The 144179-nt window shown below is 35.4% G+C and overlaps 1 pseudogene; it reads left to right on the top strand.

Annotated features, from left to right (window-relative positions):
* Positions 1-3590: 3590 nt before the first annotated feature.
* Positions 3591-121465, top strand: LOC149203648 (late embryogenesis abundant protein D-34-like; annotated as a pseudogene).
* The last annotated feature ends 22714 nt before the right edge of the window (positions 121466-144179 follow it).

Here is a 144179-nt window from a genome sequence, read left to right on the forward strand (position 1 = left end):
TCCTTGCCTTGGCACTCCTCATTGGATGCCCATAAGTGACATCTCTTCAAGTGCTCCTGCATAATGTCCCTGCATAAGACTTCCATGCTTCATGTCTCCAACCTTGATGTCCATGACTAAGTTGCCTATGTAGTCCAACCAGGTAGACCCATCACAAAAATCGGTCATCCTCATCCAAGTTTGCAATATTCGGTCTAGTGAACTCAGTCACCCAACCATATCATCGTTGTCACGAGTCCCTTCCATCATAGCTCCCCCACTGAAGATTCCACCAAGACTTCCTCTTGGTCTCGGCCATGAGAAGTCCACCCAAGCAACTCAAGTGTGTGCCCTTCTTCAATATGTCCATGAGTCATGCCAGGCGTTTGGCCAATTCTCCATATGGCTAAAGCATGACCCATTCTTCCGCAATGATCATCATGTTCCTCCCTTGTCACGGGACTTTGTACCTTCTATCATAAGGTCACAAACAATCCCAACAAGTCCTGCAATAGTCAACAATCCTTGCTTCTCCATACAAGGTCTCATCGTAGATATCCATGGTAAGATCCTCCCTAGCATCGGAAAACTGATTTTGCCCTTCCCTGCATATGGTTCATCTACCAAATGCTCAAGTGAAACACAAGTATCAATACTTACTTCATCATCATCATTAGGCTCCTCCATGTGAGTATCCTCATCCATCCATGTCTGCAAACTACACAATCCTGATCCAACTTGATCAATCTCAAGTTCATCCTCCATCGTTGTCACATCTGCAACATCTTCAACTATCACGGCTTCCTCTTCCTTATCATCACATTCTCTAGCGTTCTCCTTACGAGTTAAAGCTATGGAATGCTTCTTCTCAAGAGTTAGCGATTTCCACTTTTCTCGAATCAAGTCCTACCTTATCTTAAATTCCTTGAGTTCTTCATCAAACAAGTCCACTTCCTTTGCAAGTTGATAGGCTTCGTCCCTATTCCCGTCAGAAATCCCTTACTTGACCAAAGCACGAAGAGCATCCTTTGCTTTGAACAAACCTTTGCCCCATTCTGCAAACCTTTGTTCAACCTCACTTGATTCTTCAAGTAGACTCCCTTCAAATTCCTTGAAGGTTGCAAGACCCATTTCCTGCAAGATAGACATACTTCTTGATTCTTCACCATTCACCAGGTTCTCCCTGCAAGACTGAACCAGCTTTTGATTTTATCTATCACCTGCAAAACTTGAACTCCCTTTCAAGTCTTCGGCCTTTGTAGAATCAACTTCCTTCATCTGCACTTCACATGAATCAGCTCTAATACCACTTGTCACACCCCTACACCTGGGGTAGTCTTTCAACCTCTTATAGCGAGGTGCGACACTACCAATTATTTTCTTTTTACCAATATTTACGATTGTAGACTACGCCTAACATTCCATACTTAGTTTTATTTTCATTACCAAGTATTATTATGTTTCCTTTATACAAGTGAGAGCCCATAACATTCACATAAATAGAATTATATAGGAGAAATGCACAACAGTATAAAGGGAGGGGCAACTTTGTGAAATATGAGTCTGCCCGAATCAATATATTATAAAATCTTCACTTTTACAAAGTACAAGTTAAATCTTGGGAAACCCCAAATTCACACTTAACCAATTTTAAACTTCGGCAAACTCGGTTGCTCAGCTCGTCAGCACCTCTGCACGGTCACCGCACGACTCACCAACTCTTCGTTCACCTTGTCACACAATCGTGTTGTTTGCCCAACTTAGGCGCACCTCGTCGTAACCAAGTCGCCACACACGGGCACCTCCGCATGAGTCACACCTCCGTTCACAATCTCAACAATTCATCATTTACACCATTTCGTGGTGCCCGACGCGCCCTCACCTGGTCGCCCATCTGCACGCCCTGACCGTGTCAACCGACTCACCTCCGTGCATGGCGTGCCCTGCCCGGGTCGCCCATTCAGCACTTTGGTTGGTCGTTCAGCGGATGCCCTACTTGGGTCGCCCGTCATGCACGCCTGCACGGACGCCCTCACCAGCCGCCCATCGTGCACGCCTACCCACACCCTTACCCAATTACCAAGACAGCGTGCTACTTCCGTGTGGCCTCACCCAAGAATGGGCGCATTACCAATCTGTGTCTTTCTCCTTTATTTGCTGCGGCTACACCTAGTCTTGCACACTGCTCCTTTGTTGGATGATGAGCGAAGTTGCTTGCCTCAAATGCCTCCACGCCTTGCTAACTTATACCGTGCGTTGGATGAGGTCTTGGCTACCCAGCCGACCTACCCACGCCCTATACTCCATCGCCAAACGCCCTCCAACCATCCATCGGCCTTTGTTCTAACATCGCAAGTATAGGTCGGTCGTGGGTGTAATCCATCCATGCTCCCCACGCTATATAAACCTGTTTGCTCTCCTTTATTCGTGCATATCTTTACTTGTCTCCATCGCACATCGTAAGTCTAAGCTCGTTCGTTCAAGTTTCCCAACCGCTCATTTGCTGCCGAACGCGATCGCACCTCTGGTGGAACTGCAGGTCCTAACACCACACCATGGGCCGACACGATGGAGAAGCTAGTCGGACTAAAGGATGGGTCGGCTTGGTGAGTCGACACCCCAACCAATGCGCCAACTACCATATAAGTAAAGTGTTGGAATGGTGGAAAAAAAAATCAAGAAAAGTTTCCAAGTGTTTATGCAAGCTAGGAGGGCGAGCTACTTGGAGAGTCTAAAATTAGGCGAAGTGTAGGCAGACTCTTGGGCCGAAGCACGGAGTCGCAACAAATGCAAAAAACGAAACCATAGGTCGTGCGAAGGCGTTCGCGCGAGGGTGTGCAAGGGCTTCGGCTTGAACAACCGAACGGGCGAGGGAATCTGAGGGCATTTTTCTAAGCGACTGAATGGGCGAAGTCGTCCAAAGGCGTTCGAGCAAGGGCGTGCAAGGGCGTCCGCCCGAGTGACTGAACAGATGAGGTCGTTCGAAGGTCTTCGGGTGAAGTCGTGCGAAGGCATTCGTGTGAGGGCATCGGTCTAAACGTCTGAATGGGCGAGGGCATGCGAGGGCATCCGCCCAAATGACTGAACGAGCGAGGGCGTGCGAGGACGTTCGCCCGGACGATTTAACGAGCGAGATTGGTCTGAACGACAGTACAGGCGAGGACATGCGAGGGCGTCTGCTTGAACGAGTTGAGGGCATTCGGTTGAACGAGCTGAGGGTGAACGATGTGCTAAACAGGGCAACAGTGAATGAGTTGCGATGGATGGTAGAACCGATGGGCACTCCAACGGTGGTTCGGGTAGTCTGAACGGTGTAAGCTAGGTTGCACGGTTGTGATAGAAATTGTACCAAGAAAACTTGGAGTTTCCAGCAAAGACTGTAAACTGTATATTTTGTGAAATATTGTTATTATCGGGAAGACTCATATTTCAAGGAGTTGCCCATCCCATTAAAGTACCCACTGTGCATATGTGTAAATGGTAATAACAATGAAGATCATTAATTGAATGTTTCCGTTGTGTATGTGAATGTTATACTCAAGAAAGTTGAAAAATAAATAAAGTATAGAAAGTAGGCGTAGTCCACACTTACAAGTATTGTTAAAATAAAAATGGGTGGTGGTGTTGTACCCCCGATCATGCGGTTGGAAGAGTACTGCCAGGGTAAGCGCGTGACATCAGAAGCTCTATACCATGTCAAAAAACCAATACTACAAACTATCTTCCATTCATTAATCAAATGTGATTACATATTTAAAATAATATTGTCTCAAGATAACAAAAATATCTTGGACACACAATCTCTTATTTGAGAGAATATCTCAACCACACACAAATCTAGCTAACAAAATAGGAACAGCCTTCTTTAATTAGAAAGACACAACCGATACAAATAAGAATTACATATTCGAACATCCATACTTCTCTCATAGACAGTGCAGAAGCACAAGCCCCGGGCCAGACTCAGAAAGGTGGTGCTGCCGCCATAATGCTAATGAGAGATCCGGTGAGGTTAACCGAGACGAAGATCAAGCGGCTAGAGGATATTTGGACATGTCGGTCACCAAAACTACAGTCACGAGTCAGTTGCTCGAGACACATTATGTTGGTGGACAAGCAGTTCGTTCCAACCTAAAGTTTATGCCCACCAATCACGAAATTGCAGCAAGCGAAGTCATTACTATTGGACAGGCAACTCCAATTGAGACAGAAATTTATATACAAAACTTATGTGTCTGTTTATAATTTTTTATTAAATATATTAGAGCATAACCCAAGGCTATATAGCCCAGTTAATGATATATTGCAGGGAAGGCTCTTTAAGCAGTTGTTTTGAAGGCAGGAGAGAAGCCAGTAGAGAAGAGGGATGCCCGAGCTATCCAATCTGCCGTAAAGCGGGCGACTGGAAAACCTGCTTCAGAGAAAGGACGTCTGGCTGCAACTGCTCAACCTGCAGCGGACCTCAATCCCGTTTAGATGAAGTATCCCAGATTACTCTCTCCGACATTCTAGTGGTATGATCCTTATTATAATTTGTGTTAACATGTGCTTTAGTGCTATGAAGCAAAATTGGTTTAAATTTATGCAATTGTTTGACCATGTTTGTAAGTAACATGGGATTAAATTTATTAAGTGTATATTTCTGCAGTTGTTGGGCATTTTTGTAAAGCCCTTTTGTGAGGAAGGTGTTGAACATGTGTGAGTTGGTTCTTAAGCTGAAAATTTTTAACACATATTTAACATCTTAAATAGGTTAAATTGCTTAGGTTTTAAGTCAAATTCCGTTACTGTGCTAACTGCGGTATAATTGATTTATGTGCAGTTAATTTTTCCGCAGTTTTGCTGGTTAAACAATTTTTGTTATCCAAATTTAGTGGGGATTGGGATTTGTTTTTAATCTCTCCATGGTCCAGAGGTCACTTTCTGAGCGCCCAACTATGGAGCGGCAATTCTTAAAAACAAATCACTAAGCCAATGATTGGCTTAGTGACTTTCTATACACAACTATGGCTTAGTGACTTTCTATACACAACTATGGCCATAGCATGGGGTACCCAATATGGAGCATTTAATACATTCGATAGCAACTCCCTCGTATATAGTACATGGATGGAAAACCAACATGGTCATGTATGATAGCTACATGCTCTCTCGATTTCCGGCAGGTCTTCTCCCTGGCATTTCTGGTAGCTCTGACTCCTAGATGTGATCGATAATACAGTCTCCACAATACACCTTCAATGCCATCTCCATACAGATTTCAAATTCTATATCTCCGCCCGACATTTCAAATTTCAAACCAAAGAGTTAGGAGCAGGATTTTGAAATGACTCCTAATTTTTAAACGAGGTGGGGAGTTTTTAAATTAGACACTGGCAGTCTAAATTCTTTAACGAGGTGGAGTTCAAAAACATGAACAGGAATATGGTCAGTTTGAGACGCCGCTGTGTAGCCAACCACGAAAGGGAGGGGCATCAGAGGTTTCTAATATACGATTAGATGCCCACCTGCAGTTTGGATGAGCATATCTTTAGAAGAAATTCTATGGTCCAACCTTTGAGCTGGCTGCAGAACATGAATATCATCATAGATACTGTCAAGGGGCTAGTGTATATCTACCACAGAAGCCTCAGGCCCTTCACAAATGTCGACACCCTCTTTTCGCAGCTGGTCGTCCTGCACTCAGCGCAGTGTTGTCCTCACCGACCTCTTCTACTATCTCCAAACGACCACATTTTTTCTATAAAATCCCTAGTTCGTTTGTTTCCTCATATATTCATTCACCAATCTCATTCCTAGGTGTTGATGGTTGTGGATATCGATAGCAAGCAACAATTCACCCTCCCAAAATTAGAGGAAGAGGACGACTGCAATGTCGGGAGAAATGGTATCATTAGGTTTGTTCACTTTGAATCTTCATTCTCTCATTTAATTAATTAATAAAAGCATGGATTTATTTATTTATTGCGTTCATTGGGGTATTCAATTCGAGTTGCTGCAGCGAGGAGGAACGTGGAATATTGCAATGATAGTGAGGTGAAAAAGAAGAATTGATAAATAGGCTCCACAACTTTCTGGGTGAATTGATAATTACGTCTTCATTTTTACGTCAAATTTCTGTGTGTTATTTAATTGAATTTATTTGAGTGTTGTATGGGAGGAAGTATATCATTGTGGGACGCCTTCCATGGTGAAGAAAAGAGGAGATTGAGAATTACTGTCAAATTAGATACACAGCCACTACCTCTTCTTCACCCTACGCTCTAGGTAGCAAAAATATTTTGGAGGCTCATGGTATGAAGTCGTGTGAGATAAAATGTGAACAGAATTAAGAAGAAAGAGATGTAGCTCTCAGGTGTGGCCTGCACCTGAGACTACACTCACCAAAACAGAGAGATCACTCTCGTACACTCTATTTCATCAATGAAAGATTACATTAGGAAGTTGCACCCAAACCCCTAAACTTTAGGAACTAATCCTAAACTAGGGAGAACGTTACAACAATGTAACCATTTTCTCCATTAATATAAAATAATATTAATTATTTTTAACTCGCCCCCTTAATGGAGAAAGGGTTCTCCTGGACTCCTAGCATCTTTCTAAACAATTCAAATTTCACTCGTGCAAGAGGCTTTGTGAAAATATCAGCCACATTGTCACAAGTTTTACAATATACAACAGCAATTTCTTAGACTGTATTTTCTCTCTAACAAAATGAAACTGAGTGTCTATATGTTTGGTGTTTTTGTGAAACACTGGATTGTATGCTAATTTAATGGTGCTCTGGTTGTCGCTTTTGGTGGAAGTGGGATTCTTCTGTTCTTTTCCTGCATATTTGAGAAGCCTTCTCAACCAGCTTCACACGTTGCTGCACACAATGCTTGATACTCAGCTCACATGAAGACAAGGCTACAGTACTCTGCTTCTTGCTGCTCCAAGCTATGACCCCGGAACCTATGTTGAATGCGTATCCTATGATGGACCTCCGATCATCCAAGTTACCTGCCCAGTTTGAGTCTGAAAAACCTGCTAGAGTAACATCAGATACATCAGTGTATAAAATACCATAATTAACAGTACCACAAAGATACCTCAACGCGCTCTTTGCTTCTATCCAGTAACTTTCAAGCGGTTTCGACATGAATTGGCTCAATACACTGACAGAGTATGCCAAGTCAGGTCTGGTTGTTGTAAGCTATATCAAGCTACCAACCAGCTGTCTGTACATTGTGGCATCAACCTCCTTAGTGCCATCGTCACTGCTCAATTTCAGATTCTGCTGCAAAGGTGTCGTTGCTGATCTACACTGATCCATACCAAACTTTTCCAACAGATTTCTGGCATACTTCCCTTGGGTAAGAAAAGTTTGCCCAGTATCTCTGCATACTTCTGATCCCAGACAATAGTGAAGGCTTCCGAGATCCTTCATCTCAAAAACTTGTGCCATAAGCCTTTTGATTCCTCTAATTAAATCATCTGCATTTCCTGTTATAATCATGTTGTCCACATACAAAGAAATCAAAATAATTTGCCCCTGATTATTGTACTTGGTATACAAATTTGGGTCATTTAAACTTCTATGGAAACCATGCTATACAAAGAAAGAATCAACCTTTTCGTACCAAGACCTGGGTGCTTGCTTTAAACCATATAAAGCCTTTTTCAATCTGCAAACAAGATGTTCCTGCCCCTACTTTACAAACCCTTCTGGCTGTACTAAGTAAATTTCCTCTTTTAAATCACCATTTAAAAATGAAGATTTAACATCAAGCTGGTGTAATTCCCAATTACATTTAGTAGCTAAAGCAATAAGCATTCTGATTGTATTTAACTTTGCTACAGGTGCAAAAGTATCATCAAAATCTATACCTTCCTGCTGTGAATATCCTTTTGCAACCAGCCTAGCTTTTAACTTTTCTATACTTCCGTCTGCATTCATTTTTGGTTTAAACAACCATTTGCATCCTATGGGTGTTTTATTCTTAGGCAGCTCAACTAAATCCCAAGTATCATTTCTAATAATTGATTCCATCTCTTCATTCATTGCAGCTCTCCATTCCTTAAATTGACTAGCTTCTTTGTAATTAGAGGGTTCTACAATGTTCAAAACCTTTGACATCAAAGCATAGTTTCTCAATTTTAATGGTAATTGAGTCTTCCTACCTGACCTCCTTGGTAGGGGACTTACCTCAAATTTGTTTTCTTCTGCTATAACTGGGCTTGCATTATCACCTTCTTGCTGTTCTTCTTTTTGCTCTTCTTTCTGCTCTTCTTTCTGCTCCTGCTCTCTTTCATCCTCGCTGCTTTCCTCCAACAACAATGGAATGTGCCAATCATCACCAACGTCATCTTTCCCTTCCTGTACCTGTTCATGAAACACTACATCCCTGCTTGCAAATGTCTTACGAGACTCAGGATTGAATAATTTATATGCTTTAAATTCTGTGCCATAACCAACAAAGATGCATTTCACTGCTTTAGGATCTAATTTCTTCCTATCAGCTTTGGGTATATGGGCAAAATCTTTTGACCCAAATACTCTTAGATGGTTTACTACTGGTTTAAATCCATATAGAGCTTCAAAAGGGGTTTTGAAGCCAAGATACCTGGTAGGACTTCTGTTCCTCAAATATACAACAGCATTAATAGCCTCTGACCAAAAGCTATTAGACAGACCCTTACCTTGTAACATGCTCCTTGCGCACTCCACCAAGGTTCTGTTTTTGCGCTCTGCAACTCCATTCTACTATGGTGTGTGTGGCACTTTATACTGCTGAACAATCCCGTGTGATTTGCAGAATTTCATGAATTCCTTTAGCTTGTATTCTCCCCCTTAGTCAGATCGGAGAATTTTTATACTCTTACCAAACTGATATTCCACCAAGGTTTTAAATTCTATAAAGCACTGGAAAGTCTGACTTTTCTTGTTCAAGAAATAAACCCATGAATATCTAGTGCAATCATCAGTAAATAACAAAAAATAGTATGCTCCTCCTAGCGACCTTGTCTACATAGGCCCGCATACATCAGTGTGCACTAGTTCTAAAATGTTTGTTTCCTTCCTCCTATCATGCACAGGAAACTGTTCTCTATGCATTTTTCCTAAGGCACAACCATCACAATTTAACTGAATATTACGAAAGATAGGGAGTCCCTCGACCATACCTTTCTTCTGCAATAACATGAGGTCCTACAAATTCAAATGACCGAACCTCTGATTCCAGAGTTGTTCGGCTCTCGATCCTCCTGCAACCATGGCTTGCTTTGGTATGCTTTTTGCATCCAGTCTGTATAGGCTTCCAACTCACATGCCTGTTGCAACTATTTCATTCCTGCAATCCTTTATCACACAATGAGTCTTGAAGAACTCAACTTGCATATCTTGATCAGCCATCATGGATATAGATATCAGATTTTTCTTAATTCCAGGTACATATAAAAAATTTGTAAGGTGACTAATTTTTCCATTTGGTAACTTAACTGAAATCACCCCATGACCTTTAATCTCGTATCTACTATCATCTCCTAGATATTTTTTTAATCCATTTATACTTTCTTCAAGACTATCAAAAAATTCCTTTTTTACCTGTCATGTGAGAGGATGCTCTGGAATCGACATACCAAATGTCATCTTCATTAGATGCTGAAAGGGCACAGTCAACTGTGAACAGTCGAAATTCATGACTGAAGTCTTCTTCTTCAACAAAGTATCCTCTGTGCTTTGCATTTGCCTGCCTCCTCTTTGCATCATCAGCCTGCTTCTTATAACATTCACTTTGTATATGACCCTTCTTTCCACAATAATAACATTTCTTTTCATAATTATTTGCAAGCATACGTTTATGAGAATGCAGATTCTTTTGTGATGTTCCTCCTTTCTGCTTTGTTTGCTGCTGTGACTGCTTTCCTTTAGATGATCATCATTTCGCCATCAGCGCAAGATCATCACTCTAGGTGTTCAAGTTCTGCCGCCACTCCTCCTCTTGCTGCAAGATCCCAGTGAGATCATCAAATGTGGGCACTTTCTCCCTTGCCGACACTCCAGTGATGAACGTTTGAAAATCATCACGCATCCCATTCATTGTGATTGCAACGAGATCTTCATCAGACACTCCCACTCCGATGGCCCCCAATCCGTCTTTCACATCTTTAATTCTTGCAACAAATGCAGTAACAGTCTCCCTTTCGTCCATCCTCATTGAGAATAGCTTGCTTTTAAGTGCCAAGACTCTGCTTGTATTCTGGGTCTCATACAGACTTTTGATTTTCGTCCAGATGTCCGCGGACATTTTACAGTCTCTGATATGTGCAATAACATTTTCTTTCACAGACATCTTCAACAAGACTTTGGCCTTGTTCTCTCGTTTTTCCCAATCTTGCTCCTGTGGCCCCCTGTTCAGCTTCTGCTCATCGCCTGTAACTATGGACCAAGCATTCGCACCCTCGAGCAAGGTCTGGATCTTAAACTTCCAATTCGTGAAGTTAGATCCATTAAGTTTACCAGACTCGTTAAGGTAAGATTCCATCATATTACTCATTCTGAATCTACACAACAACAAAAAAAACAATACCTGTCAGATCGATCTGTCACCTCTGCCACCGATCTATAGTGTCTGGCAATCCTGCTCCAACGAGCAAATTCGGCGTCTTCAATACAGCGGAAGATCCGATTTGATCAAAAAGTTGATCCGATCTGCCTCTCTCGGATAGATCTGCAACTTCGCCGATCTGCACCCCTTGCAAACCGCCAAACGAAGTTGAGGCTTCCCGCAGATCCCCTTGAAGGAAGGTTGGCGCGTCCTCAATCAGCGTGCGAAAAATCCCGTTTGTTTTGGCACTATCCCGAGCGAAAAATCCATGCCAATTAAAAATTTGTTAGAGTATTTTTGCTGGCGCGATTTCCTCCTTAAATTCCGTGCCAATTGGACGTTCTGGCACTCTGGCGTGATTAATCCCACAAAATCCGCTTTAATTCCCCCTCCTGGCGCTTCTGTCAATGCAAAAAGAGCGCCAATATCCTCTCCACTCAGAAAAAGAAAAATATATATATATATATATATATATATATATATATATATATATATCTAAGTCCAACCCAGGTGTTCTGCAGTCCACCTGCTCAATTGAGCACAGAGCTCTTGTGTACACGCGGCCACAAAAGTACTTCAAGCCACACAGGCAATTCTGCCACTCAGGCAATTCTACCACACAAGTAAGCTAGCTACAAAAGGCACTTCAGCCATAAGGTGAAAAAAGATCAGGCTCACCCAATTTGAGCTCTGATACCCAGATAAAATGTGAACAGAATTGAAAAGAAAGAGATGTAGCTCTCAGGTGTGGTCTGCACCTGGAGACTACACCCACAAAAACAGAGAGATCACTCTCGTACACTCTATTTCATCCATGAAAGATTACATCATTAAATACAATACTAGCAATTAGGAAGTTGCACCCAAACCCCTAAACTTTAGGAACTAATCCTAAACTAGGGAGAACGTTACAACAATGTAACCATTTTCTCCATTAATATAAAATAATATTAATTATTTTTAACTGTGTGTTTGTTAGTGAATACGTATTTCACTCATCTAGTATTAGGTGTGTTTTTGTTAGTGAATAGGTATTTCAATGATGTCCTATTACCGTTGCAACTATTAGGTTTGTCTCCACGTAAAGCAATTGCACACCCCATTTGAATTTTGTCTTTTTTTGCCCATCTGATCTTCCCCATGTTGCTGTGTAATTTCACTTGGACACTACTGTTGTATCAAGAAAATTGCATATTATTTTATCGCATATGGATTTATTTTATTTATTAAAAATATTTTGGGAGTACATGAACTTTAGTTCATATTTAATCAAATATAAATGTAGAACACCTGGCCACTAAAACTAAATATTGTAGGAAAAGATTTAAAATGTATTCATACCCTAGTTAATTGTACAAAGACATTTATCTTCTTCGGAGGAGATTAAAAATGATTTAATGAGAAACTTTACATTACAAGTAAATATATAACATTTTGATTGATTAAAATTTTATAGTTTTATGTAATTTATTTGGCTTATAATAAAAAAAAATTATATTATTTTAGATAATTTGTTTAATTTATAGATATATAATATTTTGATTGATTAAAATTTTGTAGTTTTATGTAATTTATTTGGGTTATAATAAATTAATTTTTTATATTATTTTAGATAATTTGTTTAATTTATAAAAACAATTGTTTATATAATTTAATAATGACTATATTTTAATTTTAAAAAATTCAAAATCTTAGTTTTAAAAAAAAATTGTTCAAATTTTTGTTAAAAGTAATAAAAAAGAGTTATGAAGAAAAAGATTTGTCTATAAGTTAGACTACTCTTTTTAAGAAGTAGTTGTTTGTGTTTTCGAGATTCATTCCTTTTAAAAATTAGTTGTTTGTGTTTTCGAGATTCATTATAATTGTTGAAATGAGAGGGCTAAGGAGTTTATTTTAATGATAAAGGGGATATTGATTTTTTTATAATTATTATTAATTAAAAATTATATTTTAGTTTTATAGAAATATTTCAAATTATATTTAATTAATATTTGAAGAGTGAAATTCTACTTTTTGTAAATTATTAATAAATTATTTTAATTGATGTGGTTTTATTGATTAATACTGATGAGTTAGTTTACCAGCAATAAGACATAACAATTGTTTTTTCCCATTAAGAAATGAGTTATCATAAGTTTTACCACCTTTCAGAAAAGAAAAATAAATAAATAACTTTAATAAAAGTAGTTATTTATATTTTATTAATTAAAAATTAATATTTACCAACATAGATTCATCTTAACTCTCGATCTACCAAGCCTTGAGAGGGATCAAATCTCTTGAGGTGCAAATCTCTTTTAGAGTGAAAAGAGATTTTATGATAAGTTTTACCACCTTTATAAAAAAAAAAAAACAAATAAAAAAAAAATTGTAATAAAAAACTTTAATAAAAGTAGTCATTTATATTTTATTAATTAAAAAATAATATTTACCCACACAAATTCATCTTAACTCTCGATCTACCAATCTCTGAGAGAGATTAAATCTTTTGACGTGCAAATCTCTTTTAATCCATCTCCTAGCTTGGTAGATCCACATTTAAAATGAATCTAGACTCATTATAATAATGTCCATACATAGTTTATAATCAATAACTATTGAGATGAACTTATTTTTCACAACATTGAAATTTCCTTTTACTTTAATTATAAGTAAACTAAAAATGCCTTTTGTCATATTAAATTTAACTATTCACTATAATTTTTCTCACTTCTACTATACAACACTAATTATTTATGCCATATATATCTATATATATTTTAATTTTATAATTTTAATGCCATATTTATTAAAAATATTTTTACTTTATAAAATTTATTTATGTGTAATACGTAACGACCAACACACACATAATTTCTAAACGTTAGAATCTAAGAATTAGTTTTGACTAGAAATTATTATTTCTTAATAAAAATATTTTGATATAATGAAAGTAAACATTAATATTTTCCTTTTAATAAATTATAATTCCATAATTAAAAAAATCCAATATTAAATAGAATAATATTTTTTATCATATTCAAATAATACATTGAGGTCAAAATTGGATAAACTAAGGTCAAATAAATAAGTAAATATTTAATTTTGAATAAATAGATAAATATTTTATTTCACATCATAATTCATCTATGGTTCATCATGGTTCATCATTAAGACAACATGGAGAATCAGATCATGACATCAAGATTAAATATGAATAACGATGCAGAGAAAGAATTTCTGAAGTTTTGACAATAAATTATTATTTCATAACAAAAGTATTTTAATATAATGAAAGTAAACATTAAGATTTTTTTTTAATAAATTATAATTCCATAATTAAAAAAAATAAAAAATAAAAAATCCATAATTCCATAATTAAAAAGAATTCCAAAATTAAATAGAACAATATTTTTGGTCATATTTAAATAATACATTGAGCTCAAAATTGGATAAAGTAAGGTCAAATAAATAGGTAAATATTTAATTTTGAATAAATAGATAAATATTGTATTTCTGAATACATAAATAGATATTTTGAACTAAATATATAAATATTGATTTTCGGATAAATAGATTCTATAGACTTGACTCGTGAGGATTGATCCTAGGTTTCCTTGCTAAGGAGGCTCACCCTAAACGGTTTTGGTAGTAAGACTTAACTTTATTTATTAAAATTGTGAATAAAAATAAATGTGTTTCTTTTTAGTCAAAACTTTAAAAAATAAACAAAGAAATAAATAAATAAATTATTTATCTATTGATTCAAAATTAAATATTTACCTATTTATTTTAACTTAGTTTATCCAATTTTGACCTCAATGTATTATTTAAATATGACCAAAAATATTAACCTATTTAATTTTAAATAATTTTATTTAATTATGGAATTATAATTTATTAAAAAAAAATCTTAATTAACAGTTATGTTCTGACGATTACTTTCATTATATTAAAATATTTTTTATTAATAAATAATAATTTCTAGTCAAAACTAATTGTTAGATTCTAACGTTCAAAAAATAATTCTCTACATCGGTATCCCTATTTAATCTGATTCCATGATATAATTCCCCATCTTGTCTTGATGATGAACCATGCTAGATAGTTCAAAATGCGTCGACAAATGAATTTTGATTTGAACTTCTCCGAAAAATTTCTTGCAATCATTATCATTGTATAAACAATTATACATTCCTCATGCTAAGTACATGTTATGGAAGTTTGTATAAATATTATAATGAATATGATATCATTCACCAATACTTGATTTTTATAGAACAGGTAATGTTATTATCGAAGATGATTAAACTACACTACTACAGATAGGGGGTTTTAAGACAATATTTGAAACACAATTTGGGTAGATTGTACTAACTTGAGACAAAATAAAACTTGTATATTGCATTAGATATTGTCTTTAAGCGAATGTCTCAAATTGTTGTCTTAAAAATTGTCTCTATAAAGATAATACATAACACAAATATTATTGTTTCTTAGAAGACAATAAATTTTTGACTTTATAGAGACAACATGTCTTTAATCAAAAAGTAATATTTAATGACAATACAATATCACTTTTTTCTCTTTAGAGACAATATAAAACAATGAATCTAGAAAAATATCTCAACATTGAAATAAATCAACATAAAAAATATTTAATTAAAAATAAACTACATTATCATCAATTAATTAATTCATGTTAGCGCACAGTGGAATCGAACCACCAACCTCTTGCTTATAAGGCAGATGCTCTTCCATTAAGCTAGGACCCTCTAAAGAATTGTGTGAGGACTTATCGAAGTCCTTGAAATTGTATGTATATATATATATATATATATATATATATATATATATATATATATATATATATATATATATATATATATATATATATATATATATATATATATATATATATATATATATAGACATTAATTTTAAAAAAAATGCTCGACACATAATGGCATAATCTTTGTAAAATCTATAATCATGCAACCCTTATTTTTAACTTATTAAAAAATAACTCAATGGAGTAAGCTCAATTTCACACCCTTGTAACATGACCTATACAATAAGATAATAATACACAATAATCTACAAACAATTTAATCTAGTTATACAAAGAAAACTAACTAGAATTATCACAAGTTGTTAATATCTTGCTACAACTATTGAATAGATCTTTCAATCCATTTGAATTCACTCCATTTATCTATTACCCCATAATCCTTCTCTTTCTCTACCCCTCTCTGGTGACACACATTCTCTCTCTCAAAGTCACTCTCTCCCATTCTCTATGTCTCTCTCAATGCCCCTCCCACCCTCTACACTACTAGCCCTCCCTCCCTCTATAACCCCCTTTCTCTCTCTCCCACCTTCTCTACCTCCCTTATTTCTCTTTGTCCATATCTGTCTCTCTCTTGCCCTCCCTCCCTCTCTCTCTTCCCTCCACCTTCCTCTCTCTCATTACCACCATCCCCCTACCCAACTCTCACCCTCCACTTTCTCTCTCTATCTCTCTCTCTTCCTCCCACTCCTATCTTTCTCTCTTCCTCCTTCCCTCTCTTTCTCCCCTCTCTATTTACCTTTCTCTCCCTCCCACTCTCTCTCTTTACCCACTTTCTTTGTCACTCTCTCCCATTCACTCTCACCCTTTCTTTTCCTCCCTCACACCCCACTTTCTCTCTCACATTTACCCCTATCTCTTGCTACTCTCTATCCCTCTATCTCACTCTCACTCTTATTTACAAGGTGATAAATTTATTATTTTTCTTTTTACTACAAGTACATATACGAAAGAAGCACATATACCGAAGTTGTGCATATATGGAAGACATGTGCATATAGCAAAGTCGCACATCTTCTGTATCACATATCCTCTATATATGTGCAACTTCCATATATGCACATATCTTTTGTATATGCACAATTTTTGTATATATGCATATAAGGAAGATATAGACATATGCATTTACGGAGGCTATGTATATATGGAGGATGAATTTGTGAACAACTTCTATATATGTGTATCTTTCGTATATGCAAATATATGGAAGTTTCATATATACATAAGAAACCTATAAATGAAAGATGCACATATACATAATTTATGTGCAACTTTAGCCATTGTATATGCACAACCTCTGTATATGCGTAACTTCCCTATATCCACATATACAGAATATATTTTCATATATAAAAGATGCACATATACGAAATTTGTGCCTACACGAAGGCTAAAGTTCTACATAACTCCTGTATATGCATATATCTTCCATATATGCACATATCTTCCGTATATGCACGATTTCCGTATAGGCACATATCTTCTATATATGCACAACTTTTGTATATGCACATATCTTTTGCATATGCTCATATCTTCTATATATATGCAACTTTGTTATATGTTTATATCTTCCATATATACGCAACTTCTGTATATACACATATATGGAAGCTGCACATATACAAAAGTAGTGTGCAACTTTCGTAATATGCATATACAACAACCTCCATATATGCACAACTTTTGTACATGCGCACATCTTTTGTATATGAAAAACTTTCGTATATGTGCATATCTACCATATATCCGCAACTTCCATAGTTGTGTATATACGGTAGATATGTGCATATATGAAATTTGTGCATATACGGAAGACATGCACATATACGAAATATGTGCATATACGGAAGTCACACAACTTCTATATATGTGCATTTTCTATATCGCATATATTCCGTATATGTGCAATTTTTGTATATATGGAACTTCTCTATATGCACAACTTTCGTATATATAAAACTTTTGTATATGCACAATTTTTGTATACGTTTTTATCTTCCATATATGCACCACATTCATATATGAATGTATATCTTCTGTATATGCACATATTTGTACACAACTTCAATCTTCGTATATAAAAAAGTTTCATATATGCACATATCTTCCGTATGTGTGCAACTTTCATATATACACATATACGAAATTTGCGCACATACAAAATATATGCGCATAAAGGGAAGATATGTGATAGAGAAGATGCACATATATAGAAACTGTGTGACTCCCGTATAGTGGCATACCATGTGTATATGCACATGTATTCTATATATGTGCAACTTATCATTTGTATCTGTGCATATATGGAAGTTGTGCATATACGGTAGATATGCACATATATAAAAGTTACACATATACAAAAAAATATGTGGATATATAGAAGTTGTGCATATATAGAGGATGTATATGTATATTACGAAAGTTGTGCATTGTTTCTGTATATGCAGAACTTCTGTATATTTTCATATACGGAAGTTACCCATATATGGAAGATATACACATATACGAAAGTTGTACATGCACAAAATTTTCATATATACAGAAGATATGTGTATATATGGAATTTATTTTGAACATCAGCCTCTCTATAAGCACAACTTCCATATATTTGCATATATGGATGTTGCGCATATACAGTGGCTGAAGTTGCACATAAATTATGTATATGTTCATCTTCCATATATGTGTAGTTTTTGTATATGTGCATCTACATTATATGTACAAATTCCATATATGTGCATATACGAAAGTTATGCATATACCCCAATCTTATACTACTTATGGCCAAACACTCCCCCCCCGGGCTGCCAACCTTGTCACCAACCCTCCTGCTATTTTGGCATGCCTCTACCGTCGTCGCCGAAATAATTATCGCCAAATCTTCCAATAAACTTAGCCAGTTTCCCATTGAATTATTAATCACCCCACCAATGTTTAATTCATTAAATTTGACGCACTAATAATAGTAATTCGAAATAAACCGTTGAAACCACCCATTCCAAATTTAATCTCTGCTACCACTCCATTATCCATTCTTTTGCCATTCTTAGTGAACAATCTAAGGTTGGAGATTAGTATCTCTACCAAAATTTCACAAAAATCAGAATTTATGGTTGTGAACTTCCTCCTTATAAACTGCCAATTTTCCTGCGTGTGATGATTTTTGCTTTAGAATTCATAAGGCAGAGGATGAATATAGATGAAATACATTTTGTGTCAAGGAAGTAGAAATCTCAGTTTAAATTAAAAGCACAAATTAAATCCAACACTGTAATGGTTCTCTGCCACTACCCTTACTCTATGAAAGAAACACATATATGGAAGATATGTGTATATATGGAAGACATGTGCATATACGGAAGACATGCGCATATATGAAAAGTGTGCATATATAGAATTAGATGCACATATATAGAAATTTCACATTTATGGAAGATGCATATATACATAATTTATGTGCAACTTCATCCACTGTATATGTGCAGCCTCTGTATATGTGCAAATTACGTATATGCCCAACTTTCGTATATGCGCATCTGTTTGCGCATATACAGAAGATATGTGCATATACAGAAGATGCACATATATGGAAGTTGCACCTATACAAAGGAATTTCTACACAGCTTCAATATATGCAAATATCTTTTGTATATGTACAACTTCCATATATGTGCATATCTTCCACACATGCACAACTTCCGTATATGCACATATATAAAAGCATTGCAAAACTTTCATAATATGCATATATGGCAACCTCCATTTATGCACAAATTCCACATATGCGCACATCTTTTGTATATACACAATTTTCGTATATGCGCAACTTCTGTACATGTGCATCTCTTCCATGTATGGGTAACTTCCATATATACACATCTTATGTATATGTTTATGTACAATATATACACAACTTCCATATATGTGAATATGTGGAATATATGTGCATATACTAAGGATGCACATAGACAAATAATATGTGCATATATGAAAGATCTTCTTATATGGGAGTTGCACAACTTTTTTATATGTGCATCTCTTCTATCACATTTCTTCTGTATATTTGAAAATTTCTTAAGTGCACAACTTTTGTATATGTGTATTGTTAATGCTCTTGGAACTCTATCAACCAAGGGATCTCCCAGATCTGAAGTCCCAATTAGACCTCACATCATTTGGAATAGGAGCCACATTCAGAGTATCAACTTGGTTGCCATGTATTCTTATAGATTTTTCTTGGCTCTAACTGCCAGCAAGAGAGAAGAACATGAATCCACCTTCTAAATGTAAGGGGGTGTGTCTGGTGAGTGTTCGGTCGTATGTGTGTCAAATTTATTTCACTGTGGAGGGGAGGATAATTGAGCCTCTAAGAGAGAGGTAGTAGTAGCACCCTATTAGAGGTCATTCCATGGATACTTGAAGGTCATTCCATGGATCATAAAGTGTGTAAAAATAGAAAATTTGATGATCTAGGATGTGAAAGGAAAAATAAATTTCTTCCTTCCACTCCCCTTCCATTAGCACTTATTATAACATATGAGCAGAGGAAATCACCTTGGATGAAGAATAGTTCAAATCATTAATGTTTGATCTAAGAGAACTGATGAAAAAATGGTTTATCAAAGGAAACTATTTCAAGTCAATTCTTTTAGGGTAATACCCCCTACTAAGGACTCAATATGAACTCATGGAAACCATGCTTTCCAAGCCATATGGCAATACAAATGCTAAATTTTTTGAGGAAGCCTGTGTCCCCCTAATATATTTTATTGCTATTATAGGAAATAAGTTCAATTGGGGAGATATATTAATAGTAAAATTAAAGGTGAACATAAAAAAGGAATGTGAAGAGGTTCTAAGGGAACAACATCAATTTCACATTTCTTCTTATTTGCTAGAAATAATGTGTACTTTGAACTCATTCCTAGATATGGGATAGAAATTTTCTCTCAAAAAATCTCCCATTCACATTTACTATTGAGATTTCTGGAAGCACAAGTGGCATATATCATATGCAAAAGTATGCCATAGCTTTCTGATTTCCCTTTATGAACTATTGTTTGGCACCCCAATGACCCTACATATCCTAGAATGTCAGGTAAGTTTTTGGAAGAGTTAGAGATTGGTATGCACAAGAAAAGAGAACATATATGAGTATATATGGCACCATGAAGTCACCCTGCCTACTACCCAGATTCACTATAGATAAATTGTCCTCCAAGAGATCACTAGTAGAAAATCATCAAATTAGTGACTAGGTGACTAAAAATATTAGTCACCACAACTTTTCCAAGTGAAATACTACCAAAAAATAGCAATATTAGGAGACCCAACTAAAAACGACTAACATAAATGACTATTTTAGTCACTAGTTAAAATATACAACTATCTAATAAGTAATACTACTAAAAATGACTAACATAAATGACTAATTTAGTTTAGGAAAAAAAATATGACTACCTAACAAAAACTACAATAATATGAATTAGTCATTTTAATTGTGTCACTTCAACAATTTAAAATTACAAATCATAGGGGACTCAAAGGTTGTTTTAGATTGGGTGAAAGGTTATGCTTCCTTGTACAATTCTTTATTGGATCAAAGGATGATTAAAATTATGGAGCTTATTAGAATCTCTATGGTCATACCATTTTATCACATTCACAGGGAATCAAATCCAAAGGTTGACAAATTATCAAAAAGGGGAGTGGGCCAACACCTCCTTTTGCAACATGACATGACCACCTATATATGTTGCAACAACCTTTCCAACTTATTTAGTTGCTTGCACATATATTTCACATTTCTTCCTCGTCTTGCAAAGTGGTAGTGCTAAGGAGAGGGTATGAACTTTGATTAAAGAATGTTCACTTAGTACCACTACCAAATTTCCTTCATGCAACTTGCATGATGATAAATGGATGACATTTGAATGTTACAAATGTGTAAGTATTCCACATTCAACTTTGTCGTCTTCATTGCCCTTAGTAAGAAAGACAAGTTTTAATATTTCCTTTATTTATCATCGCAAACACATAACTCTTTGTTGTACCAAACATAGTTAATATTGTTGGTGTATGATCTCTTAATTGTGGAATGGTCTCTTGATGATGATCACTAACTCTCAATCTCCAATGATAATGAATACGATGAATGAATGATCTAATGCCTTACTTGTGTAGACAATTTATGATTCATTTTCTATTTTTATTGTGCCATTCTATATATGATTCACTAGCATATCATGCTATATGGTTAGTTGAGCAAGCTTTATCTTTGATTTTTCAATTATAATTTGGTTTCATGAATGAGCATAGTTGTGTAATTAAAATCATTCAAAATTTTTTAATAATTTATGGTTTGTTGGACTATTCGCACACTTATCCCTGGCCTTCTACTTTGAGAGTGAGTAGTGTCAAATCACTAATCTTCGTTAAGGAACTTTCTTTCATTACTCGATGACCTAGCCTAGCTCGATATTTAAGGATCCCCCCTTAGATAAGGAAATCCTTATTGTAGTATAAAGAGTGAGAGAAGGCCACCAAGGTGACATTGGGTGGCTTGCTTGATTGGTGGGGTGAAGACTTTTTCTTTCTATGAGATTGTTTGAGTGGAGATACAATTTAGAAAATGCTTAGAAGAAAATTAGTTTCCTCTATTTCCATCACCTAAACTACTTCCAATAAAATCATGTGCTTTTAATAAAACCTAATTTTGATAAATAATTATTCAATAAAATAAAAAAATAACATTATTATTATTGGTGTTGTTATTTTTTGTATATGAGAGAATAGACAACTATAGCATGTTTGTACTTAAGGATAAATTCTATCCACTACCACAATCACATCCAAGTGTGCCCACATTGCCTCACATGTGGCACACTAAGCTAATCAAAGTTTAAACCAATAACACTATAAGACATGCCTTAAAAACCCATTCTATCATCAACTAATCTACACCATGGGGAAAATTAAAAATAACTTTTAATATTAAAAAATATAGCCAATTTATTTTATTTTAAAATCAATTTTAACATCTAATTTGAGGAAACTCCGTAAAATAAAATTTAATGTGAAAAATGTTAAGAAAAATAAAGTTGGGGTAAATTATAAAATAAAAATAAGTAAAGTGAAATGTAAAATTAATAACTATAACTATAATTAACAATTCAATCATATTACTCTTAATTTACCAAGTGTCAGAGGCATAAAATCTCTTCATATACAAACCTTTTTTAAAGTGAAAAGAGATTTGTTCCCCTGTAAATCCAAAATTAATATATAAAATTGTGATAGATCCAAGCTAGTTTTATATCAATTTATGTAATTGAAAGTAAAGAATTATTATTTTAATGAAAAGTTACTTTCAAAAATGTTTGTAATTTCCTCAATTTTAAAATAAAGTCGGCCTAATTCCATCTTAACTCCGGATCTATCAAGCGGCGAGAAGGATCACATCTCTTGAGGTTGAAACCTCTTTTTCGAGTGCAAAACTTGAGGAAAGGCTTGTACCTCGAGAGATTTGATCCCTCTCGGTGTTTGATAGATCCAGAGTTAAGATGGATCTAGGTTGGTTTCAGTCATGTGCGGCCAAAAAAAGTCTAACGAACATATGATTAATTTTATCAATAATACGTAAATTAATCTAATATTAATATAAACATTTTAAATATGCTAATATGTCTCAGATTAATTAGTATATTTTAATTTTAAATTTCCTTAGTTGCCTCAGTTTATTGTGATGATAATAACATTAATAATGAAAAAGGATGAAATATAAGTTTGAATGCAAAGGGACAACGTAATAGTGTTGAATGATAGAAAATGTGAATAATAAGAATATAGTCAATTACAAATAGTCTTCATTGTGGTTAATCTAAAACTATTTTCTTCTAGTATTCTTATTGTCACCCTTTTTACTTTTGTCATCTTTTCATATTGATTGTCATATTTTCATATCGATTATATGAAAAGGATAGGTTAAACCATAAACCATTTAAATCTTTAGCTCAATCTATTGTAGTAAACAGCATTTCTTGTCTCCCCTTCTCTCCAATATTAAAAGATTGAATTAATATAACACAAAAATCAATGTACATTGTCAATAATGTTCTATGCTTACACTGAAATAAATGCACAATGTTAATCCAATCACTTTTAAATTAATGTATCATTATACATCCAATTACATCAAAACAAAAAACAGCATTTACAATGAAATTAATGAATCTAATGCAAGAAATTAAATAAGATTAGAAAACAACATTTACACTAAAATCACTGCATTTAATTAAAGCAATGAAATAAGATTAGAAATCAATATTTACAATCAAATCAATTCATCTAGTGCACGTAAGAAAATTAGATTATAAACCAACATCTACACTGAAATTAATGCACCGAGTGCAAGTAAGCAAATAGGATTATAAAGCAACATCTACACAGAAATCAATGCATCTAGTGCAAGCAATCAAATAGGATTTGAAATCACCATCTACATTGAAATCAATGCATTTAGTGCAAGCAGTCAAATAAGATTAGAAATCACCATCTACATTGAAATCAATGCATCTAGTTCAAGCAATCAAACATTATTAGAAATCAACATCTACATTGAAACCAATGCATCTAGTGCAAGCAATCAAATAGGAATAGAAATCACCATCTACATTGAAATCAATGCATTTAGTGCAAGCAATCAGATAGGATTAGAAATCATCTACATTGAAATTAATGCATCTAGTGAAAGCAATCAAATATCATTAGAAATCAACATCTACACTAAAATCGATGCATCTAGTGCAATAAATCAAATTGGATTAGAAATCACCATCTACACTAAAATCAATGTATCTAGTGCAAGAAATATTCTTCCCTCTCCCCCCCCTCCCATATATATCTATATCTCCCTCCATATCTCCTTATTTTCCACTCTATCTCAACCCCCCAAACACACATGCTATTTCACTTCATATCTATCAATCTCTTTGTCCCTCCCTCCCTCTCTCCTCTCTCTCTTCTTTCCTCTCTTCACTTTCCATCTATATCTCTATCTCCATTTTCCTCTCTATATCACCACCAAAACATACACTCTATTTCTTCAATCTATCTACTTATCCCTCTCTCTCTCTCTCTCTCTCTCTCTCTCTCTCTCTCTCCCCTTCTATCCCTCTCCCCCGCTTCTATCTCTCTTCCCTACTTATTTCCTCTCTCCCTCTCTCTCCATCCTCTTCATCAATCCCTCTCTCTCTCTCTCCACCTTTCTTTCTATATTTCTTTCTTCTTACCTCTCTCTCTCTCTCTCTCTCTCTCTCTCTCTCTCTCTCTCACCTTTCTTTCTATATTTCTTTCTTCTTACCCCTCTCTCTCTCTCTCTCTCTCTCTCTCTCTCTCTCTCTCTCTCCACCTTTCTCTCTATATTTCTTTCTTCTTACCTCTCTCTCTCCCCCTCCAACTCCATCTCTCTTTCCCTCCCTCACTCCACTCTCTCACATCCTCTCTCTCTTCCTTCCTCTCTTTCTCTCTCTCTCTCTCTTACTCTTTAGCCTCTAACTCTGTTACTATATCCCTCCCTCTCTCCTTCTCTCCTCCATTCTATCCTTCTCTCCTTCTTTGTCTTTATCTCAACCCCAAACATACACACTCTCTCTCCATCTCTCCATTTTTACTCCCCCTCTCTCCACTTCTCACTGTCTATGTATTTCTTCTTCCCTCCCGCTATCCCCCTCTAACTCCATCTCCCTATCCATCCCTTTCTCCTCCTCTTTCCCTCCCTCTCTCTTTCTCTCTCTCAAACCTACTCTCTCGTACTTCCTCTTTCTCCCTTTCTCTCCTACCTCCCTCTCTCTTCCCTCATCACTCTCTCTGTCTCTCTCTGTCTCTCTCTTACCCCATAACTCTCCTTCTCTCTCTCAAGTATTATATCTCATTCTTCCTCTCTCTCACTCTCTCACTCTCTCTATCTCTCTCTACCCTCTCTCTCTCTCTCTCTCTCTCTCTCTACCTATGTTACTATATACCTCCCTCTCTCCTTCTGTCTCCTTCTCTCCCCCCTTCTCTCTATCTCTTTATATCACCCCTAAACATACACCCTTTCTCTCCATCTCTCCCTTGTCAGTCCCTCTCTCTCTCCACTTCTCACTCTCTATGTATTTCTTCTTCCCTCCATCTCTCCCTCTCCAACTCCATATCTATATCCCTCCCTCTCTCATCCTTCCTCTCTCGCCCTTTCTCTCCTATGTTTATCTCTCTTCCCCCGTATCCCTCTCTCTCTCGCCCTCTCTCTCCCTCTGCCCTCCAATTCTCTCAATACCTCCCTCTCACTCTCCTCTCTCTTCCCCATCCATATTTGTGTCTCCCTCTCCCTCTTTTACCCTTCTCTACCTCTCTCTCTTTTTATTCCTCCTCTCCCCTCTCCTTCACTTTATCTCCATCTCTCCCTTGTCTCTCCACCTCTATAACTTTATGTATTTGTTCTTACCTCCCATATATATAGAGTTAATATATGTCATGATATATTAATATATATTATAATATAACAAAATTAATATTGGATTAAAACAAAGTTATTATATTTAATAATATTAATATTATGATATATTAATATGAATGTTAGATTTAATAATAATAATAATATTTTAATATTAATATTATGGTTAATAGTATTTTTTGCATGGTATTAATAATAATTTGGCCCATGGTATTTTTCCATAGGCTTCACCTAAATAAAACCTATTTTTTGAGTGTTATTAAGTGTAAAGAGGTTTATGGAGCAAATATAAAAAGATTTTTTATTTATTTACCATACCTCTTGTTTATTTATATCTTTATTTATTTATCATATTTCTTTCATTTACAATGGTATTTGGCCCATAGGCTTGGTATATAATTAGATGTTGATTTCTAATATTGTTTGATATGTTTTTATTTATTTACCATACATCTTTATACCTATTTTATAAATATGGTAATTGGCCCATGGTATTAATAATTATGTGTCCCGCAGGATCTACCTAAATAAAACCTATTTTTTGAGTTTTCATAAATATAAAGAGGTTAATGGAATAAAGATAAAAAGAGGTTTTATTTATTTACCATACCTCTAGTTTATTTAATTTTCTTTTTATTTACCATACCTTCGGAGTAAATATAAAAAAAGTATTATTTATTACCATACTTCTGGTTTATTTATATTTTTATTTATTTACCATAACTCTTTTTTTTACTATTCCTAAACCTCTTTATATTTTTAATTTATCTTATGTTTATACATAATAATAGTTGGATTGATTTTTAAATAGGGTTGACATTAGATTAACAATGTTAAATGTTAAATATTACATTTACATTTACATTTAAGTTTACATGTTTACATTTACATTTAAATTTACATGTTTATGTTTTTATGCGAGATCTACCCCATGGGCACAATAATTATTTTATTTTTAATCTAAAATTACAAATAACTTTGAAAAATACATATAAATAACCAAAAACAATTTTATATTAATTAAAATAAAACAAATTTCAATTAATTGAAAGTTAAGATAATATTATTTGAATGAAAAGTTGCTTTCTATTTTCAAAGAGAGTAAAGATATTTCTAATTATTTTATTTAAACTTTGAATTAAAAATAATTTAATAATTTAAATTGTCGTAAATTTGGGTTTTTGGTTATTTTTCCCTAAACTGTAGGGGTTATAGATCATCTTTCCTTGATAATTGGAAATGTAAAGCCATTGTTTTACATCTGGCACTGTATCTACCAGGGTGACACCTATCCAAATCTTTGGGAAGATAAAACTGATCTAGATCGTGTAGCTAGATTTTCAGTGGATCCATGTGTTTGGTGCCCCTGAAAACCTATATCTCAACCATCAGAGTGATTTCAGATTCTATGGGCATTGAACAAGCGACAACTAGTTGGGAACTACAAAAAGAGATGCAATGCACTGCTGAAACCTAGGAAAAAACTAATACGTTTTTAGATTCGAAGTTCCTTGTAATTGAGATATGGTGGGTGCTTCAGATGTTGGTTACGTGTCTGGAAATTCGAACTGCTTCCGATGGACCAATGGATGCCAAGTTTTCTTCGAAATTAAGTCTTTGACAAAGTTGAGGAAACCTTCCACTGCCAACGGATCAATGGATGTAAAGGTTTCTTCGAAAGTCAGTCTTTGACAAAGTTGAGGAAACCTTCGGATCCGATGCTTGATTAATCTCACATTATTGTTGAGCTAAATCAAATATTTAGCTTGCAAAGTGATCGATCTAAATCAACACAATACAACACCAATAAATTTGTATTTCATCTCCATTGCATATAATTCACCTTCCTTCATAGAATATGATGTGTTTACGTCACAGGGAAGCAGTTACACATTTATAAATATTATTCCAAGGAAATATATTTTGGTTGCTTCCCATCATGAATACATAAACTTCATCTATCCTCGAGCAATATACAAATATCAGGTCATATCAAATCCCACTACATTTTTTTTCAAAAAGGAAAGGCCATGATATTTTTCTCTCTTTGCCTTTGTTTGACATGCAGAATAAATTTGGATATTCCTTAAGGATGAGTGTCCAGAGGACACAGTAGCCCTCCATGAAATCAAACATGAAGATGTGGAAAGAGCGAGCTCTATGAGCTAATTGTTAAACTAAGGAAGAAGATACAATGTCATACCTAATGTCAATCCTATCTAGGATGCGCTATGCATGAGGTACAATGATTGAGGTTTATAGAGTATATTTTTCTATAATATTCTCTTTCAAATATGTGATTCTCATGTTCCCTTAACAATTATCAAGGAGGCTCCTGAGAGATGGAGTTTGGCTTTGGAAATATGGTAGTAGATGACATCTTTTATGTCCCAAGTTATGATATGGAAGGCTTAATTGTTTCTCAGGGTACCCCTATTTTAGGTGTTCATGTATACCTTTATTCAGATGATGTCCATGAGGTGAAGTACCATCAAAGAAGCTCCTTGGCCAAATCAAGTGCTTTGTCAATCTAATATCTGATGCATATGGGAAATTTGATTTTAATTTTATTCCATGTGGAAAATAAAGGTTGTTTCCATTCTACAAAGGTGAGAATACAATATTTGATGTTTCACTTCCATCTATAGAGTTTCTTGTTGAGCACATTCATGTTAATATATCTCAGCCATTTCAGGTCACATGTTTCTTAGTTGGACGACTTGTGGTGACTTCTGAAGGAGTCCATTTTGATGCTGTTAAGATATTAGTTGATGAACGAGAAAGAGCTACAACAGGTGTCTAGGGATATTACAAGCTTGATCATGCAACATCAACACACAACAAAATCAAGCTGAGAAGGATCACTTCGAGTTTAGAAGTTTGGAGAATTTGATGGTTGTGCCAAACATGGCTTCAATCCCAAATATAGAAGCAACACATTATAATATTTGTGGTTCCTAAAATTAGTGACAAATGGCTATTATTGCAAGCATCAAGTTGGTTTGACACATGGGCCAAATAATGTTATGCCTCAACTAAAGAGGATTGATGATATGGGAAACTTCTGCTTCGAGGTTCAACCATGTTAATATCTAATATCCCCACTGACCACAACAACATAACGTGATTTTGGTCTTCAATTTTCACCATCACATATTAATGTGATAGTAACTAGACCAATGCTTGGCATTGAATTTATAAAGGCCCTTGTTGATATCCGTGGATCAGTGATATGCAATGAAGGATGTGACTCGGTTTCTATATCACTTACTTCTCTGGCTGTTGAACTCTAGGTTCAGAGAAGCTTAACTCTTTATGTTTAACAAATGACAGAAGTGACTTCATATTTGAGAAAGTCCTACCTGCTGCATTGTGTCTTGAGGTAAAACATGGACCTTCATCTAATTTGTTAGATTGGGATGATGACTAGTGTTGGGAGAGAAAGGTTATTGATGTCAATTTTGGTGTTTTTTTATCATTCATAGATAGTGTTTATCCAAAAAGGCTATTGGTTGTGTATTATGTCTACTCATCCTATGGCTTCTCACATCATACAGCCAAACAAAGAACCAATGAATTTGTTGGTTGAGAAAGGAAGGTAGAAAATCTTCTTAGAATCTTCTCGTGTGCACATGCTTCATTTCTAGAACTCGAGAATTTTCTTTGTAACGTATTCATTAGAATTAAATGTATTGAACCATAATCCTATATATTTTGCTGCTGAAAAATATCTTGTGAGTGGTGAAATACATGTTGATTCAATTTCTTATCCCAAAGAAAATGAGTTGCCTCGAAGCATTATTATATACATATGGTGAAAGGAGGGTGCATCTATAGATATGATCAACAACTTCAAACTTGTTTGAAGAGCTAATGGACCAAGCCACATTGTTGTATATAAGTACACTCACTAGGCCAATCTTGAAGATGAAATGGTCTTTTTTCTAAGAGATAAAAGGAATGCTAGTGAGAAAAATAGTCTTGAAAAGGTCTTGTTTTATCTAAGAAGTTGACACGTTGTTATTAAAACTGATGGGTGCCAACCTGATATTCCTTCTTTTGTGGGGTGCCTATGAAAGTACATTTAGGGTCAGTGCTGCCAGCAATCCCACGTGTTGACATTAAAATAGTTGCTCAAAATGACAGTAGAAATGGTCTTCTAAAAAAGGGTGACTTGGTTCTTCAAACTTCGACAGGATCAGATGGTCTATTTTTGGGTGGTCCTTTGTATGATGATACTGAGTACTATGTTGAAGCTTCCAAGGGATATCATTTAAAAGCACTTTCATAGGACCCCTTTTGAAGCTTAGTTGTATGCTCATCCAATTTTATCGAACGCCCCACTTGACTAGCCAAACCATATATAATATTTGATCGTCAGTATTCGACCTTTTGTGCACTCCCTTCGTTTGTGGTCCTCAGTAGAGGAATCATTGAATTTGCATCAAACATCATCTAGATATGGAAAAAACCTCTTCAATCAAATTTCTTCAAACTACAACCATGTAAGTCTGGATTTTACTATTATTTTCAATGCTCTACAATGAAACCAGTGTAAATGCAGGTTGTATGTGGATAAAATATAAACCACTGTAAACACAGGTTATCTTGTATGTGTATGCAGGGGCATACATGATAAAATATTTGAGAGTGAATGGGATATTGTTTCAAGAGCTTTCATGCTCTATATTGAGACTCAATATGCAACGTGGAAGTAATTTGACCGTACTGGAAATGGACTCATATCTAGATAATGCATACAATTTCTTTATGGACATATTGATTGAGAAGATGGGGAGCTTTAAATCATTAAAGGAGCTAGTCATATGTGTTCTGACTTTGCTTAAATAAATATGTGTCTTCTCAATTTTTTATTCGAGAGGCTTCCTAATGTCCAATGTTTTTTAATCAGTGACAGCTTTATCTTCGCAAAAATGGAATTTCTAGTTTTCTTTTACATGTGCAAAGAACAACATGTTTCAATTTTTAATAATGTTTTCATTTTCTACTTGGTTGTCACGTATAGCAAAAAAAAAAATTATACAAAGTATATATTCATGTAGATTAGGTTGATTATTATGTTTTGGTTTATTATTATGTCCAGTTTGCGAATTCAGTATATCCAATAGATATGAAAGAAAACTAAGCAACGACTTTGTTTCATATCTATTCCTTAATGAAAATCTACACTACATAAATTAAAAAAGTTAACCTGCTATAAGATGTGAAATGACCATAAAATTCTTCCGTGGTTTTTTCCATGATGTTCATAATGAATATTTATGTATTTTACCTCATAAATGAGTGCAGAGTTGGCTTATTCTGGTTTTGAAATGTAATGCAAGAACTTTCAAAATATCCCATATCTTGACATCTCAGATCCCCACTCTCTCATCTCCGTATATACAGTTTTATGTAGACATAACTGAATTTCGTAATATTGAAATTAATGTACTAGGTTGCTTTCTTCAGAGCACCCCTAGTCTAGAGATGATAGAACTTCATTTAATTAATGAATTGAATTATGATGATCCATGATATGTAAAGTTTTTGGAGGAAGTGATGCATTTGAATAGAGTTTCAAAGCAAGAAAGGACATTGGTATGAGAATCTTCTTTTTAAATACACGCTTCAAAATCTTTAAACCATTGACCCATAAAAAGGCTTCCGAGCTTCATTTTATTTTATTTTTTTCTTTAGGAAGGGTATGACCAATTTAGGTTATATGTTGATACGAATATGAATTCTACTATGGATACGAGGATGTGGACACCAGTGGAATGATCTTCTTAGTCTTGGGCAACATTGCGTATGGAAATGGATGGCAATCTCATGGAGTGGGTATGTGATATTTTGGCCCATTTTCATTTTGTTTATCATTCGTTGTTTGTGTCAGTTCTAATAGTCAGTTTTAATTATTTGTCTTTTTGTAATTTATATCATTAACATTCTGCGTTTCCCAGGCAAGGTAACATCTTCGATTGCTTTAGATGAGCAATTTGTAGGATTAGGATGTTCCCAATGCATTTTGAACATTTGTCCAATATGTCTTGTCGATTTTCAATTGTCATTGCAGGCACTTTAATTGTTATCCGGATTGACATTTATTGACAACGAAATTCCATGCTTTTATAAATTATTTGTAAGTTAATTTCTAAAATTATTTAAGAAATTTTTCTTTAGTAGCCACACTTCAAACAATGGATTTCGCATTACTCGTTTTAAGGTTTGGGCTATGTATTTGGTTAAAATTTCCAAAGATTTATATCATATCTCAAGTGTTCAGGTTTGGGTTATTTATTTGGTCAAAATTCCCCAAGATTTATATCATATCTCGGCCTTTTGAAATTCATGCATTCATGCCATTCAAATGTAACACATCATGACAAGGATGAGCCCTATTAATCTCACCAAATCTGTTACTATGCTTCATGAATCATACTTCAAATGGACTCTAAATTTGGTTCTTTTCCTTGACTAAATAGTATTAAGCAAAATCCTCTCATTCAAACTCAACCCCAAGTTATAGTCAAAATTTTGACATGTGAATAACATTGGCTCCGCAACAAGTTTGACACCCAATTCTTTCCAAGTCAAACAAGATTTTCCATTTAAAAAAAAAATGACCATATCCTTAAATTATTATCCCTTGGACTACTTCATTAAAGAAAATATATTTTTATGATCTTGTTATTTGGTCTATCAAAACATGGATGGGGCAAAATATGAGTTAAGGAGTAGAGAAAGAAATTTTCCTTGACATTGCCTAGAATATTTTAAACTTTTGGGGGCACATCACGTGACACTACCATCACGACACCAACATTTTTTGGTAAAGTTCCACTGCAAGAGGCATCCACTGATTCATGTTCCAAAACCCATGACCGTAAAGATGATTCTTCCTTAACACTTTTCCTAGATGATGATAATGATATATAGTCCTTATCATCATAAAGTATGGATTTTCTTTCTTCACCCATCCTCCACCTTCCCCCTCCCAATTGTATATAAGCATCAATTTCTCTTGCATGCTTCCCTCTGATTACAAAGTTATACCCATACCTGAAATCCTCGTCTTGATATTAGTTCTTATGCTTCTCTTCTTCTTCTAAGCTAAGAAATCAGAAAAACATTACCTCCCTATCACCACAAATAGATAAACCATTTTTCCTACACTATATTTCAAGCTTGACAAGAGGAATACTAAACAATTCTCGAGTTGTTGCTCCTTCTCCAATCACCATAGCAACATCTTGATTTGGACCAGATCCATCTTTTATATCTGTAAGATTGGATTTAGAACTATCAAGGTCCTTCAATGGTGGGGCATCTCCACATATTGAATGAAAGGGAGGGACACCTGAATTTCCAAACCAAGGAAAGGTAACTCTCTGTCCATTCACATAAGCAGATTAAAGGAGAAACCAGTCTGGCCAAACCTAGAGAACTTTCATCACTCTCTCCTGCAAGGACGCCATAACATAAATGTAAAAAAATTCATAAAAAGATCCACACAGTCATTACACTAATTATGATATTTTTTTTTTACAAGTAAAAATTACCAGCTGCCTTTCTAATTCATGATAAATAAGGGGCTTGATCTTAATACATGATCTATTTTCATCATTACTATCGTCAACATGTTCAATTATTTAGAGTGAGATTTCATGAATTGCCGGAGGTGTTTTTCCACATTTCTGTTTTTATATGAGACACAATTGGAATCCCGCTACATTTGGCCTCTTCTACTTCCCTAGGCTACATGTGTTAAAGAGGGTACAAAACACTAATGATATGTTCTTTTCCCATAAGTTCTTCTCATTTTTTGGATGAATTCCATGGAAATTTTATTCATGCCAATTATGTGGCAGGAAATAATGTTCCATTATTCCTTTTTATCATCACTTGTTTATGAGTTAGCATGCTTCTATTGTACTAGTTCATTATGACTATGTCATGTAAAGATCAAGTTGAGTGGGTTTTACATTTGATTTCCACTGTAGTCAACAACTGAATATATAAGTTTTATTTTAGGTTGAATTATGGGACAACACACTTTTATTTCCACTAGTGCTCTCTTTTTCATATACTATCACAAGTGCACAAATACAAACTCACTTTTCTTTTTACCTGGATAAGCAAATGATGACAACTTTGTATTTTGTAGTGACAAGGATAACTATGTATTGGAGCTAGATCTTGAGCCCTTCAATTCATCCTTTCCTTACCCAACACGACCATCTCCTATTGGTAACGGAGTTCAATTTCTGAACCAACATTTGTCTTCAATACTATTTCATGATAAAGAAAGAACACAACCATTGTTGGATTTCCTTCGAGCACACAAATACCAAAGCCATGTAATTTTTCTTTCCTTGGTTAATATATTGCATCATTGTGTTTGATAGTTAATTCATTATTATTCTATGCCAATAAATCTCTATCAAATAGCAGAGAAGGATGGCCTCGCTATTTTAGAGATATATAATATGAATTAATTAAAAATTCACAAGGTTATTTTGATTCTCATCTTTCTATTTCAGTTCTTTAGAGAAAACTATATATTCAAATACCAACTCAATTCAAACCAAACTAAAATAGATAATCATAGTTACGAAGATGTTTCTCTCTCCATACCTTATAATGACATAATTTGTTTTGAATTATACTTGAAGTTAATTGATAATAACTTGGATTTATATATTTCTTTTAGCACCAAATTGAAATCACGGTAAAAATATGAATATCCCATTAAATCTAACCTAAATATGATTCAAAGAATATCACCTTTAGTCTCAGCACATGGCAGAGTAATTTTTGAGGTGTGAAGACTTATTATAAGCATTGTTTGTTTATTTGTTTTGGTTAGAAAATGGTTTTCTCTTGCTTTTATGTTACTTTCAATTTATCATATCCAACTTGTTGAGAAATGGGAAAGAATAATGTTTGACATTTATCTTGTAGAAATTCATGTTGAATGAAAGGATAAAGAGTTTAACCAAGCTACAATCCACTTTGGTAAAGGTAGAGGGACATCTTAAAAAATTACCTAAGAATACACCATATACATAGTTTGAACATAAGTAATATATGGCTTTTTTGTTTGCAGATATGTTCTTTTTTCTATCCAAGATATCACATCATGAAAAATATTGATATTGTAGAAATTGTTAGAGGACCTCATTGAGGTCAATTTTTTCTGATGTTCTACTTGATTGATACATTCTCATGACAAGAAGGCTTTAAATGTGAATTAATACATTACTCAAACAAATTAAATTCAAATTTTATACATATAAAAGATAAAAACAAATGTTAATTCCTTCATTTGATTGTTACTTGATTCTGGTGTGGGCAAGTTACACAAAATGTGATTGGAAAAAGGATGGGGAGACAATATAGAGATCATGTCTTGGATATGATTCATTTGTTGTTGGAGATCCTTCAAGCACTACAGCCATCGACTTTGGAAATGTTTTTAGTAAGTGTTCCTATGGTTTTCAATGTTGTGATTCTTTCACCTCATGGTTATTTTGCGCAAGAAAATGTTAGGAATGCATGATAAGATATCGATGGATAGGTAAACAATTTTTTTATAATTGCAATGTCCATTCCATGATATCCTCTCTTTATTGTTTTATTGCATTTTGAACGTTTATTTCGATTTTTCTTTGTATTTTAACTATGAAATTGAAGGTACTTGGTATTATCTCTGTTTAAACAACAATCAAAGCTTGAAGATGGAATTAATATTACACGATATTGATTGAAATCCTTTTAACTATTTTATATTGAAATATTTTCATGATTATTACAAAAGTTTACTTTCATGTTGTTATTTAAGAACATGTTGTTTATATACTTGACCAATTTCATGCATTAGACAACAAATTGTTGTTGCAAATAAAATGACAAGGATTAGGCATCACACCTCAGATTATTTGTTTTAACTGGTTATTTACAACTTGAGCTTTTTAGCATGTAACTTGGTATGATTGTGCCTAAGCTTTCCCTGAATGTTAAATACTAAGTTACTAAGGTGTTCTTTTCTATGGTGACTTTAATTTGTTTATACAAGTCATTTGGCCACATAGTGGCCACTATCGCTCAACTAAAGAAAACTTGTTCAAGTTTTTTTCTCTTATGGGGAAGAATGGCTTTAACATTGTTGATGTTGAGGTATATGTAATATAAATCCTTTATAGTCTACTTTCATTTATATTCTAATGTTCATCGTCTTTCATTTCTTACACTATGCATTCTAGGTTCTTTTGTTTTCAGAAAAGGAACTTAGTATTGATGGTAAGCAGCAGGATTTGAAGAAAGAGGAGAACAATAACACTGGAGCGACAAATGCAGAAAGGGAGACAGGAGAACTGGTCTAGTGGTACCCTTAAAGCTAATATCCCACATAAGGCACACACATAGAGACTGATGTTCAAGTCTTCATACTTTGTGAATTCACCTGCAATGACTTGACAACACAATGATAATGCTTTATAGTGATGAAACAACATTTCATGTGTAAATTGTAGTCCAGCCAATGTTAAGCTGGAAACTAATATTGTAATACTTGAAATTTCATATAATATAATTTCTGAGGTTGAAATTATTTATTGTCACACTCGATATTGTTTAGTATTTTAACTAACATATGTAATTTTGAATTTTCATATTAGATGAACCAATTCACATTGTATGATGTTTTTTTTTTTTTTAATTTAGTCACAAAATCATACTAATTAATCTATGTTGATTAATAATAAACACATAAAATCAATCTAGAACTATTAAATTAGTAGTTTATATTGATTAATAATGAACACAAATAAAATGAATATACGATTAAATTAGTCGTTTATAATGATTATTAATGAAAATAAATGAAATGAATATAAACTACTAAATTAGTTGTTTATATAATGAATATTGAACTACCAATATAAATGACTATTGCAAATGATTAATTTTTCATTACAAATGACAACTAAATTTTGCATATATACCACTATTAGTAACTAATCTACAATATCTTATAACAAGAAAAAAATTTAGTCATATTTCTTTGGTCATTAATTGGTTTCAAACGACAACTAAAATTTGCATATATATGACTATTAGTAGCTAATTTGCAATATCTTATAACAGGACCAACGTTTAGGTCATATTTCTTTGGTCATTAATCGGTTTTCTCAGATGATCATATAGTAATATATTTTGTTGTATATTTGGTCGTTAATTGTGGCAATTAATGACTAAATCAATAACTAAATTAATTACCAAATTTATGACTAAATATACTACTAGATGATCAAATTGAGACAATCAATTAATGACTAAGCTAAAAATGACTAAAGGTTGGTAGCATTATAAGATACTGTAAATTAGCTACTACTGGTCACCGATTGAAAAATAGTCATTTATATGCAAAATTGTAATCGTTGTTTTAGTAACTAATTAACCATTTTGTACTAGTGGATAAAATATTGCATACTAGGTAGTAGATGGTGTTGGAATATCTCTTTCTAGAGATAAAAAATTGTCATGGACACTCATTCCATTTTTCTTATGCATTTATGGATTCAAGGACATGAAGTAAGCTTATACAAAGGGTAATATCTTGAAATAATCCATTTTTGGAAACTAAGTCACCATAGATATGACCCCTTGTTGGTTATCAAAAATAATTGTAAATCATGCAAATATTGTTAGGATATTCCGACACATAGGAAATAGTTAAGTTCAACTTGGTCTAGTATAGAGTTAGGTATAGAGTTAGGTAAAGTGTGTTTCTTTACCGTTGTACATTTTGTAACTTACAATCCGACGGTCACGATATGTAGTGATCCGACGGTTCACTCTCTCCTCGGTATTGCCGACACTTGATCCGTGGCTTGACACCTGATTGGTCCATGAGTTCTATTTAAAGCGCATGGAGGGTCATTGTTCGGTTAATCCGTGCATGAGAGAAGCTTATGTAAATTTTCATTCTTTGATTAATAAATTGCCTGTAGTAGCCACGTTGGCGCAGGCCGTGGACTGTTTCCCTCTTTGAGGGTTTTAACCACGTCAAAAATACTGGTGTATTGATCTGTGATCTGGTTGTGAGAGGTGTCCTTTTGGTGTTCTTTTTGAGGAACTTACCCTGTAAATTCCTACATGGTATCAAAGCTATTTGAGGGCCGCGTCCGTTGGTGATCCAAATCTGAAGCCGGTAGAACTGCATCTGACTGCCGTTTCCTAGATCTGATGTTTCTGACTGCTTTCGGGCCGAGAGGACTGCTCTGTTGTGTTCGGAGCATCTGTTCCAGTGAGGAACCCCTTTCGTTTCACGCGAAAAGGTTTCCGGTAGCCCTAGCTGCGTCATTTTTAAGATCTGGAGGTATACAGTCTTTATTTGCAGTTTACTGTTAATTTCTCTCTGCTTATTTCGGTTTCGGTTTATTTAGCTTTTTTTTCTAACCGGATCTATACCTTTCATTTCTGCGTATGCTCTTTGCCCTGCGACTCTGTGCGATCTGGGCAAATCAGAAACAGAAAGGAAGGATTTTTCTCATGCGTATGCTCTTTTCCCTGCGCCTTAGGGTGATCTTGGAAAATCAGAAACATTGAGACCAAAGCTAACTTTGAGCCGCAAGGTTCATTTTTGAAAATATCTAGTTTTTTGGCTAAAGCTAACTTTGAGCCATAAGGTTCGTTTTCTTTGCATGTCCGTGTTGGGTTTTGTGTTTTGTGTTTTGTAGGGAAAAAGAGCTTTCTGAAGGCAAGCACGCAAACCCTCTCTCTCTCTCTCTCTCTCTCTCTCTCTCTCTCTCAAATTTTTTATATAGATCAATTGGTTCAAAGCTATTTTAAGAGAGTAGAGGTCTTGGGTTCAAGTCTCCATTTTGTGGGGGCAGATTTTTTCATTCCCGCACATTCGCGCACTTTGCCGGCAACTTCAACAAATTCTTTTTCAAAAAGCCATAACTTCTTCATCCGGAAGCCTTTTTCAGAGCCGTTTTTTTTAAAACAGCCTAATTTTTCGAGATCTATCCATTGGAACACTTACTTTCAACATCTTCAGCTTAAATTTTTTTTAAAAATGGAAAGTCCATGCCAAGTCATTCTTGACAGCACTAACTACTTCAAATGGATATCCTACATGGAAGATTTACTTAGAAGTAAAGGTCTCTACAGAATAGCCACAGGCCAAGAGAAGAAACCAAAAGATGAAGACAAGGCTGCAAAATGGGAAAATAGACAAGATCAAGCACGTGGTTTGATAGGGATGTCTATTTCTCCTGATCTTAGATTCCATATTGCAGAACTTGATACTCCTCATGAAGCATTGGAACAAATCACTAAAGTTTTTGGGATTAAAAATGAAATTAGAGCCCATCAACTTGAAAATGAGTTGCTTACATTGGATCCTAATAATTTTTCTTGCATTGAAGATTTCTTGTCCAAATTCAAGACCCTTAGATATCTCTTGGAAGGTGTTAAGGTTAAGAAAGAAGATAGTAACCTTATTTATTCCATCCTTACTAAGTTGGGACCAGCCTACTCTGTATTTGTTTCCACCTTCCATTCTACAAGGGAAGCTTTCATTTGTCAAGGAAAAGACTACAAAGCCCCTTCCTTTGACTCTTTTTGTGATTCTTTAATAAGAGAACAAGAAAAACTCTTACACCTTGGTCTTCTTAATCTTGGAAACTCTTCCAAGAAAGCGTTAGCCGCCCAGCAGCAACCAAATTCAAAGAATCCTAAGAAGTCATATACTAAAAAGAATGGTCCTAAACCAAACAAGGGTCCTAAGCAAACTCAGCCTCAAAATGAAAGATCATTTCAGCAAAATGATAAGACCAATAAAAACAAATGGAAGAAGACTGATAGACATTGTAACTTTTGTAATCGAGATGGCCACTTAGAATCTAAATGCTTTAAGAAGATGGAAGCCTTGGAAGCCACAATGAAGAAACATAACATCCATGTGGAGCATTCTTCAACTTCAACTTCATCTTTAGGAATGGCACTTTCTGCATGTCGTTGTCAATCATCTCAGTCTGGTTATGCATTAAATGTATCTTCTTCTTCTCATTCTCATGAGTGGCTCATTGATTCTGGAGCCTCTTATCACATGGCCAAAAACAAAGCCATGTTTTCTTCTTTAAATGATTGTAACACCAAAAATATATATGTTGGTGATGATAGATCTCTTAATGTTGTAGGGACTGGAACTGTTCATCTAGACAATGGTCAGTTTAATGATGTATTATGTGTTCCAACCTTATCCTGCAACCTTCTATCTGTATATCAGATAACTCATTCAGGTGAAGGTAAAATTGTTGAATTTTCACCTCATGATGTTGTAATCAAGGATCTAAGAGATCCTAAACAGATTCTAGCTACTGGTATTGCTGATGATTCCACAAGGTTGTATAAGTTTCACAACTTTGGGTCATCAAATCTTCCCTCAGTATTTGTTGCTCATAATGATGAAGTGAGCAAACTTTGGCATGAGCGATTTGGTCACTTAAACTATCGCTCCCTTCAGCATCTATGTAAAGAAAATATGGTGACAGGTCTTCCTATGGTATCTTGCAGAGATGGTGTTTGTTCCGGATGTGTACTCGGAAAACATCATCGGGACAGTTTTGAAAAACGTGCCTCTTGGCACGCCTCAGCCCCTTTACAGCTTGTGCACAGTGATTTATGTGGTCCACTTCCTGTTGCTTCATTCTCTGGCTGCAAGTATTTCTTAACTTTCATTGATGATTTCTCCAGACGCACTTGGGTATACTTCTTAAAACTCAAGAGCGAAGTATTTAACACATTTTTGGCCTTCAAAGCCTTTGTTGAAAAACAATCTGGACATCAAATTCTTAAGCTAAGAACTGATAATGGTGGAGAATATGTTAAAAACACATTCATCAACTTTTGCACCAAAAATGGAATTCAAATGCAACATACTGTTCCATACACTCCACAACAAAATGGTGTAGCTGAAAGGAAAAATCGCACCTTAAAGGAAATGGCTAATTGTATGCTGCAATCTAAAGGACTCAGTCTTAGTTTTTGGGCCGAAGCAATTAATTGTGCAAATTATATAATCAATCGCACTCCTACTAAGGTTCTAAAGAATATCACTCCAGAAGAAGCTTGGAGTTCCATTAAACCAGATGTAAGTCACTTTCGTGTTTTTGGAAGTGAAGCATGGGCCCATATTCCAGATGAAAAGCATAAAGCTTTAGAACCTAAGAGTGAGAAATGTACTTTTGTTGGATATTCTGAAGATGTAAAAGGTTATAGACTTATTCCATTTAAGTCCAAAAATGTTATCATTAGAAGAGATGTAAAATTTGATGAAAATAAATCGGCCTGCGAGCCTAGTCCGGCGGATGTGCCACCTCTTCCTATCTCTTCTACTTTTGAAAACATTTCTTCTTCAGATGATGAAAGTGAGGATGACAATCCTCCCCCACCTTCTCAGGATCCTCAACTTCCAAGATGGGTCCGTGCTACTCGGGATGCAGCAGGTGATCTTGCCGGTGATCCTACAGATCAGCGACGTACACGTTCTCAGTTTGAAAGAGCCTCTTCTTTACTGGCTCAAGCTCCAGTAAATCATGATCCTGACACTTTTGCAGAAGCTTCAGGCCATCCACATTGGGAAGCAGCTATGAATGAAGAATATCATTCATTGTTGGCAAATGATACATGGGATCTTGTTCCTCTACCAAAGGGACGCAAACTTGTTAGATGTAAATGGGTTTACAGAACCAAGTATGGACCAGATGGGAAAGTTGATAAACATAAAGCTCGTCTTGTTGCTAAGGGCTTTTCACAGGTTGAAGGCATTGACTACACTGAAACCTTCTCCCCTGTTGCCAAAATGAACTCTATCCGCCTTGTTCTTTCCCTTGCTGCCTCTTTAAAATGGGAAGTCCATCAGATGGATGTTAAATTTGCCTTCTTGCATGGGGACTTGCATGAAGAAATCTATATGGAACAACCCATTGGCTTCATCCAAACAGACTCCAGCCTTCTATGTCGACTTAAGAAATCTCTTTATGGTCTCAAGCAAGCTCCTCGGGCTTGGTATGCCAAAATGGATAGCTTTCTTTTAGAATCTGGCTTTTCTAGGTGTTATTCTGACAATACTGTCTACACCAAGAAAGTGGGCAACTCTCTTATCATCCTTGTTCTTTATGTTGATGATCTTATTCTTACTGGTAGTGATCCCAACCTTATAAACCATGTGAAGTCTAGCCTTAAAAAGAAATTTGAAATGACAGACTTAGGACACTTACACTATTTTCTCGGTCTTCAAGTCTTGCAATCCAAGGAGGGTATTTCCCTTTCCCAGTCCAAGTATGCTTGTGATATTCTTCGTCATTTTCACATGGAAGACTGTAAGCCAGCCCCTTCTCCCTTTCAGTCTGGAGTCAAACTTTCAGTCTCTTGTACTTCTCCTGAAGTTGATGCTACCTTATATCGTCAACTTGTAGTAAAACTCTTGTATTTAACCCATACTCATCCTGACCTTTCCTTTGTTGTTGGCCTTGTTGCTCGTTTTATGCAAAACCCCCGTGAAAGTCATTGGAAAGCAGCTAAAAGAATACTTCGTTATGTTCGAGGTACAGTACAGTTTGGGATTCATTACAGTGCCAAAGCAACTCCTCTATTAGTTGGTTTCACTGATTCTGATTGGGCTGGTGACCCTGATGATCGGAAGTCTACTGCCGGTTATGTCTTCACTCTTGGTTCAGGACCTATTACATGGGCTTGTAAGAAACAGGCTGCCATTTCTCTTTCGTCAGCAGAAGCAAAGTATCGTGGTGCCATGGAAGCTAGTAAGGAAGCCTTGTGGCTTCGTCAGATCCTATCAGAGTTTGGCTTTGAGCAGCAGCATCCAACCACACTTTGGTGTGATAATCAAAGTGCCATTCAGCTATGCAAAGATCCAGTCCAGCATCAACGCAGCAAACACATTGAACTACACATGCACTTCATCAGAAAGCTCATTCATGACCATGTTCTTGAAGTGCAATATTGTTCAACAGATGATCAAGTTGCAGACATCTTCACAAAGGCTCTCACAGAGGCGAAGTTCACTAAACTTCGATATATGCTTGGAGTTCAGGAAGTTGTCACTAAGGGGGGATAGGCTCTAGTGCCTCCTTCCTTCTCCTATTGTGTCATATTTGTAAATCCTTCAATCCTATCCCAAGTTGTTCTTAAGGGGGGATGTTAGGATATTCCGACACATAGGAAATAGTTAAGTTCAACTTGGTCTAGTATAGAGTTAGTTATAGAGTTAGGTAAAGTGTGTTTCTTTACCGTTGTACATTTTGTAACTTACAATCCGACGGTCACGATATGTAGTGATCCGACGGTTCACTCTCTCCTCGGTATTACCGACACTTGATCTGTGGCTTGACACCCGATTGGTCCATGAGTTCTATTTAAAGCGCATGGAGGGTCATTGTTCAGGTAATCCGTGCATGAGAGAAGCTTATGTAAATTTTCATTCTTTGATTAATAAATTTCCTGTAGTAGCCACGTTGGCGCAGGCCATGGACTGTTTCCCTCTTTGAGGGTTTTAACCACGTCAAAAATATTGGTGTATTGATCTGTGATCTAGTTGTGAGCGGTGTCCTTTTGGTGTTCTTTCTGAGGAACTTACCCTGTAAATTCCTACAAATATAGGTGGGAATATCAATTTGATATTTGGAATGATGAGGAAGCTTTCAAGAGATAAAAATGATAAAAAAAAATTATTATTCAGGATGGGAAATGGCTCTCAACAAAGTATGAAATAAATTGAAGCATTGAAGGTCGAGAAAGAAAGGAAATGAAAATAACCCTTGAGGATAAAAAGAGAAGTCCAAGAAGAAGCTATGAGGAGAGAAGATGAAAAGAAAAGGAAGGAAGAAGGGGATAAAAATAAAAAGAAAAAATAAAGAGGGAAGAAGAGGAGGAACATGCTAAAAAGAAATAACAAGAGGAGGAAGTTGAGGAACAAGAGGAGGAACTTTCATATATGTGCATAGAGGGAAGTTGCATATATACAAAATATATGTGCATATACAGAAGTTGCACATATACGTAAGCTACATATATATAGAGGTTGAAGTTGTGCACAACTACTATATATGCATAGCTTCCGTATATGCACATATATGGAACTTGTACATATACGGTAGATGCACATATACAGAAACTATGCATATATGGAAGATGCACATATACATAATTTATGTGCAACTTCAGCCACTATATATGCGCAACATCCGTATATGCGCAACTTCGTATATGCACATATACGGAAGTTGCGCCTATAGAGAGGTTGATATTCAAAATAACTTCCATATATACACATATCTTTTGTATATATGAAACTTTTGTATATGTGTGTATCTTCTGTATATGTACAAGTTTCGTATGTGTGCATATCTTCCATATATGCGCAACTTTGGTATATGAAAATATACAAAAGTTGTGCATATACAAAAGTAGTGCACAACTTATGGATAAAAAGAGAAGCCCAAGAACAATCTATGAGGAGAGAAGATGAAAAGAAAAGGAAGGAAGAAGATGAGAAAAAGAAAAACTAAAGAGGGAAGAAAAGGAGGAACATGCTAAAAAGAAATAACAAGAGGAGGAAGATGAGGAACAAGAGGAGGAAATTTCGTATATGTGCATAGAGGGAAGTTGTATATATACAAAATATATGTCCATATACAAAAGTTGCACATATACGTAAGCTACATATATAGAGAGATTCAAGTTGTGCGCAACTAATGTATATGCATAGCTTCCGTATATGCACATATATGGAATTTGTACGTATATGGTAGATGCACATATACAAAAACTGTGCATATATGGAAGATGCACATATACATAATTTTTGTGTAACTTCAGCCACTATATATGTGAAACATATGTATATGCGCAACTTTCGATATATGCACATATACGGAATTTACACTTACACAGAGGTTGATATTCAAAATGACTTCCATATATACACATATCTTTTGTATATATGCAACTTCTGTATATGTGCGTATCTTCTGTATATGTAAAAGTTTCGTATATGTGCATATCTTCCATATATGCACAACTTCTGTATATGCAAATATACAAAATTTGTGCATATACAGAAGTAGTGCACAACTTCTGTAATATGAATATACATCCTCCATATAAGCACAACTTCCATATATGCACACATCTTCTGTATATGCACAATTTCTGTATATGCGCATATTTTTTTGCATATGTGTAACTTTTATATATGTGCATATCTTCCATATATGCACATTTACCTTATATGCACAACTTCCATATATGCGAAAATACAAATGATAAGTTGCGCATATACAAAATACATGTGCATATACACATGGTATGCCTCTATACGAGAGTCACACAGTTTCTATATATGTGCATCTTCTATATAGCATATCTTCCCTTTATGCGCATATATTCTGTATGTGCGCAAATTTCGTATATGTGTATATATGAAAGTTACGCACATACAGAATATATGTGCATATATGGAAGTTTTTTATATACAAAGGTTGAAGTTGTGTACAAATATGTGCATATACGGAATATATACACATATACGAAAAATATGTGCATATATGGAAGATAAACACGTATACAAAAGTTTCATATATATGAAAGTTGTCCATATAGAGAAGTTGCATATATACAAAAATTGCACATATACAAAAGATATGTGATATAGAAGATGCACATATATAGAAGTTGTGTGACTTCCTTATATGCACATATTTTGTATATGCACATTTTTTGTATATGCACATATCTACTGTATATATGAAACAATGGAAGTTGCGGATATATGGTAGATATGCACATATATAAAAGTTTTTCATATACAGAAGATGTGCGCATATAAATAATTTGTGCATATTTCGAGGTCGTTGTATATGAATATTATGAATGTTGTACACTACTTTTGTATATGTGCAACTTCCATATATGTCCATATACAGAAGTTGTGTATATATGGAAGATATGAACATATATGAAAGTTTCATATATACAGAAGATATGAGTTTATGCAAAAGATATGCGCATATATAGAAGTTGTGCACATATAAAATATATGTGCATATACAGAAGTCGCGCATATACGGAAGATATGCGCATATATGGAAAATATGTGCATATACAGAAGTTGTGTAGAACTTTAACCTTTGTGTAGGCACAACTTCCATATATGTGCATATTTTATATATGAAAATATCGTTTGTATATGCACATATAGGGAAGTTGCGCATGTACAAAAATTACGCATATACGGAGGTTGTGCATATACAATGGTTGAAGTTGCACATAAATTATGTATGTGCATCTTTCATTTATAGGTTGCTTATGTATATATGAAACTTCCATATATGTGCATATATGAAAGATACACATATACAAAAGTCGTGCACAACATCATCCTCCATATATACGTAGCCTCCGTATATGCCTATATACAAAAGTTGTGCATATACAAAAGATATGTGAATATATGGAAGTTGCACATATACGGAAGATATGTGATACAGAAGATGTGCGACTTTTGTATATGCACACTTTTCGTATATGCACATGTCTTCCATATATGCACAACTTTGGTATATGTGCTTATTTCGTATATGTCCTTGTAGTAAAAAGATAAATAATAAATTTATCACCTTGTAATGAAGAGTGAGAGTGAGATAGATGGATAGAGAGTAGTAAGATATAGGGGTAAATGTGAGAGAAAAAGTGGGGTGTGAGGGAGGAAAAGAAAGGGTGAGAGTGAATGGGAGAGAGTGACAAAGAAAGTGGGTAAAGAGAGAGAGTGGGAGGGAGAGAAATGTAAATAGAGAGGGGAGAAAGAGAGGGAAGGAGGAAGAGAGAAAGATGGGAGTGGGAGGAAGAGATAGAGAGAGAAAGTGGAGGGGGAGAGTTGGGTAGGGGGATGGTGGTAATGAGAGAGAGGAAGGTGGAGGGAAGAGAGGGAGTGAAAGAGAGAGGCAGATATGGAAAAAGAGAAATAAGGGAGGTAGAGAAGGTGGGAGAGAGATAAAGGGGGTTATAGAGGGAGGGAGAGCTAGTAGTGTAGAGGGTGGGAGGGGCATTGAGAGAGAGATAGAGAATGGGAGAGAGTGACTTTGAGAGAGAGAATGTGTGTCATCAAAGAGAGGGGTAGAGAAAGAGAAGGATAAGAGGGTAATAGATAAATGGAGTGAATTCAAATGGACTAAAAGAGTTATTCAATAGTTGTAGCAAGATATTAACAACTTGTGATAATTCTAGTTAGTTTTCTTTGTATAACTAGATTAAATTGTTTTTAGATTATTGTGTATTGTTATCTTATTGTACAAGTCATGTTATAGGGGTGTGAAATTGAGCTTACTCCATTGAGTTATCTTTTATTAAGTTAAAAATAAGGGTTGCATGATTATAGATTTTACAAAGATTATGCCATTATGTGTCGAGATTTTTTTTAAAATTAATGTCTATATATATACAATTTCAAGGACTTCGATAACTCCTCACACAATTCTTTAGAGGGTGCTAGCTTAATGGAAGAGCATCTGCCTTATAAGCAAGAGGTTGGTGGTTCGATTCCACTGTGCGCTAACATGAATTAATTAATTAATGATAATGTAGTTTATTTTTAATTAAATATTTTTTATATTGATTTATTTCAATGTTGAGATATTTTTCTAGATTCATTGTTTTATATTGTCTCTAAAGAGAAAAAGGTGATATTGTATTGTCATTAAATATTATTTTTTATTGTCTATAGAGAGACAATAGCTACGATTAAAGACATATTGTCTCTATAAAGACAAAAATGAATTGTCTTCTAAGAAACAATAATACTTATGTTATATATTATCTTTATAGAGACAATTTTTTAGGACAACAATTTGAGACACTCGCTTAAAGACAATATCTAAGGCAATATACAAGTTTTCTTTTGTCTCAAGTTAAGACAATTTACCCAAAAATTGTTTCAAATATTGTCTTAAAACCCCCTATCTGTAGTAGTGTGGTTTAATCATCTTCGATAATAACATTACCTGTTCTATAAAAATCAAGTACTTGTGAATGATATCATATTCATTATAATATTTATACAAACTTCCATGACATGTACTTAGCATGAGGAATGTATAATTGTTTATACAATGATAATGATTGCAAGAAATTTTTCAGAGAAGTTAATATCAAAATTCATTTGTCGATGCATTTCGAACCATCTAGCATGGTTCATCATCAGGACAAGATGGGGAATCAGGTCATGGCATCATATTAAATAGGGGTTCATCATCAGGACAAGATGGGGAATCAGATCATGGCATCACATTACGTAGGGATAACGATGTAGAGAATTAATTTTTGAATGATGTAGAGAATTAATGTTTGAGCGTTAGAATCTAACAGTTAGTTTTGAGTACAAATTATTATTTATTAATAAAATTATTTTAATATAATGAAAGTAATCGTCAGAACATAACTGCTAATTAAGAGTTTTTTATTTTAATAAATTAGAATTCCATAATTAAATAGTTTTTTATTTTAATAAATTAGAATTCCATAATTAAGTAAAGTTATTTAAATTTAAAAAGACTAATATTTTTGGAAATATTTAAATAATACATTGAGGTCAAAATTGGATAAACTAAGTTAAAATAAATAGGTAAATATTTAACTTTGAATAAATAGATAAATAATTTCTTTCTTTCTTTCTTTGTTTATTTATTAATGTTTTGAATAAAAATAAATATTTTTATTTTTATTCAAAACTTTAATAAATAAAGTTAAGTCTCACTAGCACAACCGGTTCAGGATGAGCCTCGTTAACAAGGCAACCTAAGATCAAACCTCACAAAGGTTGTTGTGCCTGTGCTAGGGGGATGACACATGCTAAACTCCATTCAACTTATGGCTAGTGTGGCCCAGGCCAGGTGCGATCCCCAGATGACTTTGATGGCTTAAATGCCCTTGGGTTGTGGTTTCTCAAGCCATAGGTCAAGTCTAGAGAATAACAGACAAATTGACCAAAAAAAAAAAAATTAATAAATAAACAAAATACCTATTTACTCATAAGTCTATTTATCTAAAACTCAATATTTATATACTTAGTTCAAAATATCTATTTATGTAGTCGATTCTTAAATAAATAAATAAAATATTTATCTATTTATTCAAAATTAAATATTTACCTATTTATTTGACCTTAGTTTATCCAATTTTGACCTCAATGTATTATTTAAATATGACCAAAAATATTATTCTATTTAATTTTGGATTTTTTTTAATTATAATTTAGAAAATATAAAATAAACTCTTAATTAGACATATTTTTTTGGGATTCAACTGCGTTAAGTAAGTCATTCATCTATGACCATTTCCGTGACAGGTAGTCGTAACTAACTAATTTCTCATGATTTTTTTTAATAGTCCACCTAGCACTCATACCACTCATTGCTTCGGGTGATGCTCACAGGGGTGAATAATTGGGATTAAAACTAGTGGAATAAATCACATAGCATCAATCATCACTTCTGGGGCTTGCACCCGGTATCCAGGACTTCCTAGGAGGTCACCCATCCTAGTTCGCCTCTCACTCAAGCGCACTTAACTATGGAGTTTCCCCCACAATCAAGTCCACTTAGCTTGCTTGGAAATGGTTATAGACGAATGACTTACTTAATGCACTTGAATCGCAAAAAATGATATCTAATATAATGCAGTGCGAAAACCCTCAATACTAAATTATTAATGTTTACTTTCATTATATTAATTTTTTTTAGTTATGGAATTATGATTTATTAAAAATAAAATAAAATCTTAATGTTCACTTTCATGATATTAATTTTTTTTTTTATTAAGAAATAATAATTTCTAGTCAAAACTAACTGTTGGATTCTAACATTTAGAAATTATTTCTCCACATAGTTATTCATATTTAATCTTGATGTCATGATATGATTCTCCATCTTATCCCAATGATCAACCATGATGAACTACATATGATTTTTATGTCATATTCTTCCCAATTTTTTATGCAATCAAGAAAATGATAATGATGATAATGATATTTATAAGAAATTGATAATAGTTTAATTAGGAAAAAAAATTATAGAAACTTTCATAATGTATGATTACCATAAGGAATGTATAATTATTTATGTAACTATAAGAAATTAAAATTGAATTATAGTTTTATTTATTATTTTTTAGGTGTTACATATTACAAATAGATTTTATAAAGTAAAGACCCTTTAATAAATATAGTATTAAAATTATAAAATTAATATATATATGGCTAATTTTTTAGGTGTTACATATTACAAATAAATTTTATAAAGTAAAAATGTTAGGCCCCTATACTACTAGTGTTACCCCTTATTGTTATTAGTATAACCCACTTATTATATTTATGTACCCATGTAGTGCCCATATTGTTACTATTGTGCCCCCATAGAAGCCCACTATTGTTATTATTGTGCCCTTACATTATTATTGTTATGTCGGCTCTGATTATGTTATGACCCCTTAGACTCCTATATATAGAAAGGAGGTCTTTTCATTTGTATCATCCAAGAATTGTTCATTTATGTAATGTAAAGGAGGTTTCCCCCTCGAAAAGGCTGAATTCTAAGGCGTTGATCTATCTTTTCTATCTTTTCTTGAGCTGGTTTCATAACATTTGGTATCAAAGCTTTGGATTCTAGGGTTTCGCCGCTCCAAATAGGTCATCGTGGCATTTTCGCTATAACTTTTTTCTGTGACGTTTCAGAAGTCGCAAAAAACCCATTTGAGAAGAAATCATGCTAAACCTTGGGTCTGAATTTTAGATCTTTTTGCGCGATATTTGTGGAGATATGATCTGAGGAAGTTGGTCTTTTTGCAGACTCCTGAATTACATTCCAAACAGGTGACCTGCGGAAAATCGTCATAACTTTCTTTCTGAGTATCGGATTGAAATTTCGCAAGAAGCTACAGAAAGAGGACGGACTGTAGTTTTCTTTTATATATTTTTCAGAGTCAAAGCTTGAAACAGTGACATGTGGCACTTCATACACTTTCCCTCTACTGAACTAGTCTACAATCAGGTCACTGCGAGAGATTGTGCATAACTCTTTCTTGGAGAATCCAATTTGGATCAGACTAGTGGCATTGGAAAGAGGACATGGAAGGCTACTATAGGTTGCAATTTCAGAACTTAAAGATCCAAAAGTACAGAGTTACAGTCGTTTCAAGGTCGAGCTCCTAAAATCAAGAAAAAGCAAGATGAGAAAGTTTGATGGCAAGGATCCACTAAATTGGATACTTCAGATGGAGCAATATTTTGATCTACATGGTGTTCAACTGTTACAAAAGGTATGTATTGCATCTTCATATTTAGAACCAGATCAATTCTTATGGTACAAAGGGCTTTGTTCTCGTAAACAACTTGTTACGTGGTCAATTTTTACGGAGGAAATGATAGCACATTATGAGGATACAAAGAGCAACACCTTATTTAGAGCAACATCACAACAATTGGAAAGAGTAAAAGGGCTTTGTGACATAGTCGAAAGCAAAATTATGGAAACCAGGAAGCGTACCCCTCACAACTATAAAGATGGAAGTGTTGTTTCTCCTAGCCTTCCACAACCTACAAGGGTTACACCACAACAATTGGAAGAAAAAAGAGAAAAAGGGCTTTGTTACAATTGTGATGTCAAATGCACTAAAGGTCATAAGTGTGCTGAGAAGAAATTATTTTACATAGAATATGAAGAGGAGGAAGAAAAGGATCAAAAAACATCAAAAGAAGAAGATATACGCCAGGACCCCACCCCAGAGAAAGAAGAAACGAATCAGACCATATCTTGTAAATCATTGGCAAGAATTACCACTCCTCAAACTCTCAAGATAGAAGGACATATCAAGAAGAAAAAGGTGCAAGTGAAAGATCACATTAAGAAAGAAGAAATGAATCCAACCATATCTTGTAATTCATTGTTCGAAATTACTACTCCTCAAACTATCAAGATAGAAGGACATATCAAGAAGAAAAATGGTCAAGAAGTGAAAGATCACATCGAGCATCAAGAAATGAATCCAACCATATCTTGTAAAGGATTGGAAGAAATTACCACTCCTCAACCTCTAGAGATAGAAGGACATATCAAGAAGAAAAAGGTTAAAGCAGTGAAAGATCACATCGAGCATCAACAACAAGTTCTCCAACTTTTAAAGGATAACGCCACTTCGGTGCAAAAACAAACGAAACAACAGGTAGATCAACATCGTAGTGAAAAATGTTTTGATGCAGGTGATTGGTTATTTTTACCGCTACATATCAAGCAAGCTATTTATGAGAAGGAAACGTTGGCAATACTACATGCACTTAAAAAATGTCAACCTTACCGAATGGGAAGACTCTTCCAGGATGAGGATGTGGAAGCATTGTTTTGTGCTATTTATATTATCCAACCAGATTGGATAAACGAAGCAAGGGATGAATGGAAGAAGGACGAAGAAGTATGGCCACTTATTCAAAAGTTGCAAAATATCCCAATTCAAACAATATTGCCAGAAATTGAAGAGCAAGGAAAAATCATATTGGAACCTAGAGCAGTCACAGAAACAAGAACCCGACAGCTACGAAATCAATCAATTTCAGAGTATCTCATCAAGTGGAAGAACTTACCCACTGAATATTCCACATGGGAGGACAAGAATTTTATACAGAAGCATCAAGAACTACTCAAGCATTGAGGACAACACTTTTTGAAGGAGAGGGGCATGTTAGGCCCCTATACTACTAGTGTCACCCCTTATTGTTATTAGTATAACCCACTTATTATATTTATGTACCCATGTAGTGCCCATATTGTTACTATTGTGCCCCCATAGAAGCCCACTATTGTTATTATTATGCCCTTACATTATTATTGTTATGTCGGCTTTGATTATGTTATGACCCCTTAGACTTCTATATATAGAAAGGAGGTCTTTTCATTTGTATCATCCAAGAATTGTTCATTTATGTAATGTAAAGGAGGTTGCCCCCTCGAAGAGGCTGAATTCTAAGGCATTGATCTATCTTTTCTATCTTTTCTTGAGCTGGTTTCATAACAAAAAATCTCTTGTAAAATATAATATTAAAATTATACATTTGAAATATATATAGATATATATGGCATAAATAATAAGTGTTGTATGGTGGTTTAGTCTCTACATAGAAGTTGAGAAAAATTATAATGAATAGTCAAATTTAATATGAGAAAAGACACTTTTCATTTACTTATAATTAAAGTAAAAAGAAATTTCAATGTTGTGAAAAACAAGTTCATCTGAATAGTTATCAATTGTAAACTATGTATGGACATTATTATAATCAGTCTTGATTCATTTTAAATCTGGATCTACCAAGCGAGGAGATGGATCAAACCTCTTTTCACTCTAAAAGAAATTTGCACATATTTGATCCCTCTTAGGGATTGGTAGATCGAGAGCTAAGATGAATGTATTTTGGTAAATATTAATTTTTAATTAATAAAATATAAATAACTACTTTTATTAAAGTTATTTATTACAATTTTATTTTTTATTTGTTTTTCTTTTGATAAAGGTGGTAAAACTTATCATAACTCATTTCTTAATGGGTAAAAACAATTGTTACTTGTTACCCCTCGTAAAATAACTCATCACTATTAATTAATCAAGAAACCACATCAATTAAAATAATTTATTAATAATTTACTTCAAATATTACTTAAATATAATTTGAAATCTTTCTATAAAACTAAAATATAATTTTTAACTAATATTAATTATAAAAAAAAATCAATATCTGGTTTATCATTAATAAACTCCTCACCCCTCTCATTTCAACAATTATAATGAATCTCGGAAACAAAAACAACTAATTTTTAAAAGGAATGAATCTCGAAAACGCAAATAACTACTTTTTAAAAGAGGTACTCTAACTCTTAGATGAAATGGTCTTTTTCATGATTTTTTTTTGGTTAATTTTAACCAAAATTAAGGAGATATTTTTAGAAACTAGAGTTTGAGTTTTTTAACCTATAGAATTAGAGTGCCTAGGGGTTTTCAAGTTGATGAATCCATTTATGCATTCACAAATACATTTTAAACAACAAAAAATCACATTCTTTCTTGAAATTATTGTGTCAAAATAATTTTTTTTAATCCATTGAGGTTGACCTCTCAATATTTAAAAACTTATGAAAACAATTTTCGCAATACTATTAAAATGATTTTCTTCCTCAATGTTTATTTTGGAAAAAAATCCACAATTATCAATAATTAGTCATACTAATAATTTTTATTACATCTTTATTCATTACATTTTAACTTAATTTTATTTTTAAGATTCAAAATTTCACACCCTTTTAATAATTTATTATATATATTTTGCGAGAACAAAATGTTAATCCTTTTAAACACATAAACAAGCCAAGAAGTAATAAAACTTTATATTTCAACCAATAGCTAGAGTTTAGTTACCTTATCCAATAAATAATTTGAAAAATAAAAAATAAAAAATAAACCCATATCCAATAATTAAAGGAAAAAAAAAGATAATTCAACAATGGACTATCATGACATACACATAATTCATAGCGAGTAATAAAAGGAATAAAGGACATATGAATAATTCATAGCCAGTAATAAAGGAATAAATAAAAAACAAATCGATGATTAAATAGGGAGACATAAACATAATTTAGTAGAGTTTATTTATACTACAAAATGTGTTGAAAATAGCAACAAAAAATGTTAAAAATAACACTAAAAAGTTTCTCATTTAATTTCTCCTTGAATTAAATTGGGAATAAAATTGCAATTCCACATATCATGGTAACTGTTAATAATTAAATAATTAACTAAGTTAATTTGATTTAGTGGGCTCAGTTAATTCGAGTTGAAGGTCTATCTTACATTATAGGAGCCCTGATTAAATTTATTTTGAGTTATAATTAATTAATTCAGTTTATAGACAAGCTAATGAAAGCCTACTAATGTGGTGAGTGTGGTGTTGCTAGAATCAGAGCTGTAAAATAAATTCCTCAAAAAATGGGAATCAAAGCTTGCTTTAGTGAGAGCTCTAAAGCAAGCTGGAAAAGATGGAGTCGTAGCACCAGCTAAATCGAGAGCGTAGCCACCGATAAATCCGGGGACCCTGGAGCTATTAGACATGATCATGGTCATGTGGGTATGGTGGAAATCGAGTATGGTCACGATACTATTGGCATCTCTATTAGTGTATTAAATAACTAATAACATTGTAAATATTTCTCACCCATTAAAGTTGGTAAATTGTAAATATTGTATTATTTGAATGACATAACGTTGTTATTATTTTATTATTAAAATATATAATATTGGAATTGTCTATATGTTATAATGGAGTTTCTGCTGAGTGAAAAGTTTTATTGTGAAATCTTGATGTATGTTGTTTAAACTGGTTTTTTGACAATATATATGGATTCAACACCATCAAAAACGCCTAGGACACTTTGATTGTGAAGAGTTCACTTGTAAAACTTGTAATTTCAATGAACCCCTACTCCATTCTAAACAAATTAAATCCCAAAATAAACCGGAAAATATTTCAAAAAGTTTCACTTATAGACCATCTGTATTAGATTTAAATATAAAAATTTATATTTTAGATAACTTGTATTAGATTTAAATATAAAAATTTATATTTTATAAAATTTTGAAGATAAAAATAAATTATAAAAACATATTTATTATGAATTATTTAATTTATTATAAAATTTTAATAAATTTGTAATTATAATTATCAAAAATATTAATTAATTTTATATTTGTTTAAAATATTAATTAAATTAACTATAAATTATACGAAAAAAAAATTTATCATTTAGTTTATAATAAGTTTGTAATAGAATCCCCGATGAAAGAATAAAATATTTTTATTCAATGAAGACATAAATAAGTTTGCAATAGAATCCCCGATGAAAGAACAATATATTTTTATTCAATGAAGATATTTATTGAGATATTTTTAGATTTTTGAAATGGTTTTATCTTTCTTATTTTATTGGTCACTGATGTGATATAAATTAATTTTCATTATGTAATTAAAATGAGTAGGTGTTGGTGCATTCGATTTTTGATAGATACTGATCGGGTATTTTCATAAGGAGTTCTTTGATGTGAAGTCAATGGTTCAATTCCTAGGTCTATACGGGTGATATATTGGATATAATGTAGATGTAGTACAACTTGGTAGGTATTGGTCCACGAGGTGTTTGATAGACGATGACCGGGTGCTCTATTAAGACACTCCTTCATGTGATGTGATCGGGTGCTTGGTGCTCTATTAAGACACTCCTTAATGTGGAAGTCATCGATTTAATGCCCTCCCAAGATCCAAGTGATATATTAGACATAATGAAGATGTAGTTCCACCAAACTTAAAAAAATAGATATGAAATACTTTCCAAAAATAAAGTGAATACCAAAATTTAAAATTATACATACTAATGTAACTTAAATAAAAATTTAGAAATCATTAACTATATTAAAATATTTTTATTAAATTAAAATATTGATTTATTTCATTGAGATACTTTTAGATTTTTATTTTATTTTTTCTCCGTTCTTATTTTATCTTACAAAAAATTATTATAGTTGATTTTGTTAGAATATAAATTAATTCTTATTTTATAGTTAAAATGGTATCAAATAATTTTCAAGGATATAAGATATTTCAAAAAAAAAAAATAAGAGGTAAAAAATTATTAAATTAAGATGATTAAATATTCATTTAAAGCATATGAGGTATATTGAAATTAAATCTCAATTTTTAAATATATGTTATAATAGACTTTCTTAATTTTCAAAATTATGAAAACTATAATAATTTAATAATTTTTTTAATAGTGTATAAATATAAAAATAGAATTTAAAAAACATATAAATAATCTTTTAACTTTTTGAATATCTAATAAATTATTTTAAGTTATCCATAAATATAAATCATTCAGATCAATATCAATTAACATATTTGTGAGATTATTAAAAAGTTTAAACTATTTTGAAAAAATTACTATTATTATTATATAAAAAATATTGTCATTATTAAATTATATAAACAATTTTTTTATAAATTAAACAAATTATCTAAAATAATAATAACAATAAAAAATTTATTATAACCCAAATAAATTACATAAAACTATAAAATTTTAATCAATCTAAATGTTATATATTTACTTCTAGTATGAAGTTTCTCATTAAATAATTTATAATCTCCTCATACTAAGATAAATCTCTTTGTACAATTAACTAAAGTATGAATACATTTTAAATCTCTTCTATAATATTTAGTTTTTAACGTAGATTATTAAAAAATATAAAATATTTTGAAAAAAATTACTACTATTTTTTTTTTTTTTTTTTTTTTTTTTTTTTTTTCAAAAGGTGGAAAAACCTATCAAACTCAGTTTGTCAAACCAATAGTGAGGACAGCCATCTCTGGCTGCTATCCGCGAATGTTAGTTGACACATCACTGTTATGATAACCCGCTGGTGGTCCGTAAGGGAGCAGGCTTTCACTCCTGCCAGATGCCTCTGGGTCTTGGGCCGTTAACCTGTTTCCTTACGTCCGAGGAAGACGAGCTCTTAGCCAAGTAGAAGCAGTTTTAGGGCATACTCCAGGCCCAAGTTACTACTATTATTATATAAAAAATGTTGTCATTATTAAATTATATAAACAATGTTGTCATTTTTTATATAATTACATTATTAAATTATATAAACAATTGTTTTAATAAATAAATAAAAAATTGATTTAAAATAATAAGAAAAATTGATTTGTTATAATCCAAATAAATTACATACAACTATAAAATTTTAATCATTGAAAATGTTATATATTTACTTGAAGTGTGAAGTTTCTCATTAAATCATTTTTACTCTCCTCATACGAAGATAAATCTCTTTATACAATTAAATAGGGTAGGAATACATTTTAAATCTCTTCCTACAATATTTAGTTTTAGTGGACTGCGTGTCTTAATCTCCTCATACGAAAATAAATATCTTTATACAATTAAATAGCGTATGAATACATTTTAAATCTCTTTCTACACTATTTAGTTTCAGTGGACTGTGTTCTACATTTATCTTTGATTAAATATAAAGAAAGTTCATCTAGGTCAAAATATTTTTAATAAATTAAAAAAAAAAACAAACAAACATCCACATGCCATAAAACAACATGCAATTTTATTGATACAACAGCAGTGCCCAAGTGCAGAAGAAGTTACACAGCAAAATGGGGAAGATCAGATAGGCAACAAAACAAAATTCAGATGGCGTTCTGCAATTAATATGCAATTTTATTGATACAACAGCAGTGCCCAAGTGCAGAAGTAGTTACACAGCAAAATGGGGAAGATCAGATAGGCAACAAAACAAAATTCAGTTGGGGTTCTGCAATTGCTTTACGTGGAGACCAGCCTAATACTTGCAACGGTAGTAGGAGACGAGTGAAATACGTATTCACTAACAAACACATGACCTAATACAATGAGCCTGGAAAATATTTTTGCTACCTAAAGAGTAGGGTAAGATATAAACTCAAAAACTTAAGAAGACGCAGTCCCTGTGTATCTAATTTTACAGTAATTCTCAATCTCCTCTTTTCTTCACCATAGAAGGCGCCCTACAATGAAACACCACCTACCATACAATACTCCAATAAATTCAATGAATAATACATAGAAATTTGATTTGATGTAAAATTTTGATGTCAAGCGTACTGTCACCCAAAAACTTGTGGAACCTATTTATCCATTCTTCTTTTTCACCTCACTGTTATTGAAATATTCCACGTTCCTCCTCGCTGCAATCACCCGAATTCAATACACCAATGAACACAATAAATAAATAAATTCATGCTTTTATTAATTAATTCAATGAGAAAATAAAGATTCGAAGTGAGCAAACCTAATGATACCATTTCTCGTGACATTGCAGACTTCCTCTTCCTCTGATTTTGGGAGGGTGAATCGTTGCTTGCTATCGATATCCACAGCCATCAATATCTACGAATGAGATTGGTGAATGAATATATGAGGAAATGAACGAACTAGGGATTTTATAAAAAAAATGTGGTCCTTAGGTGATAGTAGCCTAAGTAGAAGAAGCAGGATGACCAGCTCCGAAAAGAGGGTGTCGACATTTGTGAAGGGCCTGAGGCTTTTGTCGTAGATATACACTAGCCCCTTTGGCAGTATTTATGATGATATTCATGTTCCGTAACCAGCACAAAATTCGGACCATAGAATTTCTTCGAAAGATATGCTCATCAAAACTGCCACTGGGCATCTAATCGTATATTAGAAACTTCTGATGCCCCTCCCTTTCATGGTTGGCTACGCAGCGGCCTCTCAAAACGACCATATTCCTGTCGTGATGTTGATCTCCACCTCGTTAAAAGAATTTAGACTGCCCGTTTCTAATTTAAAATCCCCCACCTCGTTTAAAAATTTTGAGTCATTTCAAAATCCGGCGCATAAGTTTGAAATTTGAAATATTGGGAGGGGATATAGCATTTGAAATCCGTATGGAGATGTCATTGAATGCGTATTGTGCAGACTGTATTATCGATCACATCTAGGAGTCAGAGCTCCCAGAAATGTGACGGAGAAGAGCAGCCGGAAATCGAGAGAGGAGAGCATGTAGATGTCATACATGACCATGTTGGTTTTCCATTCACGTACTATGTATGAGGCAGGTGCTATCGAATGTATTAAATGCTCTATATTGGGTGCCCCATGCTATGGCCATAACTATGTATAACAAGTCACCGAGCGAATGATTGGCTTAGTGACTTGTTTTTAAAAATTGCCCTATGGAGCTACCTAAGTATGGAGCTACATTTAGGGTGTCCAGAGAACCCATGACCCAGTAACAACTGGGAACTCTCCCATGAACCTTTAACAAGGACAATTGGCACTTGACCAACTGAACGAATTCTCTAGGCTCTAGGCTAGATATTGGGATTTGTTAAAAACGGCAGATTATTAATTTAAATGATCTTGGAATTTGTTAAAATCAATAGATAGTTAATCCAAATGATCCAAGATAAAACGTACTGAAAGTTCCCAACTTTTTTTTTAGTTCGTCAAAGTTATGAAACTTGAACTTGGTATTGAACAGTAAGGAGCCAGATTGCGTCCGTATGGGTTTGCAAGGAGTCAGATTGCACCATTTACTTTCTATAAGATTTGAGAATTTTCAATTTTTATAAGAAATGGAACTTGAACATGGTATTCAACCGTAAGGAGTCAGATTGGACCATTTTGATGATTTTCAATTAGCTTCAAGGAAGTTCAATTATATAGGTGGTTAGAGTTTGAAAATTGAACTTGGCAGTAAGGAGAAGGGTCGGTAAAAACTCGAACTTAGTAGTAAGAGGAAGGGTTGATAAGGAGTTTAAGTTTGAAACTTAACTTGGTAGTAAGTAGTAATGTGGAAGTGTTAGTAAAAAGTTGAACTTGGTATGAATTTGCTGAAAAGGGGTTAAAGTTTGAGACTTAAACTTGGTAGGAAGCAGTAATGAGGAAGGGTGTGAAAAAACTTTAACTTGGTAAGGGTGTGAAAAAAACTTTAACTTGGTAGTAAGGAGGATGGATCTAAGGGTGTGAAAAAACTTTAACTTGGTAGTAAGGAGGATGGGTCGAACTTAGTACTTTAACTTGGTAGTAAGGAGGATGGGTCGAACTTAGTAGTAAGGAGGAAGGTTTTGATAAAGAGTTAAAGTTTGAAATTTAACTTGGTAGTAAGCAGTAATGAGTAATGTGGAAGTGTTAGTAAAAAGTTGAACTTGCTGAAAAGGGGGTTAAAGTTTGAAACTTAAACTTGGTAGGAAGCAGTGGTGAGGCAACAACTTTAACTTGGTGGTAAGGAGGATGGGTCGGTAACCTTAATAATAATTTTATTTGTTTGATAATATCTTCCTATGTTTAATATGAGTTAATAACATTTTTAGAAGTTGCTCATATGTTTATAAAACCAACACATTTATGTTGGTAATATATTTATATGTTTTATATGAGATATATACATTCGTAAGAATGGGTTGGTAATATATTTATATTAGATATTTATATTTAATTTTAATTTTAATTTTTTAATAGTAATATTTAATTTTTTTTATATATTTAGGTGCGTAACATATTTATATGTTTAATTTGAGATATTTACATTGGTAAGAATGGCTTGGTAATATATTTATATGAGAAATTTATATTTATATTTAATTTAAATTTTGTAATAGTAAGATTTAAATTTTATAAAATATTTTAGAATATTTTTAGAAGTAGTTAGTAATAGTCACATGTTAAAGTTGAGAGATCTAGATTATTATATCTAAAGTAGTTATGATTTTTCATTTTTAATTAAATTAATTAATTAAAAAAATCACATATGAACAAGTATTATATAAAAAACTTCATACATTCATATATGTTATGGTTTAGAGTCAATTATTGCGTCGAGAGGCTCTTTACAGCCCAGTATATGAGAGAGATGTGAGAGTTTATATGAGGGAGATGTTGTAATGTAATGTTACATTAAAAAATATATAAAAAAAAAAAACAAAAAAAACAAAAAACAAAAACAAAAAATTGAGGGGAGAGATGTGAGAGCCTAGTATATGAGGGAGATGTTGTAACTTAATGTTAGAGTAAAAAATATTTTAAAAAAATTGAGAGAGATGTTGTCACGTAACATTACATTAAAAAAATATATTAAAAAATATGAAGGAGATGTCGTCATGTAAGTAACGTTACATTAAAAAAATTATTAAAAAAATATATATGTTTAGGCTAATATATATATTGTTTATGATGAAGAAGATATGTGTAACGTTACTATATATGTGTCTGCTAATATATATTGTATATGCTAAAGATACTTTTAAAGTTACTTTAAAATAAAATAAAATTAATTAATTAAAATAAAAATAAAAAATAAAAATGTGTCAGCAATATTAACAAACTCAATTTTAGAATGATATATATACAATTTAAAAAGAGATCAATTAGCTTATTCATTAAATAACATTGAAAATTAGGTAAAGGAAGCCGATGATTTAATTGGGCATATCATGTAATAATAACTAGGTAAATTTCATGGCCTTTACTTTTTTGTTGTGTGATTTCTGTAATAATAATAACGCGGTAAATTTATATTTCGATCAAATTCAAGGTGGTTTTGTGATTTCTATAACATTGCAGGGAGGTAAAATCAATATAATGAAAGGTGCTCAATAAAATTAGTAGGAGTGAGGGGAAATATTGAGTAGAATGTAATATTTAGGGTGGGGTGTGACAAATATTATGTAAAATTTAATAATATTGGGTAACATATAATATTGTAATATTATATTTTATGTGTTCCATCCATAAATTTAATTAATAAGCCGATAAAAACTTAATATTTACAATATGACATACAAGGATGATGAAGAGCTCTTGAGTAAAGGAAAATGGTGGACTAGGGTTTCTGAGAAACCCTTACACGGCACAGAGACAGAAAAAGCAGACTCTAAGAATTAAGCAGTATTGCTACCAGTGCGGGTCTGGTTGAACTGGTAGAAACAACAAATGAATATTTCGATGGGGGAGGCCCAGGCCGCAACAATGGAAATCGGCCTCATGGGGACGAAAATGAATAGCCCTCAACTAGAAGAGCAGAACAACCATCGGTACAGCCTGCACAGTAGCAGGAGAAGAACGAAACGACAGATCTGAACAATGAAAAAGAAAACAACCCTGCAACACCTGAAGAACCAAAGAAGGCATCGTCTTCCACTTGCAAGCCCATTGCAGCGGAACGACCCAAGATTGATTTACCCAATCATAGAATCAATGCACAAATACAATATATGAAAGACCATGCACTGATAGGTAAATTTATAGGCTACTGGCCTACCGAAAAAGCTCTGCAATAATGGATAACCTCAAAGTGGAAACCCAAGGGACATGTAACCCTAAAGATAGGCCCCAAAGGCTTTTTCACAGCCATCTTCAACTTGCATTGAAGACAGAAATCCCGTTCTAGATGGAGGACCCTATTTCCTCAATGTTGCAGGCCTATATCTATGAGACTGGATAGAAAGATTCAATCCAAACAAGGAAGACTTCAGCTAGGCATCAATATGGATTCGCATGTATTCCTTACCTCTGGAATACTGGGATGAAGAATCACTCAAAGCTATTAGCAATGGGCTAGGAGAATTCATAAAGATTGCAGAGGAAACAAAGCTTCGCAGGTACACCTCATATGCTCACATCTGTGTTTATATGAAACTCGGAAAGGCACTTACGGATTCGGTAAGTCTCCTTCATGATGACTTTGAATGGATTCAACCCATAGATTATGAACATGTGCCCTTTAGATGCAGGAAATGCCACGCCCATGGACATTTATTCCGTGATTGTCCTCTAAATGCCTCTCCTAGACCATGTGGGAAAATCTGATGTGGAAGGGTTTACCAAAGTTGCTAATAGAAAGAAGCATAATAAAAAACCCCCTACAACACCAAAAAATGCAATACCATCCTCCGATGCACCATCCTCTAGCAACAGTTTTGACCTTCTGTCAAACCTAGATATGCCAAAATCAGATCCTTCCAATATAGTTAAGACAACTTCTGTGCCATCCACCAAACCTTTTGTTGTACCTACTCCTAATGATGCTAGTCAACCATCATTAGCGAATAACTCAGATCTGCAACCAACAACCTCACAACCTACCCCCCTTCAAGATCTCAACAAAACCCTATGGTCCGCAAAAGGAATGGACATTGACAACTTGCTAACAGACCCACTCAACACAAACCACCACATGGATGAGAGTAGTCAACAAAGTCACATGGAAGAAGAACCTGAAAGCTTTGATCTAGGAGACCTAGACATTTTCAGTCTAGAACAAGCATGCAAAAAGAAAGAGTTCGACAAAATACCGGACAGGCAACTTGAAAATCTGGAAGTGGTACTCTCAAGAGTGCACCAGCACAACACCCTATGCATACAACAAGGAAGCAACTGGGATGGGCACCGAAGATGGGAAGAAAAGAGGTAGAAAGACAGATTTACAACGCACCATCCTCATTGGGGAAATACTAGTGGAGTCCGGTAGGTGTTCCAAGTTGACTAAATATTATTGATCCTTACCTACTGGTCAACCATGAAGCTCATCTCATGGAATGTTCGAGGACTTAATAGTCCTGGGAAATACAGGATCATAAAGAACATGATACAGCATGAAAGACCACATATTTTCTTCATGCAGGAAACAAAATGTAATACTAGCACATTAGCTTCCATTTTATCCAAAGCCTGGTCGAGATGCCAAACTGTCATGGTAGATGCAATGGGAGCTTTTGGGGGGCTTGCTATAGCCTGGAACACACAACAAATCTCCCTTACAGACTTCCATGCATCTCATCATTTTATCCAAGCCACTTTTCACATCATCAGAACCAATATACATGGTCACTTGACAAATGTATACTTCCCTCAAGATACTATGCAAAAGAATACACTGCTAAAATCATTGGAAACTCTCAATTCCATAAGAACACATCCACTCTAGATCACAGGCGGTGACTTCAATATGATCACTCGGCTCGAGGAAAAACAAGGAGGCAGAAGGAAGCTGGACAGTGAAAGCAGCAACTTCAAAGAATACATTCAAAATAATTGGCTAATTGATTTACCATTTGATAATGGTCTTTTCACATGGAATAATAAAAGGTCAGGCTCTCAACAAATCACATCCAGGTTGGACAGATTCCTCATCTCAGATAACTCAGTACATCTAGGAGGTGATATCACCGCCTCAATACTCCCCATTGTAGGCTCAGATCACTAGCCCATTTCCCTTCAATGGACGAGTCCTAGAAACTCAAACAGGAAACCATTCAGATTTGAAACTTTTTGGCTCACTCACCTTGATTTCAAAAATATAGTCAAATCAGCTTGGGAGAGCTTTATTCCCTCTAGCGGCTCAACTATGTATAAATTCCAGCAGAGGTTGAAGCATATCAAAAGGCAAATCAAGCACTAGAATCACACCACATTCGGTAATATCTTTCAAGATCAAAAAGTGCTCGAGAAAAGTATGATAGAGCTACAACAGAAGATCATTACAGGAGGCAGAATCAAGACTTTAGCAAGTCAAGAACAAGCTCTTCTCATGCAATTAGAAGAAAGAAGGAAACAAGAGGAAATGCTCTGGAAACAAAAGTCAAGAATCAGATGGCTAAAAGAAGGGGAAAGAAACACCAAATTCTTTCACCACACAACTATCCAAAGAAGAATGAATAACACCATTGCGCATATTCAAAATCCACAGGGAGAGAGAATGGAGAAACATGAAGACATTGAGAGAGAGCTCACTAATCACTTCAAAATAGTACATCAAGAGTCGCCTATAGATAGACAGCCTGGAATAAATGAAATACTCCAGCATATTCCTAGAATTATAACAGAAGAGCACAATCAGCTCCTGCTGCGACCGGTAACTATGATGGAAGTAGAATCAGCTTCAGATCAATTGAAAGATGGGAAGGCTCCACGACTTGATGGCTTCACCTCTAACTTCTACCATCACTTTCGGGATTTATTCAAAGAGGAAGTCTAGAAAGTGGTAGAAGAATCACGAGCTATGCATTGGCTACTTCCTTCTCTCAATGCAACATTCATAGCTCTCATTCCCAAAGAAGATCAGTCGAGTACTCCAGAGAAGTTCAGGCCCATCGCTCTGTGCAATGTCATATACAAAATCATTTCGAAAGTCATTGCAATCGCCTCAAACTGCTTCTCCCCCTTCTTATTTCACCGGAACAATTTGGCTATGTTGAAGGACGTCAAATCTTGGATGGCATCATATTGACTCATGAAATTATTCACTCCTTGAAGAGCAACAAACAGGCAGGTATGCTTCTAAAAATTGATCTTTCTAAAGCTTTCGACAAACTAAGTTGGACTTATATAAAACAATTGCTTACTGCCTTTGGCTTCAGCCCGACCTGGGTTAGATGGATTATGAATCTCATATCCTCCCCCTTCTACTCCATCCTAGTTAATGGAATCCCCTCCAAACCCTACTCCCCATCCAGAGGAATTCGTCAAGGTGACCCTTTATCCCCCTTCCTCTTTATCATTATGGTAGAAGGTCTGGGTCGCCTTATAAAGAATGTTGTTCAATCTCACGACCTCAGAGGCATCTCTGCCCATGGAACCTCTACTATAACTCATCAACAATTTGTTGATGACAATATGTTGTTTGGACATCCTTCTGTCAGTGAAGCCCATGCTTTCAAAGCTCTGCTAGAAACTTTTTCCATGGCCTCAGGAACCACCATTAATACTGCTAAATCTCAAAAAAAAATTCCACACTCCTCTTGCCACTCAAAGAATAATTTCTAGAATCATAGGATTCTCACAAGCTAAACTACCATCTAAATATTTGGGTGCTCCACTGATAGATTCAGCCTTAAATCATGCCTCATGGAAACAACTCATTGAGAAAATCAAAAGTCAGTTATCGTCCTGGACCTACAGAACTCTCAACATGGCACGCAAGCTCATTTTGATAAAGGCGGTTTTACAATCCATGCCTCTCTATCTCTTCTCAGTTCTTGCAACACCGAAATGGGCACTCAAAAAGATCAAAAATTTGTAACGCAACTTCTTATGGGGCTCCATAGGGAAAAACCCTAAATTGGCACTAGTAAAATGGGTCATGGTCTTCACACCAAAAAAGCAGGGGGGTCTAGGATTGCGAGACCCGCAACATAGTAACACATTAATAGGAGCAAGAATATGGTGGCAATGGGTTTCAAGCCCACAGAAGCCATGGGCCCAAATATGGACTGCAAAATATGCAAACAATCGTCCACAGGAAGAGCTGATTAGAATCACCACTACAGACATAGGATCTCTAATCTGGAATGCAGCAAAACAGCATAAAGAGCTAATACAAAAGCACAGCTTCTGGGAGATACATGATGGGCGAACTGTGTGTTTTTGGATGGATTCATGGCAACAGAGGCCAAAAATTGTAGAAATCCTTCCCCCTACAAATCATGATGGAAACAACCTCAACCAAACTGACCATGTAGCACAATACTGGACTCAAAGTACCAATCAAGGCTTTAGGCAATGGAAACCTACTGAACAGATAATACAGCATGAAACTGAAGCCTATAACTCGGATCTACACAAAGAACTCACTAGCAGGAAAATCAAATGTACCAATGGAAAAGATGTTCTGAGATGGGGTTACACTCCAAGGGGAACTTACACAACAAAAGAAGCATATAAGCTGATGCTCCAAACACAGGAACCAGTAGATCCTACTTGGACTCATCTCTGGACTACAGGAATATGGCCCAAAATCTCTACCTTCACTTGGTTGCTCTATCATCAAAGAATTCTCACTTGGGATAATTTAATTAAAAGAGGATTCCAGGGACCCTCTTATTGTCCTAATTGTCAAAAACAAGGAGAAACTATTCAACATCTCATGGACTCCTGCTACATGGCTAACCAATTATGGGAAAAACTCACCTTCAGATGTCAGCGACCTTGCAGAATCTTAGGGGATATCAAAGGTACCATCCGCAATTGGACCCCTACGCCATATAAAAGCAAACTTCTAAATGCGCTATGGACAATTCTCCCAGGCTTCCTTTTCTGGACAATTTGGAAGGAAAGAAACAAAAGAATTTTCAAAAATCAAAGCACTACTTTGGAGATCATCTGGACCAATTTATGTCAGAATATTCAAGAAACCCTAGCTCTCCAACAGTGGAGTGTTGAGGACTTTCCCACTCAGGCACAGGAACAAAGCATATGGGACAACTGGAAATTAAAGCTCCCACAGGTTCAAATTGATCCCAACAAAGCAAGCATTATCAACAAGCAACCATCACATTGGAACCCCCCTCCAACAAATGTGATCAAACTAAATTTTGATGGGGCCTCAAAAGGCAACCCAGGCAAAGCAGGACATGGTGGAATTTTCAGAGATCAAGAAGGCTGACCTCTGCTAATATACTTTGGTTCAATTGGATGGGACACGAATAACTCTATAGAACTGGAAGGATTGTGGCAAGGTATGAACTTAGTGCATCAACATAATTTTCATCCTATTATAATAGAAGGGGACTCCCAAATTCTGATACACATGGTTACCCAAATACAACTAGGAACCACAGCTTCGAGATTCGCTACCAACTGGAGACTAGCAACTTGGCTCGAACTAATAAAGCAATGGATGAAAAACAGATGAGCCACCACCTTCATTCACATCAAAAGAGAAAACAACAAGGTGGCCGATCTTTGGCAAACATAGGAGTTGAACATGATCAGGTCCTACAATCTGGAACAATCAATATTTTACATAACCAAGCTCAATTACAAGCTTGCACTGACCTGGTTCACAAGGAAGCACATCTCCCAGATGCGGGTGCTCAGCAAGGACAATAAGGTGGTGACAGAACAGAACGGCATGTGGCCAAACCACATGGTCCTCCATAATCTGACACATAAGTCTAAAAATGGCATTAACACTAGCCATAAATGGCATTTAAGGGGGCGTTGTCTTCAACCAGTTTGCAACTACCCACCTCAGCTCCACGCAAAAATGACCTCCGATGATAATCTTACCACTACACCTTTCCATTCTCCTCTGCCTTTGCAATGTCTCTGCCCTCAAGATGTTGTAGCACCCAGCTCACGCACTACCACCGGGAGGCGCTGCCACCTCCTCTACTACATTGATTTAGGCCTAGGGACTCACTTCACTTAGAGCCTGGCTTGCCATTTCGTCCTTCACTCGGCCTCTGCAGCTAGTCCCTCCTCCAAGCCGCCCGTAACTTCCACTGAGCCCTTGCATCACTCTGAGCCTAATCCTGGAAGATGTTATCAAACATTTGGTGCCAACATGATGAGAATGTGTCATCGTATGCACAGTCATAGGGGCGGAAGTAGAGGAAGCTTGACTCGTCCCCCTCATTCTCCGGTTTCTGATTCCACTTCCTCTCTAGCCCAGCAGACTACCCAGTGCTGCCCAAACACCCGTAGTGGAAGAGGCCACTCTCAAAATCACTGCCTCCATCCAACGCCCCCTGCTTCATCTCCCAGCGGTAGTCCTTCCAATCCTACTTTGCCTCCCAGGGGCGCTCCCTCCAATCCACATCCACATCTCCATTCTGCCCAATTCACCTTTCATTCATCCATGAAATGGCCCATCATCACTGCCAGCACCTCCATAACCTTTCACAAGATGGAGCAATCAATTGAGGGTGGACACCATTCCAGAATAATTGAGGAGCAGGCCACTGAAGGTGGTGGCCACAACAAAGCAGAACTAGCATGGCTCAGACGAGCACCCATGGAGCAGGGACGCGAAAAATTGGGAAGGAGATGGGATGAACGAGGAAGGAGACGGACCAGGACCAGCAAGAAGAAGAAGACGTGGATCCTTACCATTGTTTCATCGAGGACGAACAACCAGCACAGCAAGCAGATAAAATGGAGGCTTCTCAATGGGCAGGTGTTGAAATGGAGGATTACAGGTGCTTCATCGTGGAGGAACACCCGTCATCTCTGCCTCACACCTAATCAGCCACATTGCTCGCCACGTGTTTGCCACATAGCCTGCCACGTGTCTGCTACTCTCAGGTTTTTGGGAATTTTTCTTTCTCATTTCTTTAATGGGGATTTAGGAAAAACTCATGGTATTTGGTTGGTTGGTTTTTGTTTCACCCTGAAAAACTGATAAAACATTGTGCGCAATTGTTGGTTTCCCCTGTGTGGGCAGCAAGTAAATTTCGGTTTCCCCTGTGTGGGCAGCAAGTAAATTTCGGTTTCCCCTGTGTGGGCAGCAAGTAAATTTCTGTAATCGTTTTTTGATTCGGACTGGTTTCCCATTATGGGCAGTCCATACTCAGGCACAGGCTAAAGCCTCACTGTACAATATTTTTTCAGTAATAGAATTAACCTAACTTATAAAAAAAAAAAAATATTTACAATATGACAAGATTTTTAATCATGAATATTTACCATGGATATTATTAACTTCTAAGTAGGTTTTTTTAGAATACCATGGGTCAATATCCACAAGAGAAAGATAGAGAGGGAGAGGAGGCAAGAAAAATATAATACCATGGGCTATTACTGTGGTTTATCAATACCATGGGTCATAGACTTTTTATTATTATGTTATGGATCTAGGGTTTTAATTGTTACAATACAATGGGTCAATACCATGTCTTATCAATACCACATGCCCAAAAACCATAACTTATTTAAAAATAAAAATATTTTACAAATATTTTATTTTAATTTAACTTTATAACCATTTTTAATTAAATCTAAGAGAAAAATGGTTATAATTACTTTTGAGGTATAACTAAACCCTCCATCCTCACGGCTACTAACAATATTTTCATAGAGATTAAATGGAAGTTTTAATAAATTAAAAAATGAAAATACTTTTATATATACATATGTGAAATTTATATAATATAATAATATTATAATGAATTGGGGTAGATGCATCTTAACCAAGGATCCAAGAGAAGTGAGAAAGAAAAGCGATTAACAATGATAGAGGAAATATAGTGCGTGATTCTTTTAATTTTTTTATTATTGTATTTTCTTTAACATGATTGATCCAAATTTTAGGTTTAATATTTTACAACAATTGTGTTTTTTATTAATTTAGATACTTTCTTAAATACAATACAATGGGATGATAATTAAGAAAGAGAGTGAGATAGAAGGGGGAATAGAGTGTGGGAGAGATACATAGAGGTGAGAGACACAATGAAAGAGAGAAAGGAAGAGAGAGAAGAGGGGGAGAGAGGGAGGGAGAGAGATGGATTTGGAGGGGAAAGAGATGGAGTGACAAGGGAGAGATGATGATGGAATGAGGGAGAGGGGAGACGAGGGAAGAGAGAGAAAAGGAGAGGATAAAGATAGGGAAAGAAGGGGAAGAGAGAGACAGGGAGACATAGATATGGAGGGGGGAGAGAGGGGGAGAGAGAGAAGGATAGAAGGAGGGAGATTGTGACAGAGTTGGAGGGTGGTGAGACAGTGTGTGTATGATGGGGGTAGAGATAGAGGGAGGTGGGAGAGAGGGGGAGAGAGAGGAAGGAAAAAGAGAGAGGACTTGAGAGAGGGGGAGATAGAGGGGGAGAAGGATATGGAGTTGGAAGGGGAAGAAAGACATAGAGAGAGAAAGGTGGAGAGAGAGTGGAAATGAATAGATGGAAAGTCAGAGAGAGAGAGAGAAAGAGAGATAGATATGGAGAGAGAGAGTGTGTATGTTCTTAGGGTGAGAAGGAGAGACAATGGGAGATAGAGATATGGATGGGGCAGGGGAGGGAGTAGAAGAGGGAGGAAAAGAGAGGGAGGATGAAAGAGGGATAGATGAGAGATAGAGATATAGATGGAGGGGGTAGAGAGAGAGAGAGAGAGAGAGAAGGGAAAGAGATAGAGAGGGAAAGGAAGAGATAGAGATAGATGGATAGATAGATAGATATGGGGGGGAGAGAGAGAAAGCGTGACATATGTTTAGGGGGTTGAGATAGAGAGACAAATAAGGAGAGATGGAGGGAGGTATAAATATAGATGGTAGAGGGAGAGAGGAAAGAAGAGAAAAATATAGAAAGTTAGGGAGAGACAAATAGAGTGAGACGGGGGAGAGAAGGAGGGGAAGAGATAGAAGGAGAGGGTGAGGTATATAGACACATAATGGAAGGTATAGAGAGAGGGAAGAAGAAAGAGTCTCACAAAGACAAATACAAACATAGTAGTTAGATCTAGAAAGTCATGAATATTTTAGATTTTCACTAAAACAGATTTATTGATTTCAATGTAGTTGTTGATTTCTAATCCTATTTGATCACATGCACTATATGAATTGATTTCAACATAGATGTCGATTTATAATTCTATTTAATACCTTACACTAGATGCAGTGATTTCAATGTCGATGTTTATTTATACTCCTATTTGATCGCTTACACACAATGCATTAGCTTCTATGTAGATATTGATTTCTAATCCTAATTTAATCCTTGCACTAGATGCATTGATTTTAGTGTAAATGTCAATTTCTAATCATATTTAATACATTAAACTCGATGCATTGATTTCAATGTAGATGTTGATTTCTACTCATATTTGATTGCTTGCATTAAATGCATTGGTTTCAGTGTAGATATTGATTTCTACTCCTATTTGAGTGCTTGCACAGGATGCATTGGTTTTAGTGTAGATATTGAATCCTATTTTATCGCTTGCACTAGATGCATCGATTTCAGTGTAGGTGTCTATTTCTAATCATATTTAATACCTTCCACTAGATGCATTGATTTGAACATAGATGTTGATTTCTACTCATATTTGATTTCCTGCATTAGATGCATTGGTTGTAATGTAGATATTGATTTATAATCCTAATTGGTTTCTTGCACTAGATGCATTGAACCAAACCTGCTCCACTACTAGGAATTGAAATCACTCCTACACTATTACCCAACTCCGCTAGTGCTTCCTCCTCCACGAGGTTGCCCTCCATTATTATCCCCCTAACTTCTATTTGGGGTTTTGTCAATTGATAATTTAAAATAAAGTTAGTGATTACATCAGGTATACTAGAATGCACAAGGGGTTAAACCTACTCCAGGCTAATCTTTCCACCTTGAGGTGGTACCATGTCTACCACTCCATTCCCTCCTGCAGATGGTCGAACTACTTCCTCTGGCGCCTCCATCCCCGACAGATCAATTAAGGTGTCCTTTCCCATCCGTTGATTGGAATCTCCTTCGGACGTGACTTAACATTGCACTACCTCTGATTCATTGGTCTGAATAGGTTCCTCAATATTGATTATTTCTTTAACCACTTATCCTCCTCTAGACATCCCCTCTTTATCGGTGTAGACTGAATAGTGCCAGACCGGACATCATTCAAAAGTTGACATATTAGTCCGGAGATAGTGGATTCCCTTGCCCCCAACTATTATCCCCCCTAGCTCACATGGAGTATGTTATGCCTGCCAATAGAGATTAGTTAGTGCCCGCGGATATATATGTGTTCCCAATGATTGATAGAGATACTGAGTAGAAGGTTTGGCAAGATCTCCCACTAGCAATAGAGCTTTCTTCTCCGGGAGTAATGGCTGATGTATAACATATATCAACAAATGGATGACTATTATTCCTATTTCCATTCCTGATTAGAAAAAACTTATAGAGCTGAGCGTAAGTGAAGCTAGTCCAGTCCCTGAGCTTTAGCGAAGAAGCAAGAGTACCCTATCCTCTACCCTACTACTACAAGAGATCTAATCATCGGAGAATCTTACATGAGGTCTAGGTCTGGCATAGGTCTCTGGACACGTACACCTAACTTCCCTCATTTACCTTCCCTCATTTACCGTGTCTACGTTGATCAGTTTTGTTATTGCCACTAGCCCAGCTCGGGACCAAAGTGAGGGAGCTAGACCGTGTTCCTTGGTTTTGGATAAATAGGTTATTAAGAACCCTTTCATGCACCAACCCTCCCCCCTTCAATCAGCCGGGAAAGAAATAAGTCGGGGCGGATAAGTCACTCTCCCCCAGAATTACTTACACTCTCCTTCCTAAAGCATTCTTTCCTTATCTTCCTTCCTACCTCAGTGAATAAGTAATGAAGTTGGCAGGAATAAGGCATGGCAGGGCAGGGAATGCATTCTTCCTGGCTTATAGATATAGAATATAGAAGATCTTCGGTACTACCCATGACATTCTATCACATCACTTATCCACTACCCCCTCCTCACACTTTGATTTGGTACTACCCATTCAATTATAGAGGTAGGGAACTCTAGTTGTTTGCGTTTGAGGAGCGGAGTAGATTAGTTCCCCCGCAGGTATCGAGTCCGTTTTCAGTCCTATCCCAGGTCCCCTACCTCGCTACCTGGGCCCTAGTCTCTATAGGGCCTCCCTTGGGCCCGGGTGTATTCCTGCCTGCGTCTGGAGGCTCTGCCTCTGCTCTCTGGTTCTCGGTGTCGTACCTCGATACCTGTCCCTATAGGAGTAGGTCTGTGTGTGTGTATTATTAGGGCTGCGATCGTAGATATGGGGAACTACGTTGGGGTCCTCCTGAGTCCCCTATCTATACTCTACTCGTATAGCGGCTGCTGTTCAACTACTTGGATGTTACATCATTAGTGAAGCAAATAATATTCTTTCATCACTGGCTCACTGCCCTAGAAAGGTAGGGCTATTACCTCCCTTCCACCTATCCCATCACCGAAGCAAACGGATCAGCAACGAAAGGAGCGAAACCAGTATATAAAAACCATAATACAGGCCAGGCCCCCGGACCCCTGCCCTAGGTCCAGTTCCGAATGGAGTTGACTGAGTCTCACCTTTCACCATCAACCACCTAATAGCATTCCATAGGTCTCAATTTTCTGTACGTAGATCAATGTACACGCTTCCCATTCGAGAAGAAAGGGCAGCTATAGCAGAGTAAACAAAGGCAAAGGCTTATCTAGCACCTAAGGTAGCTGCAGTTGTTTCACCCGTGAAAGATCCGTTAGTTGCAGTGCCTGCTGGAGATTCATAAGATATAATTCCATAGCTCTTAGCCGCGAAGTCCCCATAAAAAGATCTATATCCATATCCCATGCCAGCAGCAGGGGCAATAGACCGAGTCTTACCACCAGCAGTAGAGAAGGTGGCAGAGACGGTAAGAGTTTCAGTCCCTGAGGGTGTAACCTATTACATATATTAATGTCGTGATTCTCTTCTTAGGGACACAAAACAAGGGGAACATTCAGTTTCATATACAGATCCAGAGCCATATCCATAGGGCCATCTTTAGACCTTCGTCTTTCTAATTTCATAATGAATGAAATGGTACACGGGGGAAGTGAGCAAGAGCGTCTCCTTCTCTCTCTCTTCTGCATAGGAAAAGGCAATTGGGTTTAAGACTGGATCAAAAGAATCTGGTTCTTAATCAATTGGCTCTTAAATAGGATAAAATGTTGCTATTATATTTCGGTATCAATGTTGATTTCTAATCCTATTTGATTGTTTGCACTAGATGCATTGTGTTAGCGCTCAAATCTGCCTCAGGCTTAGAAAGGCAAAACTCGAGGCCACATCAAACCACGCTCAACCTCGTAGCTAGCCCTACGAGGACAGGAGAGGGCTCTCTCCGAGTCTATCTCGGCAAAAGGTCTTCAAAAGGGCTGAGATGACTTAAAATTAATACTAATTTTAGGCTAGTAAAGTGATAGGAAAGTTTGACTTAGATTTTTTGGGTTTTTTGTTGGAGAAACGGGAAAAACAATTTTGGGTCTCGGGATAAGGCCAGATCTTTGCAGAATTCGAGTTGGGGTGAGGTAGGCAGTAGTCTTGATGCCTTTGATCAGGTGTATGGATGGATCAGAATGACAAGGAGCTGAAGAGGGCAAGGGAGAACATGGATCCTCTCCAAACTGGCGAAAACATGTAAAACTAAACAAATTTAAAGGCAGAGCACTGTAAACAATGGATTCAACCTCATTTACTCATTCATTTAGTTTCAGAAGCATAAGAAGGGAATGACATACATTAAACATGAATAAAATTACAATAAACTGAGAGATAACACCATCAAGAACTGAAAGCCACAAGAATCCCAACAGGTGCTGCAAAACCTCTGATCTTTCCTTAGCCAAAATATGAAAAATATGTACAATAGTGTGCCAAAATCTTCCCAAGAGTCCAACCCTTGCTACTGACTGAAAATTTACATATATAGATCAAGCCAACCCATTCCCTAACCTCTAGGGGTCGAGCTCCTCCTTCTAGGAGTAGTTTGAACAAATTCTAAACATGGAGCAAGAATCTAGGTGACCAAAACAACCTGCCTCTAAAAAGAAGGAAATTGATTCATTACATTAAATTTTTGCTATTTTGTGAATGAATCATCTAGAATAAGGTAAATAAGTGCCAAGTTACCTCATACACATCAAATTACATCAAGATGGGTCAAAAATCACATCAATAAGTGAAACTGGTGAAAACTGGCCGAATTCCTGAGTTGGAGGATGAAAATTTGACCAAAAACCTCTATGCGTAGCGCCCTGATCTCTATGCATATCGCACGTTTCAGCCTATTTTTGGAGCACTTCCTGACATCAAAATGAAGCTCACAATAGCTGGTTGGAAAGCCCTGGATGTCTACTATCCAGCCCAAGTGGAATTTTCCAATTTGGAGCTCATTTTCCCCCTCAAAATTGCATTCTCCCAGAAGTACTTCTTGCTGTTGCAAAAGGTGGCAGCAAGGTGGTTTTCATGGTGTTTTTGGGCCTTTTGATCATCCAGAACTTGATGAAATGCTTCGGAAATAACTGAGCATGCATAACTTACCATGAAAAACCCAAAAATACAAAGTTTCCCTCCAGCAAGTGTCCCAATCAAAAGCGAGCGCGTCAATGCGCTACTCGTATAGCTGAAAAAACTGGTTTTGGGACCAAAAATTTCAAAATGAAAAAAATTTCTCCGAATTTGCTCAAATTTGGAGCGAAGACCCTCCATCATGTATCATGCCCAGCCAGCGAAGCCTCGGCCAAAACTCGAAGTGGATCCAACCTCTTTCGCCGTTTTAGTGCTCTGCTCAACCTCCTTTTCAAAATCTTCATTTTTGCTTTGCTGACATGCATGCGAGCCCAATAATGATGTTTCATGTGACGGAGCATGTCTTTGTCTCTATTGGCCTTCACCAACAACTCCTCCAGGTGTCGATTGACTTTTTCAAGCCAAAATTTCCGCTCAACAAGTGTCAAATCGCCAGGTCTTTTTCGGGCCAACCTTCGGTCTTCACGAATTTGTCGCAGCTCTATAAGTGTATGCTGATCCTCTAGCTGCTTATTACGCTGCTCCAAATATTTGATCAGACATTCTGCCTTCAGTAACTTCTCATTCAAGCTGTCAATCTCAGCCTTCTGCTCTTGGATGATCTCTTTCAGTTTCGAGCTAGGAGAGCTCCTATCCACATCACTAAATGTAACATCAATATCATGACCTCCTGAATGGCCCTCCTCATGTATTGACCTCTTGCCCCTATCCGGAACCTGTACCTATACCTGTACTGAAGAAGAAGCTGAGACCCCTTCCACACCATGTGGAGATAGTACTCGTCATGTAGCTGCAAATAAGGCCCTGTGGCCTCGCTGATATGTCACATACACTGGAGCATTGATATGCTCGGTCTCAGGAATGTCAAGCTGATGTGAAGGCTCTCCCTCATCATGAACTATCTCTGGAGGTGGCTGTGGCACTGTGAAAAAGTCACGAGAAATAAAATCCTCCCATGTAATGCCCTGTTGTGCCAACTGATGAACCACTATGATCTTGATCAGCGCGTAATGATAAATACTTCTATGTTGCTGTGCTGGGGTCTTCTTTTGTACAAAAAATACCATCCTCTCTTTGTTGCGATACATGAAGTATGGAATGTTCATCATACGTACCCTTGTGAAATGCATCAACAAACAAACATGGTACACATAAAGACGCAAGAATCTGCCCTCACAACTGAAATACCGAATGATGAGTTTCATCAAAGGTGCAAACTCATCACTCAGGTATTGGAAAGGAAAAACCCTGCTCAGGTGCCTCATATACCCAGGTTTGATGTATGGCTCATAGTAGGATTTCTCTAACTGCTGACGTTTATTCCATTTTTCTCCAATTTTTGGTATCCCAATGGCCTGTGCAATAGTCTCTGGTGACAAAACGAATCAACTCTGGCGAGGTTTACATGGACATCATGTAAATGTAGAACAAACAAACGAGCTAGTTCACGATGATGCTGGATTTGTGAAATTAACTCACAATAGTGGTAGCATGACTGATAGCGAAAAAAATCCATTGCAAGCGGGCAAGATCGTCGTTTTCTTACAGCAAAAGACCCTGTAGGGTATGTGGCAAACCCTGCACTATGTGAAGCTGTAAAAGAAGTAAGAAATCAGTTAGCAAATTTTGAAATTAATGAAGATTTTTTCAGTGCCTTGCTTCAGTGTTTGAAATCTCCGAAGCTTCCTCTTGAAACTAAAACTGGTGTCTGTGAGTTAGTTGTTGAAAGAATTGAGAAGGAAATTTAGTGTTTAAATGATCAAATCCAGTCTTATGAATTCTGAGACCCTAAAAAGTTTTTGGAAACTCTTCCTCCTTCGAAACAAGAAATAATAGAGTTGCCTACAGATGTTTGCATTGACAGTGTGCAGCTGGAGGTATGTATTGCGGAGTTGGGGCAGCAAATAGAGTCTGGCTTTTGCGATCCTATTGCAACATACATGGAAATGTTTTTTTAGTTTGATTGATAGATCAGGCTGTCTTTTACGTGACCAAGCTCATTATGTGCATGTAGGGCTACCAGCAATTACATCTGTGTCCTGGTTGAAGCATTCTCAAGCAGCATTCTTCTCAGATTTACTTGAATGGTTGATCTGGCATTTCAGTATTACCTGATCTATTATTTTTGCAGCAAAGTAGGGTAAATTTTGTAAATAAATAAGCAGCCAAAAGGCAGCATTTTGTTCCAATTTCATTACAGTTAGTTTGAAGTTTGCCGAGTCAGTTTTTCAATCATTTCAGTCAATTTCCAGTGAATAAATTAATCGTGTCGTTTCTTCGCAATAATGACTCCATTGCCCAATGGATAGAGGCACTGTCTGCTCTCCCAAAGCTCTACAGTTCTTGGCACCTCCAAGAAGCGGCAGCTGCCATCCCCATTGGAGACAATGTTAGACTCGGTCCTGTCAGTCCCTTGTCAGAATCTAATTCTCCAAAGTTCATTTCTTGTCATTTGCAGTCACTGATGTTACTGTGGTCCAGAAAAGAGTCATTTTAATTCTTGAGCTCAGGGTTTAGTCTTCAGAAGTATTTCAATAACATGTGCAAGCCAGAGGAAGGTTCAGTGAGTTATTATTTCAGGAGTTTCAATGATCAAAAGGATGATTCTTCTCCAAAACCCTGTTTTGGAGAAGAAATTGTCAAATTACTTGTTTGCAATAAGTATATTTTTAAAATCTGCCCTCATGAAAAATGTCAAATGCAGGCCCTGGTCACCTTGCCAGGACTCATCAGCTCCTATCCCTGCAAAAGCACAAACAGAAAGAACATCATCAGCAATCAGAGAAGGAAATTGTAAAACAGAGTTTCAATGTCAAAGCGCCAAAAGGCTGCCAAAATCTCAGATACTACACAGGTTATCCAAGGATACTGGGCCCTCTCGAGTTATTAAATTCCAGTCTAGTTTGTGCAACTTCTTCATGAAGGTTATCCTGTTGTAGTAGCTTTCACATTAAAATGTCCTTACACCTTGATAAAATTCTAGAGTCAGCTGCAGCTGTTGTATTGGAGATCTGGGTTGTGGGCAATGACAGTGGCAAACAACTTACCCGTAACAGGAATTTTTTTGACTGAAGTTCTCGTAGTACTGTATTTAATGGCATCTCACACTACTGACTACAGAAATCCTTGGTTTTTGTTTTTGAACACAATTGCTGTGCTTGTGCTGGTTATCGCAAAGTTTCCAAACATGCACAAAGTTCGAATTCTAGGGATCAATGCAGACTACCCTATTTGAAAAGTAATTCTATTAGAACCATCCTTTTAATTTGTACTCGCTATCTGCCTTCTGTTCATGAACTGTTGAATGGAGATTTTTGTATTTGGGGCAACGTCAGAGAATCACTAAAGCAGCTCAGCTGTCATGCATTTAAGGAAGTTAGTGTAAAGGAAATTGAGCAGCTTGCTGCTCTTTGTCCAAAGGTTGTAGTGTTGAGTGGCAGAGCAGGCGATGGTGAAGAATTGACATTCTCCATCGATTTGCTTGATCCCTCAGGTTTGCAAATGCATAAACAACTTCATATTCTGCATAATGCTATTCCAAAGGTTGGTAATCGAATGTCTGACAGAGCTATTACAAAATGCCAGAATGCATTTGAAGTACATTTACTTGAAGTTGCAGGCCTGGGGAGGGCATAATAAGCAATATCGTTGCTCGGAGACAACTCATTTGCATAGATTCCCAAAGCGCTCATTTGAAGGTCGAAATCGCGATTTTTAAAGTTGTGGACTGGATTGGAGGTGCACGCTACCCATACAGGAGGCGCGCTACCCATATAAGGGGCGCTACGCATATAGCATCCCCAGTCTTTGCAAAATAACACGGACGAGCTACGCATATATAGCACGCTACACACTGGGAGTGCGTGTAGCGCATTGAATCGACAGGGTTTTCTGTTGTAAGAAAACGGCAATCTGGAATTTTGAATCAGTGGGCTACACGCCAAACTCAGGAGATGATAACCACTATGGAAAGGTAGGCCCAAGAATTAGAGCTTCTATCTCTTCCTGGTTTGTATAGTGTGTCAACTAGGACGACATCCTCACTTGTGCAGATATGGTGGCAATCCACAATGATTTGGAAGTGTTATAATGGTTGTGATATTAGTAGACCTGTAAAGGTACACTTGTTATGCTATTTGTTTTTCTTGATGGTGCCTCAAATGGAATCCTTGCCATTTGTATTAAAAATCAGTTTTTATTACAACGATGAAAAGTCAAAGATCGAAATGCCAAAGTTAAAAGAAGAATACCCACTACAGCCGAAGAATAGGATTCGATTCCTATTTAAGACTTCTGTTAATGATTCAAATGGATCTGCGCTCCAGTTTGTATCTTTAAATTGGCCATCAGAGGATTTTAAGGGGAACGATCTTCCGTTTTTAGAATAAAGAGATGACTCTATCTCTATTTTTGTAACTTCAGGTGAAACAACACCCTTGTTTTGGGTCGATCTGTTTTCTCCTAGGATAGTTTATTTAATTCATTGAAAATTATTTGTAAGGGGGGAGAATTCTGAGAGCTGGTGGAGGAGAAATACAGAGTTTTATTGTACAGTCGACTGACAGAGAAAATAATTAAATGGCGTAGCTCTGATTTGTAAGATTCTTGTGGTGTGAAAGTTTAGCATATGTTTTTCTTCTGTTTCATATGTCTTTGTAATGTTTCATAGATTCATTCATTATCATTTCCAGATGAATGCTTTACAGTGTGGGAGGTAGAACCCAATTTATTTGCTCTGCCTCGAAAGAGCATTTCAGTGTTTGTGTAATTGTCTTCTGTCTGTCTATAAAGGACTCATTGATTAATGCCCTTTTCAGCTCTTTAAATAGTCTTTTTCATCCCATATTATTTCAAAGTTAATTGCTAAATTTCACTCCTACCTAGCCTTATGGAATAATCTGCACCTTTGATTAAATCTCTGCTCTTGCTGTCTTTGCCCCATACAGCCCAGAAAACCTAATCATTCATCAAAATACTTTCCTATCTCTTTACTAGCCTAAAATCAACATTCACTATAGGTCATCTCAGCCCCTTTGAAAACCTTTTGCCGAGATAGACCCAGAGAGAGCCCTCTCCTATCCTCGTAGGGCTAGCTACGAGGCTGAGCTTGGTTTGATGTTGCCTTGAGTTTTGCCTTCCTCAGCCTGAGGCAGATTCGAGCACTAACACATTGATTTTAGTGTAAGCACATATCTACCTCCTCCATCTATATATCTATCTCCCATTGTCTCTCCTTCTGTATCTCTTTACCTCAGCCCCAAAACATACACACTCACTCTCTATAACTATCTACCTCTCTCTCCATCCCTCCATTTCCCCTCCCTCTCTCTCTCTTCCCCTTCTCTCTCTCTCTTTAACATTTCTCTCTCCATATATATATATATATATATATATATATATATATATATATATATATATATATATGTATATATATCTTCCTCCCTCCCTATCTTTGCCTCTCTCTTCTTCCCTCTCCCTATATCTCTATCTCCCCTTGTCTCTTCTTCTCACCCCCAAAACTCACACACACTCTCTCAATGTAAACACATAAAAATTATTCAACCATAAATACAATACTTGAATTTTCATCTAATATAAAATGTTTGCTTCTTGATAGTATAAACTATTATAACTGGGCACATTCTTATTATTCCCATTTTCCATCATTCAACATTGTTAGTTACTTTGCATTCAAACACAGTAATAGAAAATAACTACCATTGAAAATTATTTGGTGTTTAACACTCCGTAAGTCACAATGATTGACTTTGGAGATAAATAAGACTACTGATATGTTGTTTACTACAGTAGCTCGAGTTAAATATTTGAATGGTCTATGATTCCAACTACTCTTTTGATATGATCGATATGAGAAAAGGGAAAAAATAATAGGTGTGACAACAGGAATAGTAGAAGAAAATAGTTTCAGATTGAGGTGTGACAATAGGAACAGTAGAAGAAAATAGTTTCATATTGATTGCAATGAAGATTGATTGTAATTGAATATATTCTTAGTATTCACATTTTCTATCTATCAAAATTGTTACATTGACACTTTGCACTCAAAATTTGTATTTCATCATTTTTCATCATTAGAGTCTCCCTCATCTCAACAACCTGTCGTAACTAAGAAAATTTTAAATTAAATTGACCAAATTAATCTTAAACATATTTAACATATTTAAAATGATAAAAATAATTAGATGTTCAACAAATTTTGTATGACCGCACATGACTGAAACCAACCTAGATCAATCTTAACACGGATCTATCAAGTGTCGAGAGGGATCAAATCTCTTGAGGTGCAAATCATTCCTCAAGATTTTCACTCAAAAAATAGGTTTGTACCTCGAGAGATTTGATCCCTCGCTCACTACTACATGTAGGGGGGTTTTAAGACAATATTTGAGTCAATTGTCTTAACTTAAGACAAAAAGAAACTTGTGTATTGTCTTAAATATTGTCTCTAAGCGGGTGTGGCAAAATATAATGTCTCAAAATATAATGTCTCAAAAATTTGTCTCTATAAAGACAATATAGAACACATATTATTATTGTCTCTATAAAGACAAGAATTATTGTCTATTAAGAGACAATTTGATTTGTCTCTCTAGAGACAATTTCATTTGTCTCTCTAGAGACAACTTCAATTGTGTCTCTTTAGAGACAATTACATTTTTGTCTTTTTAGAGACAATAGCTGAGATTAAAAACATATTGTCTCTATAAAGACTATACATCCATAATTCAAACTATTGTCTCTCTAGAGACAATATAAAAAATTATTTTAAAAAAAATAAATAAATCATTTTGAATGTTCTTTCAAAGTAGTTTCACATTCAAAGTTCACAAATAGTACTCGTGTATGAGAGAAACCACCACAGAAATTCTTGTCTGATAGAAACCAGCGCTTGTCTTTTTAGAGACAATAGCTGAGATTAAAAACATATTGTCTCTATACATACTATATGTCCATAATTCAAACTATTGTCTCTCTAGAGACAATATAAAAATTATTTTTAAAAAAATAATAAAATCATTTGGAATGTTCTTTCAAAGTAGTTTCACATTCAAAGTTCACAAATAGTACCCGTGTATGAGAGAAACCACCACATAAATTCTTGTCTGATAGAAACCAGCGCATATGGGTTATTAATATTACCTTTGTTTAGCAAGAGGGAATTCAATTCATTACTAAATTTACGCCCAAGTTTTACTACTTCAAATGGGAGTCAGAAGTTTGAATTTAAGATGCTACCTTAGCTTTGATAAGCATTCCATCTCCCAGTTTTACTATAGTTAAAGAAGAATCTGTAGACTGTTGAATGGAAATGACTTTAGATTTAGACAATGCGAATCTTTATGCAGAAATCAATCAAGAGCCCAATTAATGAAATGGCGATACCTTTATGTGTTCGATAGACAACATACCCACAAGAATACCCAGGCAGGCTTGATAGCCACAGTTATCAACTATGTAAACCAATTTCAGAGTTAAAATAAATCCTCAGACATAGCTAGAATTTTCAGAGAATGTTTGAACAAGCCGTAATATATTATAAGCAAGAATCATCGCAACTAGAATTTCCCCCAACAATATAAAACGAAAGGCACTTGAGCATTCTTGAAATATTTGAAGAGTACAAAAAGTTCTTGTGAAAAATGTGCAAGAGTATATAACGGAAAAAACTATCTTAGCATATAAAAATAGATCTTTAATGGAGTTGAACTAAGATAGCTTAGCCAACTCCACCGATGAAAACATTTGCACAGTACCCAAATCACATATAGAGAGATGAAATAATGCTATTCTAAGCCCCAAATACAAATCAGAATTAAATGTCGGAACTCAAGAGCAAACTCCAGTGATACAAAACTAATTGAATCCGACAATCCCTAAATATGCAAAAGCATCTTAACAAAGCTATTCAAAAGCATCATCATCGTCATTTGGAAGGGGTTGGGACACAACTGCTACAAGTTCTACCTCGTACCTAACAACATAAAAGATTGTAAGCCAAAGTTTCAATCTTTTAGAAATGGAACAAATTATTTCAATAAAAGTTAACCAAAAATAATAGGAAAATAGCATTCTACTTACTGCTGCTGGGTTACATGGTCTATCTAAACCTCAGGAGGAGCAAGAGCAGGTGACTCCACAAAATGAAGGTTTGGATCCCTATAAAAATAACCCTTTATAGAATCAATGCAAATTTTTTAATATAACATTCGTATTAGGGAGCATCAGAAACTAGATTAAAGGCTCACCCTAAGAGCTTCCATGCCAAGTACAGGAATGGCTTCTCAAAGTTGTAATTACTTTTTACAGATATCTCATACTACTGAAGATTCTTCTTTCTATGAAAAGTAACTTGTTTGGCTTTCACTTGCCTATTCTTCACATCAACCTTCTTTCCACAAAGAACAATAGGAATGTTCTCACACACCTTGAAATTCACAAAGATATTTAGCTAATCGGTTCAGGCAGTTATGCCACCACACAATTAAGGAGCCTTAATTTCTACTTAGAGACCCAACCCCTCTGCAAAAGAGATACCTACAAAGATCTCTGTGCCACGTTGGGACATTCTTGTAAGTCAATCGTGCAGTAACATCAAACATGATAACTTCACATTGCCCTTGAATACTACAACAAACAAAATTCCAATCAGTAACTAAGAAGGAAACAAATAAATAGATGTGGAAAAACACGGAACCCTCGCCAATTCAATCAGGAAAATGCCAACAGAAACAGGAAAAGCAAACCAGTATTGATCAAAACAACCAATAATAGAGTCTGTCTATAAATTCAAAATTAAACTAAATTAAAATTCAAATAAATATAAGTGGAAAAATATAGAACCCTCGCTAATTCAATGAGGAAAATGCCAACAAAAGTAGGAAAAGCAAACCAGTATTGATCAAAACAACCAATAACACAGTGTGTCTATAAATTCAAAATTAAATTAAATTAAAATTCAAAATAAAGAGACATAAACGAGTAAAACAAAGTGTTGGTAAAAAGGAACCAAAAAAGGGCTCATAGTTGCTCCATTGTTATTGATATTGAGGTTAAAATATGTTGCTACTAAGCCCACACTACATACATATCAACACAGGAAAATAGAATTGATAAGTCAAAATTTCTCTTCAGATCAATCCAAGTTTAAATCCATGTAGGACCTTTTTAAATAAAAATTTGAAAAGGCACCCAAAAAGCTCAAATGTACAGTGTTCCAATCAACAGGTGTCTACTACACCTGCAGAGGATGACAAAAAACACTACTTTCGTAATGTCCCAAGAGACCTGATTTCAAGTGAAAATCAAAAATCAGTCTGGCAAAATACAGAAATAGGAAAATAATCAAACTAATTATTGACGTACCTTAACCACATTTTGTCATTAAACCTTACCTGATTGAGCTATAAAATTGGGTCAACATTTCATCCTTGGCTTTCTCAACTTGACAAAGCACCACAGCCTGCAAATCATCAAATCATTAATTCAAGTATCATGGACTGAATAAACACCGAGATTCTGTATGGTTGTATTGTGTACTCATCCACATGGATGTCTTACTTTGGGAACATTTGCAGCAAGACTATTCAAAACAGCTTCCACATAACCACGGACTTCTTGAGCCATCATTCTGAGCTCTTCCTCTGGATCTACAGGCCTTCTTACCATGGTTTCCTAGATTATAAACAAGAAAATCAAATTGAGGTTGAATATTAAGTTGGGAAATAATTTTTCTATTCTCATCGTTATATATGGTCATGGTCTCCTAGGCTAAAATGTGTATTGATTCTTAAATTATTTAATAGCAAACATTTTGATTATGTACATGTGCAACTTACGATGGAACTTTATGTGCTTCATTGCCTATATGAAAGTGTTTCAATACAAGCTATAGTTGTTCACGATTATACTTTGGGTTACATAAAGTAGTCTTGGCCTCTGGCCAGCTAAATATTTCCTACCCTCTACCTTATATCTATTTAAGTTTTAATAGTGGAAATAGTTTGTCTTGAAGATAGAAGAAAACTCAAAGGATGTTAGTCCTAGCTGAAAGCAAAGACTAGCAATCTATTTTCATTTTCTGCTAAATAGTTCTCTACCAGAGAAACCAAATTTTTTGGTTACCTGTAATTATTCATAAGTTGAACAATTGTCCAGTAGCACAATGCCTACTTATCTGCAATATAATTGTCCAGTAGAAAATAATGTGACTAGCATGCATTTGAATGCAGTTTACTAATTTTTTAACCTAAAATAGACATGTGAGTACTCGACAATTGGGTTAGGGTGCAAAACTATCATGTTATAAGACACAATTGCATATAAAAGGTTATACTCCATGGGATACATAAAGAAAATTCCTTTTCTTGTCTTAATTAGAAAGGAGACAGTTTTTCATTGACAAGAAAGAATTGTTATTTAGAAAGGAGGCATCATCCAATGAAGTTCGAGATGGTGAATAATGCACCATATAGTACATTTCAGCTACTTCTGTTCAAGAAAATCCCATCTCACTTGTTAATAATGAAACTCACGAGTATGGGTTTAAGAATTCAGATGCAATTGAAAGATATCAAGATCATGTAGTTGAAAAAGAAGAGCAAATTGAACAGGTTTACAAAAGTGAAACTCACGATGATGAAGAACGAAAATCACATAAGAATTATAACAGTAGCCAAAATGATGGTTGTCCCATGTTGTCTAATGCAGTTTCTTTGAAATTTGGAGATCATCAACTGATTCATTCATCATACGATGAACCTCAAGAAGCTTATGAGAATATTTGAGTTTCAGATGTTGGTCTGCAACCTCATAACTCAGCTATTGAGGATGAAGTTCATGAAGACAAATTTCATTATTCAGATTCCAGACAATGACAAACAGTTTTATGGCCTTGATGAATTGTATGGTTCGAAAGTGGACAGTGTCTCTAGTATGTATGAGCCAATGCCTAGTGTTTCCTAGCATGCAGGTGAGTCATCTCATTACATGGTTGATTGGATTCATTTCTACGCACAAATAGAGAGCGATACTTCAAAGCAGAAATTAAGTTTTTCATGTAATTATAAAGAAACAGAACCAGACACGGCTCAAGAAATTATTGATTCTTCAAACAGTTTTGAAGACAGTATTGATGTGTTCTCTAGTTCGGGAATGCCTTGACTCTATTCTAGTTCCCCTAGTATTAATATTAATGTTGTATTCCCTTTTCTATAATGATTTCAATACTCCATTAAACAAGCCCAACCTTACCGACAGTAATGATATGTTCCTTGTTCAGGTATGGATGAATCTGTTCTTGAAAAAGCAGTCACATCTGAGGAGACTGTTCAAAATAAAATCAATTCTTAAGACAATACTGATTTGTTCCCTTGTTCAGGTATTATTCTTCAAGAAAAAATATGGGTTTCCTCTGTATTTATTAATGATGTGTTTTCTCCACATTTATAAGTGTTTTTACTCCATGAAACACAACCCAGCCACTAAATTTGTGCTTGAGAATTGATTAATTGTTAGAGTATGGGTAATCTCCACTTAAGACCACATGGCGAACCACTACCTTTATGTCTCCATATACATAAAGGTGTGCTTCTTTGGAAGAGTACCAATATGCAATAAAGAACCCTAAAATATTCTTGGAAAATGAAAAGACATAAAATAATGTAGAGTATTGTTAGTAGAGAGGGTATAAAAACCCAGAATTATGTTTAACCCTCCAATATAGTTAACCACACATGGAATAAGTGAATTCAAATGAATGACAATGCAGTGAATGCCCATGAGCTCTGGTTTCATCAATTCATGAGTAAACGTTGGTGTGGTATTAAACCAAATAATGCTGGCCAATTTCATGCCTCATACTTCTCAAAGACCCAAGCTACAAATATCATGGCTTGGTATTATACCTATGCGCAAATTTGTGGAGATTTGAGATGTTGAGAGGAGAATCAATCATATTTCCATAACACCCCTCTAGAACCTATTTCATGCTAACGAATTAGAGTCTAGTGCCAAACACATTATCACATGTCCAAGCAAAAGATCATCCCAGTGCATCTCCTAGAGTGGTAGATATCAAGTGACTCAAGTGATATCAAGTGCATCTCCTTGCTTGAATTCTTTGTTTGGATTGGACATTAGTGATTCATTAGATATGCCCAAGATTATGGAGAGTAATTATGCATTATTTTGTTAAGGTATAGCTGATTCTCTTATAGAAAATATCTCAGAGATTGTTACAGAAGCTGCATGCAAGAAGGAACTTTATCAATTGGATAATCCTTTGAAGACCACTGAGGTTACAGAGGGATATAATATAGCTGTGGAAGAGAATGAAGTTGAATATTGAGCATGCCAAGAAAGAACTTTTATTGTTGATGGAATAACTGATGCAAGTCCAATTAGAGAACAATTATTTGATATGGACAACAACGAAAAAGATGAGTGATTCATTGACCCTACCAAAATTGAGGGAAACAATGGCCAGGAAGCTGGAGAGACCCAAAATTTCAAAGTTGGAGAAAGTATACAGATTGTGGTGAGAAATTAGGAACCTTCCCAATTTGATAATCTGTTGAGGATTCCTGAGGTTACAGAGGGATATAATATATCTACTTGTTTAAGCACCTGATTTGGCCTGGACTCCAGTATTCCATCCAAAAGTTCAGGAACTTAGAAAAAGTTACAATATATCCCCTTGTTTAAGTATGAATGAATCTCTTCTAGAAGACAAGGATGTGTGCAATCAGCAACTTTCCTTGGATAATCCATTGAAGAGGCTTGAACATACCGAGGGACCAGAATATGATACCCTAGTGAAAAATCTTGAGCTTATAGAAATTGATGTAAGATCAGAGACTGAATATTTGTCACTGCATGTCCCACTTGGAGACCATGTGTGTGTCATGGAGAAGGATGCTACAGTTTTGGATGGGACAGATCATTCTGAAAGTATTCTCCTCACATAAAATCATGTAGAATCTAGAGAAGTAGCTGACGATTATACTATTTTGGATGATATGAATGTTCCTAGTAAAGGGGATTCAAGAAGAACCAAACTTGTAGACAAAATACTGACTTTGAGCAATAGATTACAAAATTTGCAATTGGACTTACAAGGACCATTCCCTATATTGTTGATAAAGAAAATTTCCATATTATATGTGATTTTATCTTGCTATTAAAAGAAAGTTGTGTGTGATATGGACCTATTTCATCCTAAAGAATTAGATTCTAGTGCCAAACACATGATCACATATCCAAGCAAAAGATCATCCCAGTGCATCTCCTAGAATGGTAGATATCAAGTGACACAATGTGGCCATTTATTGCACAGAAGTTGAATTATATAGAAATGAGCCAATGGGGAGTGCATTTTCATAAAAGGATGACCTCATTTCTCAAAACACACCCAAAGGAACTAGGATTGTTACAATGTTGTATGTTGGGTTAGGGTACAACACTATGATGTTGTAAGACACAATTGCATATAAAAGGTTATACTCCATTATTAATTTAAATTGTGATGCTAATTTACAACTAATTATTGAATTTTTTGCATTACAACACTAAAAAGAAAATATAATTGAGTGAAAAAAGTGGAACCAACATCACAAGAAAAACCCAATATAGTATAATGTCCTCTTGAAGAAACCAACCATGTCAAATGTGAGGAATATCAAGAGAGGATGAATGTAGAAAAACCCCTAAATCTTGTAGAAATGGTGAGGATCCTAAAGTAGAAACACTCCTAAATCTTGCAAACATAGTGAGGATCCTAAAAGAAATACTCTAAAGCTACGTGATAGATAATGAAAGGATAATCCAAGAGAGAGAAAGACCATTATAATTGAATGCATTGTTGCTAGAAAATCTATCTAAAATTCAGAAGCAATTGCTACAAAGACCCAATGATACCAATTATTAATTTCAAAGATAAAGATTCGTTGAGAGGTTAAAAAACACATATTATCTACAAATAAAATGAGGAAAATCACCTCCATAAAAATACACCATGCTAAAAGGATAGATACATCTAGTAACAAATCATTATTTGATTCGTCTGAGGTTGGGATAGTCAATTCATATGAGCTTCTTGGAAATGGTTCCAAGAGTGAATTACATAAGAAAAATAAAAATAAGCATTCTTGAACAAAACTTCCTTGAAGGAGAATAGATTCAAATCACAATAATGCAAGACTTTAGGAAATGGTACCAAGATGAGTTTCTTAGCCAAGATAAAACTATAATAGAAAGATATAAGTGTGAAAAAATACTAGATAGTTACTTGCATAACAAGAAACAAGAGATAATAAAACCACTAAGAAATTAACTAATGAACGAGAGAGCCAATTCAAATTTCTAATAAAATATAATAATAGGTTATTTATGAACATGAATGAAATATATAGACTCCGCTAGAGACCAGTTAATTCAAATTAGGTCGGGGTTCCATGTTCATGCACTAGTATAATTCAAAAATGCTTTCCCTAGTTGGAAAACACGTTAAATTATACTCACAAACCCAAATATACCCTGAAAATAATCCCAATGCATACATCTATACCATGAAAATAATCCCAATTCCTACAGCTATACCAATGAATACAGCTACGCAAGGAAAATAATATCAATGCCAACATCTTTGCAAGGGAAATACATCAAATTGAAAGGAAAATACCTGTGGAAAATAAACCCTTTGTTGTCTTCCTTGAAACTTCTAGCTCAGCTTTGAGTTCCTTTGCAAAATAACAGTGAAAGCCCCAGCATATAAAAACTAAAACAATTTAGCGCCAAAAATATTTTTGGCCTCTACACAAAAACAATTTCGGTGGTTTCAACTGTCTTGTTTCCATTTTAAGATGGCCCAGCCCACTGTTTCCTGCTGTTTCCCACCCATGTCTCCCACTTTTCATAAGAATGAGGGTCTTAATATCTATCTCCTGCCACCTGCGAATAAATGAGTATGTACTCTACTACCGTTGAGCCTCATGCCCTTAATGCCCATCACAGAAACCCTAGTCTCGTGGCTCTCAAACATTGGTGTTTGTCTCTCCATTTTCTTGACAAACACTCCATTGCAATGGGGCAAACGAGGAGGAAGGTTTGGTTTTAGAAGCAAAGGTGTTGGTTCATTGCAGTGTGGAGGAAGGTTTGGTTAATGAAGATGCAGCACCATTTTCCAGTGGATTCATAATGGAAAGTCATGGCATGAATCAGGTAGGGAATGGAGTAGTTTCGCCAGGCCCACCGCTGGATTTCGTTCCATCAATTCCTCCCAAAATCCCAATTTCTCGTGTCGTCTGGAGAATCCCTCTGGAAAAAATTGAGGTGATTCTCTAGCCATCTCTTAGCATAACAGAAACAAAGTGACATTGGTGTGGCACTGTCGCCATCTTCGTGAATCTGCAAACATTTCTCAATCTTTTTCATTCCTCTGTTCCTTGTAGAAACCCTTTGTTTTCCTTGCAAAAACCCTCTCTGTTCCTTGAAACCATCTATCTCTTTTGTTCCTCTGTTCCTTGCAGAAACCCTCTCTGTTCCTTGAAACCCTCTATCTTTTTTGTTCCTCTGTTCAATGCCCAAGCCATGCACGCATCTATGACTCATCCATATCTGGCAAATGCCACTTTCCAACCAGGGCTCTCTTCTGTAAGCTTTTAATTTAATCAGCAACGAAAACACTGTCAAGGTTACATGCAGAGGGTGGCGGAGTAGTCTTCAGTGGCAGCTGATATTTGTTACGTCGCGAGAAATCATCCCCGCCACCTTCCTTATTCCGTGTCATATGGACAAGAGGTATAATTGTGTTTTCCACCTCATATTGCCAATCTTTACATAATGGTCCACTACCAAAGGCTTTCTTTGCCTCTATAACAGCCTGCACCAAGGATGATGAAGCAGACACATCAGATGGGATTTCCATATGTACTACAGAGAGGGACAAAGAAAGTACTGGAGACAGCTCGTCCCAAAAAAGAATGACACATGTAGCTCAGAAAGTTAGGAGGATAATAAAAGCTACAGGAAATATAGAGGGATCAGATATACAGATAGATATGGAAATTGTAGTGAGAAAATCCTATCAGATTCCCTTAAGTGGAAATTTTTGAAAGTTGAATATTTTCAGGGAAGTACAACTTTACGCATTGATGAGATATATGTGCGAGAGTATAAAATTCAATAGAGCTAATTAAAAATTTAAAATTAGCTGATGAAAGAGATCACGTCATAGCCAAAATGACGATTAAGAAAGTCATCCAGAACGTGCCAACCCATGTGTCACGAGTACCAAAACATGAAAACTCGAGTCCATACCATTCTAGAGAATTCCAGAGCAAGGAGTTAGAAAACCGAAACCTTACTAGAAATTAACCCCAGAAAAGCCAGGAGACCTGCAAACCTAAGGACCCATCTAGAACCCTGAACCTAAGAGCTATCCAAGTGAAATGAAAATGGAAAAGCCTTAGACTATAGCAAGAAATATGCTGAAAAAAAATACCATAGTATCATGGAAATCATGAACAATCAGGACAGCAGCATATACACCAGGAATTCCCTATTCTACAGCAAGCATCAGTGCATGGCTGGGAAATAATGAAATGGTTTGTAAATATTATGAATGGGAATTTCGAAACAAAGACTTCCTTAAATATCAGGTAAGAACTCTGCAATAGTAATTCTAACTGAGCAAAAAGCATTTCAGCTTTACCATATCAATTGCAAGGAGTAAGGAACCACTCAGACTGAAACTAAAAAACCACAAAGAGGATATGGAAAAAACTAAAATATAGTAGCACAACTCATTAGATAAAGGAAGGAGAACTGATACCATACCTCTGTGCTCCGTGCGAGGCCTTCATTGCAAAAAAGAGAAGCTTGAACCATCAATACCACCCACAAATCCAAACCCAACGAAGAATGCTCCTCTTCAATAGGAAATCTCAGAACCGAAATAAGACTGATACTCACTTAAATGTGGAAATAAGGTTATCAAATACCCATCCGAAGCAGAATTAAGATGACCAGAACCATACATTCTCCCGATATACTCCAAAGAGTAAGACAGAAAGAAAAGGTTCAGTCCATGCTAAACATGGACGAGAAAAGAAACCCGCTCAGGATGATGAGAAGAGGATTAAAACCGGGAGGCATCTATAATCATGGAGAATCAAATCTATGGTCATGGATGTGAGTAAGGAAAAAAGTGAAAGTTCAATGAATGAAATGAAAATGCGAGAAAGTCCTACAATTGTCAGGCCATAACTAGTATGCGAGGCGCCAAAAAAGATCTAACCAATTTAGAATCATACCACGCACCAGGAAAAACAGAAAGGGAAAGGCCATACGCCAGACTAAAGATGGCCATGCACAGCTACAAGGATAAAAACTAAGATCCACTCGTCTAGAAAGGAAACATTAATGGTAGACTAAGACCAAAATTATGTTATGAATCATGAAAACATCTTACCTGAAAAACAAAAGACACGCGTAGGGTAGCTGGATATAGGGAATGCCACATGCAGAGACATGGGTCGTAGCCATAAATAAAATTTAGAGAGATATTCCACATTCAAAGCCACACTCCGAGAGATGGTTCATCGCATAAGGCCTCGCACAGAGCAGCAGAGTTCTCATGTTGTGCTTCAACTTCCATTTTCACTCAAACAACTTTATCCATCGCTGCGAGCCACTGAAATCCTATAATTTGGCTGTGTACACATGTTCTCTAACATAGCATTAACCAAGTTAATAATTTAAATAGCATTGGAAAATTAAGTCAATACTACCTAATTTAACTAGCATTTATTTTCAAATAATCAAGTATCAAAACCAATGAGTTATGATGATATCTATGTAAATCGTAAAAGTAAGTCAATACTACCCAATTTAGCTAGCACTATAAATATTATTCAAAGACACAATGATAAGCATTAAAAAAATTTTGAATACATCTAGTTAGTTGTCATGTCTTCACTGCTAAGTTTTGGTACAATTATAGAGTATCGCATTGTGATGTAAATGTAGTCTAAATTAAAAATTTTAAATTACACAATTTATTACTATATCTACTAAAAATAATACAATGACCACATGGTACCACTACTCATACTAACATGACAAATAATTGAACTACCACTATAAAAAAGAGATTTTCACTACCATGGACATAAGTAAATTAGGGATTACTTTTTCACATGTATAAAAAAATATATAGATATAGTTTCCCATTGTTACTTCTATCACACTACTTATGACAACACTTACTTTAAGAAAATCTCCCCTTAACAATAAGAACCGTATGATTGAAGCAACCTAATTTAATAATATAAAAGAGAAACACATTTATTATATTGGGACAAATATACTAACCTTGGATCTATCAAGGGAGGAATGGGGTCATATTACTATAAGTGAAAAGCTCTTTTACAATGTGAACTTTTGAGTAAATTTTTGCATCATATTTATCATCTCAACACTTATAGATCTATGTGAGTTCTCTTAAACAATTTTAGCTTAATTGTTTTCAAACTAACATGAGACATTAAGTCAAGCTCACTAATCACTTTCCAAGGTAGAGAATATGTCAACTTGGCAGTTACCTGCATTATAACTTAATATTAAATACTATTCTTATTTTTTATATTAATATGAATTCTTCTAATATTTAATATATTGTTAAGTAGATTACTCATTGAATAATTAGTGAAGTATCTAATATTGGATGAGAGAGTTGTAAGGCTAAAATTTTGGCTACCACGGGTTAAATTTGGTGTTTTTATCATGTCATGCAAAATTAGATTTCACACCTCTCCAAGAATCAATCAAAATAATCTACACATACGAATCAAAGGCATTCAATAGATGGTTGAAGTAGTGGTTGGGAGGAGTTCACTGTCAAAAACATCCAAGGGTTTCCAAACTAGAGAAACAAGGGCATGTGTTTGATTTATGGACTAACGTTTGAAAATTTTCTACGAGAAGAGGAGTTGGTGGGATTCCTTATGGCAAGGGCTTGCACCTCTTCCTTTGTTTCTTAAAGTAGGCTTGAAATAAGTGATTATAGATATATGATACATATCATATGCAAATCTCTCACAACACAATAATATTGAACATTTGCATGAGACATAACTTAATTTATTTTCAATATATTTTTGCTTTAAAAAAGGCAATATATGCTACCATGATGCAATACAATGATTCACCAACATTGGGCACCAAACAAATGAATTGGACCATGGATGTTACATACGATCACAATCATCCACGATAAACTATGATTATTAGCCACTCTGCAATCAAAGGCACAATGCAGGGACATCATGTATCCATCTTGGAGGACAGTGGGGAAACCCAAAATTTTATTGATGCACAGTTGGTGGAGTGTAGACGCATTCATATATTGATATATATGCTAAACAACGTGGGCAAGAGAGGATGCCCATGCTTCACCTCAATTGTCTTCTTGATTGTTGGTTAGATATGTTGAGGATATGGTTGATGGGAAAAATGTTGAGGATATGGTTGATGGGTTGATATTGAAGTCAAAATCCTCCCTTAACCCTTTAGCCAAAAAGATGTCTCCTCAAGTATCTCCAATAATATCATATGAAGAGTCATAATATTTAACTTGGAATTATGGCCCACCATGATCATCTAATAATTAATTGAAATAGCAGTAGACCCCAATTTAGGGATTGGGTGGATCATATGGTGGGATTATGCTAGTGGGAACCCTAAATAAATGACTTGAAACCCCCTTGATTTTCTACCTTGATGGAATTCATCTCCCAAATTTCTTGTTAGATACACAAGTCCTGAAAATATGACAAGGAAGATGAGAGGAAGTTGACAAGGACATTAGGTTGTCATAGAACATCATAAAGTGCATCCACATGGATGAGCATGGAATGGGAATTAAGGTCATAAAGTCATAAAGGTCACAAAGGTGCATCAAAATATTTTTGGAGTGTCCCAAAGGTAAATATACAATTCTTGTCTCGTATAAAATAAAATATACATTTATTGTGGTGATAGTATCCACAAGATTCTTAGAACTAGTGGCATAGTGTTTCACAATGAATGAATAAGCAAGAAAAGGGGGAAAGTATCTAACACCTGTACACTCAAGGCTATTCTACAATTGATGTTACATTGCCTTGGAATCTCCACCATATTTGGGTAACTCGAATTCTACATGCACTAGATATTTTGGGTTGATTGATCAATTAATTGGATGATCACTAAGTTTGACTAAAGTCCCACTGCACAATTGGCCTTCCACTAGTATGGGCTCTGAAATGTTCCATGATAAGTGTTTATTCTTGGGGCTTGGTTTTCAAGGCAAAGTCCAATGTTCACTCTAGACTAACTATGATCATCAATAACCACTTGGTGAATGATAGTAGTCAACCAGTGAACCAACCACACAAGAATTTGAAACCAAATAGGTCAAAAATTAAGTATGTTAATGCAAGAGTTCAATAAGAACTTGAATTTAGTTACTCGTGCCTACTAGGGAGTTATTTCCATTAAAGGAAATCATAACACAAGAAACAACACAACAAAGTATAAGTGATCTGAATGATGATGTTACCAAATATGTAAGTGAAGGACTCGGAAAGTTATAGTGATCATGGAAATGATAGATCTCGAACAAAGCATGATGATGTTGTTGGGGAGGGATATATCATTGTGGAGGAATGGATTTAGTTTCTAAAAGGGTCTCAACTCAATCTACCCAGTTGGATGGATTTTTTATCTTAGATACATTGAGATTGGTTAAATTCATCTTATCGGGTTCATGAGGGTAGGAGAGGGAGGAGAAATAGAGATGGGAAGCTTAATAGTCATCCAGAAGGAAAATATATGCTTGCATTTAAAGGTAAATGGAATGCTAGGGGGGTAATTTGATTCAAACAAAGGGTGAATTATGCTTCCCTAAATGGACATCATGAGACTGTGTTTAAGATTCACCATTCTGAAGCTGCGAGAAGACTAGAGTGTAAGCACAAGAGAGAAGCTAAACATATTGTGGGTTGTGAAGAGGGCCAAGAAGGCCCTTTTTGGTTCTTCCTCTTTTATATTGGAGACACAAGATTTAAGATTGTTTATAGGGTAGCAGTAAAGATGATATGGATTGTCAAGCATATGTTGGCAGGGGTGTTTTTGGACTGTCACAGTGGAAGAAATGATCTAATGGATAAAATGAATGTCTACTGAAAAAGAAAATTTCAATGTTGAGGTGCAACTTGGGAGGGGCAGCTGATGGTTCCCTATGCTAGGTCAAGTGCTTGCAATGGATTAAAGATAAACTTCTACTGCAAATTCTCACAAGGAATATGATTATGCAATAACTGCACCTGAAAAATTAGAAGTCAAAGTCTAGGACTCATTATAAAGAAACGGTTCAAAAAATAACCACTAAGTTTTGAATGGGATCTAAAATTTGACTTTCTCAAAATTGAATGAAGTTGGAACCACTCTGAAACAACTCGAAACAATTAATGTTAATGTTAAAAATTTAAGTAAAAGTTGACATTATCCTTATCTTTCCTTTTCAAAAAGGAAAGATAAGGAGAATGTCAACTTTTACTTTAACTTTAAAAATTAAATATTACCATTAATTACAAGGGTTAGGTTTTGTACGGCCCTCAAGTTAATAATTTTTTCTTCCTTTTCAGTATTATTATTAAAAAATTATTATTTGGTGGTCATTAGCTATGTTGCACTACGTTCTTCAGAATTGGTCAGTTTATTAGAGAACTAGTGAATTTGGTGTTTTAAGGTCAGTTCAATACAAGACCAACCTTATCCAATTTGAACTGCCAAACTAGACTAGTACAACTCTAAAACCATTGGGACCAACGAATTCCACTAGTTCTAGGCTAGTTCCAATAAGAGTTTTCCCTTCTCATCTTCCTCTGAAGTCGTTTTGTTGGATCCTTTCAGGAATGGTGATTTGGAAAGTGCCATAAACTGTCGAATTGTTGTGAGCACCTAAGATCATAAGTAGTTAAGCCTTGGCAAACAGAAATTTACAAGGACCTAGTACAGACATCCCAAAAGATATTTAGTGAGGATGTGCATGCAAGGAACTATTATAGACCTCCCAAGATACTTAGTGAGGACGTGCATGACCAAAAAGCATAAAAAAAAAATATCCACCCTCAAAAACCATGCCCCAAACATGGAAGTGTGGTGCAAAACAAATTGCTGGTAGGCTATTAATGCTACCAACAATCATTCGCTCTCTAATTTCACAAGAAGCTCCTAATCAAGCTACCTCCTCCAATATGGTTATAGCAAGTTCTTGCAACTACGTGAGCTACAAGAAATTAAAACTACCTTCGAATCTCCACCAATTTTAGGGTACTTGACTTCTCTTCATGCCCCAACTATTTTGGGTTGATTGATCAGTTAACTATATGATCACCGAGTTTGACTGAAGTCCCACTGCTTAAATAACCTTCCACTAGTTCCTCTAAAAGTTAGAACTAGTTTAACTGACAACAACCTGAGATAATTGACCTTTATTGCCACAAGTTAGCAATTGCATATGCAGAACTAAACTCTAACTCCTCCAACTCGAATTTATTGAGTCAACTAGGTGACACAAGCCATGTCACACAAGTTAAAATCATCCAAGTTGTCTGTTGATGTGGAAATTTGAATTTTTTCAATTTAATCAAGGAAAAATCAAATTGATAATTTCTTGTTGCATTTTTCAACACATAGTTCATTGGAATGTATTACTTTCACTATGAACTGAGCATAGTTCACATGTTAAGTTCATAAGGTTTTGGGCTGATGTGGTTCTATGTGTTGTGTATATAAATAATAGGTGTCCAATTCTTGCTATTAGAAACAAGACTCCCTATGAAATGTGGTATGGCCACATTCCTTCGGTGAGGCATCTCAGGGTTTTTGGTTCCTCATATTATGCCTTCATACCTAAGGAACAGATAAAAGAAATCAGTGCAAGGAATCACAAATGTATCTTCTTTGGGTACTCATACCTCCAAAGCATACCATCTCTATGATGAAGTGAATAAGAAGTTTATAATATCTAGAGATGTGATCTTTCTTGAGTCTTCCAAGATTGACAATGTTGTTGAGTGGTAGCTTAATTGTTTAGATATATTCGAACATGCAAATTATTTTCAAGAGTTTGATAGTGAGATTCCACATCTCCTTCTCTTAGCTCTATAATTTCTATGAAGAGCCTTGAATAAATCAGGTTGAAGGAAATTCCTTCACCTGCTTTGTCAGGAAAGAGCTAAGAGACTATTGGCAGCAGGTAGCCAAATCTGACAAGAAGTGAGGGTACATGCAAGATACAAAGCAAGGATTAATGCAAAGGAGTAATGCAGAGGAGTGTATTGACTACATACATATCATCAAACATCTTTCATCCCACTTAGGATTCCTTGCATCGTGCCTGGTTAGTCATAAGATCATGTTGGTCACAACCTCAGTAGCTTAAATAAAAAAGTGGTAATACTCTTCATCTTCTAAGCTATGTAATAAACAAGTGAAAGGGAGCAAGACACATAGATCAAACACATGGAATGACTTTCAGTTCTTGCAACATGAATGTCATTGAAGATGGAATGATATGACAATGATAAGCAAACTTTTAAGCTACATTAAGAGGTGTATTTCAAAAGATGTGCTTTGCTTTCCATACCTAGCCTCCAAAGGGTTATGCATCAAATGGAGTCTTCATATGGTCCTAATATTCTATCATACCTTGGGTTTCTTGGTCTGCTTATTTTTCTCCTCAGCTCCTTGAGAGTCATCTATCATGTCATCTTTCTTCGTGGCCCGTGAGAGACATAATTGTGTAGTTTCAACGGGCAATGATTGTTGCGGGATGAGGCCTTGGGAGGACACATTTACACAGTTTTAGGATGTAAGGCACTAGTTGGGGCGAGCCCCTGGGAGGAAACATCTATGAAATTTCAGGATGCAAGGCAGACTGGGTAATCAAGGGACAAAACTGCACAGTTTTTGGAGACAGTGGGTTCCGGCTGAGGGAAGGACACTAGAGGAAACCACTACGCATTTTTGAATGGTAAGGGAGGTTGGGATTTATGCACATTGCACAGTTCGAACAAGCAACAGAAAAGCTTGAGGGTTACATATGTGAAGTGTGTAGTTCAAGAAATTTGGATGAGGCTAGGTTGCTAAGGAAACTGTTGACACCTAATCTTCATGATTGGGGGAATTTGTAAATAAATAAATAAATTAGGAATGTGAACAGTCATCGGGAGATGAACTAAACAATCACTCCTATTGTATATAACAATAGCCTACCTATGGAATAATAGACGAATCAGTTTTACTGCCTTTGGAGAGTTACTGCCTGGCCTGACATGGTATCAGAGCTAGCTTCTTTTTAGCTCTTGTTCTTTGTAACTCCTTCCTGCATAGTCTGCTCATATTCTGCCGATTTTCTGCAGGCTGACATGTTTGTCATATCCCTGTGAAATCTCAGTCATTGTTTAATAATTTCGTTGTGTGTGAGTTCCATTTTGCTATGCATTATACACATGGATTCATTGTGAGTCTCAACCCAAGCCTACGCCTGCCTGTTCTTCTGAATACATTAATTGCTCTATGGCTGTCCAGACCATGAGCAGTCAGACCATGTCATAAACGTTTAAAAAAAAGGGCGCCTCCATTGATTATACTCTGCGGATTCCCACATCTCACCTACGCCTTCATTTGTTTTCTGTAGCGACCGTTAACCAAAAGCCTACTCCACCGAGCAAGTCATCCTTTTGTTTGTCTCAGGCCTGATCATATCCCTTCAATATACCCACTATGTTACGACCATCATTGGTAATGACGGATATTGTTTCATCGACTAAATCCTCCAAGCCTGAGATAATAGACATGGCGGAATGCGCACAATAATATTGATTTGGAAATACGATGACAAGAGAAGCTGAACAGATTTCTTGTTGAAGAGCTTCCGAAAAAGCCACAGTTGTTGCCGCAGAGGGCGAGCGCTTCCGAAGATTGCTGGCACCCGATGCCGTCAGCACCTGAATTCCGATTTTCTTGATCCATCTTGTAATCCCGAAAAGATGGAAACAGAGTTTGAAGCCTTGAAATAGAGTCTGGAATTTGGGAATATGGGCAAAGAATCTATTTTCTATTCTGACACCTCCAGCGATGAGATGGATATTGGAATTGAGGGTAACTAGCCTGTTTTATAGCATGACTTCTAAAATTCTAGAACGACAGCTTTTCTTTGAAAATACAAAACCTGGTGCCCTCGTTTAAGTCGTGATTCATGAGGGTAGAAGAATAATCTAGAATAACATGTACATTTGACCATTGTATTTAAAGACAAAGAAGATGGCGCCGTGTGTGGGAATGTGAAAAGATTGATGCGTTGTTTTGATGTGTTGCTGATGCTTTGAAGCATGACATAGTATGTTGTTGCTGATGCGTTGTTTTGATGTGTTGCTGATGCGTTGAAGCATGACATAGTATGCTGTTGTTGATGCGTGGTTTTTATGTGCTGCTTTGGGACAGCTGATACGCGTGGTTATGTTATTGTCTTTTTGATACCTCTGTGTTAGATATGACTTGAGAGGAAACCATATGTATTTTTAATGATGTCCCCAATATACCACGACAAAATAATACCTCTGTTTTTTAATATATCTGAGTACAATTTCATTGTACATCAGTAGAAGTTTTTTTATCAGCAGAAGTTTTTTATCAGCAGAAGTTTTTTATCAGAAGAAGTTTTTTTATTAGCAGAAGTTTTTTATCAGCAGAATTTTTTTATCAGCAGAAGTTTTTTTATCAACAGAGGTATTTTTTACAGAATGCATTCAATCATCTGTATGGTAGGAATAGTTCTCACTGGCAAGGAGAACTATCCTGAATGGTCCCGGATGATAAAACACACCCTCATCTTCAATGAGTTGTGGCAAGGAGTGTGTGTCGGAGAAGCAGACAATGACCCAGTACAGCCTACATCAGACAAAGAGCTCGTCATTTTGGAAAACAAGAACAGCAAAGCCTATGCATTAATCGCAGCATCTACAAATGAAGAAGTAAGTCGCCATATTTCATCATATTCAACTGCCTTTGAAGCTTTACAAAAGCTGAAAGAACTCTATGACTCACATTCTGCACTTGAAGTTGTTCAGCTCATGATTAAACTCTTCACTCTTGAACTGAAAAATAATGATCCTCTTGCTCTTGCATCTGAAGTAAAATCTATAATGCATGATATCAAATCCACTAAGGTTGAGCTGGATATCCCTCTTATTGCTTTTCTCAAGGCACTCTATCCTACTTACTCCAATTATCTTGAGTCTTTACAAGCAAATGGAAATCTTAAAGATATAACCTTTGACTCTCTTGTGAAAAAGTTTACTGAAAGAGAGAAAGCCTTTGGAAAGAAGACAGTCCCTAAATCTTCTGAAGGGACTGTGTGCCTTGCTCATAAAGAAAAGCATCCTGCTCAAGATTCTACAAGAGGAAGAGGTGGACGAAGAGGAAGAGGAAGATACTTCAGAGGCAGGGGGGGTAGACATTCTCAAGGAGAAAAGGCAGATCTGCATTGCATTTGCTGCAAACGAAATGGATCACATGATGCTTCTACATGCAAGCTACCATGGGACAAAATTGAGCAGAAAAGAAACCAGTAGAAAGGTAAAACTGATGATACAGACAAAGGTAAAGCACCTGAATCCGCTCACTATATTGAGGCACAATGTAACATTGGAGTAAATGGAGATTTGTTTAATGCTTCACTTGCTTCTTCAAAAAATGATTGGTTGCTTGATTCAGGAGCAACCTGTCATATGACTCATAGAAAAGATTTTTTTGAAGATTCACTGACAATGTTGATGGAGCAATATACTTTGCAGATCAGTCAAAAATCAAGCCATCAGGGCTTGGCACAATCAGGCTTAAACTGCCGACTTTCTTCTGGATCATGTTCTATATCTCCCACAACTCAATAGAAACTTGTTGTCCTTGGTCCACATCCGCCAGCAAGGTCACTCCATTCATATGTTTGAAGGAAAGCTTGAGGTAAGAAAAGCTTTTGACCACTCACTTGTCATGAGGGGAATAGAAGAAGAAAGGCTTCTCAAACTGCAAGGAACCTCTGCTCATGCACAACTTTTCTCATATATTTCTCATCATGAAGAAGGTACACTTCCATCAAGTTTATTATGGCACGCTAGATTTGGACATTTAAACTATGACAGTCTCCGCTTATTGAAGAAAAATGGTGTTGCTGGTTTGCCTACAATTCCTAGGAAACATAAGCAATGTGATGCTTGCATTCTAGGAAAGCATAGCAAACAGTCTTTTCATGATTCGCATTCAAGAGCACATAGGAAGCTTGAACTCATTCATTCAGATTTATGTGGTCCAATGCTTGTTCCTTCTGCAAATGGAAATAAATATATTATGACATTTATTGATGATTAAACCAGAGTGTGTTGGGTTTATTTATTGAAGAACAAATCTGATGTCTTTCAAACATTCAAGAATTTTCATAAATGGATTGAAAATGATGCACAATCTCATATTGGGTCTATTCGCACTGATAATGGAAAAGAATATACATCAAATGAATTTGAAAACTATCTTCGCCAACATGGGATCAAACATCAAACAACTGTGCCTTATAATCCCCAACAGAATGGTGTAGCTGAAAGAATGAATAGAACAATCTTGAATATGGTACGATCCATGCTTTTCTTCAAAAATGTAAAGATAATGTTTTGGGCTGATGCTATTCTATGTGCTGCATATATAGAGAATAGATGTCCATCTAATGCTATAAGAAACAAGACTCCTTATGAATTGTGGTATGGACATGTTCCTTCGGTAAAACATCTCAGGATCTTTGGTTCCACCTGTTATGCTTTGATACCAAAGGTACATAGAAACAAACTTGGTGCTAGAAGTTGTAAGTGTATCTTCCTGGGGTATTCAAACACCTCCAAAGCATACCGCCTCTATGATGAAGTAAATAAAAAGTTTGTTGTATCTAGAGATGTAATTTTTCTGAATCATCCAAATTCGACAATGTTGTTGAGTGACAACTTGATCGCTTGGATAGATTCGAAAAAATGAAATCATTTCAGGAATTTTATAATCAGATTCCACATCTTGAAGGGGGGATTCCTATACTAGATCAACATGTGGAATCTTCTTCTGAAGAACAATCTCCTTTGCACGAAACTCCAACAACGGATGATGCTTTAAGTGATGTAATTGATAGAATTGGGAGACTCAATCTTGATTCAATCCCAACTCAATCAACACAGCAGCCTGGACCATCTCAGAAAGGTCCCCCAAAGTGGCAGACAAAGACACTTGAAAGTGTTCATCCTGATGAAATTGGAAAAACAGGAACCAGAAATTCAAACCGACAAAATGGAGGTGATGTAGATGACTCTAATTCACCTATTGATATGGATGTTACTTATGATTGTGAATTGAACTTGTCTATAGATTTTGAACCAACTCCCTTCAAAGAAGCTGCTTCTCATGATGAATGGAAAGAAGCGATGCAAAAGGAGTATGATGCCCTCATAAAGAATGGCACTTGGAAGTTGGTTGATCCTCCATTTGGAACCAAACCAATTGGCTACAAGTGGGTCTACAAGAACAAGTACAAAGCTGATGGCTCACTTACCAAGCACAAAGCTAGGCTTGTGGCAAAAGGTTTTTCACAGAAGGAAGGGGTCGATTATGAGGAAACTTTTGCCCCCACAGCAAAATGGGCCACCATCCGGACACTCTTTGCACTAGCAGCTCAGAACGATTGGAAAGTCCATCAAATGGATGTAAAAACTGCATTCTTGAATTGAGATCTAAAAGAGAATGTTTTTATGTCCCAGCCTGAAGGATTTTCTATGAAAGGAGATGAACATAAAGTATGCAAACTTGTGAAGTCCTTGTATTGCCTCAAACAAGCACCGCGAGCCTGGTATGAAAAACTAACTGAGCATCTTCTGAAACTCAACTTCAATCATTTTGATCTTGATGATGCAACTTTATTTGTCAAGAAAGTTGGCAAAACAGTTGTGTATCTTGTGGTATATGTAGATGATCTTTTAGTGACAGGGAACAATGAAAGCTACATTGCATCCATAAAGAAGGAATTGGGGAAAAGTTTTGAAATGACTGATTTGGGCTATGTTCATTACTATCTTGGCATTGAAGTAACCCAACATCCAAAATCCATATTTCTTTCTCAAAAGAAATACATTGGAGATTTTTTAAATAGATTTGGCATGACAGAGTGCAATCCTCTTTCTACTCCAATGGAACAAAACTTAAAGCTCACATCTGTTGAAGGAAAGGAATTTGAGGATGCAACAAAGTATAGACAGCTTGTAGGAAGTCTCATCTACCTCACTACTACCAGACCAGACATTTCATTTACTGTTGGAATCCTCTCCAAGTTCATGCAAAAGCCTTGTGAAGGACATTGGTCTGCTGCAAAAAGAGTTCTAAGGTACTTGAAGGGAACTCAAGACCTTGGAATCAAGTATACACAGGTGGACGACTTCAGCTTGATTGGATACTCTGATTCAGACTTCGATGGAGACAAAGAAACTGGGGTATCTACTTCAGGATATGCTATGAGTCTTGGATCAGGAGCTGTCTCCTGGAGATCACGCAAACAATTAGTTCTAGAAGATTCCACAACAGAAGCAGAATACGTGGCAGCAGCTGAAGCAACAAAAGGAATTGTGTGGCTCAGGAAAATTCTTGAAGATTTGCAGGTAAAACAAGTAGAATCAACTCCACTCATGATTGATAACACCTCTGCAATAAAGTTGGCCAAGAACCCAAAGTTCCATGATCGAACAAAGCATATCAATACTAAATATCATCTGATTCGACATCATGTTAAGGCCAAAACAATCCATCTCCTTCATTGTTCCACAAATGAGCAAATTGCAGACATCTTCACCAAAGCACTTGGAAAGGAAAAGCTTGAACGATTCAGAATGATGCTTGGACTCACCAACATCCCTTCAGATTAAGGGGGGGAATGTTGACACCTAATCTTCATGATTGGGGGAATTTGTAAATAAATAAATAAATTAGGAATGTGAACAGTCATCAGGAGATGAACTGAACAATCACTCCTATTGTATATAACAATAGCCTACCTATGCAATAATAGACAAATCAGTTTTACTGCCTTTGGAGAGTTACTGCTTGGCCTGACAGAAACTCCGAAATTTAGCTAAGTGTGGGATCAGTGGAACTTATGTGAATAGTGATAAAACTTCACTACGATCACACATTTTAAAACTTATCAATACAACATAGACCATCCAGAACATATAACACATACTTCACTTAATGCAACAACCTTTGTGGCAGCTTACGGCAAGTGCGGCTTCGATTATAGACTTTGGGAGGATAAAGGCGACACTTGTGTAAGAGTGTGTGAAATGAGTGTTAAACATGTCTCATTCTCATAAATATTTCCCCTTGAATCAAAACAAACCTCCCTTTGCATGACAATCGATTACCCCCATGCCCAAAGATGACAAATTCTATGTAAAGATAAAAGCATAAACGACTCTTAAGATCCAAAAGGGGAGCTTGATATCATCAACTTACCATGCTTGACGTTAGGAAAGCAAGGATCGGTGGATGGAAGGTAGGTGTCAGGTCGAAGGGAATCAGGTAGAAGCAGAATAGTTTCACTTGGCGGCGCACTGGAACTGACTAAGGCTGTCCATACCGTAGGTCTAGCACTCGGTGGTGCACTCTAAGTCCGGATGTAGACAACGGCTGCCAGGCTAGCACTCTATGGACACCCGTATTCTTATTTAAGGCAAGCAATTTCTCTCTATGAATGATTGAGCACAATATCCATAGTAGGCTCTGAAATTTAAGTGCATGCCAAAATTTTGGAGGGTGTTGCACCCTCTACAACAGAGCCTTCACCTTATTGCTAGCTTCGTTTTCAACTAGTGTCTTGAATTCTACAAACTCAAAGAATGTCTCATCTTTATTCCATGTGAAGAAGATCTAACATTTCTGTGAGAAGTCATCAATAAAAGTGACAAAATATTTGTGTCTGACAGTGTAGGTTGTCGAGAAAGGTCCATAAACATCATAGTGGATCCTTTCTAAGACTACATGTGCTTTGTTGTCTTGATCATGGAATGTGGATTTTATGTACTTTTGTAATGTACATCCTTTACATATATCCTATTGCTTAAGTGCTTTAGAGAGGCGAGTGGTTATTTGTTCTATAATATTCGAGGTATCATGATACAAATGACCAAGTATTTTGTGCCAAAGTTCATCGACATCGCGACCTTCACTTTCTCTGCCTTAGTGCTTAATGTAGCACACTCTTCCACATCTAGCTTATACAGGTTCTTCACATGAACACTGATCTTCTTCACCTGCCCTGTGGCTATGTGTCTCAGGAATGCTTTTCCTTTGTTGAATATCACTTCACAACCATGGTAAACCAACCACTTAATGAATGCCAGTAGACAGACCCCTAATCCTTTACCTTTACCTTTTTTTACTATCGCCTCATATTGAAATTTTGAAGACAAAATATTTCTTTTCTCTTAAAAGATTGTCTTAAAGTCCCCTTCCGTGTAGTAGTGCCGAATGCAACAATATACAAGTTGTCTCTAATCGTATCAGCATATATGAAAGGGACAGAAGAGGAATTCATGTCCAAGAAATCTTGTCAGTAAAACTTGTCGCATTCTTCTTAGTCGACTACCCCCACAAAACAAAGAGCCCAACAAATCATTGCCTTTATATAAGATAACGTGAATGGTAAGTAAAATAACAACCTCGGTATAAGAGTAAGACAATAGTTGTCTACAAGCTGGCCGACTTAGGGCGCACTGTCACAGTCAATTTTTCAGTTGTAATTAGATAATATCATATTAAACATACGTTTTTTTTCTAAGTAGTACTGATCTATTAATATAATAAAAAAAAAGTTACAGAGAAACCTGATCTCAGAGATGTTAAGCATCAGTCATCATCACAAAATGCAACTGTTGGTATTGGACTACCCCAACAGAGGGGAAAACAATACAAGAAGCTTTGAAGACTGCCCCTATTATGGGGAAACCAGCCATTAAACCAGAATAACTATTTCAAAGTAGACCTTGGTTTTCCAAAATGAACAAAGAGGAATGCAATCCTGAACCAAAAAGACAAGGACATAACCAAGTAACAGTATGCCATTTCCACCTGGTAGAGAGTCAACCAGAGAATTCAAGACACTTGGCGTGAAGACAGAACACATCCAAACCACAAAACCATGAATCATAGAAACATATCCGCCTGGAAGCCAGACACCTTTGCGAGAGACCAAAAACCATAAAAAGTGAGATGAATCCACCTGGGAGCCGAAGACCTTTGTATGAGGCCACGTGTTAGGCTGGTGGTTCCTATGGAGCTAGCTCTTCCTCAATCTGGTAGGAAAATTGATACCAATCATCATCCTCTTCAGACGCGCCATGACCTTGAACAGTTTGAGCATCTACAGTGCCTTCAACATCCATCTGTCACTTACTAGCGTCCCCAGCTTTATCTTTGTCATGCAAAGCCTTACTGCTTTCACCTTGCTGCTTGTTGTTGATCCCATGACTACCTGTCTCTTCCCTGTTCTGCTTGTTCCCATGAGTGGACAAATTAGCTTGCATCGCAGACTCTTCCTTGAAATAAATTGTGATGGTAGCAGTGATTATAGGCCTGTTTAGTGAACTGCATAAATCAAATTGTGTGTTGTGAGGGCCAGAAAGAGCAGGGAGTGGGAGATCCATAGTGTGGATAGCATTGTCCCTCCAACCTCTCCCACTTCTGGTATTCGGGTAGCTATGAGTGGGGTTAATGAGCGAGTTAGGAAATTCAGTAGTTGAGTCCAGGGAGCCAAAGGTGGAACTGGTAGAAGCTCGCGAGTGGTTAAAACCTCCACGTGAACCTCCACACATACTGTGCATGTGGTGGCTGAGGCGAGCCATGGTTGAATTGACAACGGAAGAATTGGAATGAAGGTGACGATGAGCGGGAGCAGGGGTGGGCGAACCACAATCAAGAAGACAATGACGGGAATGTGAAAAATGAAAACCATTACCAAAATCCTGACAAGGGAGAATTAGGCAACGACTACTTGTAGCAGTTCTGAAACATGGTTCAGTCGCTTGCAGAGGACAAATTCCATGGAGAAGGGGAGGAGTAACAAAAGGGTTTGCAGGTGCCATGGTGTTGAAGGAGGTGAGATCGTCACAGCTTTCAGAGTCAATAAATGTCACCTGCAAGGTGTTTTTAATCCATTTGCGGTGATCTCTCAAGACGAAGAACTTAGCCAGATGGCTCCCCAACCTGCCGGCGATCCGTCTTGTCATTCAAATGCCATTGTTGACACCCGCATCCGAGTGCATTTCCTCTACATTTTCCCTTTCCTTTTGCACTATATCATTGAAATCCTACAATTAATGAGTATTGTCTATAGTGCTAAGAGCTCCTACATGAAGAGTCTTACCACTTTCCACGCCAATGTTTGCTAGGAGGTCTGCTACCTTGTTACCATTCTAACGACTGTGCCTGATGGTAACTGCTCTATGAATGAGTAACCACTGTTCAATCTATTCCAGCCTTTCCGCCAATCTGCAACTGCTACCCACTTTATGTGCTAGAGTTCCCTGTAAGATTTGGTTGATCATGTTAATTAAGATCTGAGAGTCCCCTTCAATTATGAGTGGGAAGAATCTATTGTTCTGAGCCAAGATAAGTCCTTGCCAAATTCCTTCTAATTCAGCTGAGTTGTTTGTATCCCAACCTATTGACCCCATGAATGTTTGGAGAACATTGCCCTTGTGATTTCTAAATATTCCCCCAAATCCTGCTTTACCTAGATTTCCCTTTGACACTCCATCAAAGTTGAGCAGTACCATGTGTGGTGGGGGTGGAGTCCATTTGTCAGGTGTATCTCCAGAGGGAGGGATTTTCCTTAGGTGTACCTACTCATGGTTCCACTGAAGGTTCCAGTTCAGCCATATATTTTGTTCTTGTGGTGTGGATGGGAAATCATCATCAAGCCACGTTTGGAGCATCAAGGTTTCTCGTATGTTTTGACATATATTGATCCATAGAACTTCTATGTGAGAGGAATGGTCTTTGAAGATGCGACTATCTCTCTTTCCAGATTGTCCACATGAGGAAACCTGGTATTAGCTTCCATAAGGCGTTTAAGATTTTTCTTTTAGAATGGTCAGGTGCCCAAGAATGAATAGTGCTGGTTGAATTCTCCTTATTTCATCCATCTCTTCGACATCTAAAGCTAACCTTCTCCCAAATTCGGGTTTCTAATAGACATGAGTTTAGGAGATGTTCCTTAGTTTCTTTTGCCTGTTTACAATTTGGGCAGATGGAAGGTCCGTGAAAACTTCGTTTCCTTAGATTATCCCAAGTAAGGATTCTATTTGGCACAGCAACCAGAGAAAGGTGGATATTTTTGGCCAAATTGGTGGTTCCCAAACTTTGTGCCAGAGGCTATCCTTGACAGTATGGTCCCTTAGTATTATATGATATGCTTCCCGGGAAGTGAAGGTACCTCTCGTTTCATAACCCCATCTGATGATGTCTTTCTTATCTGATTGGCGAATTTTCCTATTTGAGAGTTCCGTATCCAGGCTATCTTTGATGGATTGCGTGGCTTGCCCAAGAATGAGGTTCGAGCATAACCATTGCCTATAACCTTGGTTGTGAACTTCCTCCCAAAGTTGATTTACTTTGATCGTCAGTTGCTCTACCCAATCCTGAAGCTGGTGGGGCGTGAGTAGGTCCTTCAATTTTGGTCTTTGCTGCCAGGAGTCCTCCCAAAACCTCACATTATCTCCATTCCTGATTTCCCAAAAACTGTGTTGTTGGATTAGATCTTTATGTTGTTTGGCAGCATTCCAAATTAGAGAGCCTGTGCCAACTTCTTTGAGCTGAATTAAATCATCCACTGGTCTATTATGAGCATACTTAGTTGTCCAGAGGATTTCCCAAGGAGTATATGGGTTCGAGAGCCATCTCCACCAGATGCGCACTCCCATGACCTCGTTGCTGTGCTGAGGATCCCGTAATCCAGTGCCTCAAGAGGATTTTGGGTGACAAACTGTTTCCCACTTTACCAGAGCCCATTTTCTTTTTTGTTTTATATTCCCCCATAAAAAATCTTGTTGAAGATTTTTGATTGCTTTAAGAATCGATTTGGGTGCTGCCAGGACCGTGAAGAGGTAGAGCGTCATAGATTGTAGCACTGCCTTGATTAGAACTAGGCGACTCACCATATTGAGAGCTTTGAAGGTCCATGAAGAGATACGGGCTTCTAGTTTTTCTAGGAGAATTTTCCAGGATGAGTGCTTTAAGGCAGAGGCTGTCATTAGAGCTCCCAGGTATTTGGAGGGCAGAGATGCAATCGAGAAGCCCAGAATTCAGGCTATGGAGGCTTGAGTGATGGGAGGTGTGTGAAAGAAGAAGACTTGAGATTTTGATTTGTTAATGCAAGCGCCAAAGGCATCCGAAAAGTCAAATAAATTTGATTTCAGCTTACGGGCTTCCTGGACCGAAAGATGACCAAATAACATATTGTCATCCACAAATTGCTGGTGGGTGAAAGCAGGGGTATTCTGGAAAGAAAGGCCATGTAATTGCTGGTTTTGAAGGGCATCTTTGATGTAATGTCCAAGACCTTCCGCCATAATAACAAATAGAAAAGGTGAGAGAGGGTCCCCTTGTCGGATACCTCTGGATGGGTGGAAGGGAGTGGAGGGGGTCCCGTTGACAAGAATTGAGAAAAAGGTAGAAGTGATGAGACTCATAATCCATATTACCCAAGGGGGGGTAAAGCCAAGGCTAGCAGTATTTGTTGAATATATTTCTAGCTTAAAGTATCGAAAGCTTTTGAGAGGTCGATTTTTAGGAGCATACCTACCTTTTCGGTTTGCTTTAGCGAGTGAATGATTTCATGAGTGAGATTATGTCATCTGTGATCTACCTTCCTTCCACATAACCTGATTGCTCCAGTGATATAAGAAGAGGAAGCAGGGGCTTGAGGCATGTGGCGATCACTTTGGAGACAATTTTATACAATACATTGCATAGTGCAATAGGTCGGAATTTGTCTGGAGTCTGGTTGTTCTCCTCCTTAGGGATGAGGGTGACGAAGGTGGAATTAAAGGATGGAAGCATCCATCTGTTAACTCTGGACTCCTCGACTACTTGCCAAACTTCCTCCTTGATTAGATCCAAAAAGTTGTGAAAGAAGTCCAAAGTGAAGCCGTCTAGTTCGGGTGCTTTCCCAACTTTGAGCTGTCGCATAGCTGTCTCCACTTCCTGTAAAGAAATATGCCTGAGGAGTATTTGATTGTGTTCCTCAGTTAAGATCTTAGGAATAATCTTGATGATCTTCTCTATAGCTGGCAGCCGATCAATCTCTGTTTCCTGATGCACCCTCTGAAAGTGGGTGGGGAGTTCTTGTTCTATATCTTCATGCTTCTCTAGATGTTCCCCTTGTCGATTTTGGAGGGGAGTAATGCTGTTGTGCATTCTCCGTTGGATAGTGGTATGGTGGAAGAACTTTGTATTGCGTTCACCCTCTTTAAGCCATCGGATCCTCAATTTTTGTCTCCAAAGAATCTCTGCCTGTCTTGCTCTTTCTGAGATCTGCATTTGTAGTTGACGTTCTTGTTTTGCTATGGTTTCGGATCTGCCTTCAGCTATGATTCTCTGCTGTAATTTTTGCATTTCTTGTTCAAAAGTGTTTTGTACCTGAAAGATATTTCCGAAGGTAAAGCGATTCCACTGTTTTATTTTTTCCTTGATATGTTTTAGCTTTTGTTGGAGCTTGTACATTTTTGCGCCTTCTGGTGGTGTGAAATTTCTCCATGTCTCTGTTATCAGGTTATGAAAATAGGGGTGATTCATCCAAAAGGCTTCAAAGCGAAAGGGCCTGCGAACATTGTCTCTCGGTCTTTGCCAGTGAAGCCTAATAGGCCAATGGTCCGAGCCAGAGAGTGGCAATATAGAGGCTAAGAGATCCCCGCCAAGATGTATTGCATTATCAGAGATCAGGAATCTGTCTAACCAAGATGCAATTTGGTGGGCATATGCATGTTTTTTGTTCCAAGTATAAACGCCATTATTGAATTCCATATCTATAAGCCTGTTGTTATGAATGTAGTTTTTGAAGTGCGTGCTTTCACAGTCCAGCTTGATCCATCCTCCTCTTTTTTCCTCCAATCTTGTAATCATGTTGAAGTCCCCTCCTGTAATCCAAAGTGGGTGGGATCTTTCTGAGTTGATCTGAGTTAGGGTGTGTCTACTTTGATTGTTGCCTCCTGGGGGAAGTAGACATTAGTTAAGTGTCAATGAACATTTGTCCCTGTTGAATGAAACTTGGCTTGAATAAAGTGCTTATTGGCATGTATGTTGGTAAGTGTTATAGCTCTATCATCCCAAACGATGGCTAGCCCTCCTGAGGCTCCCATGGCTTCCACCACCACTTCTTTGCTTCTTGGCCATGCTTTGGCAAGGATCTAATCCAACGTTGTGGAATTACACTTGGTCTCCTGCAAGAAGAGAATTTGAGGCTTTTCCTATTGTAGCATGTTCTTTATTAATTGTCCCTTCCCCTGGCTGTTGAGCCCTTTGATATTCCATGAGATGAGCTTCATGATTCACGATTGGGAAGGGGATTATAGTATTTGGTGAGCTTGGAGTATCTTCTAGATTCCACCAACATCTCCCCTATGCGAATGGTTCTCTGAAGTTCTGTTTTCTGTCCTCGTTTCTTGTTATCTTTGAAGATATTTCTTCCATCCCACTGACTACCAGTTTGGACACCTAATGATCTTTGCTTCTATGCTCTTGAGAGAATTACTTCTAAGTTCTCTAGTTGTCGCTCAGGAATTTTGTCATATTCCTTTTTCTTACAAGCCTGTTCAAGTCCCAGTATATCTAGATCTCCAATGTCAAAGCTCTCCAGTTCCTCTTCCATGTGCTGTATTGTTTCCTGCTCTGCCTCTATATCATCTACAATTGTGAGCTGCATCTGAGTGCTATCTACCTCCATACCTTGAGTAGTCCTTTTCTGCATGTTACTGGGAGAGTGCATTTTGGTGTCTGCAGGTTGCTTAGAAGTGAGGGATTTCTTTGCGCTTGATGGAGTAGAATGGATGGAAGTCTTAGGAATGGCTTCAGGTTGTTTCTAATTATCTAAAATATGAACCTCCGACTGGAGCGGGATTTCAAAGTTGTTGCTTGTTGAAGGCAAGGAGGTGCTAGTGATAGGTTTTTTTACTGAGGTAGAGGGATTTTTATGGGTCTTTCTGCGATTGGGAACTTCTGTGAACCCATCCGAGTTGGATTTTTCCATTGAAAGGGTGGTCGTGGATTTCATATTGGAGGGACAGTCTCGGAATAAATGGCCCGGGGCATGGCATTTTCAACAGCGGAATGGTACATGCTCATAATATATTGTTTGTAACCATTCATAATCATCATGGTAGAGGCTTACCGCATCTGGGAGAGCTTTGATGAGGTGCATGTATACACAGATCTGCGCATAGGAGGTGTATCGCTTCAGCTTTGTCTCCTCTGCCACTTTGATGAATTTTCCTAAACCATTCCCAATGTCTCACAAAGAGTCTTCGTCCCAATACTCCAGAGGGAGAGAATAAAGGCGCAACCACACTAGGGCCCGGCTCAAATCTCCTTTGTCCAAGTTAAAACGCTCGATCCATCCTCTTAGGTATAGCCCTACTGCATTGAAGAAATATGGTCCTCCATCCAATACCCTGTTTCGGTCCTCCAGACAATTGAAAATGGCAGTAAAGAAGCCCTTAGGCCCTAACTGCAGTATTATGTGCCCTTTTGGCTTCCATTTGGCTGTGATCTAGTCATGCAAAGCTTTCTCCATTGGCCAAAGGCCTATGAACTTTCCTATCAAAGAATGATCCCTCATAAACTGGATCTGAGTGTTGATGTGTTCACTTGGGAGCTCGATTTTTGGGTCTGTCAACTGCTACCAGCTTGCAGGTGTTTGACGTAACTCGTGGTTTTTCATTTGTGTTGTTATTCATTAGCGTATTTTCATTCTCTATTACTATATCTTCTAGATGGTCCATCCTGACATTTTCAGTCTGTCGCAGGTCGTTTTCCATATCAGCGAGGGGAGGCATCATGTCTTCCCCCTGAGGGGGTTCCATTGCGCGATAGTTGTTCCTTATTGTGCTGCAGCTGCCTTATGGCTGAAGGTTAGTGGCAGAACGACATAGTCTGTGAAGGTCTGCCAGTTGCAAAGCAACGTCAAACCCTAAGCGCTCCACTCTCCATTTTCATTCGAAGTGAAATATCGTATTAAACATAGGTTTGATCTAAAGTGGTCATTTTATTAAATATAAAGTTTTGTTAAAAATATTTTTGTCTCAAAATTCTTTTGTCTTAAATATAAAATTTTGTCTTAAAATAATTTTGTCTTAAATTTTTTTTGTCTTAAACTATTTTTGTCTTAAATATAAATTTTTGTCTCAAACTATATTGTCTTAAATATAAAGTTTTGTCTCAAAATATTTTTGTCTTAAATATAAAGTTTTGTCTTAAAATAATTTTGTCTCAAACTATTTTTGTCTTAAGATATTTTTGTCTTAAACTATTTTTGTCTTAAATATAAAGTTTTGTCTTAAAATATTTTCGTTTCAACCTATTTTTGTCTTAAAGTTTATATTTAAGACAAATCAATAGATATTAATTTTTAATGTAAAATAACTAAAATAAAAAATGATTTTTTAAGACAAGATTTCTTTTGTCTTAAAAGTGCCTTTGGTGTAGTAGTGGCTCTTGATAGATCCAGTGTTAAGAAGGATCTAGGCGGGTAATAATAATAATAAATTTAAAATAAAGTTATAATTCAATTAATGATTATGAATTTTTTAATCTTATTAATTTAATTTAAAATAAAATTATAATTTAGTTAATGTTTATAAATTTTTTAATCCAAATTTAAAATAAATTTATAATTTAGTTAATCTTTATGAGTTTTTTAATCTTATTATTTTGAAATAAAATTATAACTTAATTAATGTTTATGAGTTTTTTAATCCTATTAATTTGAAAAATTTTATGAAATAAATGATTTAATGTTTATGTAAGGCAACTAAACTAGAAGAATATAAATATTCATCAATTATATTACCATGATTTAAAATATTCACATAATTTATAGTAGAAAATATTCCTTCATTCTATTACTATGATCTATATTTAAATATATCATTATAATAAAATACTAGTTATATGCTCAACTTGAAACAATAATTTAAATATATCATTATAATAAAATATTGATTATATGCTCAACTTGAAACAATTATTAGGTAATTAGATTTAAGGCATTGTAAATGAATATAAATTGAGATTTTGTTTATATGAAATGTGAATACACTTAAGGCATTGTAAATGAATATAAATTGAGATTTTGTTTATATCAAATGTGAATGTGAATGTGAATTGATGTTTTTAGGAAAAAAAAAAAAAATTATTGAAAAATAAATATGGGCTATAGCAAAAATAAAAATGAAAATAATAAAAATAGATATACCTATTTAGTTATTTTAATTAAAATTATTATAAATTATTAATAATCACATAAAACAATATTTATTGAGCATAGAGATGTATTCTAGAGATCAATATGAGGGGATGTTTAAGGGTATTGTGTGATTTTCTTACTTAACATGGGTTGACACTAGTCTTTTTTAAAATTAAAATAAAATAAAATATTTTTTAATTAAAAAACAATATTGACTATGATAAAAAAAAAATTTAAAATGGAATGGATATACATATTTGGTTAGTATTAATTATGAGTATCATAAAATTTCAATAATATCACGTTCAATGTGATCACTTCATTATTAATATTACAACCAAATATAAAAAAAATATGTGAAGTAACATAATTTTATATTAATTAAAAAAATAAAGTCATTAAACATAAAAATTAATTTATGTTTCCTCTTTTGATTATGTGCAGAAGATGTATATTATATATTTTTTTAAAATAATTCAATTCAAGATTTAGACAAATTATTTGAATAGGTAAGTTAATTAAATACATTATTTGAATATCCATGTTAACTAATTTATTTTATATTTTGAATAAGTAAGTTAATTAAACAAATTATTTGAATATCCATGTTAACTAATTTATTTTATATCTATAGACAATGATAAAATTTTCTAGTCCTAAAAAATAGTTATTAAAAAAAAACTTATGTTTCTTCTATAAAAATAATAAGAGAAAAAAATTCTTAAGCCTTTTCTAATAAAAATAATAAGAGATAAAAGTAATGTGACATTTAAAAAATATAATAATAATAATAAATCAAATATGAATCATAAATAAAATATTTTAATATACCAGACTAAGTAATATTGACTTATATTTAAAAATATATTAATAACAAAAAAATATGTTAATTCAAACAATAAAGTTTGTAAGCAAAATATTTCAATTATATATAATATGGAATTGAAAACCATAAAATTTTATAATTAAAATATTTAAAGTCTCTTACTATTAAGCATTTTGTTCATTTTTCATGTGTGTATATGTATAGATCTATCTTAATCACAAATATCTTTTAAGATGAAACTTTTTTCAAAATTTTCACTAGAAAAGAGGTTCGTACCTCAACAAATTTGATCTATTACGAAACTCACTAGATTAGTGATTAAGACATATCTATATTAATTATATACTTCACTCTTACAAATTAAACTTAAATTCCAACCAGCTAAATCAATCACATTTTTGAAAATCATTTCAAGTAAACCATATAACCTCAATTAAACTATATAACTTTTATGAAACAACTAAATTTAAAAATTAAACTTAAATTCCAATAAACTAAATTAATCACATTTTTAAAATCATTTCAACTAAAACATATAACCTCTATTAAACCATTAAACTTAACCATTTAAAAAATTAAATGTAAATAATCATTAATTGATCTATATTACTATATAGTAATCTAAACTTAAATATGTAATGTATTCATTATATGTTCAATCTCTCAAAAACTATTACAAAACAATATGCATTTTAGCTCTGCCTCTCCTAAAAAAAACCATTATAAAACAATATTCATTCTAAACTCAACCAATTAAATGAAAATAGTCATTCATAATCTATATTACTATGATCTACACCTAAATATATCATTATAAAAAAATATTCATTATATGTTCAACCTCTCAAAAAAAACCATTATAAAACATTATTCATTTTAGGTTCAAACTCTCACAAGCTAAACTTGAATTCCAATAAGCAAGATGAATCACTTTATTCTTGATCATTTCAACTAAACCATATAACTTGTATTAAACAACTAAACTATTTTTAAAAAAATGTAAATAGTCATCTATTGATCTATATTACTATAATTTATATCTAAATATATTATTATGAGATCTATTAAGCACCCAGAGGGATCAAATCTCTCGCGATGCAAATCTATTTTTTGAGTGTAAAACTTGAGGAAAAGTTTGCACCTGAGAGATTTGATCCTTGTTGGCACTTGATAGATCCAGTGTTAAGATGGATCTAGGCTCGTTTCGGTTGTGTGCTGTCATACAAAATTTGATCAACATCTAATTATTTTGATCATTTTGAATATGCTAAATATGTATAAGATTAATTTCGTCAATTAATTTAAAGTTTGCTTAGTTAAATTAGTTTGTTGAGATGAGAGAGATGATGAAAAATGATGAAATACCAATTTTGAGTGCAAAGTGTCAATGTAACAATTTTGATAGATAGAAAATGTGGATACTAAAAATATAGTCAATTACAAACGATCTTCATTGCAATCAATCTGAAACTATTTTCTTCTACTGTTCCTATTGTCACACTTATTAGTTTTTCCATTTTCTAATATCGATCATATGAAAAGACTAGTTGGAATCATAGACGATTCAAATATTTAACTTAAACAACATACCTTGTCTCTGTTCCTCTCCAATATTAATAGTAGTTTTCTCTAATTTCAATCATTGTGACTTTTGGAGTGTTAAACCCCAAATAATTTTCAATGGAAGTTATTTTCTATTACCCCGTTTGAATGTAAAGTAATTAACAATGTTGAATGATGGAAAATGGGAATAATAAGAATGTACCCAATTATAAATAGTTTATAGTTTCAAGAAGAAAACATTTAGGGAAAGCAAACATTTTATTTAGGATGAAAATTCAAGTATTGTATGTATGGTTGAATAATTTTTATGTGCTTACACTGAGAGAGAGTGTATGTTTTGGGGGTGAGAATGAGAGACAAGGGGAGAGAGAGATATAGATGGGGGCGAGAGGGAAGAAGAGAGAGGCAAAGACAGGGAGGTAGGAAGAGATACATATATGGAGAGAGAAATGTTAGAGAGAGAGAAGGGGAAGGGAAATAGATGGAGGGGAAAGGAATGGAGGGGCAGAGAGATAGATACATATGGAGAGAGAGTGTGTATGTTTAGGGGTTGAGATAGAGAGATAAATAAGGAGAGACAATGGGAGATAGAGATATAAATGGAGGAGGTAGAGATGTACTTACACTAAAATCAATTCACACTGTTAATTTAATTATTTTGAAATTAATGTACATACATCTTGTTGCATCAAATCAGAAATTAACATCTATAGTAAAATCAATGCATCTAGTGCAAACAATCAAGTAGGATTAGAAATCAGTAGGATTAGAAATCAACGTCTATACCGAAATCAATGCATCTAGTGCAAGAAATCAAATAGGATTAGAAATCAATATCTACACTTAGGCCAATGCATCTAATGCAAGCAGGAGAGCATACAACCAAGAAATAGTCTAGAGATCTCATCGAGAGGCTCATTCTACATCCTATGAGGAGATATTGTTGGGAGGAAAGCATACAACCAACGAATAATGTGGAAATCTCATTGAGCCTAGAAGCTTATTCTACAACCCTATGAAGGGATGTGTAAATATGTCCATGCCCCTTCCTTTAAAAAAAAAATTATATTCTAAGTAAGAAAAATAATATAAACTATAATAAAAAAATAAATATAATCTAAATGATTAGAAATAAAAGAATGAAAATTAATACATTATATTTTATAATTTCAATAAAATTTACTCATGAAAAAAATGTGATCCTTCTCCACCCATATTAGAATTATAATTAAAATATATTTATACCAATTAAAATTAAACATATACAAAACGTTAATGCACCATCTCTTACCCATAACTAACGCCAAAAGTAGCATAGCCATAACTAACCGCAAAAGTAACAGGTGCCCACAAGAGATTTGTAATCTTCCACGCGAATGCCGGGTCTTCATAAAATATGAGTGGGCTAGTTAATACGACAATAACCCACGACATTCGGCTGTATAGAGATCATGCAAAATGCTTCAAAATGAGAAAGTTAATGATTCTAACCTGCTCAACCACATATGTTAGGGTTCTTACCACCTGCCCTACCTGTATCTACGCTTCTTTCAAGGATAATCTTTTACCATATTTGAGAAGAACATATGACGACCAGAATTATTTCGGGAGAAAGTTTGGTTGAATTTCCATTAATATCGTTTTTTTCAGTTCCAACTCGTGAAGTTTATCTGATTTCTTTTGCTGCAGAATGCTCAGGAAAATTTGCCTAGAGATAAAGTGTTGACAAGAGAAGACGCTGAAAAGGTTTTAGAGGCGGAGCCTCGTGCCAACCGTGATGGGCTTCCAACACCAGGAGGGGTGGCGGAAACTTTGATGACGGGCGCTAGCTTAAACGAGCAAATTGGGGTAATTACTCCCTCGGAAGCTACTCTATATCCAGCCGAAGATCACAGTGCACAAGTCAGTCGACTCGATATGGCTGCAGAAGGTGTCACGCCGCTACAAACTTCTGGTGTTTGTGCAGAAATTGGTCATGTGACAAGAGATGTAGTTATTAACTTCGAAAGCAGCAGCCACTCGGAGAAGTAATATCGTTATTGTTGCTGATGCGATCCAGTCACCGCGCACGGCATCTGAAAATATATACATCAATTCTGCAGATTGCATCAATCGTTAGGAGTATGGTAGATTAATGGAGGACTATCATAAAAGTTTTGTAGTTCCGCTGAATTGCTTTGAATCAGTCTTTGATAGAAACTGCAAACTTATTCGAAAGTATCCAAATTTTGAGAATAGTATCTTCGCTCTGCTATATATAATGTTTTCAGGCTTGTAAATAGTTCGGAACTGCTCAATTCTCGGGCAAATACAAAGTCTTACCAGACATGTTTTGAATTAATGGTCTTCGTTTTATGAAATATTTGGTTGTGTTTTTAGACTTATGATGAAGGTTGCATTTGGTTCTTAATTCTTAATAGGGTTGAAATTTTATTATTTATTTATTATTTTCTAAAGATTAAAAAAAAAAACATTTTACTAGATACCTTGTTACACCTTGTTACATATAAGCAAATAACACTGCGCTAGAGTATGTTTTAAAATTATTTGTTACATCTGGTCACATATAAGCAAATAACATTTAAAATTATTTGTGGTGGGTTAAGAGATCTTTTTTTTGAATTTAAGGAATTTTTGGACTTAAACAAATAGCAGGAATTTTAGGACTTAGGGAAATAGGTTAACTTTTAAAGACTTCAAGAAATATGAGGAATTTTCGGACTTAAGGAAATAGATTAACCACCAAAGACCCAGAGGCATGTGGTAGGGGTGAAATGCCTAGAAGCATCTAGTACGAGTGAAACCTTACCCCGTACTGACCACCAAGAAGATTATTCCAAAAATAGCCTGGTTTTCCTTGAATAAAAATAATGAATCAACTCTGCATTCTCTATTAACAACTAGAAATAATTACCCTTTGCTACCTTAAAAAAATAACAAACAACAATATCTCAATTATTTTTTATTTTTATATTTTCAAATATTTTTTAATTAAAATCTTTGATACCAAAAAGTGTCTTAGCGAGACAATATCCCATGTGGCGGCTGATGTCTTTTGCCGTAATTTTGAATCGCGAACTCAAAAACTTCTAATTTTGAAGCGAAAACTTAATTACCTCATCTTCTTCGAAAACTTTATTTTAAACATTCACATAATCCTTTAATAATGATAGTCATCTCTTTATCAAAATTGAAGTTTGATAACCATGTAGGGTTTCGTTGCGTTGACTATTTACCTTTCAATTTAATGATTCACAATATCCGAATTGATTTTTTATTCGATCATAGTTATCAGAGATATCGTGTGTGTGATAATTATCAAGATTATGAGTTGAATTTGAAATTTAATTATTAATAATTATTAGGTAAATAATAATTATATTAATAGATGTATTTATTTTAAAATTTTAATTTAAATAGAATTTGTAAAATTAAAAATTTTATTATCAATAATTATGTTGATGGTTTATTTTTTAATAAGAATTTTAGAATTTTAATTTAATTATAGTTTTTAGAATTTTAATTTAATTATCAATAATTTTTAAGTAGATAATAGAGATTTAATTTTCAAAAAATATTTTTAATAGTTTATAATTTTTTTATTAAAAGTCTAGATTTTAGCTTTCTTTCCTTTTTTAATTAAATTAATTAATAAAAAAAACTCATATTAATTAAATAAAATCATATGAAAAAGTGTCATATGAAATGAAGTGAGTTTTTTGGATATGTGGTATTGATAAGGTATGATATTATAACAAAGTTTATTTACACATTGAGAATTTCCATGATAAAATCAAGGTAAATACCAATGGTTAAAAATCTTGTTCATTGTTTTCTTAATTGTATATATGTTAAATTTATATATCATTTCTTTTTAATAATAAAAATAATTTAAAATAATATTATAATCAAGTTCATTTTATGATTTTTTTAGTTTTAACCATATGAAATGTATTATAAGATGAATGTTGTAATTTTTGTTATAAATTGATGCATATCAACATTCATCAATAATTTAATTTTACTACACTAATTTATAACCTAGCTAACAAATGTAATTATTTATATATTTTTACCTAATTTTTTTTTTTTATATTGTTAAATTATACACTTATAATTAAAAGATATTAATTTTAAAATGTGAAACTGTGCATGTTACATTTCTTTTATTCATTTAGGCATTTCCCTTAAGTTTATATTTCTTTATTCACTTGGGCATTTTCCTTGATTTGGGTTAGTGTATGATTCTATTTATAGTGAGTAAAATTAAATAAAGTTTATGAACTATAGGTTTATTTTTTTATTTTTATTTTTTTTATTTTTTTTAATAATAATTAGTGAATATCTTATAATGAAGAAATTTACTTTAAAAAATGAAATAATGTGCAACTATGCATGTTATATTTCTTTATTCATTTAGGCATTTGCCTTGAGTTTATATTTCTTTATTCATTTAGGCATTTGCCTTGAGTTTTGGGTTAGTGGATGATTTTATTTATAACTTTTAAAATTAAATAAAATTTATGAACTATATGTCTATTTTTCTTTTTATTTTCACTAATAATAATAGTGAATATTTGATAATGAAGAAATTTGTTTAGGAAAATGAAATAATTCTCTATATTAAATTAAGAAAAAGATATTTTATTATTCATTCCATAGTAATTAATTTTAGGGTTATTTAGTGGGCATTTTCACTTATCAAATTCTCTATCCTATATTTATTATCTTTAATCCTGATTTCTAGTAAAATTTGTGCTCACCATGATTCTTGTACTTTATAGAAATGTCGGACTACTATGGAAATTTCCGAATACTCAAGATACAATGTAATAATTATAATATTGTAATAATTATAATAATATGGAATTTAAAAAGAATAAAAATGGTTAAATAGGGTAGATAAGTATTTTAGTATAGTTACAATATTGTAATGTTGGAAAAGAATGAGAATTGTTAATTATTAAATATTATGAAAAAATTACAGAGTTGTAATATAGTAATTAAATTATAGATTCAAAGTATTTTATAGTGTATATTTTTAAAAATATATCTAGAATAAAAAAAATTAACTTGTATAAATAATTTCGATGAAGAAAAAAGTAGGTATTTAATGAAAGGCTAACAAGTTCAGACCAAGTTCAAAATAAGGGGAAACTTTATTCAAATATAGGAGTGTAGGGGTCAGTTGAAAGAGAGAATTGATAGAGAATAAAGATCAATGATTAATTGAAGCCCCAACAATTTGCAATTCCTTAATATAGGTGTGTAAGTTGTGAATTTTATCTTTATTATGCTCAAGTTGCTCTCTATAGTAGATAAGGATCTCCATCATTGAATTCATCTAGTGATGGAGTATACAATCATAGATCAAATTCTTCCAACTAATAAATGGACAAAAAAACATCATAGGGAGAGTACATTATCTTGAATGCCAAATTTTGGGGGAGGGTGATATAGCTTAAACTATCACTACTACTTAGGAACTTGCTCCATCTAGAGCAAAAGAATTTTCCAAAGCAAAACCTAGAGACATTCCTAGTGATGCAAATGTGATTTTATAGATGACAATGAATTATGGAATTGGTTGAAATCTCCTATTAGAGTGTCATTCCTTGATAACAAATTTATTGGCATATTAGTAGTCCTTAGTACATGATAAGATGAGATCTTTGGAAGAGAATGGACACTACTAGTGATGTTTTTGAAAATTAAATTAATATTTGAGGTTTATTAGAAATGTTATAAGATGTAATTGCCTCATAATTATTTTGAAGTCTCTGATCACCAATCATTTATTCACATATTGTAATGTCACTGATGAGTCTCTTATGTTTGTGTTTATTATATTTTTCTTAAAAAAAAAAAACTACAACAGTTAGTCAAAGGTTTAAGACCATCGATGTCATGTTTAAGACCATTAATGTCTTGGGTAACGTAAATTATGTTTAGAGAATTATGTGGGGAAACATTAGGGAACATTTATTAAATTATGTGTGTTGTATGTTTCATTAATTTTTATTTAAAATAAAATAAAATGAAATGAATGAATATGAGGTGAGAATGATATATATATATATATATATATATATATATATATATATATATATATATATATATATATATATTTTGGCAGTGTAACAGCTGAAAAATAGACCAAGGCCGCTAGGGAAGAGTTGGAGTCTCAACGGAGCCAAGAAAAGAAAAAATGCAAAGATAAAAAGATAGTTATAGATAAATAAAATAAAATGAAATGAATGAAAATGAGTTGAGAATGAATGAATTTTATTTTTTTGTTATATGAAATGTAATAGCTCAGAAATAGACCAAGGCTGCTGGGGTGTTGGAAAGGCATAGTAGACGGAGATCGAATTCACACAAAACACGAGTTGCTACTCTTCTATTAATCACACAAAACATGATTATTACAATGAACCTAGTGAAGGGTATTTAAAACTTTTCCAACTAGCTAATTGCCTAAAATATCTTGACATGCAACTACATGCAATCACACACTTAAATTCATATATCACTTAATCGACATGACTGAACACTCAACCACTCAGTTAACTGATTCTCTATGTTTAGCCAACTCCTCATGCAGGCATAATTATCTTATCTTAACACTCCTCCTTAATTACCACTGCTAAACTAAAACATGACTCATGACAACTCAAACACACCTATTGGTGTATGTCTCAACTAGGCTTACAACACCCAAGATTCTTCTATGAAACTCAAACACATTTTTTGCTAATGACTTAGTAAATATATTAGCCAATTGACCACTAAATTTACAAGGCTTCAAGTGAACTTCTCCATTGCTCACAAGTTCTCTAATAAAGTGATATCTAGTATCAATATGTTTTCTCTTTTGATTAAACACACTATTCTTGGATAGTGCAATCGTTGAGGTGTTTTCACAATATATTGTTGTTAATCCTTTTTGTTTCTGCTTGAGTCGATCAAGTACTCTTCTTAACCACACTACTTGACATGTTGTTGATGTTGCTGCTACATATTCTACTTCTACTGACAAAAGTGTCACAATGGGCTACTTCTTAGATGCCCATGAAATCACACGTAAACCAAGGTGGAACACAAAACTAGAAGTGCTCTTCCTATCATCCAAACTTCTTGCAAAATTGATATCTGTGTACCCAATCAAATCCTTCTTTTCTGTGATTGCATACACGATTCCACAACCTCTAGCTCCTAGTATGTATCTCAGAATTTGTTTTCTCACACTCCAATGTGTGTCTTTTGAAGTCTCCATAAATCTGGAATTCAAACTCACTCCTTGCATGATATCTGGTCTTGTAGCCGTGAGATACATGAGGCTGCCAACCAATCTTTTGAATAGAGATGGATTGACATATGATCCTTCGTCATCCTTTCTTAACTTTGTACTTCTTGCAACTGGTGTAGAGACAGGTTTGCAATTTTCCATCCTAAATCTTTTCAACAAATCTTTGGAATGTTTATTTTGACAAATAAAAATTTCTTTTTCAAATTTATCAACTTCTATGCCAAGAAAATATTTCCTGATACCAAGATCTGTCATCTCAAATTCTTTCATCATGGCTTCTTTAATTTCATCTATCTCAAAATCACCTGTAAAAATCATGTCACCAACATATAAGCAAACAATCAAAATCTTTCCATGCTCATTTACCTTTATGTACAAGGTAGGGTCAATGTTGCTTCTGCAGAATCCATTCTTAATCATGTAGTTGTCGATTCTGCTATACCAAGCTCTAGGTGCTTGCTTCAATCCATAAAGCGCTTTCTTCAACCTATAAACTTTCTCTTCATTTCTTTCATCTTCATATCCTAGGGGCTACTACACATAAATTTGTTCTTCTAGAATTCCATTCAAGAAGGTTGATTTCACATCCATCTGATATACTGTCCACTTGTTCTGAGATGTTGTTGCTAGAATTGCTCTTACAATATCCAATCTGGCTACTGGAGCAAATGTTTCTCCAAAGTCTATTCTTGGTTACTACGAGAATCCTTTTTCTACAAGTCCTACTTTAAATATGTCAATTTCATCTTTCTCATTCAACTTTTTCTTGTACACACACTTCACACCAATGAGATTTTTGTCCTTTGGAAAATCGACCAAATCCCATGTATCATTATTTTCAATAGCTTCAATTTCTTCATCCATGGCTTGCACCCAATTTTCATCCTTGATTGCTTCTCCAAACGAAGAAAGTTGGAATGACAACAATGCAAAATTTGAACTAAAATCCAAATCATCATAAATATCTTTCAAACTTCTCATCTTTCTCTTACCATTGCTTGATTCAACATGTGATTGATTGCTGGGAGAATCTTGATCTGTTGATCTCCTTGGGGATCCATGCTGCTCTGAAAATCTTGGAGTCCTTGTAGGTGTGTCTTTGTTTGGTGTCTTTACCTGTGATTCTTGATGCTCCTTTTCTACTACATCATCTTCTTCCATCAGTGGTGCTTGTGCATCAATTTTTTTGTCTACAGTTCCATTCCATGACTCTTGTTCCTTGAACATAACATCTCGGCTAATTATGGTCTTCATTGTGACATGGTTATACAATTTGTAACCTTTTGATTACTCACTATAACCAGTGAATATTCATTTTTCATTTGTATCATCCAATTTTCCTCTTTGTTCCTTAGAAACATTTGCATAAGCTACACATCCAAATACTCTGAAATGAGATACACTGCAATACATACCTGGCCATGCTTGTCCTGGTACTCTGTTCATCGCACTCTTTGTAGGAGATTTGTTGATCACATAAATAACACATGTAAGTGCTTCTACCCAATACTTATTAGACAATTTCTGCCTTTCAACATGCTTCTTACCATGTTCATAATTCTCCCGTTCTTTCTCTCTGCTACACCATTATGATGTGGTGTGTACCTTGTTGTAAACTGTCTTCTGATCCCATGTTGTTTGCAGTAATCATGGAATGGATTTGAGTCATACTCTCCACCACGATCTGACCTCAATACCTTGATCTATTGATCACTTTATTTCTCTACAAAGGCTTTGAATTCTTTGATCTTTGCAAAAGTTTTAGAGTTATGCTTCAACAAGTAAACCCATGTCTTTATGCTGTAGTCATCAATGAAAGTGAGGGAGTAGCAACATCCAGCAATCGATTGTGTCCTCATAGGTCCACACAAGTATGTATGCACTAGCTAAAGAGGTTTCTTTGTTTTGTATGCAACTCCATTTGGAAAACTTTCATAGTGTTACTTTCCTAAGATGAAACACTCACAAATATTAGCAAGTTCTTTGATGGGAGGTAATCGTCTGAACATCTATTTCTGTTGCAACAATCTTAGACCAGAAAATTGCAAGTGTCCAAACTGAAGTTCCATAACCAATAATCATGAGAACATGCAATTGTAAAAGAACTCACCTGACCACTCTAATTCAAAATTAGAGGAAAGAGTTTGTTCCTCGTTATCTGCACCTTTGCTATCAGCTTCTTGCTTGGGGGCTTGTCAGATATAACACATTCTTGACTTTGAAAGATAACTATGTATCATTTCTATGTCAATTGACCAACACTTAACAAATTATGTTTGAGACTAGGAACATAATATACCTCTGAGATTGTCTTCGGCTCCCCCTTCTTGGTCAGAATGTTGACCACTCCTTTGCCATCTACTTCCACAGTCTTGTCAGTCCCCAACTTTACCTTTGTTTTCACACATTAATCAAAATTTGCAACGAAATCCTTGTTGCATGTCATGTGGTTACTACAACCACTGTCTAACAGCCACACACTAGCAGAAGGTTCATGCATGGTATGGCAAGTTAGGAACATGGAGTTAGTACTCTTTGTAGTGACATTAGCTCTCTGGTTCCCTTGATCAGCTATCTTCTTCCTGCAATCACGAGCATAGTGACCAAATTTGTTGTAATAATAATATCTCACCTTTGATTTGTCAACTCATTGATTATTGTTGAAGCTTTTGTAATTGCTTCCACTTGCATGTTCATGCTCTTCTCGGCCATCTTTCTGACCACCATATCTTCCACTTCATCCTCTGCCTCTCAATCTACTTATGTCTCGACCTCTGTCTCTTGAAATAGAAACCTGACTTTTAAAAGTTATCTCTAAAGTGGAATCCTTATTTCTATATATCCTTGCCTCATGCGATGGAAGTGATCCCATCAACTCATCAACTCCCAATGATGCCAAATCCTTGGCTTCTTCTATGGCTGCTACCACAACATCAAATTTGATAGACAAAGATTGGAGAACCTTCTCAACCACTCTTTGATCTTTTATATCTTCACCATAAATCTTTAACTGATTTATGACAGTTATGACCTGATTCATGAAAGAATCGATTTCTTTTGTCTCCTTCATCTACAGACTTTCGAAATCTCTCCTAGTATTTTGCAACTTAACAATATTGACTTTGGCCATACCTACATAGTTTTTCACCAAAGTATCCCATGCTACTTTTGCTAAAGACGTGATCGTAATCTTTTGGAACACTGCTTGGTCCACTCCCTGCTGAATAAGTTGCAACCCATGTGCATTCTTCTTCTTATCTTTCTTTCATTGTTCCCTCTCTGTATTACTGAGAGCTTGTTCTTCTTCTTCGTTCTTACGTTTTGAAAATCCAAACTTGACATAATCCCAAACATCATGTGCCTTCAACGTGGTCACCATCTTAATTGCCTACACATCAAAATCTTTCCCTGTAAAGAGTGAGAACTGGGGCTGGAAATTTGAAAAAGCCATCTTTCTCTAAAAAAAAATCTCTTGAAAAAAACCCTTAAATTTTTCTTTTGTAAAACTATTTTTCAAAAAAGACACCCCTTTCAATAAAACCCTAAAAAAACTTAAAAAACACTTTTTTGCTTAAAAAAAACTCTAAGTTATTAAAAAAAAAAAAAAACACGAAAAACTTTAATTTTCCAATGTGCACGAGAGTCTCTTGCACACATGGATTTAAAAAAATATATATCTCCTTGTCATTTCTTGATATCTTGTCCACGCACTTTCTGGTTGACTTCTCGTGCCTTCCTTTGACCAGGTATGCTAACTTCTTTGCAAACTTGGCTTCGGTGGCTAACTCGGCACCGACTTTTGATGACTGCTATATTGCCCTTTAAAACAATCTTTTGAAATTTTTGTCGGATCTCTTCTCTGCATGCTCGCTTCGCTTCAGATTCCGATAAGGATGCGGTGATTGTGGTTGACACACTTACGGTTTCAGCTGGCGGCGTCTATGGCTGCGACCCTCTCTCTATCTAGAATAATTCGACGGCTTATTGCTCAACAACCGACAAGCTAATGGCTACGCTGAAACTTTCAGAGTCCTCTAACCAGGCGGAGGAATTGCTCGGATGGCCAAAAGTGGCCGGAATTTGGGCAAAAAATTTTAAAAATCTTGGAGAGGCGGTGTTTGAATCATGTTTTTGATGGTGGAAATGGATTCAACGCCATCAAAAATGTCCAGAGCAGCTAAAATTTTGAAATTTAACAACTATAACTTGGATTTACAAAAATCCTTACCGGATTTTCTCTAAATAAGATCAGAATTTCCATAACTTTCCCAGCAACTCCTCCGCCTCGTTAGACTACGTGGAAACTTTCGACCCTTCACTTGGGAATTTGCATGTTGCCGCTACAAAATTTCTGATAGTTTTTGTCTTGCTTTGATAACAATTTGTTGGAAAAGCGGAATAGACAAAGATCGAACTCACACAAAACACGAGCTGCTGCTCTTCTATGGATCACACAAAACATGATGATTACAATAAACCCTGTGAAGGGTATTTATACATTTTCCAACTAGCTAATTGCCTAAAATATCTTGACATTCAACCACATGCAATCACACACTCAAAGTCTTCTATCACTTAGCTCAACTTCACTCAACACTAAACCACTCAATTAACTGACTTTCTATGTTTCACTAACTCCTCAGGCAGGAATAATTATCTTATTTTAAGATAGAGAAGAATTAGAATCAGGAGCCTAGCAAAGAAAAGAAATAGTTATAGACAAGATCAGTTATCTCAAAGAAAAGGGGGAATGTAATTGAAAAAGAAAAATTGTCTGGATTAAAATGCCATGACGAGAGTTAACAGTGAGAGAAAAATATTGTTAATTGTCGGGACATGAGGAGTAGGTTACTATGGGAGAGAAACATGAGGAGTAGGTTACTATGGGAGAGAAATGCAGTAATAGCCTGGTATCATGGGAGACAAGTTATGGGAGAGAAATGCGGTATCATGGGAGACAAGTTATGGGAGAGGAATGCAGTAATAGCCTGGTATCATGGATGGGAGAGAAATGCAGTAATAGCCTGGTATCATGGGAGACAAGTCTTGGAAAGCCCTTGAGCAAGGAAAAAATAGATACATGGTTTTTCAATAAGAAAGCCACTACTAAAATTAAAAAAAATTTGAGTTGGAAGAATGGAAGTAGTATTTACAAAGAACAAGATGTTGGGTATTTTTAAATGGGAAAATACCAAAACCAACAAAATATTCACCACAGAGACAATGCTCTGTTTCTTCTGTCCAAGATCTTTTGACAGGGATCCTCTTAAAACCAAAATGACTCACAAGACAGCATTACACAGTCACAAAGCATTTCTATTAATTTAAAAACTAAAACTGTGTTACATATTTCTTCCTCTGTGCAAAGAGGGAATCTCAAAAAAAAAAAACACTCTGCTGCTCTCACAGATTTTCCACTGCTGTGGAAATTACATAATCAGTTTTACATTGAGGGGCCAAAGCAACATTACAGCCCTTGTTCCTGATGTCTCACACTGCTGTGCGTTTACAAAGGAAAAATCGCACTACTGTGCGCTGCCGCAGCCACAATACACATTACATAAAAAACTTTGCTGGAACTCTGCGCAGCCACCACACCATTACATTACCACAATACACTGCGCACATACATAACACTACCACAATACATTTCCAACAAACATAGTGCGCAGGCACCACTACAAAACTCCACCAAAACTACTGCGTGTATGCACAATGCATAAAACTAATACCCGTAGACCTTTTTTTAACATATATAAACATATATATATATAAAACATATATAAAACTATACGCCCATACCCATATTAAAGGGCCTCCAACAAACACTACGTAAAAACATTTATAAAACAATATATGATAATGTGCCCATAACCATTTAAAGGCATCCACCAAAAAACTACGACCAACCATTAAAAACCATTAATTATTCCATTCTTGGCGGTCAACAAAAAAAACTTCCACACCACGCAAAATCTGATTTGACGCAGGCCGGTGCCACGTGTCGCCACCACAGCGCATCGGGCCCAGTCGATAAAGTCTGCGCAGCTTCGCGGCGATCTGAGCCTCCAAAACTGATCCGATGGAATTCGCACGCCAAGCTCCCGCAAACAGAACGACCTTTAGAGTCCGGGGAAAGCGGTTTCGTCGTTCGTACTGGGGACGCGTGGCGGAGTTTCATTGTGTCGGGTCCTCCTCTGCGGGTACAGCCTTTTGCCAAAGGCGGTGCGGGGAGACCGGGCGGTTTCGTTCTGGCGGTTTTGGGTGCAGCGGTTTGGGCGTTGGTACGGCTGCTGAGTCGGCTGCCCACGTCCGCCTGCTGCCTGCAGTTGGAATTAACATTCCAACACTCCCCTTTAATTTCAACTTCTGGGCATTCAGTTATACCCAAGCACTTCCTCACATAGAGGGATTCCTCAGTACTGCTGTTACAAAGATATCATCCTCACATAGAGGGATTCACCAACTGCTTCTGATGCAGTTCACAAACAAACAAAGTTGTCTTCCTCTTAATAGAGGGATTAACCTGAAACTGTGCTTAAGAGCACCTTCCTCATGACAGAGGGATTCACCATTACAATGTGCTGAAGAGCACCTTCCTCTTGACAGAGGGATTCACCATAACAATGTGCTGAAGAGCACCTTCCTCATGACAGAGGGATTCACCTGTGACTATGCTGAAAAGAATCATCCTCTTGATAGAGGGATTTACCATGTGTATGCTAAAAAGCATCTTCCTCTTGACAGAGGGATTCACTAATGACAATGTGCTAAAAAGCACCTTCCTCTTTAACAGAGGGTTTCACCAAATGACTGCTTCAAATGCAGTTCCAAAACAAACAATCATTGCACTGCTGTGTGTGCAAACTCATTACATTGTTCTTTTATGCTGCTGCATATTCTCTGCTGCACTGTTGTGCCATCTTCTTTACTGTGTCTATCCCACATTGCTGTGTCTACACTTGCACTGCTTGTGCACTTTTCAAAGACAAAATACTCTGTCTTTTCTGAAACAATTACACTGTCCCAACTTACAAATTTACACTGCTGTGTGTAAATATTTCTTACATTCACTGTTGTTGCATATATTGCATTTCAATTTAATGAGCAACAAATTCATTACATTTACCTTTACTGCTGTAAGGAAAATTTCTTTTGCATGTGCTGTTGTCCATTACATCTCATTTCTTCAACAAAACTTTAATGCTGCTGCATCTTTCTTGTTTGCATTGTTGTGTGCTTCTCCTTCTTGCCATCATGCTGCTGTCCATAACTTCTTGCTGTTGTGTTGCTGCTGCAATTTGCACTGCTGTGTGCACATACACTTGGCACTTCATTCTCCACGAAAAAAAAATTAACACGGGCTGCTGCCTTTTCTTATGCACCCTTGCTTCACACAATCTTCAGCTTCATTCATTTTATTTTCACAACGCACTGCTGTGCAATCCCTTTCAATTTTCTGCTGCCTCACACATTCTCATTCATTCCATGTGCATTAAAACTATGCGCTGCCCCTGTTTTTCTTTATGCATTTCTATGCATATTGCATTATAAAAAAAATTTCAAACTGTTGTTTTATATTTTGTCTTCCCACTGCTGTGAGGGTTTCCTTGCCATGCATACTTTTCTTCTTGCGCTGCTGCTCTTCACATTTGAGTGCTGCCTCCTTTTCTTCTCTGCTCTTATGGCAGATTTAACTTCATATTTTTCCTTTATAAAAAGGTCTTCATCAAAAGGTGATTGTTAATACAGTTCGGTAAACAAAAATTACAAGCTCCCCTTTAATGTATGCTTGTCTTCTTTTAGCAAGTTTTCTCAAAACAAACTTAGATCAGCTGTGTTGCTTAAGGGGCTTTCACACTGTATTTCTTTTCTTCTCCATACTTGTGTAACTTTCTTCTTTTGCATGGGTCTAGCTTGTGTAAGAGCCCATGTTAAGTTACAGTCACGTGCCATATGCCCAATGTTATGACACTTGAAGCATTCAACTTCATTCATGAATAAGAATTCATGATTTCTTCTTGTGAAATTATTTCTTGGAGATTGTCGGGGACCACAACATCTATCTCCATGAAATGCTCTACAGTCTCTTGCCATATGACCAAAGTTTGAACAAGAGTAACAATAACCATAAAATGAACTTTGGTACCTGTGAGATGGAGGTTTTCTTGATGCACTTCTGAAGCCTTGCTGCCTTGAAATCCTTTGATGATCACCATTGCCTCTTGCCTTTTTGCCATCAGCTACATTTCTTCTTGGAGGAGGATTTCTTCTATTGCTGCCTTCATTTTTCTCCTTGCCTTTGCTGGAACTAGGAGCATCACCATCTCTTTCTGGCTTCTTCACATCTCCTTTGCTTAGAGCATCTTCATTCTTGTTTGAGGGTTCAGCTACATACCCAAGTCCTGATTTATCAGATGGAGATCTGTGATAGCTGAGCATGTCATCCAAAGCTTGAGAGCTCTTCATGATCTTGTTCATCCCTTCAACCTTCTTCCTGAGGAGGACAATCTCTTCTTCTAACTTTTCACATTCATTATTTTTCTTTGCTAGTTGTCCCTCAATTTCTTCCTTGCTACGAGTAGCTTCAGCTGCTACTATTTTGAAGGAGATAATATCTGTCTTCATTTTGGAGATTTCTTCATCTTTTGCTTGACTGCTCTTCATTTTCTTTTCAGCTCCTTGTGCCTGCTTCCTGGCTTCTTGTAGTTCGGACTTAAGGGAGGAGACCTCTACCTTGTACTGTCCAATCTCTTCCATAAGTTTGTTCACTCTCTTGTGTCTTTGTTCAAGTTGACTTGTCAAGACATCTGCCTGCTTCTTTGCTTCATTTAGCTGATTTGTCATGGATATGACTTCTTCATGATGTTTCTTCTTGCATTGGTCAAGCTCCTTCTTAAGCTTGGCAAGCTCTTCATCCCTTTCTTTTACTTGAAGCTTGATGAGGTCAACCTTCTCATTTTCAGCTTCTATAATGGGTTCATAATTTTCTTCTTGACTCATTGTCATGGTCAGTGCTCCCTTTGCATGAAGGTCATGCAGTCTGTCCCATATATCCTTTGCTGATGTATATTTTCCTATATTCTTCTTTACTGAATCAGGGAGTCCATCCAAGATAGTCTTTATTGCTTGTGCATCATACTCCATGGATTCTTTATCCATCTTGCTGTCATCAATCACTGACTCCCAGACTTCAATCCCCTCAGACATTAGGAAAGCCCTCATCATTATTTCCCATACATCAAAGTTTCCATCAAACTTTGGGGTTTCAAATAAAATGTATTCAAATAAATTGTCTTCTATTTTAATAGAGGAGGGAGACACATTTTTAACAGGCCTGGAGGCTTTCTTCTTTGACCTTGCCATTCTTATCTAGGCTTTAAATACTTGACTGTGTTTTCTTTTAAATCACTGACTGTTCTTTTAACAGTAACAGAAAAGAAAGCTTTGAAAAATACCTTAATCCTTTTGGCTGTGGCTTCACACTGCTGGAGAGCTTTCACTTCTGCAACAAGAGTCCTTCCTTTAGCATCTTTGAGCCTTCAAAGAGCCTGGACTAGCTCTGATACCACTGTTGGGTATTTTTAAATGGGAAAATACCAAAACCAACAAAATATTCACCACAGAGACAATGCTTTGTTTCTTCTGTCCAAGATCTTTTGACAGGGATCCTCTTAAAACCAAAATGACTCACAAGACAGCATTACACAGTCACAAAGCATTTCTATTAATTTAAAAACTAAAACTGTGTTACATATTTCTTCCTCTGTGCAAAGAGGGAATCTCAAAAAAAAAAACACTCTGCTGCTCTCACAGATTTTCCACTGCTGTGGAAATTACATAATCAGTTTTACATTGAGGGGCCAAAGCAACATTACAGCCCCTGTTCCTGATGTCTCGCACTGCTGTGCGTTTACAAAGGAAAAATCGCACTACTGTGCGCTGCCGCAGCCACAATACACATTACATAAAAAACTTTGCTGGAACTCTGCGCAGCCACCACACCATTACATTACCACAATACACTGCGCACATACATAACACTACCACAATACATTTCCAACAAACATAGTGCGCAGGCACCACTACAAAACTCCACCAAAACCACTGCGCGTATGCACAATGCATAAAACTAATACCCGTAGACCTTTTTTTAACATATATAAACACATATATATATAAAACATATATAAAACTATACGCCCATACCCATATTAAAGGGCCTCCAACAAACACTATGTAAAAACATTTATAAAACAATATATGATAATGTGCCCATAACCATTTAAAGGCATCCACCAAAAAACTACGACCAACCATTAAAAACCATTAATTCTTCCATTCTCGGCGGTCAACAAAAAAAACTTCCACACCACGCAAAATCTGATTTGACGCAGGCCGGTGCCACGTGTCGCCACCACAGCGCATCGGGCCCAGTCGATAAAGTCCGCGCAGCTTCGCGGCGATCTGAGCCTCCAAAACCGATCCGACGGAATTCGCACGCCAAGCTCCCGCAAACAGAACGACCTTTAGCGTCCGGGGAAAGCGGTTTCGTCGTTCGTACTGGGGACGCGTGGCGGAGTTTCATTGTGTCGGGTCCTCCTCTGCGGGTACAGCCTTTTGCCAAAGGCGGTGCGGGGAGACCGGGCGGTTTCGTTCTGGCGGTTTTGGGTGCAGCGGTTTGGGCGTTGGTACGGCTGCTGAGTCGGTTGCCCACGTCCGCCTGCTGCCTGCAGTTGGAATTAACATTCCAACACAAGAAAAATAAGGAAAACAATAATAAAATTTATAGATAAATACATCACGTGAAATGAAAAACATCCTCGGCCGAGGATCATGTTCCAAAAACCTAGAATTGTTCCGTGAAAGGAACCCTCCATTGGAGTGTATGATACTTTATTCATTGAAAATGACCATGCATAAAAACCCATAATGAAATATTAATCCAAGTCACTGGTCCCAGTCAACATGGAAGAACTTGGAAAAAATGGAGTGTGAAGAGAGAGTAGGTTGCCTCAGTTGACCGCCTTTGCAAAACCTTTCAAGCAAATGAAAGATAAACAAGCAGTGATAGGATATTACCGCGCTGAATTCTTATGTAACCTAAATAACAGGTAGGGAGACCGTCAGTGATTATATTAAAAAAAATGGTCAGGAGAAAAGCCAAATTGCAAGTCTCGAAAGGAAATTACCTGAAAAGATAGTTGATAACCCATTAGAGAAACGGCCATCACCGACAGTTGGGGTTTTTTCCTCGTCCCGCGCTGTTTGTTTCTGCAGAGAACCTGGGAAAGGGGAGAAAATTTATTAAAAGAAACAGTATTTATAGACTCCAACCGATCTCTAGCTGGAACAACAATAACCAAGCGCAAGAAATAGCTCACTGGTTGATTCAGTTGATAAGAGCTCTGAGGAGATTGAAGTAGAGATTTATCCAATGGGAAGACTCCAAGAGAACCTGCGATCAACAATCTAGTTTAGCAAGGGGTTGAGCAGAGAAAATTAAAACAAACCCTAATACATAAGCATAAAAATCGTGCAAAGTCCCTTCCGTTATTGACCTCGTAGTCTTTGGCCAGTTATGAATAAGATATGTCAAGCAGATTGAACCATTGCTAAAGTATGTGAGAAACCTTGCGGCGCGAGGGCAAAGCTCCAGCTGGCCCCATGCCGATGTTGTTAAAAAGGAACGGTACCGAAACTTCTCCACCTTCGGATCAAGGCAGGGGCAAGTGTAAGGAGGGGATGAAGAGTTGTGTAGCGGGACATTCGAGGTGCCAGCTATTTCCCTCGACGTTGCTGCATGTGGAACCGCAAACCAAACACTTCCAGAGTCTTCCATTGATTAATACTCGATCGCACTCTTAGCTTAAGATAAGGCTGGGGAATGTATGGTGTAACATCATAGGGAGTTAACCTTGCGATAAGTATGTCAAGCCATCGATATCAAAGTTTCGTTATAGTTAAAAATCGAATAATTTGACATCCATGATCGGCGCATAGCTAGCGGCTTACTTTAATTATCGTTGAAATATGTGAAAATTAATATAACTTTATATTAATAAATATTGCAATTAAAATATGAAGGGAATTTATGGTTGTATTATAATAAAAAAGTTATTTGTAGATGAATTTTTTCATATACTTAAAATTTTACTGCAAACGGTTTTCCACATACTTAATATACACAATAATATATCTTTAAAATTTAAAATTTGTATTCTTATTAAATATTGTTTATAGGGATGAGGTTAAATTGGAAAGATAGTTACGTTCATTAAAATAATTGAGCTTTTTATTAAAATTACATAAATCTAATCATATTCAATATTTATTTTAGTTTGTCTCATGTTTTATATTTATTTTATTTTTTGATGAATATTAAATAATTTATATTAAATTTATTATAATGTTAAAGCATATATAATTATTATAAGGTATATATATCAAATAACAAGTAGAATGATTGAGATTCCCAATCATTCTTTCAGGCCATAGCCAGACACCAAATTATTTTATGAGACCCCCTTGTTTGTGGGATATATGAGGTCCCTTTGTTTGTGGGACAAGGGTGTATGAGACCCCTTTGTTTGTGGGACAAGGGAAATTAGTGTATGAGACCCCCTTGTTTGTGGGACAAGGGACCCACTAGACACCAAATTAGTGTATGAGACCTCCTTGTTTGTAGGACAAGAGAGGGATTTGACTGCTAAGTCTAAGAAAGCATACATACTCTACCCCCCTCTGGTTTTGAACCTGTGACCTCTTAAGAGGAAACACATGCTCTTAACCATTAGGCCCACTCAAGCTGTATATATATTTCCTAATCCTCAACTTATTTATTATAAATAAACCCATCAAATTTATTCATTCTAAAGAAACATCATAAACTAAAAATAATAATTTATATAATACATTCAATTTCTTACTTTGTAGCATAAATTTGTAAAATCCCAAACACCTCGTCTTTGTGAATGAAAATAGACTATGTGATAATTAAATATAAAAAATGAATGATATCGTATTTAGAATAGTCACAAACCAATTAAATTATAATTACGATTTAATTCATTCCATTGATATTATTTTCAAGAAGAAAAAAAAAACTAAATTTTCATAATTTTAATAAAATAAAATATTGTTAATACATATTTTTTAAATACAATATTATTATTTAAATATTACAAAATTTAATTTAATTTATCAATTAATTAATTTAAAAAAATCCATTCATAAATATTCCTAAATTATATACATATAAAATGTTAAATATTTTGAATTTCAAATGATTAAACATATTATCAAGCAAACTTTAAAATTTAAAGTAATCAAATTTATGAGCATTTTGAACCAATGCCAAACCCATGAAACAAAAGGGATTTTAACTCTTCTTGACTCTTCTTGATTTTTATTGTAACAAAGTCTTTCACAAATTTTTTAATTATTTTTAATGAATTTGAAAAAAAAAAACAAAAATATCCCTTGAAAATTAAAAAAATCCTTCTCATTAACCAATATCAATTAACAATTACCATTCTAGCAAGGATTTGGTGCACAGGTCCCATGCATAGAAATAAGGGCTAGACCCCATACGACTTATTTATTAGCAATAAATTCCTCGAGAGGTAAGGATAATGAATAGTGGTAAAAAAATTGGTTAGTGCGAATAAATTTTGATTAAATATTTAGAAAGTAGAAAAATTAAAGTAATATTAACAATCTTATTATATTAATATATTTTAGAGTTCATTGCAATAAATAAATAATAAAATTCTTGTTATATTAATATATTTTGGAGTTCATTTCAGTAATAAAATCTCAGAATTTATTATCGCGTATCAGTGTACTAGCATAAAAGTTTATTGTTCGACCAATGTTCGACCCCATTAGGTTGTACTAAATACGTTGTTGGCATTGACGGTTTGGGTTTCCAACCGTATTTCTGGCAACCTTAGTTGGAATATGTTCATGGTTCGAGTCGCTTCACAAGCTGAGAAAATTATTTAGAGCAGGCTGAAATTACTAGTAGAACAATGATTATGGTGGAAATATAAATGAAACTGTGAAATCACGCAGAAATCTATGGCCAATTCTCCAAAAACAAACGGTAGATATAAATGAAACTGTGAAATCACACAGAAATCCATGGCCAGTGGCCACTCCTCCAAAAACAATTTCATGCTTTGTGTTACTTCAGAAACATGGACCATAGAGAAATAGAACAATGATTATGGTGGAAATATAAATGAAACTGTGAAATCACTCAGAAATCACACAGAAATCGATGGCCATGACCACTCCTCCAAAAATAATTTCATGTTTTATGTTACTTCAAAAACATGGACCATAGAGAAACTATGAGCTGACGTATTTTCTCGGGTTCAACCATAAATAGAACTGTGATATCACGTAGAAATTTGTTTCCATAAAGAATGAGCATTGAAGATTTATTCAATTATAGAAGAAGGTCAAATCATATCACTCTTTAATGGACTTGAAGACAAATAAATGCAAATATTTTTTAAGGATTTGGTCGTGCTTATTGTCATTAACTTAAAGCACACTTCACTCCTAGAGTCCTTCTGCAAAAGGCCACAGCTACATTATTACCAAATAAGACCCGAGTTTCCTTCACGAATCACAATTTCAAATAAACCGAATTAATATAATTAAAAACATAATTTATTTTGTTTTATAAGGTTAACTTTGCAAATTTGTTTTTGATTTTTGGTCGACTAAAAACTATTTCAGATTCAATCGCATTATGGAATATGTAATACCTACCTTGCGGGAGGGATAATAAACACTAAAAAAAAATATACATAAATTTCACTGTCAATACATTCAATTTAATTACGAGTGTTGAAGAGACTGTGTGTTCGTTTTGAAAAGTGTGACAACGAATTAAAAAAGTGAAAAATGGATACGCGATTAAGCGTTTTGTGTTTTTATGTGGATGACCAGAAAAGCTACACGCTCCACAAAAGCTACTAAAACAGTGATCAAAGATTGATTGGACGTTGCAAGATTATTTAAAGAAACTTCCCGGGCACAAAACGTATGGATCATTCAATATTTGCATTAATAATTTCATCTCCTATGTATTTTCTCTTGATTCCTCTTGATATGGTCTACTTATTTGTGGTCAGTGATCAAAGATTGATTGGACGTTGACTCAAGATTATTTAAAGAGACTTCTCGGGCACAAAACGTATGGATCATTTAATATTTTCATTAATAATTTCATCTCCTATGTATTTTCTCTTGATTCCTCTTGATATGGTCTACTTATTTGTGGTTTGTGTTTTTTAATTATATATGCTCATATTATTCCATCTAATTATTTCAATTTTCTATTAAAATTGGTTTAGGTGCTTCCTACGAAATTTACGCAAATAATTCGGATATCAGATCATCTATGAGTTGGTATTCAAATTTGCAAGTGTGTGGAGTTTCATTTTAATCACTAATATCTGATTTCATTTCCTAAAAAGTAAGGGTTGAGTGCATCCTGATTTATCGACTTCAATTGACTAGTTAAATGAAATATATAAATATTGAGATTCACCTCAGTCTTTTCAATTGTTACTACTTTGTTTTTATGGTTTTGAATAAATATAAAGTTCAAAAAAGACCGCCCAATAAAAGCGTGCAAAACGCTTCATCAATATTTTTCTTACAATTCCTAAGAATTAAGAATTATAAATTTCAAGAAAGTTGCCAGAACAAGGTAAAAGTGTGTGAAATGGTTTTTCAAAGGTTTTGTACCATCGCTCTTATCAGAAAAATAATATGCCATTCATTTTTTAGCTTTGCGTGTTATAGCAAATATAAACTAAAATCCAAAGAAGATGCCTGTATTTTGTTATTACACTGCATTTCAAAGAAGCACGGGCGGATATCTGTGGCATTCCCATCTGTTCATATATTTTGGAGGTCGAATGAAGAAGTCTTATTAAACTCCAACAACATAAAGAGGTAGGGTTATGGTGTTTTGCTTTAATATTTTTCTCTCTTTTTCCTTTCTAAAATTGCAGAGTTATTTTTAGTAGAAAAGTAATTTTAATTTTCCGGCCAGATGTAAGTATCGTTCACCCGCTGAAGGTGATTTATTTTTATTTTTCATGTGTACATTTTAATTTTTATCTTTCTGAGAGTCCTACTGCAAAAGGCATTACCATATAAGACCCAAGCTCCTTTCACCAATCACAAATTAAAAAAATTCAAATTAATATAACTAAGAAAATAAATTAATTTGTTTTATAAAATTAAAATTACAAATTTGTTTTTGATTTTTGGTCAACTAAAAACTATTTCAGATTCAACGCATTATCGAATGCGTAATACCTGCCTTGCGACAGGGATAATAATGGACTAAAATGTATGTGAATCCCCTCACCTTTTAACTGTGCTGATTTTTATATCAATATGTATATTATACTGATAGACTCGGGTGTGACTCCCCTTTACTTAAATGTCATATATTAGTAAGGAAGGGTTCTAAGAGTTCCACAGTCCATAACCATAACAAGATCAAAGAGATAAAGTATTTGTAACCGATGGAAGCTTTAAATTCCATTTCACAAAGAACATTGCAATGAAAATAACTCGAAGCAACTAACCTAAGCAATGTGTCTCTGTTGTAAGCTTTCGTAAGTAGACGGTGTATTAGATAATTTTGTTGTTTGTTTAATGCTCACTGAATTTAGCATGCACCTTTACTTTACATTGAAATTTAACATCCAATGAAGGGTGTTTTATTTAATATAGAAATATGTTTTTATAAAAAAGAAAAAAAATTCAAAGAGAGAGACATGACAAGTGGTATCAAAGCTAAGTTCACCATTAAATACCTTGGCTAACCATGAGTTTTGTGGAAGCTAATAAATGGCATGGCTGTGTGCACAGAGCCAAAAGGGAGTTACTTGGTTGCGTTGTGTTGTTGAAAGAATAAAGTAATAACAATGGCAGGACTTCGAGAAGGTAATCTCGGTGGAGAAGAAAAACTATATGTTCACCTAGGAAAATAGGCCAAAGTTCCCACTGGGAAATTGATGAATATGATGAGGTAGCTTCGCAATGAGATAGTTAGTATGCATATGGAACAAGAGAGACTACAAAAAGTGATTGTCGAGCAAGAACAAGTGATACGAAACATGTCAAATGGGCTAAATGCCAATATAGTAGAAGGCACAAAGGAAAGAGGAAGAAAACACGAGACTCCACAATGAGAGAACATGGAAGAAGAGGAAGTTAGTATGGAGAGAAATAAGGAAGGTGGAGAATGTAGCCCCTCCCAGGACAATATTAAGATGAAAAAAAAAAAAGTGGAATTAAATGGAGAATTCAGGAAAATCAGACCCCTAACTGATGATGGGGAGACAAAAGAGGTAGCGGAGGCGTGGTTATTAAATATTAAATTCTATTTCCATGTCT

The sequence above is a fragment of the Pinus tabuliformis genome, chromosome 2_1 (assembly GCF_031772625.1).
Source record: "Pinus tabuliformis cultivar Carrire ecotype Pingquan chromosome 2_1, CPIR1, whole genome shotgun sequence".
Lineage (NCBI taxonomy): Eukaryota > Viridiplantae > Streptophyta > Pinopsida > Pinales > Pinaceae > Pinus > Pinus tabuliformis.